The sequence below is a fragment of the Chelon labrosus genome, assembly GCF_963514085.1.
Source record: "Chelon labrosus genome assembly, chromosome: 13".
Taxonomy (NCBI): Eukaryota; Metazoa; Chordata; class Actinopteri; order Mugiliformes; family Mugilidae; genus Chelon; species Chelon labrosus.
Window position 1 is genome coordinate 24,160,522 of NC_140346.1, and position 116,830 is coordinate 24,277,351.

General features: G+C 44.4%; 4 protein-coding genes across 5 annotated transcripts; 2 read left to right on the plus strand and 2 right to left on the minus strand.

Moving 5' to 3' along the window:
* Nucleotides 1-14,742: 14,742 nt before the first annotated feature.
* cog6 (component of oligomeric golgi complex 6) lies at nt 14,743-37,621 on the minus strand. Its single transcript, XM_084558745.1, has 19 exons — nt 36,884-37,621; nt 36,277-36,420; nt 35,851-35,922; nt 35,586-35,644; nt 29,050-29,161; nt 27,399-27,481; nt 27,149-27,219; nt 26,107-26,200; nt 23,626-23,754; nt 22,395-22,486; nt 21,125-21,189; nt 20,931-21,022; nt 20,721-20,838; nt 19,817-19,948; nt 19,517-19,684; nt 18,916-19,023; nt 17,330-17,383; nt 17,172-17,251; nt 14,743-15,414 (listed from the first exon to the last, which is right to left on the minus strand). Exons 1-19 carry the CDS (start codon nt 37,016-37,018, stop codon nt 15,267-15,269), a joined length of 1,956 nt encoding a protein of 651 aa, XP_084414871.1. The 5' UTR covers nt 37,019-37,621; the 3' UTR covers nt 14,743-15,266.
* Nucleotides 37,622-38,424: 803 nt separating this feature from the next.
* On the plus strand, nt 38,425-86,997 carry LOC311498369 (LHFPL tetraspan subfamily member 6 protein). Its single transcript, XM_084558914.1, has 4 exons — nt 38,425-39,961; nt 40,698-41,216; nt 80,846-80,944; nt 86,173-86,997. Exons 2-4 carry the CDS (start codon nt 40,832-40,834, stop codon nt 86,289-86,291), a joined length of 603 nt encoding a protein of 200 aa, XP_084415040.1. The 5' UTR covers nt 38,425-39,961; nt 40,698-40,831; the 3' UTR covers nt 86,292-86,997.
* Nucleotides 86,998-98,356: 11,359 nt separating this feature from the next.
* On the plus strand, nt 98,357-103,697 carry nek3 (NIMA related kinase 3). 2 transcript variants are annotated; one of them, XM_084558258.1, is made up of 13 exons: nt 98,357-98,772; nt 99,037-99,130; nt 99,243-99,340; nt 99,420-99,503; nt 99,781-99,848; nt 99,944-100,030; nt 101,013-101,067; nt 101,320-101,520; nt 101,763-101,877; nt 102,000-102,152; nt 102,231-102,362; nt 102,452-102,569; nt 102,909-103,697. In XM_084558258.1, the coding sequence occupies exons 1-13, from the start codon at nt 98,656-98,658 to the stop codon at nt 102,973-102,975; spliced, it is 1,389 nt and encodes a 462-aa protein (XP_084414384.1). In that variant the 5' UTR covers nt 98,357-98,655; the 3' UTR covers nt 102,976-103,697. The 2 variants fall into 2 exon arrangements, with proteins under 2 accessions (XP_084414384.1, XP_084414385.1); XM_084558259.1 differs by having other exon boundaries at nt 99,264-99,340.
* An 8,874-nt stretch (nt 103,698-112,571) lies between these two features.
* On the minus strand, nt 112,572-115,525 carry lpar6a (lysophosphatidic acid receptor 6a). Its single transcript, XM_084559635.1, has one exon. It carries the CDS (start codon nt 114,685-114,687, stop codon nt 113,605-113,607), a length of 1,083 nt encoding a protein of 360 aa, XP_084415761.1. The 5' UTR covers nt 114,688-115,525; the 3' UTR covers nt 112,572-113,604.
* Nucleotides 115,526-116,830: the final 1,305 nt, after the last annotated feature.

The following is a 116,830-nucleotide window of genomic DNA, read 5'->3' on the forward strand; positions in this document are numbered from 1 at the left end:
CGGTGCATTGCTGAGGATGGATTTGGTCCGGGGGGGGATGTCCTATAGTCTCCCCTGGCTGCTGCAGGCAGGGAGCACCTTTACATCTCCATGGTGACAGACTCCCATGAAAGGAGCGGAGCAGCGACCGAAGATGAAGACTTACTCACTGCTCCCTGTATGTATTATTAATCTAGAACCAACATCTCAACTGATGTCACTTTTCAGGAAAACCAAACAAAAAAAAACAAACATCTCTAAACAGGGTTGGAAATATATATCTTATAAACTGCACCTCCAGAATATTTTTTGTTATAAATGAAATCCAAGTATTGTACAGTGCAGCTCCACGGTGAAGCCTTGGAGCCGCGTTCAGTAAGCCTGTGTGGCAACCGAGAGCCGATCGAATTCACACGAGGTTTGTCGGCCGTAAAGCCGTTAAGCATTCCCCTATTTATTCTAGACTGTGGGATTATGGGATATAGACAGTGAGATATGTCCAACCCCGAGGCAGCCTGGGTAGTAGAAGGAATGACCGCGGTCTCATTAGCGAGCTGGGAAGTTGGTAGCAATTACCACTCCGAGTCCCGCAGGAAGACAGCGGCAACTCTAAAGGGTCTTGTTAGGTGTGTGATACACTGTATGTAAAGGTGACGCCTTGTCCTCGCTGTGAGACACCGACTGTGATTCTTTCCCAGAAAAGAGCACCACTAAATGTAAGTTTGAGGGATAACTTATAACAATTATCTCAATTATAATACGTATTAGTAGAAGCATTATAAACATGTTTGCATTGGATATCCGTGCATCTGCAGAATCCAGTCGAGAATCAAAATAATGGAGAATCATGAATGTGAAGCTGCACTAGAAAACACAAATACTTGCAAACACATTTGTAATCCAAGAGAACAAATTACGCAGAGTACACATTACTCTTTATGCACCGCTTCCATCTTACGTGTTGTGGTGGTGTGCAGGGTGAGTGGTGCAACAGTTGCAGCACGGCTGCGGACAACCAGAGTGAGTTTTGCTTCTTTCTTTTTTTTTGTGCAAATTGGTCGGACGCCTTTCACTTTTCTGCAGCTTATTTTTAATATCCTTGACCTTTATCCACAGTTCAGACGTTCCCCTGGGTTAATTCCCGAGAAAAAGGGATAAAAGAAACCAAACAGATTTGATCAAATCATATCAACCGCACATCTTATTTAGGAGCAAACTTATCTGATTATTGCAAGTGAGAAACAGAGACACGCACTAGTAATCCAGATTGTCCATTGAATTTTACGTATCACAGTGCGCGTAATGTCTCCTGGCGCAGTAAAGGGTGTAGATAACTGACTAAAATCCATGCGTGCCTGCAGAATTAGTCCTGTTGAATTCTTTAACGTTAAATTTAATCTCGCTGACTGTCTCGCAGGCGCAGTGACGTGGTATTTGAGGCATTTTCATGCGCCTCTCATGTCATAACCTCCTTAATGGCCCCATGATGGGACCTAAACGCCTAAGCACGGTATGCCAACTAAAATCACTGAAATAAATGATATAAAAACCTTACTTTCCATTTCCTCACAAAAGGGTAGTGTAACGGAAATTCTGGTAAAGACACAGAAATATAATATTAATAAAACATAATAAGGAAACAGATATAGATCAGAATCACTTGGAGACACACTCATACATTAGTGTCAGTGTTACTCAGTATGGGAAATGTGTGCCTGCATGTGTGCGCGTGTGTGTGTGTACATCGTGTGAGAAAGAGAAGCTGTGAATGTGTGTGTGAACCAATTCAGTGTTGCTAATGACTGCCTTCCCATGAGCTTAATCAAAGATTTGTACATTTAATTGCTGTCAAGTCAGCGCTCACCACCTGCCACGGTTTGCCACACGTGTTCACCCCCTCTCTGGGAGCATTTCCAGCTCCATCTATCATCCCTGGCTGAAGGCTGAGACAACACAGCCTGCTGAGCAACCTGCACTCAGCCGTCCAGCCGGGCCTCGGCCAGGCCCAGCCAGGCCTGCGCAGCATGGACCCGGAGAGAGAGCTGCTCGGCGTGGAGGGAGGTCTGTCAGCACCTGGGCCGTTACAGTTCCAAAACCATTCCTCGCATTATTAGAAACAGACCCTCCTAAAGCTGACACCGAATAAAGTCAGTGAGATGTCTGTTTTTGTTTTCCACGCTCGCGGAGACGTTCACACGGCCGCCGGGCAACCTGGCCGTGACATGAGATACGTATCAAAGCACGGGAGTTCTGTGAGACGCCGCCAACCCCCCCGCGCCTCTACAGGCTTACACCCATGCGTTCAGCTATCACGATGTGTGAGAACTGGTGGTCTGCTTTGTCCCTCAGCGCAGCCCAGGAAGGAATGTGGGCTTGATCTGTTATCAGTCTCGGCTTGTTTTCCCAGCTGATGCCCACAGGCCCGGTGTAAACGCAGCCACACTGTTGCGCGAGCTGTGCTTGGATCTGTCAGGGCTCCTCGCTAATGTATCTCACCTCTGGATTTGTGGTGCTATTACAGTGTGCATGACAGACATTATTAGTCCCCACGGACCTGAGCATCCCAGGGAGCTGTAATACAACACCGTTTGCAGGATCAGATGGATTTTGTAAGTACGGGGGGAGGACAATTCTGGTCAGATTCACCTCTACAAGATAAGATAGTCACAATAATAAACGGCAAAACTTGATTTAGAAAAAAAATCATGTATTGTACTCGTGGTTTTATTAATTCTACTAAGTACTTTAAATAGAAAATAGTTTGTGCAGTACAGTATGTTTTTATACCTGCATGTTATGGGCAATTAACAGTTAGAAAACACATATTTTTTTAATATGTGACTGAGTCAAAGGTCAGCGTTACCTTTCGTAACCACCAATCAGGCATAATATTATGACCACTGGCAGGAGAACTGAATAACATTGACTATCTTGTTGACCTGGCCTCCAGATTCACTGGATCCCAAACTGATCAAGTATCTGTGGGATGATCCACAGAGGCCAATCCCCTCAACCCATAGGACCCAGAGGCCCCCACTAACAACATCCTGTTGCCAGACACCACAGGACACCCTCAGAAGGCCCATGTCCATTCTCTGATGAGTCCCAACTGTTTTGGAGGCACAAGGGAGACCTACAGAATATTAGGAAGGCGGTCATAATGTTATGCCTGATCGGTGCACGTGGTCTTAATGAAACACTACTAACCATTCTAGTGTTTCTGCGATAGCATCAATAACATCTAACTGAAACCTGAAAAGCAGTGGATTCAGTTCCGCTTCAAACCTGCATACGCGGGTTCACACACTGCATCATGGAGGCTCAGGTGTTACAGTTAATCCAATGTTATACTCATCCTTGAAAGTTTCTTAATTATCCAACACAAGGCTCCAGGCTGTGCGCAGGAAAACAGGCCTGACCTGTAGGTTGGGAGCCAGTTCGACTGTAAGATGACAAGTCTGGACATGGCTTTCTGTAGCCTGCCATCCCCTGGGGCCCAGAGAGCTCCATGCAAGGTGTGATTCAAACCTGCTCCCGTGGGCGCCTGTGCCAGGGAGCAGGTGGAAGGCTACAGCTGCCTTTTTGACTCCCCGAGCTCATTAGTGCCCCAGTATTTTCACTGACTGGAGGATAATGGGCCTTCCAACATCATCTTATTTCCTGCACATTCTTTCAATCAAGGGATTTTTTGATGAGGATTAACATTAGCCATTGAACGTGTATTATGTCTGAGTGAAGGAAGTGAAGGCTGCTTGGTGATAATGACCAATTTAAACCCACTTTGAACATTTTTCTAGCTCCCATTTCGAATTCACATCTGAGCTTTACATAAAAGAGCCCTTAACCCCTTCATACCCAGTTGAATTCATTAGGTATTGATATGTATTTAACTTTAAAATACAGAATACATTTATTTGAATATGATGACGTATTAAAAAACAACAACTGTAGTCTTAAAGGTATTTGTTTGGCCTTTCGTGCACAGATAGTACTCAAACCTGCGCCACTGAGGTCTGTATAGCACCCAGTCATTCATCTTCTGTAATCGCTTGTCCTCTGTAGGGTCATGGGGGGTGGGCTGGAGCCTATCCCAGCTGTCATTGGACGAGAGTACACCCTGGACAGGTCGCCAGTCTATCACAGGCCTAACACAGAGAGACAGGCAACCATTCACACTCACACACAACTTAGAAGCCGGAGTACCCAGAGAGAACCCACGCAGACACATGGATTCAAACCCAGAACCTTCTTGCTGTGAGGCATCAGTGGTAACCACCAGTGCAGAGTTAATGCACATTTGACAGGACTGCGATGACAAAAGTACCGCAAATAAAGAGGTAAATGAGTCCTGTGATGATGATTCGTCTTCATAAAGGTCATGCTGCATATCTGGACGCTTAAAGACAGAAGCGGAGTCTGAGATTTACACATCATCTGGTGAATATGACGGTGATTTAGTCATACAGTCGACACGACTTTCTTGATCCTGCTTCTGTAAACACAGAAGTATCTTTTACAGGCCATACGTCCATCTCGGGAAGACAGTAGATCTCATCAGAGAATGGACATGGGCCTTCTGAGGGTGTCCTGTGGTGTCTGGCAACAGAATGTTGTTAGTGGGGGGGATTTTAGGGGAGGGGCCTCTTTGGATCATCCCACAGATACTTGATCAGTTTGGGATCTAGTGAATTTGGAGGCCAGGTCAACACCTTGTGATGTTCTTCATGTTTTTTTTTAGTTGTTCTTAAAGCGTTTTTTTGTGTGTGTCCTGCTGGGGATGGCTGCTGCCATCAAGGAGTGTCATTGCTATGGGGTGGGGGTGCCTGGTCTGGTCTAGGTGGGTGCTACATGTCTAAGTCCTGAGAAGTGACTGAGCATCTCTCACTGAAGCAGCCTGAAATCAGAAGTTGTTGTTTTTTTTTTTTTTTTAACTTGGATTTCAGTCCTAACCTTCTTTCATAGTAATCGTGAAAGTACGCAGAAGGAGCAATTTCTTTGAGGGATTTGCGTGACTGCAGCACATACCCATCGCCTCCTGGCTGTACAATCCAACGCACGCCGGCTCCAGAATCATTCGGTGTTTGTTCATCTTTGAGCTGAACCTGCAGAAAACCGAACCAGACGACCGAGTTTTGCGGGCTGCACCATCTGAAAGAAGGCTCGACCATATGGCCTCTCTTCGGGGAATAAAAAAAAAAATAAAAAAAATACATCGAGTTCATAATCTCTCATATCGTGACAGCAGATGCAATGTGAGTGGTCTATTTCGCTGACTCACATGTTTGGGCCACCCACGTATGAGAGCGGCAAGCTAAAAATCACACACTGTTTCCACGACAACCATAATTTATACCTTCAAAACAACTTTTTCTTTCATCTCGCTCAAAAAAAAGTGTAATTAGAAACTAACTTCTGGGCTCGCCGTGTCATAAATACCGCATATATGCCAAGTTTGAGCAATATAAGTGATATAACATAGTGTCCCTGTCGGCCCTCGGTGCACAACAAGTGAACTGCGATGAATGTAAGGCTTGTGATGCAGAATCTTTCAAAGCAGATGTTTGCGATAGCTTGGCATGTTGCCTTTACAGATGTCGAACAAAAGGAAAAACAGCACAAATCCACATAAATCACAGTGCAGGACAAGTGGAAAAGTGTTTTGAGGAAGCTCGATCCCCCATTCTTGAATTTTATCTAACTTCCTTCTGTGATTTCCTATTTCAGGTCAAACGCAGTTTCCTACTTCTTGATCAATCCGGAGAAATTTGTACGTCGGGGGCCAAGATATCACTTAAGAGAAAGTCAAGACCTTTCGGCGTATGAATGGGAGGAAATTGCTGGAGGGTTTACCCACCAAGCCGGCCATTCAATAATAACACCCTTTCTATGCTTCTGTGCTCTCAGGTTAAATACCAAAGATTGTTTTCTCTGCGTGGATTTGATTTGCTTCCATGATTTGAAAGTGACCCTCCTCCGCCTCCGCCTCCCCTCCGCCGCCCCCGTCACGAAAACAGGGCCCGATCTGGCCCGAGGCCCCGGCACCCGGCTTGTTGGGACAGCTGCTCAGATGATCTGGGCCCTCCGCAGGTTCCGTGATTCATTTTCTGAGTCAACACCGTGAACTTGAGCTTCAACCTCGATGTAGCTATGATTCACAGCAGATTTGTGCATTTGAACGTTCATTCTGGTTTTTTTTTTTTAGCACAGAACAAAGGCTGCAAAAGAATGCACAAGTTATTATTATTTTTTTTAAAAACTGGGGCACTTGATGATATTAATTAGTAAAAAAGAAAAGAATGAAAAGCTGGAACAGACTCTCTGCTCTGGTCTTTTTCTAATTTGTACACAAGACATGGTTTGCTCCCAGTTCACCGTCATGAGATTTCAGTTTTACAAATTATTCGGAGATAATAAGTAGTCTTATGTGGGCGGATAATTATTACTGCTCTTTTCTTGCATTGATAGGGGAGCGGCTGAATCGGTGCTACAGCGGACGGCCGCGCATGTGAGTTCTATTACCTATGAACGGATCATTTGTTTGTTTTGTTTTGCACTCGTGCTGACGGAGGGGAAAAATGCCGCTCAGCTGTTTTTGCACTTCACATCTTTAGTAAAAATAAATTTTCTGGGTTACCTTTTGCATCTTTGCCAGATTTTACTTAACAAAATAACATTTATACTGAAGACCCCGGACCATTGCCGTCACCCAGTGCACCAAAAGTAAAGACCCAGGACCCATCTACAGCCGCCTGGGGGATCTTCAATGGGTCGCCATTTCTAAGGTTTGACACCTATTCATCAAACTAATCAACAGGGTCAGCACTGGGGTCTTTCAAATAAAACTACCGCTGACTTCCGTGACTGAACAGATGTGAGAAAATAGTCTCTATACAAATGAAAAGTGTGTAAAAGTCTCATATGGTCTACCATCCAAATATCTTGGCATATTCGCTGCAGCTCGTATCATCACCTTCCTACATAGACCACATCCAGCTCTTCAGCAGCTCCACTGGCTTCCTATAAAATCCTGTATTACATATTAAATTAGAATAAAATTACGTAATACAACATCCCATTTACCTTCAAGCTCCGTCACATCTGTCTGAACTCCTTCCCGGCCTTCAAATCCAGACTCATCCGTAAAATAATCCGTATCTTCTTTTTTTTTTTTTTTTTAAATAACTTACTCCATTTAACCATCCTTTCTCCTTTATTTCTATCTATATTCGTTTTATTCGTGCGATCTTTTAAGCGCCGCTGTCCCTTTTAAGGTGACCGTGAGGGCTTTGAAAGGAGCCCACAAAAAAAATGCATTATTATCCTTTCATTCATTCATATTCTGAATCACATTCGCTTGTCCTGTGAAGGGTCACGGGGAGGTTGGAGCCATCGGGCGAGAGGCGGGGTACAACCTGGACAGGTTGCCAGTCTATCGACAGAAAGGCCCCAGTCGGCCCATGGATTGGAACCCAGAACCCCCCCCCCCCCCGTATTATTATTATTATAATATTTTAGAGTAGAGTAAGGTGCAATAATCCAAGTCAGTTTCCTGCTTCTGAATTGTCAAAGACTTCCACAGTCACATATGCAGATTGTCTGTTTATTAAATCTGCTTTAATTATTTATTTTACTGCGCTTTTTTCTTGTTTCCGTTTCTTGTGAGGGGGCATTGAGGGTTTTGAAAGATGCACACAAATAAAATTATTTTAATTATTATATTTTGGAGCGAGGTGCAATAATCCACGTCAGTTTCCTAATTCTTAACTCTTATTTTATACTTTCATAGCAATACAGAAAAGGTTTATTTCTTTTGGGTTATGCATGTGGCATTTTCAAAGTTGGATCCAACTTTATCGAATATTAAAAACTAAAAATGCAGACTTTTTTTTAGAATATCTTTTTAAATGCACTTAAAAATAAAATATAATGCTAATTTTCATGTATTTCTCTTCATTTCTCAGTCAGTGACTTCAAAGAACTGACATAATGACACTGCAGAATGAATCTGTACTTTGAGAAAGCACAGTCCTCTATTTACTTTTTTTTTTTTCTCCTCCCCCTGACACAGGGCATCACCCGGTCACACCCACGCGGCGAAGGAAAGGGCGACGGCTTCAGTGCGGCCGATCTGGATCGCTCTGGTTCTGCTGCTCACCCTCTCAGCCGGTACCTCCCTTACCAGTCTGGCATGGAGAGAGAGAGAGAGAGAGTGTGTGGGCTGGGATGGATTAATGATGTCAGGCCAGCAGTTTTTGTCACAGCCACTCCCAGTCTGCGTATAAAGCCACTAATCACCAATCTACCTTCTGCAGACTGCCCCGAGTTCCCTGCTCACGCTAAATATTATTGTTGTGAGTTGTAGGTCGGGTGACTCATGTTTTCCATCGACATCTCGCTCATTCAGCCGCTACAATGAGAAGGAGTGGCTTTCTGCTGACACACATTCCCACACATTTCACCATCCAGACATATTCATCCCTGGTTTACCCTCAACACATTTCATCTGTGCCTCACTTTAAGCCTTTACTTAGAGCTCTGCCACTGACTAATTCATCGCAGCGGCAGGATAATAAAGTTCCACATTCGTGATATGAGAGCAATCACTGGAGTTGTAATCCTGTTTCTCTTTTTTTTTTTTACAGTCTGGCTGACCTACATAGCTGTGATGTTTTGTGATATCGGTTATGAATAGCAGTGCGTCGGTTTAAAGGTGAAAATGGGAGGAGCCGGAGATGCAAGGACGAGCTTTCAGAAAGAACTGACGGAGGCTCGTGTTGTCAGGCTCGAGCTTGAGGAGTTTTTCTAAAACTCCAGAAATCTCTCACATTGACAGTAAGAGATGAGTCACTAAGCATTGACCGAGAGCCAAGTTAAAACTGAGCAGATGTGGGTTTTTAAATCCGGGCCCCTGTGTGTGATGGGACAGTCAAAATAACACATTCCACCTTAAAGCGACGTTGCTGTCAAGAGAAACTTCTGCTCTTGTGTTTGCGTGCGCTGCTGGCTAAGCTTTCTTAGTGTGTGTGTGCGTGTTTGAGTGCACACTATGGGGAGTCAGCATACAGGCTCACTTCACGTGGTTCGAAAGGTGAAGGGCTATTAGGGGAAAGGTGAGTATGGGACTGCTGCTCTGGGTTACTCAGTAACTGGGGCTCTGTCCTTCCCTTCTCAGGCCTCTGGTGCTGCTTGTGCACAACCAACCCCCACGCACACAAACACTCGCCGCAGCTGCATCACAGCGCTCTCGCCTCTTTTCTCGGGATCCTTCTCCCAAAGAAGAGAATAATGGAGCAATACTTCAGTTCCCGTGTCCATTTCCTTGCAAAGAAGACCTCACAGTTCGCCCGCAGATGACTAAAACTTTTAACGACACGAGCCGGTCCCTACACGGAGATGTATTACCAGATTCAACTGATTACAGCGAACTAAAAAGGCGCCGTAATCGTCAGCGTCTTCTCGCCTCGAAATAGATCTGATCAGACGTCAGAGTATCTGCCTGATACATTTTGCAATTAGGGCAAAAACGCCTCCGCATGTTCAAGATTTAGGCGGAGGAGCAATCAGAACTCTAAAACGTCCCCTTCACAGGAGATAAATGGATTTGTGGGAAGTTAGCTAGTTCAGTGTGGGACTTTCGTTTCCTTTATTTTTAGGAGTATCATTCATGACTCAGTCAGGCGCTCTGTCATGTCTGCTTTATATTTGGGACAAGTCACTCAGAAGAAATTATTTGGTAAGCATGCATAGGGAAACTGCAAAGACGTCGGTTAATTCTCAGAAACGCAGCACATGTGAGACAGAGACCAGCTGCTGATCTGATGTGCTTAATGTACGTGGATAAACCAAAAACTGTTGCAATTCATCTGGTAATGAGCTACAGAAGCGTGTTCAAACTACACCGATCAGGCATAACATTATGACCACCTGCCAAAGCAGTTGGGACTCATCAGAGAATGGACATGGGCCTTCTGAGGGTGTCCTGTGGTGTCTGGCAACAGATTGTTGTTAGAGGGGGGGCCTTTTAGGGGAGGGGCCTCTGTGGATCATCCCACAGATACTTGATCAGTTTGGGATCTAGTGAATTTGGAGGCCAGATCAACACCTTGTACTGTTCTTCATGTTTTTTTGAGTTGTTCCTAAAGCGTTTTTGCTGCTGCCATCAAGGAGGTGGGGGTGCCCGGTCTGGTCTAGGTGGGTGGCACATGCCTAAGTAACATTCACATGAAGCGGCAGAACACTGAACAGTCGCAAGATGGTTAATGTTATTTACTTCTCCTGTCAGTGGTTTTAATGTCGCGGCTGATCGGTGCATAACCCTAAGCCACCTGTGACTTGATCAAAGCCTCGTCCCGTTGCGTCACCGTCCGGGCGCCGTGGCGTCAAAACACAGCCGCGTGTGATGCGGCTATAGCTTGTGCTCGCAGCCGCGTTTGTTTACTGTCCCTGAGCGCAGACACATGAAAGTGGGATGACCGGGTCCGTAGCCGTGACCCCGGCGACAAGAACATGCCCTGTTCATATAATCGCCGTCTTTCTTCCTCTCCTGCACACACACACACACACACACACACACACACACACACACACACACACACACACACACACACACACACACACACACACACACACACACACACACACACACACACACACACACACACACACACACACAGACACACACACAGCGCTTGGCCCAGATCTTTTGCCTCAGGATGGGAGTCACGGGACTGCGCTCTTTGAAGAAGCGCACAGCACGGCCTCATGAGGACCAATGGGTGCGAAGACAGTGTTCTCTGTGTGAGTAATGATTGACAGCATGTTGGATTACTCACAGAGGCATTAGTCACAGTAAATTTGTTACATGTTCTTGTTCTCTGTTCTGTTAGCGTGAGTAGATCTGTCTGTCAGGTTTCTGGATTGGGTCTAGTGATTTAACTGACTTTAATAAAGTTTGACACGTCTAAATGTTTAATTAATATTCGTCAACCTATGATTTCATCACAAAAAAACGCCACTGTTCTTCGTAGAGTTCATGCAGGGGGGGAGAAAAAAAAAAAAAATGGGTGACTCAAATCCAACAACAACACAGGAAAAATCTGGTCATTAGTGACACAATTTGGAAATCGCTGAACGCGCCTGTGCTCGGCCCAGGACTCTGTACAAAGTGTTCATACCAGCAAAGGCAAACATGTTTCTGCCGAGAGGAAAAGCTTACACAATGAAGTATCAGCAGCCGCACGCAATACTGTACAAGCATTCTGGGGCACCATCGGGGGGTCCGGGCTCTTCTAACAGTGCGAGGGCAACGCAGCTCCATCATTGGCTAATCTCTGGCCGGGGAGAGCCAGTCAGCTCGGCGCTCTCCTCTCATCCCACAACTATCCAAACACTGCGCCGTTAGCATATCTCTGATATGCCTTGTTTATCGGGCCACCTGGACGTGCATCTGGTCAGCCAGGGAGTATGCCCGTCAATAGCAGCGGCCAGATGGATGTGCATCGATATCTTACGTGTCAAAAATCACACAAGCGGCAAACGCTGACTTCTGAGGGAGCTTTCAAGCTTCTGAAGGCCGCGTGTTGTGTTGTGTGGAGTGGAGTGGAGTGAATGAAACGCTGATTAGAGTGATGGGAACAGCAGACAATCAGAGAAGAAAATTAATTACTGTGCACTCCTGTTTCAGGTCAGTACTTCACAGTGTTCCCCTTCCTGTGCTAATAGACAAATTACATAATAGCCTCTGAAGAGAGGTTTGACATAAGGTAACCTTTCAAAGTAACAAAAGCAACATGGAGAAATAATTACAGCGAGTATTGATACGAGGCAGGAGTTATTTCAGCTTCATAATGAGATGGATGACCATAGCCTGCACTTCAAGCAGCTACGGCACAATGCACGCTACATAATGAATGTCTTTATTCTAATGGGGTAAACGGGGGATGATGTTAGCAGAAGAGAGGCGCAGAATTTGGCCGGCGTGGTGAAATCCAAAAACAAACTATTTTCCAAGTATTGAGTAAGACCGTGTTACTCGCAGTGACCGATAAATTAGATTTCGGAGAGGATAAACATGACCCCTCCACCCCACTCATCCCCCCACTGCAGAAAGTTTGTGTTTAATATTTAACAGGAAAGCAGGGCATGATGTAACTGGACATAATCTGCAAGTACAGCACACTTTGTGAAATGAAGAAGCTAACAGAAACAGATAATACGTTAATGGCGTACCACCGTAAACTGCGCTTATATGGCACATTACGTACGCAAAGTCCGTTATTTCGTCACCGATTTCCTAACAACTTCCTGCCTGATAGGATGTTTATCCATGTGGGAAGATTAGAGCTGGAAAGGAGAGGAAGGTATTGTGCCTGAAGCTTTATAAAGAAATGGCACGTGTTCTAAATGCCTGAGACTAATGATTTTCATTTAGGTCGATCTGGGGTTAGCAGGTCAAGCATTTGTACCGACGCATTTGACCTATATTAAAACATTTTAAGAAACGTCTCTAAATGTGTTTTCTATTAAAAGAGGTAAGTTAATTCCAGCATCACCTGACCCGGCATCTAAACAGAAACCAAACGCCAGTCTTTACTGTGTCACAAAGCCATTATCTACATGTATGCAGACGATGCTGTTTTATACACAGACGGAATATATTTCTCCGAGGACTCACAGCCAATATGTTCCTTTTCCTTTTCCCCTGCTTGGGTTTGCCTATCGTCTGTCAGGAGTCGTAATATTTTGGTCACAATCAAAATTCAGTCAGACACGCGTTGGATTCATTTAACACCCTGGAACCGAAACACTTCCAAGTTCAAAATGCAAACACATTAGCTAACATGCAGTTTAATTAATTCGCAGCCGCATTGCGCCGTAGGCATAAAGTGATTATGCAAAACAGGATTTGGGATTGCAAACCACAAAGGTGTCACCTCGCTCCAGGTTTGCCACATGACGAAACACAAAAAAATAAATAAAAAATAGGACAGTGGGGTGTAGAAGTGTTGAGCAGTGTTGAGAACTAATTAATGCTGCTAAAAAAAAAAAAAAACGGAGGTGTGTAATTAAAAAGTGAAGTGAAAATTAAATTAAAAGTCAGCTTGTCTTTTTCAACATTTGATATGTTGAACGCGTGCTACTTTTAATTAAACCGTTTTCGGAAACAGGATTGAAACTTCGATAGCTTTGCCAATGCTAAAAAAGTATAAGGAAACATGTTGAAACCTTTTAAGATGTTGGATAAAGCATGCATGCAGTTATGCAAACATCAGTCTATCCACTTAATGCAGTGAAGATTATCTCTTTGTCACTAGAAAATACTATCTAAATTATTTTGCATTTATGGACAGTGTGCAAAAAGGTGACTGTACTAGACATTAGTATTCTGACTTTGACAGAAGTCTGCCTTAAAGGCATTACCCTGGAACAGCTTCACTATGCTGTGACACACATAACCCTCACTCCTACTAGTTAGTAAGTCATACTTTGAGGAGATGATGATTCATATTCAAGCGAGGAAGCAACACATTGTATTTCTAAGCATGGACGTGCAGCACATTTGATTTTTGCAGCCGCTGTGAATTACTTCAAGTAATTTTCCTTTCAAAGTTTCTGCTGAGGCCAGAGATAAGCCTCACGTTGTCATCTGCCTCGTCATCGGCATATATCACTTGCCACTGGAGGATGAGAAAAAACTCTGTTCCTGGTATTATCCTTTAACCCAGATTCCCGCTGGGTTCACGCTTCAGCGGGCAAGAGCTTGGTAACTGTTGTCATATGGAGCGGATGATGGGATGAATGTTCGCCGCCGTGCTCACGACTACCTGCCTCTAAGTGGTGGCTCCGACGCCTCTCACATCTGCTAACTCATTAATACGGGCCGTGGAAGGAAAAGCTCTCACACGCTGGACCGTGCAGGCCCACATGAATCCACACACCGCTGACGCACAGCTGAGTAAGTGAAGGCGTGCACCGCTGTTACATATGCAGCGTGCCGTTATCCAATATTCCTGCTTGTCAGACATCATCCCCGCTTTCTGCCAAAGATTGCCGAGTAAAAACACTGGAGAAACCAGCTTGTATCCGACCACAGCCAAGCAGAACTGGAAAAGAGCGTCGGTCTATTTAAAGGGCTTAAGAACACCGTCCAGATGCTGAACTTTGTGGTATTCCATTTATTCCCAGTACTCGATGTCCTGGCCAATGATATCCGAGTAACATCCGGCGAGCCGGGGAAATCCTGGGACTCAGTGCTGGCAGCGCTGCCAAGATCAGGCCCGCTGCCATGAACCTTGATGTCAGATAGCAGAAATGAATTGCTGCCTCGCAGAACAACAGATGGGATCAATATTCACTTATCTCCGCTGTTTCAGTGATGTTTTTTTTTTATTTTATTGGGGATAATGTTGGGCGGGTGGCGTCGGATTTTCAGAGATACGATATTATGTGTCATCATGTCACAAGTGTCCATTGCTGCGCAGTTCAGTGTCGAGAGATGAAAATTGAATCAGCTGTCCTGTTTGTGCGTTTAGAGATAAGTATTTTTTTAAAAAGATAATCCCTTTTCACAGGCCAGTTCTTCTAAGGTTTAACAAGTTTTTAAAAATATTGTCTTTGAATCCATAACAGATTTCAGTTTCTCAGATTTAAAGGAGTATTACAATAAAAAAAGACAAGGGGAAAACATATTACATGGGGAATATTTGAGTTCTCATGTCCCTACATTCAACTAACTCTCACTGCAGTCCTGTTTTCATATCTTAGCTCACATGGCAGACGTTGTTTAAAAAAGCCAACTGCGATGGTAAGAGAGATTTTCCATTATAGCCCTGCAGCTCGACACAGTTAAGGTTAAAATAAACATGACGTTTGTGCCGAAGCTTCTGAGGTTCCCCGTTGGCATCGTCGGCGAATTTTTCCTGACCACTTCTAAGTGTGGAAAAAAAAAAGAAAAAAGAAAAAGACAAGCCTCTTAAATTCAGAGTTTCCTTTTGTTTTATAGTGTTCGATATTTTCAATAAAAAAAGTCTCGGAAGGCGTTACATGGTGTGAAAACAGACGGCGAGATGAATGTCTGCACCAGTGACAGTGAATGCATCGTACACATATTATGTTCTTTCTTCTTATTTACAGCCACGTCTCCACTTCCCACCAAGAACCCCACCTTTACAATTACTTTTATATCCATTGTGTTATTATACCGTATAAATTACACAGCTCTTTAAATAACCTGGAGACCGTCCTCTGCCGGGGGCATCGCTGGGTGTCCTCTGAGATCGAAGCGCCTCTCAGGACAGCAAGGTCTGAACTTGCTGAGGTGATCTGGGCAGCAGGTTCTCTGGGTCCTTGTAGGCATTAGCCGGGCTGGTCAGAGCCGCGTAAACCTCCCCATAGGCTCTGCACACCAGCTCTGTCGACTGACGGAAAATCTGCTCCCTGCACCAACAGAGGAAACTATTGAGAACTTGTGCTCACTGGACAAAGTAGCGGTGGTAAATGGGGGGCTTTTAAACATTCCTAAATCAGACTTGTAAAGCTGTGTTGTAATTAATCACCGATCAAGAGCTGAAATAAGTCAGCCCTGAGTGGGGATTTACAGTTTTTGTTCGGTGACCACTGTGTGCCCCCGCTGTATCAAAACAAAGAGTGACAGTATGTGGTGCACACTGCCATCTATGGATACTTATTACAACATCAAGACACGGGAATCAAGGCATTAAAACACATACTGACTTAAAAATAAATGAGAGAATCGCTTTAATCAAAATATTTTAACACATCTTGCTCATGTGAAATGAATATTTAATTTCACAGGTGTCTGGATGCAGTTCTATAGAAGTTGTAATTATGCATTGAGCACAGGTCTGTTTTTATTTGGATTAAGCTTCTTTTTCTTTGCAACAGCTGAGCTGCAACAGTTAGCTGATCTGCTGACTTAAACATTTAAAGAAAATGAAATGGCAGCCGTTCTGGTATTTGATTAACAGTTAAATCATGCACATGATGGCTCTGAGTCCTCAAATGTGGTTGGTTTTGCATCACATGAATTAAATTATATAGATTTTGGACTGTCGGTTAGACAGAGCAAGATATCCGACTCACCGTTTCTTGATATTATTCTATTAGTAGATTTAAAGGAAATGGTCATACTTTATTTTAGATGCAGTGCTATTTTCTTTGTTTACGTAAAGTCAGACTTAGCCCATCATCTTAATTTTAAAGTCAGATTATTTTTTACAGCATTAATATACATATATAAAATAATACCATCCGCAAGTTTGAGTGAAGAACATAGGAGTGCACAGGAGCACACACGGAGGATGCAACACTTGGACTGAAGAGCCCAGCGAGAGGACTCGAGGACACAGTGGGAGCGTCTCGGCTGTATCCCACTCAGGCTCTTGAGAATCCATATTTTTAATTGGCCCGCAGAGAACACGGCACCACAGCGCTGTGTATAACACCTTGCCCCACACCAAGTGCACTAACGCAAAATGTGAAACGAAGGGAGTCTAAAAATCACATTCCCATTATTTGTGCGCTCCCGGAGTGTTTTCAGAGTGCTGGCGGGTGTTTTTGTGTGTTTTAGGCGAGCAGGGAAGCAGCCGTGAGAGATAGCGGGAGAGAGAGGGAGAGGGAGAGAGGGAGAAAGACAAAGAGGAGGAATGATTTCAGGGAACGAGTGTGAGTGAGAAATGGACAGGAAGCTAATTAATGGCGTCCTGCCCATCAGTCCTCCCATGTCCATTAATAGAGAACATTAACCTGAGGTACAGAGTGCTCCTCAAGCCTGCTGCACTTCCCAGTAAACGTAACTCATAGAAAGAGCCCTCCAATGTTGCAGCTGGATTGAGCTAAAAGCATGTGCATTTTCTGATCAGTAAGACAAATACAGGCAGTGCTGCCGGCCGTGCTCTCAACGTGTTGGTGGCTTTAGCAATTTAGCATCCAAACTCCCCCTGCATTTAGTCGAGTGTTTTGTTTAGAATGCAGTAATGATCGTGTTACATCTGGGAAACTAATGAATGTTGAACATTATTAGGTCGACGCTCCTGTTCTATTTTTAATCCCCCTGAACACGCTCCTCATCCTGTTATTACACCACGTGATGTGGTAAACATTTAACTGAAAGCCTGGGCTGTTCCTTACATTAACAGACAAAGCCACAGTCCACATTAAGGACGAGAACTCACTTGATGGCGGCACTCAGCAGGAAGTTGAGCTGCGGCATCACAAGGGTGTCGGGTGACGACAGGTACCGATCAAACTGGACCTGGTGTTTGCGAGGGGGAGATTACAGCTCGTTGATCAGGTCTCTTGCAGGTAGAATTTATGCTTTAGTGCAACTCACCATTGCTGCTTTCACGGAGGAGCTGTCCATGCTGGGGAGGAGCGAGAGAGGACCCTGAGAGGAAAAAAAAAAAAAAAGGAGAAAAGGAGAAAAGGCATCATGCAACATCAGTTTGGAATGCAATGCAAGGTCACGGCGTTTGAACAGCAACAATGTTGAATCTCAGAAGCGAACAAAGGTCCTCGGGCCTTCGTTCATTCATGTCTGCACGGAGCACTAAAAAGGGTACTTTGTACCATTTGCCTCCAGCAGCTGCAGCGAGGGACAGAGTGATGTCTCAGTGAATGGGGTTACCTCTAACCAACGTAAGAACTTTATTTTATTTTTTTAAAATGATCTTTTATTGTGTCCTGAGCTTAAAGGAAAACGGAAAAATTATTTAAACTGTGACTACGACATCTAATACAAAGTCACATTTATCTCAGTAACTAGTGCATAGCATATCCCGTCAGATGTCTCATATCAATTCATATTCTATTAATTCGCCATTAACTGCTCATTTATTGTACTGAAAGGTTTAATGGCAACAATAATGAATTAAATCCACTTTTTTTTTCTTATAAAATAACTGAACTTTGTAAATAAGAGAAATGCCCTCCTTAAATCCTGCTAACTAGACAGAGTAAATTACATGTCTGACTCTGTGTACACAACAGCAGGTACCTTTAAGGCAATTAGCTGTCACTGATTATCCAGAATGGTAACATTAAGTCAAGCTTAAATGCCTAAATTGCCAACATTAAAAAACAGCAAATAGAAGGTAGTGCAAGGTTCAAAGCACTAGTACAGTACCTAGAGTGGTTTTATAGGAATATGGGCACATTAACAAACACACTGTGAGCCTACAAACTCATCCGCTAGTGACCGACATTGTGAGCAGCGCCATTTTAACGTCGTTTTCTCGTTCTTTTAACGTTTCACCAGAAAAATAAAACGCCACGCAGACAGTGAGAGCAAGATCTGGGATTGCTCGTCAGTCACTGACATCTGGGAGGCCGCTGAGCACAGAAGGTTAGACCTAAAACGTGATTAAATGGACGACCATTTAAAGAAAACCCGAGACAGAGGCCACCCGGGGAGAGAAAGAGGCCTGCAGAAGAATGACAGTTTGTGATTGAGCGTTGCGTTGAGCAGCAGCAGCGGCGGCGGCAGCAGCGGCAGCAGCAACAGGGTGTGGTGTGTCCTGACATGACCCACAGTAAGGACTCGCATGCTAAACCACAACTATGGGTCTCAGTCAGGCCAGAGGCAAAGTGTGTTACAAAGACGGAGGAAGGCTTCAGGGCATCAGCTCTCTTATCTGCACAGGACACTTCAGGAGGAGCAAATATATTTTAATAGAAAATGATGCAATCTGTCTTTCTCTGTCCCCTCCTCCTCTGAAAATCTGATAGAAATGCTATTATGCGCTAACAAAGACATGTGGTCATGTGGTAACCATAGCAATGACAAAGGCTACAAATACTGCCCAAAGAGGTAAACAACACAGCTCAGGTCATGATTAGAAGAGCGTTAGGAAGTCTAAGAGGACAGATGTGAGAAAGAAATCCACAGATCTATAACTTCACGAGTGAGTGCACGCAGACCTGTTCGGCGCTGTGCTGCTGGACACAGCTGTAGATGTAACTCAGCCCGGCTCTGGTCAGCACGTAGGACGCCTGCTCGTTGATCAGAGTGTCAAGGTGAGCCTCGATCTGAAAAATGCGGGAGAGAGAGAGAGAGCGGCTAAAAATCGAGTCGTAAGGCCCTCCATTGTGAACCGATGGTACTTGTGGTTAATGGAGAATCAGTGTGCTATTGATAATGAAACTTCTACAGGAGCTCTTGTGGTGCTCAATTACAAAAGACGAGCTAAAAATAGAGGGATAGATGGCGCATTTGAGCATGGACAACAATGCATGACGCACGCGCCTTTTATGTGACAGCAAATTAAATCTTTTTAGTAAAAGATTTGGGCTTTATGGATTATCATAGAGGAGAAGAGAATAATTAACTATTTACAATGAACAATACAGACAATGTGAAAGCTGTTAGTTAAACCTACATTTTAGATAGCTTTCTTGTTTCATGATTTAATTTGTCTTGTACTACCAGACTGTGTTATATCATTATATTCATGGACTTGGCTAAATAATTAATTGCAATAACAACAAAAAAAAGCAAATTAATTAACTAATGAAGGCAGACCTGGAACTCGAGCATCTCAAGCCTCTTGTCAGTGAACTCAAAGAGAGCCAGCGTGGTCTTCATGACATACAGTGAGTTGACCATGTAGGTAGCCATGTCAGCTGTGCCGAGGTTACTGGCTGAGACAGTACACAGCTGCAGGAGGGGATCCAAGATGCAAGAGAGCACCTGGGAGAGACAAAAGCAAGACAGAGCCTTAAGCGCCGAGTGGAGTGGCATTAGTTTTTTGTAACTATAGTAAGTAGAACAATAAAGGGAGGCGAGTTTCACCCTGATCTTATTGTGGAAATGTGTGTTTACCTGAGCAAAGTCAGCCTGACGGGCATCCAGCGGAACTACAGAAGAATCATGGGAGGCCAGCACCTCCCTGAGGAGGGAGAGGGTCTGAGTTATGGAGGTGGTAGGTCCCAGGTCTGCGGGTGGCAGCTCCACCTGTTGAGGCAGAGGGGGCCATATGACAAGATATAAGCAAATGTGCACTTGCAGAGGTTAGCCTTCACAAAGAAAAGTCAAAAAAGTCACTAAAGCAAACATCCGTAATGAGTAAAACCAAATATACAACTACTACCTGCTGTTACGCTGAGCCTCAGTCAGTGCAGCTTTTGTAATGAAGAGAGTTTTGATTTCATTCACCTTGGGCACACGGTATAGAACTGAGCGCGGCCACCTTTGCCCGCCTAATAGAGCAAATTATACGAAGGCTGTGTTCCTAGAATTAGATGGAATTGACACCAAAACCCTGAGGGTCTTCAATTTGATTAACATCGAGCTACAGGGATAATTCTTGTAACTGCCATCGATCAGCCCACAGCCAGCGTGTAATGTGGAAGAGCTCGTGCCCGTGCTGAGGTATATTTGGACGTCAATTTAACTAAACGGTAACAAGTCTAGCGTTTCTTGGCAGCCAGCGCCATCTTGATGCTGTGGCCAGCAGGCCCAAAACTGTTTACAAGCAGAAGTGCTTCAGAAATAGCCTTGTTTTCTTTGAGGCTTCAGACACAGAGCTGGAATACACAATGTGTGTCCGCAGGGTGTAGGATTGAACTTAACTGCACTGTCATTTGAGCATTTTTATGAAAGAACTATGCAAACCGTCTCTACTTTAAAGCTTTGTCTCCCTGTTTTGCCATCAGTCACTTTCTCACCTCTGCACAAGAGAAAATAAGGAGTATCTAAATACAAATCATCCTACGTCCTACTGCACCTTGTCCATAAGCTTGCTCGCGTGAAGGCTCAGGCTGTTGAAGAACATCTTTTTGCTGAGGCAGTGCATTTCCTCAATAGTGATGAGCAAGGAGGCCACACTGGTCCCAATGATAGAGCTGGACGAAGACCAAACACAGGAAGAGAAGTCAACCGGGGAAGAATTTATGTGACGTCTTAGTTGCCAAGAAAGTTTTATAGTGTCAAATACCTGATGGTGTGATGGTAGAACTTAAGCAGGTTGGACAGCTTGTAAAGCAGGACAGCTCCTGGCTCTGCCACAATGACCTGTTCTATCCGAACCTGAGGGGTCAATAAATAACAGAGTGAGCAGAACAGAGTGTGCGATCAAAAAAAACAGCTGTTGAGTCTGATATTGTTTTTAAAACTAATTCGGCTCCCTACTTTCAGCGGCCTGCAGACTCCCTCTGTGATGTGACCAACCACCTCCTGCATGTTCTCCTCCACATCTAATGAACACACACACACACAACCACAGAAATACATGGACGTTATAAGTAGAACAGTCAGTGAATGTAACATGGAGACGCACCATTCCTGAATCATTCCTGTTCGTTACGACTCTCGGCTATGTTTATAACGACAATATTTCTTCAACACAATCACCCTGATGAGAGATTACAACTTAACTGTTTATATGGACACTAAATAAAATAATAAGGCATTACACCAATCAGGCGTAACATTATGACCACCTTCCTAATATTGTGTAGGTCTAACTTGTGCCTCTAAAACAGTTGTGACTCGTCAGAGAATGGACTTGGGTCTTCTGAGGGTGTCCTGTGGATTCTCGCAACATTATGTTGTTAGTGGGGGGGGGGGGGGGGGGGGGGGCTTTGAGGGGAGGGGCCTCTGTGGATCATCCCACAGATACTTGATCAGTTTGGGATCTAGTGAATTTGGAGGTCAGGTCAACACATTGTGCTCTTCTTCATGTTTTTTTTTTGTTGTTCTTTCTAAACCGTTTTTGCGTGTGTGCCTGCGTCAGGGACGTCTGCCACCATCGAGGAGTGTCATCGCTATGGGGAAGGGGGGGTGCCTGGTCTGGTCTGGTCTAGGTGGGTGGTACATGTCTAAGTATCCACATGAACGCCAGGTCCAGAAGTTTCCCAGCAGAACATTGTATTATCACAAGATGGTCACCGTTATTTACTTCTCCTGTCAGTGGTTTTAATGTTGTGGCTGATCGGTGTACGGCCCACAACATCAATCAGATCAATCTTTTTTAACGCGCACAAAGTGGTTCTGCCCGCTGCGGTGTGATGAATTCGCCTGTTTTCAGCGTTGTTGCCCACACAGATTCAGACTTCATTCATCTTTTTAAACTCTTGTTTGAACAACTGGTTGTTTTTCTTCCTCCTCATTTCTGTCTTTCCTGGAAAGCAGTCACGTCACATGATGTTTACCCCATGTGGGTCAAACACGCACAGAGGGAATGAAGAAACTTCCAAAGAGAAACAATCAAGCCAAGAGATGGTTGATAGGCGCTAATACTCCTATATATACACCTCCTCTCTCGACCTGATCGGAAATTCCTCCTCATGGGGCTCGTCTATTCTGATTGAGGCATTTTTGTTTCAGCAGAGATAGAATTCAGTTTCCCAAAATGCTTTACAGAACCCTAAACCTGAAGATAATATATAATTAACCATACCTTGCAGAGTGACTTGTTTGAGCAGAGCTTCTAGATGCTCTTTCTCTGAGGCGGTGGCTTGGTGCAGCCAGGCCAGCATGTCCCCAACATACCTGCAAGAGACGCAAAACACCCTGTATGAAAACACTACGTCCCCTATTAGAGAGCCAAGCCGAGGGCTAATCTTACAGCGCCGCGACCACAGTTACATCATGGGTCATCATGTTTCACTCCCCCTCACAAACACACATGACTTCGGGTGTTACGTAATAGCAGAAAACAGTCAGGTTGAACTTGAATTATTGTTTGTAACTCCGAGTCTGTGTGTGTGTGTGTGAGAGAGTGAGAGAAAAAGAGAGAGAACGAGAGAGAGAGAGAGAGAACGAGAGAGAGAGAACGAGAGAGAGAACATAGGGAGGTGAGAAAGAACTTGATGTTCTCAGAACTGCTGATGTCTCCTACAAAGTGGAGGTGATTTTGTGTTCCCCACATGCCTGGTATTCTGAGAAAATCTCCCATTAGGCTCCTGGGCACAGGAGGAAGAGGGAAGAGAATTTTGTACAACAGGAAACAAAGACAAACTTAAAACGCTATGTGATAAAATAAGACATTTAATATCGTCCTGAATTGAATATTAAGGGACAAACTGCTGACTGACTCATTCACACTTCAGGGATCGCGGTGTGTATACTCATATATTCAACACATTAGAATATCATATTAGGGACCTAATTGTATTTCGAGGAACTGAATTTCCTGAGCAGTCTAGATTGAGACAACCCCACTGGTTTTACTTGAATGTTTCGGAGTAATTTTAGATTCTGGCAAAACTCTTTGTCATGATCACAATAAGAGAATCATGAGAAGCGCTTTCACAAGGTCACGCAGAATTCGAATAATTGCGAAAACAGTCTGTCACTTCTGGTTTCTACATCGTCTAACCGTATTGTGCAAAGGTTTAGTCACTCGTACGACACTACTCTCATCCATCACGAAATACCAGGGAAATGTCTGGTGATTTTTTTTAAATTCTGCAAAACAACTTCTAGTCAATGATGAGAAAACATTCAGTATTGCAGCAGTTTTTCATTACTCAGCATCATTTCAAACTTTTTGCAGAGACATGTAAAAAAAAAAAAAAAAAAACCTCTATCAGGGAAAAAGGGCAATGTTTCAACAGAACTAAAGTTTCCTTTAGGATAATATCTTAAATGAGATTGTAAACATACATTAGAGTGGGGCTTAAATGTACCTCATAGGGTCATGTGAATGCATCTCTATGGGGCGCGGGGTTCCTCCTAGCCCACCGCGGGTGAGGGCGTCGATGAAGCCTCGCACCACGGCACACCTGCGTGCAGTTCCAAACTCATCCAGAGTGTACCTGACCACACAAAAGAGAAAATGAGGCAATATTCAACGGCCGAACCCGGAGCGAAAATCAGAACGGGCCGGGGCACGGAGCTGTTGTGTATAGACAGTGTGTTGTGGTCAGTGGCTAAGATCAACAGCGTAGGCAGCTTTTCCAAAAGGAAAGAGTTTGAGGTCGTTCTGATGACATGGCGGCGGCAGGCTATGTGACAGACTAAACAAAAGATAGCGCAGAATTAAGATTCCCAGAAAGCGGATATCCACCGTCTCAGCCTCAACATACGCAGGCACACAAGAGGGGCCTTGAACACTTTACAGGAACGGTGACAGGTGTACTTCCGAGAACACAAGACAGAGGAAAAAAAACATGAAAACATACAAACGTGTGAAACTTTAATCTCAAGCTTCATAATATCTGTGTGACCTGTGCGTTTATTTTCTTCCATTTGTGGACAAATTGCCCTCTCCTGTAGGAGATGTTAAATATAATTTCTGCAGAAATTGACAATCACTCACTGCTTTTAAAAATAGGTTTCTCCATTGCCTGTGTACTACTGCCAGTACACTACTTTTCTTTTGTTCTTAAGCCTCTGTGCTTCAACATCACGTTAAAATAAAATAATCAACAATATACTGAGGTGCAGAGTCTCAGCTTTAAAATTAGTGGGTTTAGATCAATAACGTAACTGTGAATGAGGTAGTGTCCAAAAGTAATTGGACAGTATTACAAAAAGTAAAAGAATACACTGCCTGGGCACAATCTAATATTTCGTTGGACTGTCTTTAGCTTTGATTACAGCTCGCATTCTCTGTGGCATTGTTTCGATAAGCTTCTGCAATGTCACAAGGTTTATTTCCATCCAGTGTTGCATTAATTTTTGACCAAGATCTTGTATTGATGATGGGAGAGTCTGACCACTGCACAAAGCCTTCTCCAGCACATCCCAAAGATTCTGGGGTTAAAGTCTGGACACAATCTGAGCCCCATGAATTATGGCATTGTCATCTTGGAATATGCCCGTGAAGATCAGGGAAGAAAAAAATCCACTGATGGAATAACCTGGTCATTCAGTATATTCAGGTAGTCAGCTGACCTCATTCTTTGGGCAACATAATGTTGCTGAACCTAGACCTGAGCAACTGCAGCAACCCCAGATCATAGCACTGCCCCCACAGGCTTGTACAGTAGACACTAGGCACGATGGGTGCATCACTTCATCTGCCTCTCTTCTTACCCTGACGCCCCCATCACTCTGGAACAGGGTAAATCTGGACTCATCAGACCACATGACCTTTTTCCATTGCTCCAGAGTCCAATCTTTATGCTCCCTAGCAAATTGAAGGCATTTTTTCCGGTTAGCGTCACTGATTTCTGAGTTCTACTGTTGTTTTTCTTTGATTTGATTTCACCAAACATTTAATTGATTGCCGATCACGATCAATCAGGACTTTTTTCTGACCACATTTCTTCCTCAAAGACGATGGTTCTCCACTATCCTTCCAGTTTTTAATAATGCGTTGGACAGTTCTTAACCCAATTGTAGTAGTTTCTACAATCTCCTTAGATGTTTTCTCTGCTTGATGCATGCCAATGATTTGACCCTTCTCAAACATCTTTTCCACGACCACGGGATATGTCTTATTTGTATATTTCTAAGCAAAAACTGTTTGTCACTTAAATGTGAATGTTTTGACCAACAGTGAAGCTGTAAATTTTGTTGAGCGTGTCCTGATAATATTTGTAGCTTACGCTCAAACAACATGTCACAAGCACTGAGTCATATTGTTATACAGATTTAAGAAATCACATCATGCAGATCAAGATGCATCAGTCAAAGTGCAGCTATGTATGCTGGTTTTAAAGCATGATAAAAAAAAATAATACTACATAGATGAATACATTTGACGTTTTTTCTTTTGAACACTGCTTTAATAACTACGCAGGAATATATATGGGGTAGTTCATGCTAAATATAGAATGAAAAAAATTGTATTTGTCAGAACCTTTCAAACACGGTTTGTTACAACGCTGGCCTTTTTCATTTCAACTGCGATTTATTTTTCCTTTTCTTCTAGTGGCTCTCTGCACTTTGCTTTTCTGCTGGCTGCAATGTGGTGACATTTTCTGTTGCTTCAGGCTGTTTGCTCTGTTGTTTTATAACCGAGAACCTCTTTGTTTCTCTCTCCCAGAGCAAAGTGACAAGAATGCCCTCAGCTCTCACTATTCACCTGTGACAGACTTAACCGAAGGAGACGGTGGCAGAGTGAAACACAGAGCTGAACAATGACTGGGGAAAAACTAGGACTTGTTTTTGCAATTGACATAAACCTATATGCTTCATGTTTCTGTGTGTTTATATTTTACTTGTAAAGGACAGGTCGGTCCTGCAAGGCTTCCATGGCTTGTGTCAAGACGGGGCTGACATCACACGTCTCCTGGGTCAGTCCTCTGCATTCATCTACAAAGAAAGAAAGAAAATACAATACAGTAAATGCATCTATAGCAACATAATCTGGCTATTTTACTTTCTACTTTCTAGTAACTATGATTGTGTTATGCGGCATAAACATTCTGGACCATGGCAACCCTGTTGGTGACAATCAAAGCACCGGGAACTTTTGTCAGTCATATTTTTCCATGAGCGTTTTATCAAGGCATCTGTTAGTTTACTTTATGTTTATACAATACAAACAACGGATACACAGCGTTGCCAGAATGTGACTGCGAAACCGAGTAAACACTTCATCTGTCGTTGTCTTTAACCAAGGCTAACAATACAGTCGTTCTGCAAAGATTGCAGTGCAGTAACGTTTTAGTGAAATTGTCCTTCCTCCCTCTTTTACGGCTGACAAATGCACAAAATACGCGCGGAGAAATCACCAAACCAACATTATAACCCTACAGCTTTTTTCATTTGACCATCATCAAACTTTCACTTGCCAAACTTCGGGACTTCTGTCTTTCTGGCGTATTTCAAACCGCAGCAAAACACGTGTCCGTAGAGAAACTCATAATTTAGCAAATACTCTGTATTTTCTTATTGCGTAACCTCACCAGTGAGGTTTCTGTGATCTAAACGGTTTATTTCCATTTTGATTTCAATGGCAAAACACAGCTGTGGAATTTATTGTTTTCTGGCATTCTTTTGGTAGAGACGGGCATGAGTCACAAGTGTCCCTAAATATGTCTTTACACGCAGTTACTCTCACTTGAAAGGGCAAAGTTTCGTATTGCAATAAAAGGGAAAAAAATGACGAGCAAATTATCATTGAGGACCGAAAACAGAACCCCTGATCAAGCAAGCACACTTTACCAAAATAGTGACAATATGTACTTGACTTGGATAAAGAGAGTCATAGAGAGTCCTCAGTGTACTCGTGATTGTAACTGAGTGTACTGTACTCACTCTGAGCCCAGCGGTAGAGCTGCTCATATGATGTCTCCTGTAACACAGCCATCTGCTCCATGATCTCTAACCTGGAACAAGCCAAGACCACACATTACATACTCATAACCCTGCGGCACAGCAGAGTCAGAGCCCTGACAGTGATACGGATATTAAACCCGGATGTTTTTCTTCCCGCTTCCACCTTTTAGGGTTTGTAATAAATGCAATGAATTTAGCGGCGCCAACAAAGTCTAATCACGCATCTTACCCTGCAGTTTGTTGGTTGGTTCGCAAGAGGATTTTCACATCCTCGTGGATGTGCTTCACCCGGCCGAGAGCTTTGAAGAAATCCTGGGAAACACAGAAAATGAGTGTGTTAGGAACAATCTGTGTAGCCGAGCTGCAGAAGTCAATGTACTTTTTTTGGCAGAACACGACAAACAATAACGGCTTTGTAAGAATGGTTTTGGGCATGACGGCGATGACGGTGTTTCTGACATCATGTAATGTTGCATGCACAGAATGTAAGCTTCATTTGTGCTTTATCATTTCACATCCAAAACTACTGACCAAAACCAAATCTTAGACTTAAACTTAGACTTAGACAGACTTTATTGACCCTTAAGGGAAATTGTTTTTGACCACAGTAGCTCCATTGCACATAAAAAAAAAAACACAATAAAATAGGTTTAAGATAGTTAAAAAATACGTATATTAAAAACAATATACTAAAATAAAAAATAAAATATTCGCATAGATTCACAAATGTACAAAAATAGAAGAAAATATTAACTATATACGTAGGAAGGATTATCTTGGGATCATTACTTTGTTTTTCTAGCATTTTTAGTAATTGATATGAAATATAAAATGTTGGGAAAGATGGCATGAAAAGTCACTTAAATTAACTCAACATTTCAGATTTATCACCTCAAACAAGCCTTCCTGCTGACAAATTGAGTATGATATCTAGTGGGTAGTTTATTTTCTTTTTATTTATGTATATATTTATTTGCATAATTTCTACTTTTCAATTTATTATTTCATAGAAATTTCATTTTGTACAGACATTTTGTGGTTCTAATGTCCCACTTAAGAGCTGAGAACATAAGAAAACAAGAGGATTAAATGCATATTTATATTGTTTGTACTGCAGTATAAACAGTATCAAGAAAATTCTGGTTGATTTGGCGACACCTGCAGGTACTAGTGGTAACAACAAATGCCATTTAATAGTATAGGGCACAAATTTTAAGTTGCAGCAAAACAAATGTTTGTTGTCAGACAAAAATAAATTCCCTTTTTGCATCATTCTATAAGCAACCCCCTGTTTTTTCCACTGCACACACGACATGAGTCTGTGAACAACGGAGCACAGTGAAAGGAGTTTACCACTTCTCTGAGAAGTTGGTGCAGCCTGCAGCTCTTCAGCTAACAGCTCACTGTGGCTGCTCCTTCTTGTTCCACTTGCTCCCTATATTTCAAACTGATCCGCTGTCTAAAAGAGCCAAGGTTGTCAGTAAGTGATAAGCTCACTGACAAAACACACTGAATTTGCAATGTGAAGTAGCAGCAGAAATATTCAGCTGCATCAGCAGAAATCTCAAAATCTCATCAGTTATCATTTGATGACTATTTCGCATTCCGCATTCACATCCAGATCTCTTCATAGAGGATTACATTAGCATTATAAACATTGCAGAGATTGCTTTCTTTAATGGACCATAGCCACTTTTATGGACTTAATATTCTGATCACATTGCAACACATCACACAGCACATTGGCACTTCAACGGGAGGATGCAGCTAATGGCAGGAGACAGCTTCTGTATCTGATTCTGCGCCTTCACATTCTGCGGCTGCCAACGGGACGATTGTTCATGATTAAATTCATTAGCACACGTGATAATTGAGATTACCTCAGTAATGGGAGCGTCCCGGGCCCCTCGCAGCGTGGCCATCTCCTCATTAGATAGCTGGAACTTGGCAAGGAAAGCTTGAGCAACCTGAGCTCTCACCTCCAGACGCTGACTGAAGGGAAAGAGACAAATGTTGTAATTTCCTGCAGTCGTCACTGTTGCACTTCAATATACTTTCTGCAGGCATGAGTTGCTTTGTCTCTTATCAGTGCCCAGTAGGAGCTTTATCTGTATTTTCTAGTGTTTTCCTACCGTGCAAAGAAAAAGAACAGCAACAATATATGTGTCTATTACACTGAAAGTAACAGATGCTGTCAACAAGCTGTAATGTTCTGAGTCCTACAGCAGATGGCAATCACACTCCTCACACGCTGAGTTCACTGACAGAGAGTGAGACAACTGGGTGGGACACAGAGTGAAGATATCATGTGCAGCAGTCAGAAAATGAATGTCAGAGGAAAACAAGGGAGACAAAGAAAACACGGGGCCAGATACCGGCCAGGATTTGTCGCTATCAATAACAGCAGAGCGATGACTATCGGTGTCACTTTAAGTGTCTCAATACAATAGCGACCATGGCAACCGCCCCAGTCAAACATGGAACTCCGTCACGGGATAGCTGAACAACAGCGAGTCCTCCCTCCCGTTCCCATCCCTCCGACCAAACCACCCCGTCTGTTCTCCCCTCCCTATTGGCGAAGGACAGATGAGTAAATCACCAGGTTATTCTGGTAGAGCACGAGAACCAAACATTATCGGACCATTGTCTCTCTCTCACATGGCTATTACCAGGGCTCACACAGCTGAAAATAAAGGGTTGTAAAACGGTTACAGGAGCCTGTGATTCAGTGTTTGTCTGTAGGCATCATTTACAGGACCTCAAGGCTTCTTTTTGTTTGGCGCGTTGAGATGTTGTTCAACACACGGAGTCGACTGATGCAAAGAGACTTTAAAACTTCTTTACAGCTGCATCCCCAAAAATGTGGCAATGACGACAATGTTTTTCATCCCTTAGAGACGCTTCCACTTAGAAAGGCCTTTTTAGAAAGTTAAAATCAGTTGACAGTTCAGTCTGTTAAGTATACGCCGATCAGCCACAACATTAAAACCACTGACAGGAGAAGTAAATAACATCTTGTGACAATTCAATGTTCTGCTGTGAAACTTTTGGACCTGGCATTCATTCATGTGGATGTTACTTAGACATGTAGCACCCACCTAGACCAGACCAGACCAGGCACCCCCACCCCATAGCAATGACACTCATTGATGGACACAAAAGCAGTTTAGGAACAACTCAAAAAAAACCAACATTAAGAACAGTCCAAGGTGTTGACCTGGCCTCCAAATTCACTAGATCCCAAACTGATCAAGTATCTGTGGGATGATCCACAGAGGTCCTTCCCCTCAAACCATAGGACCCAAAGGCCCCCACTAACAACATCCTGTTGCCAGACACCACAGGACACATTCTGAAGGCCCATGTCCATTCTCTGAAGACTCACAACTGATCTGGAGACACAAGGGAGACCTACACATTACGAGGAAGGTGGCCATAATGTTATGCCTGATTGTTGTATGTGATTATAGCACAGTATTACAGAACAAAGTTGCATGTTTTGCATCAGAAGTACTGCGCACGTGTGAAAACAGCACACTTCAAAAACAGATGGAACGGGAGAACACATCAAGCTGCAGCGAAATAACAAATTAAAACACGCGGCCCTGATATCCCAGCGCAATTACAATGATACATAAAGAATAACAAGCGACGCAAATTAGGCCATAAATTAAAATGAGCGATGCATAAATTAGAGTATCTAATAGTTATTTTCGTGTGAACATGCTTGTCTTCACACGCGGCACATGAGTAACATTAATATGGAATCTGTAGACCCGTGTTAGAGCGAGGAGCTATAGTCGTCTCGGGGAAGGCAGTTTTATCACTAATATGCAAATTTATGCAGCAAGCTTTTACAAATGTGAATCATCTGTTCTATAGACTGCTGTGTATCATGGTATTTCTGTCATGTAGGGTTCTTGAGTTATGATCTTCACAAAAGGAGGAAAGAAAAAAAGCAACACACCTACAGACAACAGGGAATCTGAGACAAAAAAAAAAGAAAGAAGAAGAAGCAATGTTTGAAAAGGGTATAAGAGAAACTTTCATGTCTATAGTCGATGCTCTTATGGGTACACAAACTTTCCAAATCAAGTACAGCATGACTGAATGAGTATTATTTTAAAGCTGCACTTGCTCCCAGCGGTTCCCCAATTTATTTTCCGAGCGCGATCACGTTGAACTTCACAGACTGTGGGAGAGAAAACCTCGCTCGCGCGTCAAACTCGCAGCAGATTCACGGCCCAGAAGATAAGAAACGCCCTCAGTTCCTCACATCCAGGCCAAGAGTGACAGACCTGTTCCTCCAGGATGTAAATCACAACAAAGAGACAAGCTGCACACGCCTATACAAGGTAAGGAGGATGAGAAGGGGATTGTGGGAGCTCCCTAGCTGGAAAAAAAAAAAGAAAAGAAAAGAGCACACGAGCACGGCGGAAGTGCGGGATCATTTTCCCCAGTGCTGTCAGGACATGACACATTCTTCTCCAAACTGCAATCACTGAATGCCAGAGAGAGGGAACATGCAGCACTGTAAAGAAGGTGGAGGGCTAGTGCTTCAGAGGAAAAATGAAGTCAATAATGTAAGCTATCTCTTGAACAATCCCCTACAAGCGAAAGGTTTAATTAGATCCGGTTTACACGAGGGGTTGAAGACAAGTCACAGAGTGTGCAGCGGTCCATCTCTGTGTTTGTGCTCAGGTTTTTCGCAACTAGGCCGATTGATTTTGTCTGCTGAAGCACAGAAAACATTTAAGCAATATAATACGGCACGAGCTCATAAACAGCTCTGTCAAACGGCAAAATTACCGGCGCCTACTTAATTACCTCACAGAGCCAAGTGCATAAAAACTGAGAGCAACGTTTAGCAGCCTCACTAACTTTTATGTCGAGTGACTTAAACGTATCGTTTCACGTTTTATTATATATTTTACAAAACACTATGAAGGATCCCTCTTTAACAAGCAAACGTCCGATGAGCCTTATGAGTTGTCAACCATGTGGGTCGATTATCCATTAGAATCCATCGGGGGCCGTCTTCGAAAGAGCTGCGTGGAAATTTGGCAGTCGCAGAGCTGTTAGTTAGCCGCGCGCCAGTGATCACAGAGTCCACGCAGTTACATCAGACAACACAAAGGCACACTCACAGCCACATCCTCATTAGCAGCAAGCTGAGCCTTAATAACGCTCAAGTGTCATTTTTAAACAGGTTTGTCATTTACACTCAGATGTCTCTGATTGTTCTCTCAGGGGCTTCATCAGCCTTGATTTATTAATGACCTACACAGAAGTCATACTGAGCACGATCACTTATTTTTTTTTATTTATTTATTTTTTTACCACAAGGAAAAATAGTCTCAACGGCACACAAGGCTTCTTGATCATCCATCACGTGCCGTGGGAAATGAGCAGCAGCCCACGACTCAAACGCAGATAAATCTTCGTTGTGGTTGCTAAATGCATCTACGTTGCACTTTAGAATGCAGACACGTAGGCCTGCTGGAGCTGCATGAGCGGTTCGGTAATAGCTGGTGAAACTAATCCAACACTTCATCCTCCTCAGCTCTGGCTGCTCATGAAGGCTCACAGTCAACAGGAACATCCATTTTGCGCCGCGTCTCAACTTGTTCGGCATGACGACGTGTCACCCTAATGCAAAGATCACACAGGGCAGGGCCAGGTGGGCCAGCACTACAGTTCATTATGGAACAACACACAACGCCTATTAGCGCCGTCGCTGACAGCGGCTTTGAACAGGACGAGCCGAGAACAAAAGAGCAGCCCGTCCCGGAAGGCAGCGGACAAACACAGGTCGGCTGCTCTCGGCGGCTCACCTCTTCTACCTTTGCTTCTGCACACTATAAGCAATCTGCCGGTACTTTCCGTTTCATTAGAGTTGACAAATGACACAGTGCCACAGGCATACAACAGCAAACAGGCTTCCTCTGCCGGGTAAATACAAATCAGGATCATCTGCAAAGCTTTGAAAACGACTCTACCCTCTCAGCAGAGCTGCCCTAGATATCGAGAGCAACATGTGAGATAATGCTGCAAATGCTGCTATAATAAGTGTCAACAGGACAAAAGCATAAAATGAGAGAGTGGCTTTGGACTGCAGAGATGCGTGTGTGTGACCTGAAATAGAGCTGACCAAGAAGACCAGAGTGGGGAGGTGCAATGGGTGACTGGAGGAGGACAGCTCGACTGCACTCCTCCCCTGGTAGCTCTTCGGAGACAAAATTGCTCAAGACAAGGTCAAAGCCCAGCGTGCACACAATATCCAATCTGGATGTGGGGGTCACTGCGGTTCTGCGAATGAAAATGTCACATAGACGGACAGCAGGTCCCAACGGGGCCACTGTGGAAATAAAAAATCGAGGCGAGGGGACACTCAGAAGGGCATTCATGTAAAACCTCCAACCACTTACCATCAACAAGCCCGCCTGCACGAAGCGACGCACCGTTTTAATTCATTCCCCGCACGTGCTCACCGGGAGCTTTATCCCTACCGGTGTCTCACGCCACTCTCAGATTCAGAACTCAACGTGTCCTTCCTCCTCAGTCTTGCACGCCTCCCCTCCCGTGTCACCTTTTTGTGAAGGAGGTCCCGAAGCTGTGCCAGTGGAGCACGGAATTGCCGCAGTACATCACAGCTGTCAGCCGTGTCTTTTAGCAGAAATCTACATTATCTCTACCCCGGCCTCCATGTCAACTCACAAGGTCACTGAGCACTGAGGTCACATCTGCCGCGTATGATAATGAACGCCGCAGCCCACCCCCCTCCACCACCGGCGATCAGCCAACGGGAGTGAGTGTTTTATTGTCACACAGCTGTCAACACCTCAGCGGGTTGTAATTCAAATATTAATTATGCCGAGATTAATTTTATATTGAGGCTTTCATCCCAAAGAAATCCACCAATATTCCAAAAGTTGCGATGCAGTGAGTACCTACACGTTGTCTCTAAGTCATGGTGAGCTGCATATATCAGATCTTCTTCTTCTTCTTGATTTGTGTTCTCAGCAAATCTCATTGCAAACAGTCAAATATGAGGAAACACCGGTAGGCTGCTCCCCAGTTGTTATAATCTGGCTTCGCTAAGATCAGGGAGCGCTGCCGTGTAAACAGGAACTACTTTGATGTAAATCTCACGGCCAGACATCACAGAACAAGACGAATAAAACAAATAAGGCCCCATTAATGATGACTGCTAGCCTCCGTATGCAAACAGACAACTGCAGAAGAAATATTAATCAACCTCATAAATCATTCATCCATTCTCATCAAAAATGAAGAGGTGCTTGCCAGCTCTTCCTGCCTCGCACTGAATCTGCCTAACTGTCACTGACTAGGAAGGCAAGTCTTCAGCTCTGAATGTTGTAACTTACAGTGTTATCATAAATTTGAGGAAATATTTTAAATGATGAGATGAGGATGACAATAAGAGGCTAGTCCTGGCAACCGAGGAAGTGTTAGCACTGTTAGCAATGTGTGTGTGCAATAAAAGCTTATCACTTGCAGAGCCAGACCATGTTATCCCTGCAGTGGATTTTTAATGAAGTGTTATCTGTCTGGAAAATTGACTAAATAGAAAAGGGGATAATGACACAGCAGTGAGAGCGAAATGATGGTGTCTAGTTTCAGACTGATGAAAAATCAGTGACGTATGCGACAGGTTCCCAAAATGACTTGTTGCTCCAGAACAGATAAGAGAAGAAATAATGGCTTGAGGTACCTTTTAAACTTTCTGCAGGTAATTTAAAATAAATGCTGTCGGTCTATCTCTCTGGTCTCGCCGACATTCTGAAATGTCACTTTAGAAGTTGACAGCCTCATCATACGGTCCTATTTTATATTCACAGTCCCGTCACTATTAACTCCTGAGCCAACACTATTAGTGAACAATGCAGGACTTATACAGGACCTTACGGATAAGATCAGTGTTCACTAAATTTGTGCTGTTCTTTGTGTTTTTTAAGTTGTTCCTAAATCGTTTTTGTGTGTGTGCCTATGTCAGGCTGAATTCCTGCTGGGGATGGCTGCTGCCATCAAGGAGTGTCATTGTTATGGAGCGGGGGTGCCAGGTCTGGTCAAGGTGGGTGCTACATGTCTAAGTAACATCCACACAAATTCCAGCTGCAAAAGTTTCCCATCAAAACACTGAATTGTCACAAGATGGTCAATGCTATTTAACTTTTCTGTCATCTTTAATGTTGTGGCTGATTGGTGCATATAGAGTACCAAACTACAGCCTCAAAAGCTGAGGTGCAGCTCATGCACATGTGAATTTGACTATGGATTTCTTATCTCTATAGTATTTCGAATATGCCACACATGCATACTTCAAGTTACAAGATTACCACCCACACACATACAAACACAAAGAGAAAATTGTTGCCCCTTAGAATTAACTCACTTTTCTCCCTGCAGCTTGTTGGTCTTTACTATGAGGTCTTGAGTTTGCTCTTTCGCAGCCTGTGGAAGAGAAGTTATAGTGTTTTTAAAAAGGTGGTTTGCAAATATTATATTGCCTCAAGGAAGTAAAGAAATAACACACGTGAAGTTTTAAAGATCAGATTTGATCCACACTATATTAAGCTTAGACAAAGATACTACTCTGTATTAGAAAACCAATATGACTAAAAGTAAAATATTGAAATGACGTGGAGCTGACTACAAACCTTTAATCTGTTGGTCATTTCTTCGCAGCATGTGCTCATGGCCTGAACATCTTCATTAACACTCTCAAGCTCCTGTGGAGAACATGAAGATACAATAATACTGATGCAGACACAATTCTGTTCACACATGAAAACTCAAATCAAAGAGGTGTGACTGGGTGCTGTGTTAACAATGTTTTTGTTCATTTTAACATAATACTATTAATATAAATGCCTTAGTTTTCAAAAAAATGTGGGCAGATTGTTCAAGTTCATAAATCAGGATGTGTTAAGACAGCACATCCAGTAACAGTCTATTAATGTCTAAATAAATACTGGAAGCAGCCGACTTGAATCACAAGCTGTCAGGTTTACTGCTGTTAATAAATTACCCCCAAAAGATTACATCAACACTTACGCTTAAATGAGACAGATGTCAGGTCTTACCTCTTTAACATCTTTAAATATTCGTGCAAACTCCTCGTTGATCGCCAGACTTCTCCTCTCTATGTCTCCACGAAGATTTCTCCTGGTGCGTAAACTGTTCTCGGTGAAGAACACGGACAGAGCCTTCAGAGCCTCCAGCATTTCCTGGAAGTGCAAACAAACATGGTAATGATAATCATTCAGGGTGTTACGACAAGTATAGTAACAGCGAGGATCTGCCCCTCTTGCAGATGAACCATTCTAACCCCAAAACTGAGAAATTGCTGCGTTTTTTGGTGGCCTGCCTTATCCTTTTTTTTTTTTTTTTTAATTTCTGTATTTCTTTTGACCTAACTGGCCGCAAACACCGACATCTTAGCAGGTGTCAAACTGCACGACTGTCAGTGAAGCGAGATGCTAACTGTTAAACAGCTAAACAATTAATTTACACTATTATTATTAAGCTTAACCTCATAAGACGTGGACCGTCAATCTGCACCAAAACATTATTTGAGAGTCAATTGAAATGTTACAGTTAAAATACACCAATGAAACGCGACTAGCTTCAAGATGTAGCTACCGTTAGCTAGGGAGCTAGCTAGCATGAGGCTAAACTCCCCTTCCTTACCTTGTCATTGTCAAGTCTCGTCTCCAGGATCTTGTTGAGCTTCCGTGACAGCGGGTTATTGGTCTGGGACGGCGCATTTGAATTCTGTATTGCAGTGGAGCTGTCGGCTGCAATTTCTACTTTAGTATCAGTCATTGTACACAGACAGACGGGTCCACGTCAACTATCAACAAGGATGTTTTGGTCCGTCCGTGATTAACGTCCGGTAGGCGTCGAAGCTCCAGAAGGGAAACGAAAGAACGTTCCGCTACGTGGTGATTCATTACGTTCAAGTAAGTTTTAATTTTCAGATGTAAAGAAAAGGCGATGATGATGGTAACGATATTAAACTAATATGATTTCTCAGGCTCTTCTCTCTATAAAACTACTAGTTTAAACTGGAACACAGAAGAGAGCATTAACGTTTCATTCATATTTAGTTGTATTATTATGACTGTGTTCCTCCAAGTTACTCAGTAACTCATAGAGAATGAACACTGAAATAGGTCACATGCTTACAATACAGAGGGAGTCGCTGTCTTCCTGTGTGTTGTGTCGGTATCTATGTCAGATTGACTTTTAAAGGTGAGAACAAATTAAAGCATGCGTAGGAGTGGTTGACTAACTTTCTCCACAAACTCTCACTGGAAATATTTAACACTGAGGGAGAGCAGAGGACAAAGCTGATTTGAAATACTGTTGATAATATCCCACTTTTGAATGTATCCAATCAATTTCTTCGAAAAAAAAAAACACCACATGTTACTCATTCAAAGCTGCATCCTTTTAAAACATAACATTTTAAAATCATCTGCCACTTCACAGCCGAGCCAAACAATTCCCATGTGAATAAGAGTGGTAGGAGTGCTGCGAGTGGTTGGATGACTGATAATTAGTTGGGTGGTTTCCCCCGCTGCAGCAATAAATTATATGTGTGAGCAATGAAGGCAAACAGTACCCCCACTAATAGTGCAAATCAAGTTAACTACATTAAAAACAGCCTAACACAGAGTTTCAAAGAGATATAAGCTTCTTTTTAACTTAACCTCTTACCGAGTTTGAAAATATGATGAATAAATCTGATGATAGTGGCTTTAGCAGTTTCATTTTATAAAGAGGAAATCATAACTTATTAATAAGTCACCTGTTAAATTAAACTAATACATTTACAGAGGTACCGTACTGCCGTGGCTCATAAGTACTCAGCCAGTTTTTATTTTTCTTCTAGTTTCAGCAAACTCTGCTCTATAAATGTTGCCCTTTTAATCATTTCATGTGTTCAGGCAGTGAGATAGATCTGCATGTTCAAAAAACCGACTTCAAAAAAATTTGATTTTGAGAAAACCAAACAAGTCCAGCTGCATTTGGCTTAGCTTTATTTTTGTTTGGAAACTACGACTAAAGTTTTCAACATGATTTTGTTTTGAGCAATATAAATGTTAAAACTTTGGGATATAATGGTTGGATTATGATTTTTTTTTTTTTTTTTTAGGGCATTAAAACATTTGATTACACCGTTACAAATCAACAGATTACAACAATACAGTAAAATACAGATTTACAGATACATGAACACCCATAACCCCCCAACATCATTACAAATATATATTCATAATTCATCACACTGATGCTGCATCATAGGTTATAAAATAGTTGACCTGGTCTCTAAATCGACTTGACTTTGTGGAGTGGTCCCAGGCAAACCACCTACTCCTGAATGTGGACAAGACCAAGGAGCTGGTCGTTGACTTCAGGAGGAAGAGGACACCAGAGGACTCCATCACCATCCAGGGCCTGGAGGTGGAAGTAGTGGACCAGTCTGTTGTTGTGAGCACCCTGTGGTTTGTTGGGGGAGCAGCACCAGCAAAAAGAACATCGACAAATCGATCCGAAAGGCTGGTCATGTTATTGGCAGTGAGTTGGAGACGTTTGTCTCAGTGAGGGACAGGAGGACACTGGACAAACTGCTCTCCATCATGGACAATCTGTCACATCCACTACACCAGACAGTAGAAGGGCGGCAGAGTTCATTCTCCAACAGATTGATCCAGCTCCTCTCCCACAGTGAACGCAACAGGACTTCTTTCATACCGTTCTCAGTGCAGCTTTACAACAACTCACCTTTCTGTAACAGATAACTCCATGTTATTCATGTTAATGGACACTATTGCACCTTACTATCATTCCTATGTATATAATATATATTCTTCCGTCTCTATTTCTTGTACATTTGTACATATGCTAATTTTATTTTACTAGATCTTACTAAGATTTTACTTTATTTAATCTTTCTTTTACTTGTGGTTCTTAAGAGTGTTTTTTATGTGCACCTAAGCCACTGTGACCAAGCAATTTCCCTCGTGGATCAATAAAGTTTATCTAAGTCTAAAAGGTTAGACATAAAACATCACAATAAGGATGTCTTAATTACAATTACAGCAATATACTTTCTTTCTTCTTTTTGCAGTATTGATGCTCTTAAAGATTAACTATATGAATGGCAGGCTTAATTACATACACTCATCCTTGCTTCCTCCTTTCAGCGGTTTCTGGCTGCGCGAACACAAGAAGAGTGTTCAGTTTTCGAGGCGTCCGTGAATGCACCAGAAGCCCGTAGGAATGGTAGTAGCGGTGAGACCAGCCCCTGGGTGGAGAATAGGCTGATTGATAGTCACCTCCCGCCTCTCTCTCTCTCTCTCGCTCTCTCTCTCTCTCTCTCTCTCTCTCTCTCTCTCTCTCTCTCCCTCCCTATCTCTCCCTCTCTCTGAGCAGGAATGTGAATCAGGAGTCCAGTCAGTCAGCGCAGCACGTTTCTGCACCGCGCACGAGTGAATAATTGATCAGCGCCTCGGTTCAAAAACATTGATGAGGCTGAGGAGGAAGTGATTTGTGATCGGGATCCTTACGGTTGACTTTTTTTTTTTTTCTTCTTCAGTTTTTTGGATTTACATTCCTCAGCTCCAACGCATTGCCTGCCCTCCTCTTATCCCTCGACTGAAGTAAAAGTTTGCCTTGACACCCAACACAGCTGGAGCCCGCAGATGGGAGCAGCCTCTCCGCGTACGGCGAGCGCACCTTTTTCCGGAGGTCTCCCAACATGTAAGCCTTCTCCCTCTTCTTTGCCGAGTTTGCTTTATTTTCATTCCGGCGGTGTAAGCACTGCTGATAATGGTAGTGTGTTCCTTGAGGTCACCCCTAACGAAAAATCACTGCGTGCTGCTGGAGTGGCTACTCCTGCAGGGACTGTTCCCTGAACTAAACATCCAGTTCCCCATTGATTTATGTGGGCGCTTTACATTATTCATACTTAATTAACATGTCATGAGCACTGTTCGTGTTGTTTGGCGTTGTCTCTAATGCAATTTTAAAGTTTATTATATGGATAACACTGCAGTTTTTCTTAGTGGAATTAAAATAAGGCTCAAAATTATGAGTTATTATTAACCATCTGTAATTACGCATATTCTCTTGCTCCTTTTCCTGAACTCACAACTATTATTTCCTGTGTGATGATAAAGAGAAACGCCTTAAACAAACAAGGGAGATGGAGAACAATAGTTACAGTTAAATTAAATATTTACTGGGCCAAGTTAATCAGGACTTTATTGTATTTGCTGATTTGTTCTGATCAAGTCTTAGTAATCTTATAAAACAAATATGTGCTATGTCATTTAATGTTATCCACTAGTTTATCTGCTTAGAGTGATAACCCCTTCATAATGTCTCTTATGCTTTTATATTTCTGATTATTATTACTTATCTAACTTTGTGTCAGAAGCCAACAACTTGTTTGCTCAGATGATTAGTCCGGATGTTTCTCTTCCCCCCCTGACAGGGACCCGGAGTCAATGAGAAGGTGAAGACTGCTCGTGTTAAATGCTCCCTGCGAGGCTCCCTGCAACACGGCAACTGCTCATATAACTGCTGTCCGGCTCGGTGACTGTGTGAACCGCTTGCAGACTGTTTACCATGGCGTCCAGTCTGACATGCACGGGTGTCATCTGGGCCCTGCTGTCCCTGCTGTGCGCTGCCGCCTCCTGCGTTGGCTTCTTCATGCCCTACTGGCTGCTGGGAGCGCAGATGGACAAGCCGGTGTCCTTTGGCACGTTCCGCCGCTGCTCCTACCCGGTGAGGGACGAGGAGAGGCAGACCACGGTGATGCTGGAGCAGTGCGGGCGCTACGCCTCCTTCAACGGCATCCCCAGTCTGCCGTGGAGGATCTGCACGGTGGTGACAGGTGTGGGGTGTGGGCTCCTCCTGCTGGTGGCGCTCACGGCTCTGATGGGCTGCTGCATCTCTGACCTCATCTCTCGCACAATCGGTCGCGTGGCCGGCGGCATCCAGTTTGTTGGAGGTGAGTTGCGTTTGTGTTTGTGCAGGGGCATAGATCTTTCAACTTTTTAACTTACTTCATGGTTTGCTTTTTGTTGAAACATGACACATGACCTGAGATGTAGATGTTTAGAGATTACTTTACAATTAGTTTCTCATGAAATGTGTTTAAAACAACCATGAATCAAAATCACATTCATGAAGAAACAAGTAAAACTTTCCTTGGCCTGCGATCCTGCTGAGAGCCCGTTGTTTCCTCACACACTCAGCTGCACAGGAAATGAAAAGTCTCCCAGCGAGATCTGGGGGTCCTGTTCCACACTTAATGACTACGGATCATTTTACATTTACTTTCTCATTATTCTGCTCGTTTCTGTGTGGGATTAAACTGAATTTGAAGTCCATTTCCCTTCAAGTGAGTGTTTGTGGACATCGTGTGGACATTTTGTGATTGGCCCTTGGCTGTGCACGGCTTTGGTCCCGTTCGAGAGAGTTCGGAATGAGCTCACTTATTGTAAATATGGTGGAACATAATTTGATGCAGAAAAATAGAACAGCATAAGAGTTCCTGTATTTTATTTGACTCAGAGCAGCGCTTTTCCGTCTCCTCCCTTTTATGTGCAGCAGACTTTTGGCATCGGTTCATATCATTTGTTTGTAGTTTGGTGAAATGATGGAAAATCATGCGAGCTACGGGCCTCTAGGCCTCAGCATGAGCGAGAGTGACTCCTTTTTCTGCTTTGTGTTTGTTGCTTTTGAAGTTTAAAAAGAAAACCCCCTTTCCCTTTGCAAAAGTTGACTCCTGTCCATGTGGCAGCTCGGTCCCCTGCAGCCTGCTGTTGTTTCCCGCGTGTTTGTTTGGTCGCAGTAAGTGGACACAGCTCCGCGCGGCGGCTCTGTTTGTGCGTCTGTTGATTTTGCACATGTGCACTCCCGGGATGTGAGGTCTGAGGGAAGGCTTCCACCGGAGCTGCAAAATTTCTCTGCCCTAGTTTGAGAAGCTGCGGCGCTCCAGCCCTCTCATTAACTGGGAAACGTTCGCTCGCATACTGTGGCTCACCGCTCTGCTGTTTTTACGATCCCCATCACTTCGCTTTGGCTTTAAAAAGTGATGTGACAGAAAAGCAGGTTGAAGGCAGATTTGACAGAGCCGCCAGGTTTTTGAGGAGGATAAATCTGCAGAGGAGCACCACAACATGCCGTGTCCTAGTTCTAAAAGGCTTAGCTACTTAGGAACATCAGTATTAATGATGCATAATGTGGAGGATGATTAAGGTGAAGGCTGGCTGGTTTGTTCAGAAATGTGCACTTTTCTGTAAGGGAAGCTGCTTTTAAGCTCACAGCAGCCCCATACATTGCAGTGTCACAGCGCGCTACTATTTTTGGTTATAGGATTAAAAAAGAAAAAATTCCTGTCTGTCTTCCTCTCGAATTCCCCTCTTTCGCAGACTCACAAATCCAGGCACGCATGAATTCAGAACGTGGGAGTGTGAAGGAAGGCTGCTCACAATACAAGGGACGCCGCTCAGATCTTTTTAACTCGGAACGCTGGTGAGCCAAAGGGCAGAGATGTCTCTGAAGGGCTAATTGGAAGTGACACGACTGGGAAGCTCAGTGGGCTGTTCCATGTATTGTCTCCTAAACAGCGTCGGAATATCGGGGCAGGCAGGGGAAGTTCAGAGAGAGAGGGGGGAACAAAAAGTACCTGACGATTGAAACGTTCAGCATTCACTTCTCATTAACCGAGGACTTGGCTGAGGAATAAAGATCTGCAGGGGCAGCGGCTGATTTGGGTGCTGAGGAGTGTGTTCAAATCTCGGCGATTAGCGGGGAGACGGGGTGGAGAGGGGGCGAATGCAGAGGACAGTTTGGGAGGAGCATGTTGCACGAGACGTCAGGGGTCTCTGTGCTCTCATGAGTAAAGTATCCACATTACATCTATATTTTATAGCAGATTAGCCGCAGCCGCGACAATAAGACCTTTCATCGTTGCTGTTGTCGTTGTTTGCCTCTTGTAATGCTCACTGTACGTCGTTCCCTAGCTTAATTGCTAACAACCCAGAGGCCCGGATTTATCCTCTAGTTCGGAGTTAAAGTACGAGACTGTTCTGGCTCATAAATCAAAGTTCTGAGAGCTCTGTGCTGCTTACATTAAACAACTGCCTCCTTGTCTCCGTTATGCAGCGGTGCGGACCCTAAACGACTGTGGCACAGATGAGAGGTTCACACTTTAAAAGATTCTTGACTTGGATTTGGTTGTTAGGGATTTTGTTCCTCCCCCTCCCGCGGAGCCATGCCTTGTCTTTTTGGGCGCGTCAAGCCGAGCCGCACACAGCGGGGAAGGGAGTTATTTAATGTTCAACTTTGCTATGATTTAAGCACTTTGGGTGACTTTTATTTTTTTTTTAACCAACTTTGGAATTCGCAATCGAGCACAATGATCCGCCTTCAGAGTCTGCTTTTGTGTCTACAGGCGGCTGTTGTTTTGACAATTTTCTTTTCTTTTTTTTGTTTGATTGCATCGTGATGACTGACAATTTGACAGGTTCTGTGAATGGATACCTGGTCTGCTCAGCAAAATGTTAATATTACGGATAAGTGATGGAAGCCTGCTGCTTTCGCTGGATAGTAGCTTGGTGGTCGGCGCTTATTAAACGGAGGCATCCGATCTGCTGGTTTGGAAAGTTTCTGAAAATATCTCTCCGCAAGCAAACTTAAAATATGAAAAACTTTTTTTCTTATCACCGCGGTGGAATTGCAGCTGGAGATAAAAGATTGGAAAAGTTTAACTTTGTGTGAAGTCGGATGTGCTAAAAAATAGACAATGAAGGCTAAACGCAGCATTTGAAAGAGAGAGAGAAAGAGATAGTGGTTGGGAAACAAAGAAAGCCAGAGATAGATAGAGAGAAATAAAGGCCCCTTTAGAAAGCCAGACTGATGACTGTTCGATGCTCTTGTTTTATGTATAACTGTTTCATAACTGTGACTCTCGGCATCAGGTTTCCAACCTTTCTGCCGGATTGTCTCGCACTGTCTCCGACTTCTGCTGTTCGTTTTCCTCCAACCCCGCCTCGTGTGTCACGCTCGCGCTGCAGAAAATACTGCAGATTCTGCACTGAAGAACTTCAAATGGGTTTACAAAATCTGCGGATGTCTGAAAACGCTCAATCCCCGCCTCGAGCTGCCTCTCAGACCAGACTGAACGCGGAGATCTCAGCCACCGCCGCCGCCGTGTGCTCTGAACCGGCTCCGACGTCAGGTTTTGGGTTTTTTTTGTCTCAGATCTGAAAACCTCGTCTGAGACCGGTCTAATTCACGCTCTGTGTGACCTGCCTTAAGGGATTAATGGGCTTGTGATAAAGCCAGACGCCAAACCCGACCGTGGCTTTAAAAATGAAATCTGAAAATCATTTTAAAAACTTGGCAGGAAAACAACGCAGGGACGCCGAAAGTAGAGAAGTGTGACCTATTTTGATTGTGTTTTTTTTTTTTTTTACCTCACACCTGATGAAAAGCCTTGGCATCTTCAAAAAAAACAAAAAAAACAACAATGGGTGGATAATTAGAGCTGTTGCTGTTTGCAAAGTAAGAAAAGATAAAGGGATTTGTTTCTACATCGCCAACAATAGAACAGCCAAATTTGAGGAATGCCTTTGTTGTTGAATAAAAGAATTGTGAGTTGTTGTTTTTTCCGGAATCAGATTCGACAGTGTTAGGCCAGGAGAAGCACGACGGTAGCTTGCTGATGTCTATTTACTAACTTGAATTGCAAATGAGGAGCCAGTTTATTATGATGCAGAAAAAGTATTCTCCGCTGCCCTTTCAAGGCAAGTCAATCAAATTAAAGTTACTAGTCTCATTAGGAGAGACGGTGGGAAAAAGGCGTCGTTCCAGAACACGTGCAGCCCTGTCCTGCAGCAAGCGTTGATTAAAATCCATTTAGCTGTTGATAAAAATGTCAGGAGCTTCCATAAGGCTGGGGGGAGGGGAAGCCATGAGGTAGATTTTATTGAGAATGCTACGAAGCGGCGCATTCTTAAAAGTGAAATAACAAAACTATATGATCCACGGCAAGCTGCGCTTTTTCAGGGGGTTCGCTGGGGAAGTATGTAGGGTACAATGAAAGGACTACTGTTTCAGAGGAGGTGTAGCGTCCCCCAGGGATGTAAAACAAGTTTGAAATAGCTCAACGCAGCATTTTTTTTTTTTTTTACTGCCATAAGAGAAGTCTGTGGTCAGCAGGGAATCTATAAAGTTTTAATTTTATCTGTCATTGTTGGGCAAAGTGCATAGAAGTCTTTTGGACAAAAACCCAACGGCATCACTGCAGGATGGGCTCAAAGTATTTATTATTGATTGAGTGCATTTAATGTCTGTTACATTAAATATCAGCCCCGGGTTCTCGACAGTTCTTTGATGCGATGAGATCAGAAAAAAATGTGAGGTTGTTGCATTCATCTCTGCTTTCTGCCTCCCCCGTGAGGAGGTCCTCCAGAGTGAAGCGACAAACTCATAATTCATCCGACACACATTTATCTTTCGACCGCTTGTAAAGCTCTGGGTTCACAGCTTCTCTCTCTTTTTATTTATTTTTTTATCTTTTTCATTTCATCAAAGCGGAGTTGGAAGAAACCGCTAAAGCTTCGAGTGGATTGAAAAGCGCGAACAGAACTGAACAGATGAAACTGTATTAGGCTGAGCGAGAAACACGTGTTTGTGTGTGTGTGTGTGTGTGTGGACTACGCCGCCGACTGGCTCTCCCCATGGCCGTTTGAACAGATCTCCTGGCCGCGTTGCCTGAACACCTTCCCACACCGGCCTCCGCTGAAGCTGCAGCTGATCTGGAATATCAAATAATTGGCTGCGTTGCCTCCCGGGAAAGCTTCCGTGGTCCGCTTTCTGGTTGATTGGCTCTGTTTACACCTCTCTGCCGGTAACTAGTTTGGCCGCACCGTATCTGTAAATGAAGAATATGAAGCTGCAGAGAGGATGCTCGGCCTATTTCAGTTACATTTCCCTCTAATATAAGTTTACCATTCCCTTGAGGAGCTCTTTTGTTCTCGCAGAGGTGACCTGTCGCACCCGACATGCATTAAAGCGTCCTGGTCATGTGTAGTTCGGGCCAAATGAAATTAACTTCATCACGTCCGCCCGCACTACCTCCGCGGCTCAAAGGGTATATCAAGGGCACGAGCGCGAGCAATAAATTTAAAGACATATGAATAAATTACAGATGGGCAGCCTTTGTGGCTTCTATAATGTTGCCAAGGGCTGTTTGGCACGGTCTCGTGTTGTCCTGTTTCGGAGCCATACCAGCACAGCCAGGAGCTTTGTCCTTGCGTCGGGCTTTGTGAGTTCTCGCCAGCTGGATCCCGCCCAGTCCCAGAATGTGTGCTTCCACTCCCCTCTCACCGCCAGCGTTCATTTTCAAGAGGTACAACTAAATGAAATCCATATGAGGAAGGCACCAGGGATGAAGAGCTCATCTTTCCTGGGGAATATTCCGTCTGGAACGGCGTCACCCGACAGTCTTTGTTTAATGGTGTCGGATCACGAGACATTTCCGGGACGATGAGCAAATATTTCCTTCTGCTTCCAAATACCGGAATCCTTCCTCCTCACGGGGCTGCCAGTTTGGCGTGATGATGATGGACTACACTGTCTTATCTGTCGTGTGGGGAGAGATGAAATGTAGCGCTGATCCATGTGTTTGAAAGGAGAAAGCTGGAACTTCTCACGACGGACAAAAGCCTCGCGTAATGGTGTTCAGAGCAGTGGGCTGCTCTTCGTTGCCTGCGCTTCCGGCCTCTGATGGTTATAAAGTGGATCTCTCTCTCCCTCTGGGCTGATTGATCACTTAAAGTAGAGACCACTTCACTGTGCTACTCTCGTTCAGCAGCTATTTTTCCTTCATACTCTTCCCTCGAAACCCCCGCCAGTACCACCTCAAGGGTGTTTGAATCCAGAGAGCAGTGAAACGTGGCCTGTGCACCAGAGGCAGTTTATTCTCCCCAGCACTCAGGTCTATCGCTCTCCTTCACCCTTCACTCTTCTCACAATTCCTCTTCCGCCCTTCCCCTTTTGGGTTTGTATTATTTCCAGTGCTCTCCGTCTTTAACTCTCTATTTCAGGCCTGTTTCACCTTTCCCCCAATTCTGCTTTCTGTCCACCCATCTGTGTCCTTCGCCTATTTTTCCGTCTCGCTCTCCTCCTCCTCCTCCTCCTCCTTACAGTGGCTGTGCACGTTGCTCTATTCTGTGAGCAGAAAAAAAAATAAAAAATAGATTGGGTCAGTACTCAGTGACCCGAAGAGTGGACCTGAGTTCAGCCAGAAATACAGAAAGAGAGAGCAGATATAAAAAAAAAGAAAAAGCGAGAGAGACACACATTAACAGAGAGAAAGGGGCGGAAAGCCCAGCATCAACAGGGATTTAGATTTGTCAAACAGGAAGTCTGGGGGAACCAAAGGACAGACAGAAGGGTTATTTCAGTCTGTTTCTCTGTTAAGTCATTGTTTTTGCTGCTATAGTAGCAGGCGCGCTGCATATCGGGTTGTTGTTTTTTTTTTGTCACCGGGAACTGAAGTGTTCCAGAAAACGTGTCTGAGTCTGCAGTCGTGCCTGGCGTTAATGCAGCAGCACAAGCAGATCTCTGTATCTGAGAGATTCATTTGGTTGTGATTCAATATTAGGTGATTAAATTATTGGTTTACTTACAAAAAATAAAAAATAAATGTTATTAATCCGCACGCTGGTTCCAGCTACTCAAAGCTGTTTTTTTTTCCTCTCTCATTTGCATATGTTTGGTTTTAGTCGGATAAAACGAGTCATTTGCAGGCAGGAAATTGAGATGAGCTTTCTCTTAACCATTTGACAAACTGACTCATCCATTAATCAACAAGGTTTCAAAGCAGTAGCGCTCTGAGTGTGACAGCATGCATTAGTGGTCCGCAGTGACAGAGTGGAGATGCTAATGCGCCGATCAGCCACAGCTTTAAAACCACTGACAGGAGAAGTAAATAACATTGACCATCTTGTGACAATCCAGTGTTCTGCTGGGAAACTTTTGGACTTGGCATTCATGTGGATGTTACTTAGACATGTAGCACCCACCTAGACCAGGCACCCCCACCCCATGGCAATGACACTCCTTGATGGCAGCAGGATGCAGCCTGACACAGACACACAAAAACACTTTAGGAACAACTAAAAAAAACCCATGAAGAACAGCACAAGGTGTTGACCTGGCCTCCAAATTCACTAGATCCCAAACTGATCAAGCATCTGTGGGATGATCCACAGAGGCCCCTCCCCTCAAAGGCCCCCACTAACAACATTGTGTTGCGAGACACCACAGGACACCCTCAGAAGGCCCATGTCCATTCTCTGATGAGTCACAACAGAGAATCACAACAGTTTTGGAGGTACAAGGGAGACCTGCACAATATTAGTAAGGAAGATGGTCATAATGTTATGCCTGATTGGTGTATTCAGCAGGTATAATATTTAAATTAATGTTGCATAGCCAATACTGATATTTATACATGCATTGCACAATTACAATGCTGAAACGATAGTCGGTTCCTAGTCAGCTGAGACGAGTTTTATCTGTTTACTTCAAACAATGATAGCTGGAACTGAGCAGTTCTTGTTAGGGCTCAAGTTACTTTTACTGAAATCGCTGCAACACACAAAAGATTGAAGACGTCCGGGCAGGCTGTGTGTAGGAGGCAGAAGAAAGGAGATTTTTCTACGCTCGTTCAGCCACTGAGAGACACGAATGAGGAATTGCATCACCGTTGTTTGCGGTCGTAACCCGGCTCCGGCGCAGTCTGAGGCGCAGGGTAACTGTGAGCTGCTCCTGACCTGCGGCGCACCTACGGAAAGGGATCTGACCCTTACCATAAATCTAGACCGGTTGCCTAGCAGCGATGATCCCACAACTTGCAGCTGAGGTTTCCACACGAATGCCAAACACTTTGTGTATACACGGCTTCCCGTGTCGTAACCGGGAGCTCACGAGTTCTATCTGCAGGCAGCACATGTTGACATTTTCCCATGAAAGCAAATTAAATGATGGAAGTCAGGAGCCATTAGGATTGTTACAAAATTTCATCATAAAATCCATCTGATATTTCCATTTAGGCCAAAGTTGATGGACTGACCGACCCTAAGGCCACGTAGCTGATAACACGTATGGATTACATAATAACTGCTGGTCCTTTTCCGGCTCCTCCTCGTCTACCTCGACACAGAGGTCATTGTTGATTGTTAGCACGTCTTCGCCACAACACGTAAAACAGTGAACATGTGTGAACGGGTGAATCAGCGCTCAGACAGATGCTCAACAGATGGCGGAGGCTCCTGCGTCTCTGTATCTCCGCTGACACACATTGCGGAGGGCATGTTTCATGTCACTGCCCTTTCATGTAGCCACGGTGAGCAATACCTTAGTCAGAAACACAAATGGAGAACACAAACAGACAATAATAACGCCTGTATCGCCACATGTTGTGTCTAATTACATATGAATAAGATGGAAAGCCTGCGTTTGACCTGCGATACGTCTCTGTGGGAGTCGGAGACCACAAGTTGGGTGAATAAATGAATAAGTATGGATTGCGTGGATTGGGTCTGAGCCCAGTGGGATGAAGCAGTTTGCTCAGTATTCATACCCTGTTTTACAGTCTCAGAGGCACCGTGCCTTTAACACTACAGTTAATTATACCCAGTTCTTCCCAGCGAGGGGAATGTGGGGGTCAATACTTCTTTTGTGCTGTCTTCTCATAGGTCAAATAGCGAGCCAGTGAGAAAATAGATTATGGGCTGGATGTATGGAAGCAGATACTCAACTAAGATGACAGCATGATATCTAAAATGAGTCTGTTTTTGATAAAGAAATCCTCACTGATTGTCTGTTTTTAGCGTCTTTCCCTTCAAACGGCATACATATATATATATATATATATATATACAAAATGCAAACACCAACTTGGAACTTGGAGTGGGCCATTTTCCTCCTTTGACTTGCAGAAGTCTAATTTAATTTGAGTCACTGTGGCCAAGCATTTTATCCCTGAGCGGCCAGGAATAGCTTTAAGAGCCGCGTGGAAGAGCCGGAGAAGAGAGTTGCCTCTGTCTCCGGGAGAATTAGATCAGGGTCAGCGTACTGCTCTGAGGAGAGGCCACGTCCCTCGGTGTCACTCAGAAACACATGTGGCCGTGGCGCCAGACGCCAAGGACAGGTGAGGATGGCGTAAAAAGCAGCTGAGGGTCAAGTCGCAGGAGGACGGGGGGGGGGGGGGGGGGGAATGGGTCACCTGTGCTCGGACGTTTGTCCGCCACGTCCTGCAGTCTGTTTATGATCTGGTGACAGTAGCTGCATGAGTCCACCATTCTGAATTCTGTTGCTTCTTGTATTTCTCTGTGTTTTCTTGAGAGCGCCTGAAGATTAGCCGGCATGTGGCTGAGTGTATTAGTGTCCCTGCGGCCGGGGCCTTTGCCTGCCTTTCCTGTCTGCCTTGAGGAATGCTGAGAATCTGGGGTAAATATATTCAGTTGCCACCCCCCACTCCAGTCCTGTTTTAATTTGAGAGGCCTTTAATGAACGTGTACTCGCGTGTGTTGCACAAGAGAGAGTGTTTGAGTTGCGTAAACTTCACAGCTTTCCTTTTGTTGTCTCTAAAATCTATATTTAGTTTGTGGCTGTGAATAATCAAAATAAAGGGAGTCAGTCATTTTTTCTAGTGCATCTTCAGCTTGTATAAACTTGTTTTGTGTTCATGTGCTTAGTGATCAATAAAAGTAAGAGTAATTTTGCAAGTAAAAATGCAAAATGTGCACGGTAGGCTTTTTTAGTTTTTTGCAGAAACCCCACCACCACCACCACCACTAAAGTCACCTTGGTGCAGTAATCAGCAAAATGTCACTCCCGTCATTATCATAAAATGACAGCCCTGTAATTGTGATGCATAAAAATATTGTCTCAGGGAAAAGAAAAAATGTGCATGCCTCAGTTTTTCTAAGGCTGACACAAGCTGAAGAATAATCGCCATTTTGCGGCCGGCGGCTGCGCACGAGCAGACTGGGGAGGTTTTGGGTGGAAGTCAGTTTTGCTTTGCTTCCCAGACTCTCATTCCAGCTGGTCAGCAGCAGTTGGGTGGGCTTTTCCCATTATAGGATCTGGTTTCCACAGCAGCAGGGGGTGCAGACTGAGAGGGGAGGGAGGGAGGGAGGTAGAGGGCAGAGACGGTCAACATTTGGTGAAATCCCTGGAGTCTTGTAGCATTTATAGGGGTCTGTTGCTTTAGATAAACAGGTTAAGCTACAAGTTGCCTTCGAGAAGCAACACACACGCAATTCAGATAATAGTCAGTGCAGCTCCCAAAGACTATTTTCACCCTCCTCAGGCAGATTGTTGTCAAGCTTCAACAGTTTAAACGGCTCCTTGTTGACTGGCCTTCAGGTAAACCCGAAAAAGAAAGAAGAAGAATTCCTGCAAAGCATAAACAAAATCCGGCATAAATCCAGGCATGTATCTTGCTAACAGACAAAGGCTGAATAAGAGCCCCCCGAGATGAGACGCCGATTCAGTTCACCCCTTCGACCGAGTGGCTGGTTGTATTTAGAGCCACTCAGTTCAAAATGTAGCCTTGTGAAAGCATAACACAAGGCCTCTGGAATGCAGAAAGCAAGCTTCATCTCGGAGAGAGAGTTCGAGGAGGCTATAAACAGGACAGAAGACGGCTGCAGCCATATTTGTGTGTGTTTATGAAGATCAGCCAGAGACGATGGCCATATATAGGGATCGCTGGGGGAAAAAACGACTCTGTAGAATGGCCGCATGGAAGATGTAAAGTGTAAAATGTCATACACAAAGAGTAGTTTTAATAAATCTACTGGCCAAATTGAAAGCTGGATCCCGGGCTTGCTTTGACATGTTGGGTGAGGTCGGGCTTACAAATAGCTCTGTTTTCAGTGGAGGATATCAGCAGTGATAACTTATCTCTTGCCTCACCTGTTATGGGAACTTTAGCAAAACAAACTGTCCTCTTTGCCCTCTCCGCCGCTTTATTGCCATTAGTCACATACAGCGATCAGGCATAGCAGTATGACCGCCTTCCTAATATCGTGCAGGTCTTCCATGTGCCTCCAAAACAGTTGTGACTCATCAGAGAATGGACATGGGCCTTCTGAGGGTGTCCTGTGGTGTCTGGCAACACAATGTTGTTAGTGGGGGGGCTTTGAGGGGAGGGGCCTCTGTGGATCATCCCACAGATACTTGATCACTTTGGGATCTAGTGATTTTGTAGGCCAGGTCAACACCTTGTGCTGTTCTTTATGTTTTTTTTAGTTGTTCCTCAAGCGTTTGTGTGTCAGGCTGCATCCTGCTGGGGATGGCTACTACCATCAAGGAGTGTCATTGCTATGGGGTGGGGGTGCCTGGTCTGATCTAAGTGGGTGCTACATGTCTAAGTAACATCCACACCAATGAATGCCAGGTCCAAAAGTTTCCCAGCAGAACACTGAATTGACACAAGATGGTCAAAGTTATTTACCTCTCCCGTCGGTGGTTTTAAAGTTGCAGCTGATCGATGTATTCTCTTTTCTGTTTTCACTTACTTCTTCCTTCGCTCAGGCGTCTGCCCTTTTTGCTTCAAAATGTCACAGAAAACCCCAAAGTGAAAGCCGAGAGTTGTGCTCCTCTCCACAGGGAGCACGGGAACAAAGGTACTCTTTGATTCAGCAGAGCGACTTCGCTGTCTGCTCTAATTTTGGGTCTGGGATATTCTGATTCCCCTGCTGTTGTTCCTGGCCCGTGGGGTCACTGCAGATTCCTCCATAACAATGGCGACCTGGCTCCAGTTGCATCAGAATATTACTAAAACCCTTCCTCTGCGTGATTAAGAGCCACACTGTGACTGAACCCAGGGCTTTTTTTTCATCACATATTCCACCTACTGCTCGAGCTGGCTCGGGAGTTGACGTCTCCAGCGGAAGACGGAGAAGAAGAATCGAAATGATTAAATATGAGTTATTCCCGGGCTTTCTGGGCTCGCCGACATAATGAAAACACCAATCTTCACCGAATAGCTCCGAGATAATGCAAACACTGACCACTATCATTCGTCTGCATTGTGTGGTGCGCTTTCATTTTAAATAAAGCCCCACAAGATGAACTAATCTAAATCCATTCAAAAGCGAAAATGGGATAAAAGAATAAATAAAATCCTTCCAGTCTCTGAGCTGTTTCAGAATCCAGCATCTACACAAACTATTGATTTTTTTTCTTTTAAATGGAACATGTGAACCTCATTACAGACCCCACATCCCTGGAGCTACAGCCTCCCGACTCCGGCCTGTAAGGAGCCGCCATTACAGGGGCAAATTGGAAGGAAACCAGAGCTTTTAACAGAGACCACTAAAGACAAGGGAAGCACCTGTTAAGGTGTAGTAGAATGGAGGATTTGTAATTACAGAGTGATTATATGTGGAGCCAAGCCCTTGGGAGGCGAACTGTGTTGCTCCACTGCCAGCGATATCACTCACTCTACTTATCTCCTTGCACCGCCAGCTAAGACTTGATCATTACTGAATGTGTCGCTATCGTGACCGTCCTAATAGCGCTTCTCTATCGCCTGTCCTTTGTCGGCATTCCCCTTAGGCCAGCTCCCTCTCCTTGCCTCCCGTCTCCTCTGCTAGACCACACAAAACGCAGGAAAGCCGAAGATATGACTGTCATAAGGAAATTCTTAGAATAGCGCCTTAAATTGAATTTGGCTCGTTCACAAAGCGCGCTCTTGATGCGATTAGTTAAGGGTGAAATTACACAAATAAAAGACGATTCAGCTGATTGCCTGTCATCACAACGCGGCCGGGACTGGGCTAAACAGTTCTGATAAAAGAATAGCAGGTGAGAAGGCTCTGTTGTTTTTTCCCCCGGCATCGCCGAATCTCAGCGAGAGCTGCGGGATCAGGAAGTGAAATCCTCCAAAGCTGTTCTGCTCAACGTGTTTCAGCCTGACCGTGATGCGCCTCGCCATCTGACATTTGAAGATAACCACGGTGTGAGCGGCTGGCCAGAGTGTGCGTGCTTTGCTCAAACAGAGCACTCAGCCTCGCCCGTGATGGATGCCGAACGGCTCGTCATGTGCAAAAAGGGAGATAATAGGAGCTGAGGAGTCACAGGTGCTCAGGCCTGCTGATAACGCGGTGCAGATTATCAGTCACACGGTGGAGCGGACAAAGCGCAGGTTGTAGCGGTTTGATTGCCTGCTGGATATCTGATATCTGACCTGATGTGTAGCGATGTCTTTCTCTCACAGCTGACTGGCCCAGAAATGAGATGTTGCAGTAAATTGTTTTTTGGCTGCCTCTATAACTGCATAAGCTCTCCGGAGTGAGACGGCAGTGATGGCTATTATGGAGCAAGGTGAGTTTGACATCAGTCATTCAGCAGTTTACACTGAACGGCGCCCGTGAACAGTAGTGACATCAAGGTTATTCTGTTAGACATCTGGTAAACTGACTGCATGCACAAAATGTCAATAAAAAACCAGAGGCTGCTGAGGCTCCTCTGGCTTTTGCCCAGTAAATGCCCATTATTATCTCGGCATCTTCTCCTCCAGCCTCCAGTGTGTCTGGAGCCCTGCAATCATTTAGCTGATATTTGCTCAGGCTGTTCAGTTGGAGGTGTGCTAAAGATTATTTTACCTCGCGAATGAGCGGAGAAACAGCTGAGAAGCGTGTGGGCTCACTGGCTGTCCTCTAGGATATGAGCGCGACTTTAATATGTATCTCGGCTGCTACACGCTTTGTAGCAGCGTGTTGGACCAAATTTTGGATTAGTCTGCAGAGCAGGAGCTGCACCTCAGGTGGCTCGAAAGAGTGATTTATTGAAGAAACTGGTGTATCTGTGTATCCTAAAATAAATTTGTGTCTGCGTAGGGGCCATGACAAGCAGATGGTTGGCCATTGGTGTGTGTGTGTGGCCCTAGTTTTTTTGCGGCATGTCCCGTACCGCTGGCGCTAGTCGGACCCCTGTCAAAAGCCTTTCGGTCGATAAAGCTTGCTGGATTTGCGACGGAGTGGCTATTCAGCTTAGCGAACAAATGCACAAGAAGACAGATGCACAGATGTGGCAAGAGTACGCAAACCGCGTAGAGGGCACACAGGAGAGGTTAGCTTGATGGTTTATGTCTTTTCCTACACCTCCTGATTTCATAGGGCCTTTTAAATAACGAATACAGAAGCTTGCCATCAGTTGGTGTGGTGCAAGCGCAGTACATGCATGCTAGTTGGCCCTTGGGTGAACTGTCTGACTTGTGTTTAAGTGCAACTTTTTGACCCAGACGTACGCAACCCGAGGCAGTGGCACAGTTGGCCCCAGGTCACCACTAGTTTGGTTTGATGTGTCTTAAATCTTGCCACTAAATGTGCTCTTGGTTGTACTTCTTTGGCCAGTCACCAAAACCCAATGTTATCTGTGGAGTTACAATACTGAAAACCTTTGAGAGAAAAGTGTGACCAGTACCAATAAAACGGTTATTCGTCTTCGTCTTCTCCCGCTTATCCGGGTCGCATGGGGCAGCAGCTTCAGCAGGGAGGCCCAGACAGCCCTCTCCCCAGCCACTTCAGCCAGCTCCTCCAGAGGAACCCCCAGGCGTTCCCAGGCCAGACGAGAGATATAATCCCTCCATTGGGGAGCTGTATTGACCAATTTTAGCCAATATAGCTCCCCAATGTCGGAGTTTTAGCTCTAACCAGCCCCATGACCACCTGTCCTTGTTAGTATTTCCTGCTATAATGCTTTCAATTTAGACATGGCAATAGAAAAAAAAGATCCATTGGGTGCTGTGTTATTAGGTATTGAAGTAAAACATTGCTCTCCAAACACGTGACATACTCCGCCTCGTTCTGCTAACTGCCAATCTAAAGCTTGTCCTTTCTGCCAAGTTAAGGCTCATTTAAGGTACTGTGGGACTGGACTAGATGCCGTAACCTACACATGTGGCCGACGCTGGTGCGATCCATTTATACTTGTGAGCTCTGTAAAAACGCCACCCAAACGCTAGTCGGCGCTGTGTCTTTTTTGCCAGTTGGGTTGATTTTGGTTTCTACTTCCTGGTTCACTTTCAACAATGGCAACAGAAACTTTGTTTGTACTGTATCTCCAATCTACATTTTTATCAGGTGTTATTCAGAGGAATATAGATTCGAAACCGGCCATAATCTCATTTCTTGCTTTAGATTCTTCCATAATACCATGTGGCTGGCCCATACTGTCCAGAAAACCTTTGTTATCATTAATATATCTTGAACTGTCACAAGTTAGATACAGAAATCAAAAGCTACACCACCTGGATTAAAATAAAAGCCTTCACTTTAGCTGAGTGAAGCATTAATACGTCTGCTTCTGTCATGAATATGGGATTTAAAATGTGTGGTCTATCAAGACAGGAAACACTCGCAGAGACAAACAGAGTGAAATGAAATGTCAAAGGTTTCTCAGGAAATCTGACAGTTTATTATTTGAAAGGATTGTGTTCCCATGTGTTTTGTAGCTTTCATGTGCCGGTGCGAATCGCACACTCCCTGCCTTTTCAACACACTCTCAACCCAAAGGACGGCTCATACTAAAGAAAGATGGCAAATATATGGTTGCTGGTCAACCCACAGCTTTGTTCTGTCTCCTTCAGAGACCCTTACTTGAAAAACTTGAGAGGAGCTGAGCACTTTTTTTTTTTACTGGCCGGTTGTTGGCTGGCTACTGGCAGCCGGTGCGTGGAGATCTCCCCCGGCGGTTACATTCAGTTTGAAGAGACACATTTACACTACACATACACCACTCCGAGCTTCAAACATAAAGAAAAAAGAAGCGCTGGAGTTTTAGAGTTACTTTCTGTGTAGTCTGTTTTCATTACTGAAATGTGACGGTAGTCTCTAAAGCGGAAAATAAAAGCCTGTGAGGATTCATAACAAAGCCAGATACATAAATGGGACAAAGTAACTCGGGCGTGGTTCTTAAAAACTCCTTTTGGCGAGAGTTTGTAATTTCCTTAATAGAGAAAAAAATAGTTTCCTCTTTGAAAATCCAGTCAGACGTTCCCGTGGGTTCCCACTTTCTTGGAAGGCGACTGAACAAAACAACAATTTAAAGCGGACATCTTGCACAGAGGCATCAGACGTTTAAAGGTTTGTTGTCACCGAAGGTAAAGTATTCAAACAGCCGTTCTTCCCACTGCTTATTGACGGCCTCTCCGCAGGGTGTTGCCGAGTCAGGAAGACACCTGCCCTGAACCCGCTGCAATCTGTAATCATGATCAAAGCTCAGGTCCGTCAGCTGGTGAGCCCGCTAGCGTCCTCGCTTTGAGGATGTTTTGAGCTCCGTCTTCTCCCCTTGGCGAGCCCTGTGGGCAGGAGGTCAGTGGGAGTTGTGGGAACAGACCCGGACACAAGCAGGCACCAGGCTTGTGACAGCAGCATCTGCAGGACTTATTGATCTGTGAAAAGAGATCTACGTCCTCCCTTGAGCTACCGGCCAGACCACCATTTGACACTCGTGGTAGTGAGCGGCTGCTTGATGCCTGGCCGTGTCCTCCAAAAACGTGTTTTATAGCGTTTCTCCCAAGGCTTTTCTCTCTCCGTCCACATTCCTCACACGTGGCGTTTTGTTGGTCCCTCTCCCTGCGCGACGTGCAGCCGCTGACCTTCTAGTTTTGTCTTAAAGAATCCACCAAATGATTGATCCTGCACCGCGAGTCGGGCAATTAAGGAGCTCGGCTCGCACGTTGGTTAAACACATCATCCTCTGTCTCAGCTCTTTGGGATAATTACCCTGTAGTTAGACCTTGAGCTTGAGAAGTAACACCTAAGCAAGGACACAGTGCCGTGCGCAGAGCAGGACTGTGATTCATTGGCATGTATACGGCTGGCTATATATCTTCAAGGAAGGAGTAATAGGTGGGAAGGGGAGGGGGTGAAGCGAACGCGGGGGAAAGAGCTGCTGTCACTTGAGTGGCTGCTAATGTGGTCTTTCCGTGACTATTTATTATTATTATGTTCTTCCAATGAAAAGCCAATAGTACATATGTTTTCATGATCAGTATTGATATAAGGGTGCTATGGTATTTCCATAGCACATGGTGATACAGTCACAAATAATCCTTTTACGCAAGGAAAGAACATTTATAAAGCTGAATGGTTGTCATTGTCCCTTATCTGTTGATGTAATAGTGAATTATATCACCAGCAACTTCATGTGATTCAATGGAAATATTATGAACACCTCACAGGCAGAGTCACATAATGGCTGCTCCTCTTTGAAGTGGAGCAAAAACACTCCACCCTCTCTCCACCATCCAATTCCTTTCTGCTGTGGCATGTCAACTGCGATCCGGAGCTAATCTACCAGCCCAACAGTGAAGTACCTACGAGGAGCCCGGGGGCCCCCAGGCCCAGCGCCGCTGCCTCATTCGTCTTCAAGACAGGCTACAGGCAGAGACCAGCCTCACGCCTGTCCTGTTGTGCTTGCATATGCAGAGCTACGAGGTGCCGCTGAACCCTGAAGCCTTCATCTGGTCACCAGGTGGGCACTAAAGCAGCAGCCTGTCCCAATGAGCGTCAATATGAAAATCAGTGAAGATGGCCCTTTTTTCCCTGCGGGGGGCTTCAGGCCTCCTCTGAGGCAACAAGCAGGCGTGACTACGCTCACGCACGGAGGTGGCGGTGAGCAAATAGCACGGGAGGTTAGTTCCACTAGCTGTGCTGTCCCCCCCTCCCCCACACCCGTCCTCTCGCCCCTCCAGTTTGTCTCTGGAGCAGCTCACACATCGTGTTTGCTGAAACAACATTCAACATTTTAGTTTTCTTCCTGTTGTATATTTCAGGTCTGTTGACAGCTGGGAGCAAACAATCAGTCTTGGAGTTATGCAAACACGTGCACATGGCGCAGGAGCAGCCGAAGATGCGCCTCATCGGTGTGTTTGCTCTCCATTACGCAAAGATTTTTTGGAAGACAAAGAGCTGTTTGCAAATCATTTGCGTGCATGTTTGCTCGGGTGTTGTCACACGATGCACTGCGTGGACTGCAGTCTTGAGGCTTTGCAATCCGATCTAGCAACAGTGTGTGACTAAATCTTTATAAGCAGTAGACTTTGCACGGAGTCCACCCATATTCAACTTTAACAGTTCATATTTAAAATTTAAAATGACATAGTTTTTGTAGTCTTGGCTGCATAACCCCTTGCTCAGAAATCCCAAATGGAAGAAACTGGACAAAAGCGTGCTGCCACTTTCTGCACAGACTGTGTTTAGCGGAACATTAAAGTTACTCCATGCTGCAGAAGACAGACGGTCAGCCTTATGGTGAGTTGTTTACTCTGGCAAGTACACTCTGAAAGTCTTGCAATTGTGGCAAAAGGAATGACATGTTGCTCCTGACAAAGCTGCCAGAGGCTGAGCTCTCTGTTTGTTCCTTCCGAGGGGAAGTCAAACACAGCTTCAGCAAACTTCATCCTTTAACACTGCAGTAAAGGAGACAAACGACCTGTTCCAGCTGAGGCCAGATGCAGATTAATCATCATATTAGAATTTACCCAGTTTTAGCTTCTTCTTTTTTTTTTTTTTCTCTCAGCAGAAAAATAACCCATGAAATGAGACAGTTTGAGATAGCGACTCATCTTTGCCCATCCCTTGCCTCATCTCTCCCCTCTTCTCTCTGCACTGAGCAAAGAATACATTAGAGGGTAATGAAATAAGGGCATTTAAAGAAAGATTTGAATAGAGCGTCAGTCACGGGTAGACGATCGCATTACCAATTGTCCATTGCACTGACTTTTCTTCCCATTAAGAGGTATTATGAGTTCCTTTAAAATGCAATTGCAGTGAAATTGGGCTCACGTCAGTGACGTTGAAGCGGTCAAAAGTATCGCCCAACATTTGACTTTGCCATTCTCCCTGTTGTTGTTGGAACCTGTATGTGTGTGTCAGTATTTGGAGGCTTCATTAGATCAGAAAATCCTCTCCTGGCAGCTCGTCTATCCCGCGCTACGTTTCCCGTGGAGCGCATTTACTGTGCATGAAAGACATTGCCACCTACACATGCTACCTTTGTGGAAACAAATCCTCGAAAAAAAAAAAAAGCTCCAAAAGGAGATTCAGATGTTGGAGTCAGAGGGTAAAGATGGTTTTTAGTATGCCTCTTCCCCTTCTATGCCCTAAAACCTCAGCTCTGTTACCTCCACTCTTTCCCCCCGCCCTTTCAGAGGGTTTCTGAAGGTTGATGGGAGGCTGGGGGGATGGTTGAGGAAGGGAAAGGGGCTCTGGAGGCCGCCTGTGGAATCTTTGCATACCACCAGAGAAAGTGGGTGGGTTTCCGCTCCCCCCCTCCTCCTCATTCTCTCCCAGCCAGCCAGCCAGCATCATAAAGTGTTCTGCAGCAGCTGGTGTCAGGGAGAAAGATGGAGAAAGGAGCGACGCCCTGTTATCTCAGTTACCATCTTCTTTAAATAAAAGCCAGTAAGCAGAGAGAGATGGGGGGGGGGGGGGGATGTGGCACCCATCCGTACAGCGAATCACCAGATGGAGCAGATCTAAATCAAGTTTTCCCCGCTATAAATACAATGGAAAACAAGCAGACACGGGGAATAATAAGCAGCAGCATATGCCGTGGTCAGCCTCTGTGGGTAGAAAGGGGTTCTGTTCTTCCAAGCTTTGCATTTCTCCTCTGAAATCATCCATGAAGGCGCTCAGTTTAGCACGCACCGCAGCAGCAGAAGCCCTGGCACCAGGATGTGCCATTCAGAAACATTGGCCCAATTTCCACGTTTCCTGTATTGAGGGAAAACAACGTATATATCCAATGAAAATTAACAGGCGCGATAAAACGCCGCGTTCACCTTTATGGTCCGGCAACCGCTCAATATTACAAGAGGCTCAGCGCCTTGTAGATTCGTAATTAAGTGTTGAACAAGGGGCTAAAAGCTTGAAAGGCATCATCGTTTTGGGATAGGTGGAGGAGGGCTTTCTTTTGTTGGCCCGTAAGGATCAATTAAGCCGTCAGGAGGAAGAGACAGCACTAAGACATGTAATGGAAGGTGCCTCTTCCTTGGGGAACGGTGTTAAATTCATCATGTTCACACATTCATCACTGGCACCATAACAACTTGCAATCAGTCACAGATGTCAGGGGTGGCGCTGACACTTTATCACTCCTTGCATCTTGACTCCAGTATCACTCACTGCATAATGCATTGAATGTGTGATCCAGAAAACTGTAGAGCTCTGCACGGGGATTCCACGTGGACTCGTTTGAATTAATTAGTCCTAATATCACGGCATAAAATGTTGTGATATTTTTGATTCGTTGATGGAAGATTGTGATCGCAAATTGGGACGTGCAACGTGGTGCCGGTGCAGATGAAGAACGCTTCCAGTTGAGAGCACCGTGCGAAGTGTGATTGCTGGGTACGAATGTTTCATCTTCGCATTATAACACATACTCCACATGCCAGTCTGGCCAGCAGGGATGGGTAAATCTATTTGCAGCGGAGTTGGTTTCACACTTCCTACCACAAGCTGGTTTCACCCTCACACTGCTGGCACAGACAGAGCTGTTTGTCAGAATCAACTAAAAGGTAAAAAAATATATATATTAACGGGGGATGTTTGACGTTATTGCTCCCGCTAAACAATCACGAGGCAGACCGACTCCCAAGGTGACGACCTAATGGGAAAGTGTACACGTTGTGCTGCCAAGGTGAAGTGCAATAACAGTCCGGCCGTTCAAATGGACTGACCAAAAATACTGCTGCACTGCACCTTGTAATTTCTGTGTTTTGGAATAAATGGTTTTCTCCCGCCGCCAAGCCGCAACTTTGACTTTGCCCACTGTGGCCTGGCAAGAATTTCAGCTATGCTGTAAAAGACTTGACTGACAGAGCTTCCCTTCGCTCGTGTGACATTATGAATCCTCCATGCACACGAGAGGATGAACACACCACTCACTTGGCAATCATCAAATATTTTTAGCCTTTCGCCGCTTTAATTTGATTGGTAGTAGTGATGAGAGATGGGAAGTTGTTGTTGAATAATTGTCCTCTGCTCAGAGATTAGCCGTACAGCTACAGATTCATTTTACATCCATATAGTGGAGGTAGTTTTGTGTACAGAGCTTTACGTCACGTCATCCAAACCGCTCCCTACAGTTCAGCGATTGGTTTGCCAGCTGTCATCTGTTCGGCAGCATAAGGACGAGGCTTTTGGGGCCTATGAGCCTTTTAGGTAAACTTTTACCTCCTGGAAAACAGAAGATTCTTAATGATGTACAAACGCTCAAGATTGCCTTTGTACTCTCAGTCCTTTCTCTCTTTGTTTATACTCCCCTATTGTGTTTTCAGCAGACAGCAAATAATATGTTGGTAAGTCTTAAATAAGACACCCATTTGTGTTCTATTTTGATGCAATATGCATATTTTTCAAAACCTGCTTAAGAAGTGGGGGCCATGCATTTTCCGCCTAGGCCTACAGCTCCCTCCAAAACACCTCTTAATATGAATGTTATGACGCCGCTGCTGTAAAAACCATCAACATCATACGGATATACAATAAAACAGGACGTTGCACTGTGGATGAGTACCTCATATAGCGAAATGAATGCCATTGCTAAAGCAAGAAACTCAGAACAATTCAAAAAGTGTCCTCTCACTCAATCCAGCAGAAGCATCAACGTTGACCCAATAACAGAATAGTTGCAAATATAATTCATTTACTCACCAGAACTTAAGAAACAATTCTCCTCAGAGTCTGTAAGCCAAGGGTAGCGCTCATAGTTGCTGGCGGACGCACCCTTTTCCCGGCTGGGTCAGGCTAGCTAGCTCCAGGGTTGGGCGGCATTTCCTCACAATATCCAGTTTTTCCTTCAAAGTCCGCCGTGAAAATGTCTTTCTAAGAAGATCTGCAACCAAGTCGATAGCCTCTCCTCCTTCCGCCACTGTGGGGTCAAAAAATAGTCATCAAAACGTTGATTTACTTGTGCAGCTTGCAACAGATTAGTTTGAACCACTAGCTTGGCTTAAACGGAGCGGCTCTTTGATTGTCCAGTCAGAGGACGCGAAAGCACTGATGCTACCGTAGGCCACGGAGAAGGCCTAAGAATACAAACTTGCAATGTGATTGGTTAAAGGAACAGCGTCATTACAATGTGTGTCAGCCTTCAGCCGTCTGCAGTTTCAATTGTGAAGGCCCAGGCAGATTTCTTTGACTCCGGCAACACATGACGGCTGAAATATGACTGGATAAAAGCTCTAATGTAAAGTTACACTGACAGAAGCACCGCAGCTGAGAGACAGACAAGCTAAGAATAGGCTATTGGGAATAATTTAATGAGGTTAATGGGAAAATATTAATGTGTAATTCAGTGATTTTGATAAAGTTGATGGCCCACCACTATGTTTAAGTAATTTTTGAACGATGTTTAGTCTAAATAGTATCACACATGTACAAACCACCTGTTAGCCAGTCCGCCTACATACACTCTCATCCTCAGACTGTATAGAAATTACTTGGGCTTGTGATACGCAGCGAAAAGTCCCACTTGAAGTTTCTTTATTGGATCTCTCAAAGAACAAACACGGAGTATGGAGTTGCCGGTAGAGTCTTGCAGAGCGCTGCCTGTGTTGTTGCTCCTTGCCATATGGCGCTGGTGGAGGAGCCAGCGCCTGGGGAGGTTGCATCCGTATGGTAGCAGGAAATACACAGACACAGCAGTATAGCAAAAACAACAGAGGAGGAACGCAAGACTCCTTTCTGCGGCTCACACTGGCAGACGTATACACAAGTACATGGAGTGACAGAGGCAAACGAATGGGAGGATGACAAAGGAAAGGTCAAAACTGACCCTCAAACCGAATCGCAGGACGCACGTCCGGTTGTTTGCTCTCTTTGACAACTGGTGTCCTTTCATGCTTCTTTTTTCCTCCTCTTCCTGTCTTATTGAACAACTCAACAAAAGAGCTCTGATAAAGTCTGTTTTCCTCAAAAGCGCCACACGCTCCCCCCTCGCCCGATTCGGCGCCCGCCTCGATCTCATCAGCGACACTGCCAGGTCCTCTGTGCCGTTTGACATTTTCAAGGCGTTTTCTGTTCCCCGTCTCCGTTTCCACACTTGAAAGGAACGATAGTGGGGCATTCAGAGGACTGATGAGGGACTAAAAGCCCGAGCACAATCCGGCCCGAGGAATCTGTGCGAGGCAGTGAGCGGGTGGGTGAGTGACCTTTTCAGAACGCCTCGGAGGATTTCGGTGCCATCTGTGCCCTCCGGGTACCACTAATCCCATTGATGCTACACTCAGCAGTAATGGGTACCTTAAATCTTTTGCAATACGCCCCTGATCTTAGTCACACACACACATCCACTCTGAGAAGAACACACTCCTTTCTTTGTAGCAGTTCCCCCTGAAATACATGTGACACATCCAGTCTTGGCATTATTTACTTACTGTTTGTGCCATTGAGGTATAGCGCAAGTGCTTCTCTTGGGATTTGTCACAAATAGCTCATAGGAATGTATATTATTACTATTCATTAATTCTTGCTGCTGAAACACAAATTTAATTAACACAGGCACAGTTCAGACATCACAGAACCATCAAACGGGTTCTCCCTCCTTTCAAACCTGCGTCTTGAATGCACGGATGTATTTATTGTTGCCATTCTCGCCGCCGTATCGGCCTCTCCCCATCTCGAAATGCATTCTCAGCCAGCGCGGATTCCTCTGTATTCTTTTATATTTTCTCCTGACCCCGCAGGCTGAACTTTGAAGTACTCCCTCCTTCCCTAAATGAAAGTGCGCTGTCTGGGTATGTTTGTTGACTGGCTCGTGCTGTCACGTTCATGCCTATGCGTCTGCCATGCCGGCGCTCTGGAAGAGAGAGAGAGAGAAAAAATAAATAAAAAACAGGCATCTTCTGAGAGAATACTCAGGTCCCTGCTGAGTGGAAGCCTATTTTAGCTTTGGCTCCGTGACAAAAACTTAACACGGTGCAGAAAATCATTCGGCATTGGACAAAGGAGGCGCGAATAACGATTTATGAATTAATTCTGGCGTGTGAACTGAAACCCTGTGAGCATCATTCTTGATGTCGGCGATCCATCCTTGCCATTCTCCGTCTGTGGCAACTTAATTTCCACTCCTGTGACAATCCTTGAGACCGTGCAAAGTGTCAGAAAGGGGTTTAGCAATTTGTTTTGTTTGACGCTCGCTTCAGCAGCTTAGCTTCCTGTCAAGGGTGCTGCAGCTGCTGGAGGTTTTCTGCCTCTCGTTTTTATGACTGTTCACCTCATTTTCCTCTGCTCTGCATTCCCCTGTGTGGAACCTCCAGCTCCTATGCCCCGGCTCTGTTTTCCTCTCCTCTTGGTGAGTGAGATACAGTGCATGATCAAAGTCATTCTGCCTCATTGTGGTGCAAAGAAAAAAAAAAGGAAAGAGAAGATGCTTCAGGATATGGCATAGATTTCTCTCAGGGATGTACGCCGTGGACCACCAGAACATTTCAACACATTATTCACCTCCTATTTTTTCTGTTTTTATGGTAATTACGAACCCCTCAAAACTGGCACAGACTAAAAATCAAGAGACCACTTGAAGTGATGCACAAAAGCCTACATTTTTATATTAAACCGTGGGGAAGTGTTTGTGCCTCAGTTACAGGAGAATCCATATATTTTTTAATTCTCTTGTAATTTGTAATAAGAGTAAAGGAAGCGGTGCATTTCGCGTTTGCACCGTGCATTAAAGCGTTAACAGCGAGATGAAAGAAACTCAGCGGAGTGTCAGTCCGGCGGCGAGCGCGAGAGCCCGAGCCAAACTCAACTGGATTTGCGCGGCGCGGCTCTATGCATCGCTTGTGATTTATTATTGTGAGGCTTTCATGCGCGACAGGTTTTTTGGTGTTTTTTATTAAACTGGGTGAAGTGTGTAAGTGCTTCCCTGAGGAATGATTCATCACTGGGTTGCCTGGGTGCAACCAAAAAGCTCGCCTTCCCCGCTAATGTATGAACCATTGGAGCAGCCGGAAGTGTCCCCCTGGTTTGGGCCGTTCATTCATCTCAACATTGATTTTAATAGTTGGGGGGATGTGTGGGGGATGGGGGTCGAGGGGAGGAGGGGGGTATAACTTTGAGGGATGGATGGTCCGCAGGCTACAAAGTCTGATCTCATTTATATTTTCTTATAGCTTACACGGGGAAACACTGTATTACAACGCGGAACAACAACACTCCCTCTTGGGTGATGAATTTTGGGTGAGAGCCGTCGGGGACAGTCGAGCCAAGAGTCAGACTTTTAAATTTTTTCCCAGTGTGGATGGATCATTGTATGCTGGAAACAACACAATGTGTGCAAATAAAGATCTTAACACTAAACCCCCTCCCTCCCAGCATCTGTGTGTCTCTGATCATGAGATTGGTAGCACAGGAAGGACGCGGTAACCTTCAGGTTTGGGGGGATGGGCTTTTTTTTTCTCTGCAGGGACTCACCCCAGAGGGCTGAACTCCACCTCTCCTCCATTAAGAGTTCTCATGTTCCCAGACACCAGCGATTGTGTCTTAATGAATTCGCTGAATACTAATCAGGCGTCCTAAGTCCAGAGGGTGGGGCAGGGCTTGACACGGACAAGGTCCTGTATAAATATGCAGAGGAATTTTATCTCCCGCTGTCATCAAATTATTTTCTCAGATGCAAAGAAAATCAAATTGGGGGTTGTTTTCTTTGAGATAAAGCTCAAATCTGAATCCGTCCTGCTTCGTCTGCCAGTTAATGCACGTGTTTGTCTCATTACGGAGTTGTGACAATTCCATTTTGATTCAGCTCGTGTCCTGGGGATAGTCAGCGTTGGTTTCATCCTCGCTGACTTTAAATCACTCCAATTCACTGTGCGTATATAACGCCGCCGAGACCCTGTTTATATAAATCTTTCAGCACCGCTGGCCACAAGTTATATCCCCTAACATTAATCAACACTCAACAGACTCCTAATCTATTATCCGAGTCCTGTTAGCCCCACGGACACACTCTTTATGGCTCAATCAATCAGACTGACTAGCTCTGAAATGTCCAGTGGTACACTCTCAACAGCCTTTGGCAGATTTTTCAGTCAGTGTGAGGCTGCCATAGCGGGTTTACAGTAATCAACATTCAGGGGAAAAAAATAAAATAAAAAAAATCATCCCTGAATAATGAGTCTGCACATGCAGCGGCCTATATGATCTTCAATTCAGCCGTAATTTGTGAGCAGGAACAAACCCCTCTCAGAGCCAGAGGCACTCAGATTGATTCAATCAGGGCACGTTCTCTGGACGACCTCCTCTGACAGTCAATGGGAGCCTTTGTAGACAAATGACATTACAGAGGCCAACTTCTCTGCCTCATCTCCGAGAGCCCTATAATGACACCGAGTTAATTTTGCTGCGAGATTTCACAGTCTCATCCCACAAAGCCTATCTCTAATACATCATCAGTGTAGCAGATCCCAGGTTTTATCTCTCGTTTTGAGCTTCTGAAGGCTCGCATGTTCATGAATACTGATACTGAAGTTTATAATGGAACTTTGTAAAGCTCTGCTTGTGCTGAACTAATATAGACTGAGGTTGGGAAGTAATTTGTGTGATATACACCGATCAGGCATAACATTATGAGCAAAAATAATATTTTGTAGGTCTTCTTTGTTCCGCCGGTCAGATGAGAGAATGGACATGGGCCTTCTGAGATACTTGATCAGTTTGCGATCTAGTGAATTTGGAGGCCAGGTCAACACTTTGTGCTGTTTTTGTGTGTGTGCATCAAGGAGTGTCATTGCTATGGGGTGGGGGTGCCTGGTCTGGTCTAGGTGGGTGCTACATGTCCACATGAATGTCAGGTCCAAAGGTTTCCCAGCAGAACATTGAATTGTCACAAGATGGTCAATGTTATTCTCTTCTCCTGTCAGTGGTCATAATGTTATGCTTGATTGGTATATGGTTGGAGTTTAACCCTTTCCACCCAGCGGTCCCACTACAAGGCCATATCACTGTCATTTTGAGACGGCTACTGACCTCTGAAACTCTCCAAATGGCTCAAACGTATCTTATAAACAGATGGAGCATTGTTGTGGAACACACTGAATGTGATATACTTGACCCGATCAGTCTGTTGTCATCTTCTGTGCTGTGGTCCGCTGCCGGGGGAGCAGCATCAGTGCCAGAGACGCCGGCAGGACAAACAAACTCATTCGTAGGGCCGGCAGCATCATAGGCCTGAACATGGAGACGTTTGAGTCAGGGAGTAAGAGGAGGTCACTGAACAAACTGCCCTCCATCATGGACTCTCCGTCCAGCCCTCTCCACAGCACGCTGCAGAGACAGCGGAGCTCATTCTCAATGGCTCATTCAGACGGATGAACAACTGCACCACTGCTAGTTCACTCTGTTGCTACTTCATACTCATAGATAGATAGATAGATAGATAGATAGATACTTTATTAATCCCAAGCTGGGAAATGTTGCAGCAGCAATGTACCATGTGTACATTGCAATGTATGCCACTCAGCATATCATACATAATCTATAAGAATTGAAACAAAAACTATATACGCAATATGTTATTGAATATTAAAATGAATTAATAATAATACTGTATTGATCCCACATGCGAAATTCAATTGTGCTATTTGACCCATCCATTCACGCAGTATTTGTGTATAGTCGGAGAGATGGGCTGCAGCCTCTAGGGTGGTCACACCCAGGGAACACTTTGGGGGTTGGGTGGGGGGGCGACCAAGCTATAGACCCAAACATAATTGTCAGAAGTGGGATTTGAACCCACGCCTCCAGGGGAGACTGCGACCTGAACGCAGCGCCTTAGACCGCTCGGCCATCCTGACGTTACGCTATGAAATAAAACAGCAATATGCAAAATTTTCCAGTATCCAATAAAGCCTGTGTCATCTGTCACACGCATCTTTGCACAACTTGCACTGCACACTGTTGCACTGCTGCATTTACTGCAGAACTGTTCCTCAAAATCACCACTTGATGCTGGATCCAAAAGTGAGCCAGTCTCCATAGATGGCCATGTCAACAAAAAGGCGTATGAACATGCTTACAGCCTCTGGTCTCCATAGATTACTGTACAAGGGATGATTATTTATATAACTCCAAGTATAAGTCATGTATGATTTAAGAGTGGGGGGGGGCACTTTTAATGACAGGTGGATGCCCTTACAGGTTGCTAGCTGTCTTTTATGGCTTCATCCGCCTGCATTGCCAAGAATCTTCAAAACCGCTTTTCTTTTTGGAAACCTATGGGTGACATCATGGAGATTTCATCCACCTTTATATACAGTTAATGGTCCTAATTATTTTAATTACAGAGGTAAGTAGCTTATTGACAAGTTTTATGGCGGCAAAAAAAAATAAAAACTTCACTGCTGCAGGGTGGATTTAACATATGTCAGTGGGACATTGAAAATTCACCACCCCCATAACTGATGGAAGAAACCAGTGAAGCTTAAAGAGCTTTGCTCCTACATCCTATTGCATCTTTTTTGTATTCAGATTTTTTTTCTCTCTCCCTGTTACATCTCAGTGAAAGTCAGTTTTGGAGGGACTCAGGGAACTATTGATTTTCATTCGTCCTTGTGCAGCTGCTATATAATCTTTGGATTCATAGGATCTACCGACTCTTACGGCATGAATGCCTGCTGCTTGATTGAAGCCTTGTGCTTGTGGGTGGCAGAAGTGTAATAGAGGTGATAAGTCAGCGTTGTGTGAAGTGCGTAGTAAAAAGAGACTTGGCCGGGGCACCATCCTGTTTTAAAAGTTCACGCAGAACCCTGCACTGTTAATGCTGCATTGCTAAAGAGAAAATAGAGTAAGAAAAGGAAAGCCGTGGATTTATTTCACATAACTGTGGGTGTTTTCTGTGTTTTCTGTAATTACCCGTACAAACTGCTTCATTTGCAGCCCACCTCTTTGGGTTTTAATTTGTCAGGGTTCATACTCATCCAGCTGGGTTTATTTCTTTACCTTAAGTGCTTTTGATTCGGTTTGCCTGAGGGCCTTAACTGACAAAGTGCCGACTGTTTATCGAGGAGAACATTTAACGAATGCGCCTGTCAAAACAAAAATCAAGCCATCACGTTCAGCCAGTGCCCTGACCAAGAAGCTAAAATAATTGCTGGTTTGGGAAAAACCATGAGGCGCTTGGGATATTTCATCATGCTTTAGCGCATTTGATGTTTCAGCGCCAAACAAGTGTCACTGTCATGTCTCCTTTACATACTTAAGTTTATTCTAGGGTTTATTTAATTAGCCGTGGGCTCTGAGAACTTCCTGACAAGGCTGCAGTTTCATCAACAACATTTTCCCCAGCATAATAACATCCGCTTCAGTTTTATCTCAGGACGTGGTACTACCTTATCACAGATGGCATGGCAACATTAAAAAGCATTATGACGGTAAATTATCATATAAAATAGAATCAATAGCCTTTTTCTGGACGTCTGTTTGGTTTCGATTTGTGGAATCACCAGGAGCAGAAATAGCTTTTCATCCTTGAGCGAGCAGGATAAACCAGATATTATATGATTATAGGATCACAGTACCAATTCAATATCATACAAAATGTCATGAGCACACACAGAGAGTCCCGCACAACCTGATCTGGGCCTCTCCGGCGCGCTGCCCTTATTGTATTGCTCACAGATTACTTGACATGTTACCTAATCTGTTCTCATTTCTGCTGTTCTCCTCCTCAAGGGCTCTCAAATGTCACCATGGCAGCGTGTCATGAAAGAGGAGCCACTTGAGCTTCATCACGCAGTATAACCTTTATCAGTCAATACGTAGGAACTTCATAAAGGAAACTTTATAACGGGCTTTGACATTTTTAGAAACGCGTCACAACTAATAAAAAAACAACAGCCTCCAAGTCTCTTTGAAAATTGTTTCTCTTGGCTGACTGTTGTCCAAAAATGATGTAGCTCAAAGAAGAAGTTGGAAGCTATTTGTTAAAGAGGAGGCCCTTTCTAAGAATACTTGGCAGGCGATTAGGCTTCTATCTATCAGACAATTCCCCCCATCCTTGTAAGAAGATTTTGTACATAAAAGGCTTGTGGTGAATCGAGACTACTGGTAGACGACAGTGCACGCTGCAATGTGAAGCTATAAACTGGTGTTGCACGACATGCATGAAATGCTACGAGTAGCATCTTCCCAGTGATGCGCCCATACACCGACAAAACCAATTAATTTTTAAATGAATAACGAAATAATGTGAACTAGCTTTTGTCACTCGTGTCAGTATGCCATTAGGCATGGGAGTCGTCGCATATAAACCTCCTATAGCTGCCAGTTGACGGTTAACAAGATGCTGATAGGTCCTTTATGGATTCAACCACAAGATCCTAGTTTAAGATCTGGTCAGACTGATTACTTTACATTATGACCCGCTTCCTAATATTGTGTAGGTCTCCCTTGTGCCTCCAAAACAGTTGTGACTCATCAGAGAATGGACATGGGCCTTCTGAGGGTGTCCTGTGGTGTCTGGCAATGGGATGTTGTTGGGGGAGGCTTTGAGGGGAGGGGCCTCTGTGGATCATCTCACAGATACTGGATCAGTTTGGGATCTAGTGAATTTGGAGGCCAGGTCAACACCTTGTGCTGTTCTTCATGTTGTTTTTTAGTTGTTCCTAAACCATTGGTGGGGATGGCTGCTGCCATCAAGGAGTGCCATTGCTATGGGGGTGCCTGGTCTGGTCTAGGTGGGTGCTACATCTCTAAGTAACATCCACACGAACGAATGCCAGGTCCAAAAGTTTCCCAGCAGAATATTGTATTGTCACAAGCTGGTCAATGTTATTTACTTCTCCTGTCAGTGGTTTTAATGTTGTGGCTGAAAAATCTATATACACAATATTTAACCAAAACGTGACACAAAAAACTGGAACGGCTTGCTACCTAGCTGACTGGGATTTTCTTAAAGGAGTATTCAACTGGCACAAATATCACATCAGTCATTTTAGTGAATAACTCTGAATATATTAAAGTTTTCTCATTGTAAAAAAAAAAAAAGTTTTTTTTTATTCTGGAAACTACATTTTTCATTGTGTTTTTCTGCTGTTATGACTCTTCACATAAGCTCTATTCTGGTGCAGTTTCAAGGTTGAAAAGGGCCTCACATCCTACGGAGATTTTCCGCTCTTAAAGAATTGTTTTTATAATACACCCACACAATGAAATCCAACCAACAGTGACCTGTTAGTTTGGGATATATTTGTTTTTTGTTTTTTTTGTTTTTTGCAGTAGGGGTACGGCTGCTTAAACTCAATCCCTGGGGGTAATAAACTACCCTGGTGTGTGTCCCAGAAGACGGAGAGAATGCCGTGGGCCGGGACTTTAAACACAGGCTGTGGAGTACTTTGTACACTTGGCAGTGGGAGTGAGTTTTTCCTTGATCCCTGAAGCGTTGCATTGTCTTTTGAAAGGAGGCTCTTTGTGCTAGTGGTATGGAGCTGCTCACATGATGAGTCCCAGCACTGTCAGAGAGGCATTCTGATATCTGGCAGTGTCTGTGTGAAGGATACTAAAAGATTCATTGCATATTTGGATGCCATTAACATGAAAATTACTGCGTGGATTGCAGTGTCTTTCGATTTCCACCCCCTCCCCCAGAAGGCCGTGCGTTAGCATGCTTACTTCTCATTATAAAGGGTGATTAAGACAGGAGCGTGCTGCTCTAGGTGTATACTGTATGCTGACTTGTGGACACGTGGCCTGCTGTCATGCCTTTCAGTCAGGCTCTAACAGTGGGAGGAGGGCGCTTCTCAGACATGACCCAGTTAGAGGAGCAACACTTATAGGACCCTATGAAGTCGATCTTACCCAGAGGAGGATTTTCACACCCTGGGGCTTTGTTGTGCTCATCACTTGACTCGCTTCTGTTTCTTCTTCACTTGACTCGCTTCTCTGATGGATGGAAAAGCCACCACTTTTTAAGCAGAAACCCCAAGCTCCCACTGATGCAGTTTCATAAACATATTCCCCTTTTAGCATGTTTTAAACTTCTACTTGTGTACGCTGGCTCTGATTCCAGCTTATTGTCACCACCCTGCCACCAAACCTCATTGATTATAAGTCATTGGGTAGGCTTTCTATGACACCACCACAGACCACAGTGTTGTTACTGTTGTCATGCTTTGGATTCCAACACTAGTTTAGCACATGAGTGACTAGATTTACAAGGGAGAGGTAAAAGTATACAACGCATTTTTGAAAAGCTTAAGGAGGAATTTCCCTCTCGGATGCTGGATGCCGAATTCTTTCCCTTGTTCCCCTTACGTTCTTTTGACTTTGCTGAAAGGAGGGGGAATGTCCAATTTGCAATATGAGATCAGAGGAGACATGGCTGAGGTTGCAGGGGAGGCACGGGTTAGTCACTGGAAACAGTGAGACGTAGATAAAATCTCTGCACCCTTGTGTGAAAAGCACCGAGAAAGATTTTCTCTTTCCAAAGTTATTTGCTACGTATTTAGCATACCCCAGTTTCAGCCTGTGCACGATTTCAGGCTCTGCGCTTCTACTGAGCTGTAGACCTAACGGCGTTCTGACCACTGCCTAATGAAGCACAAGTTAATTCCGCTCTTGTAATTGGTGTGTTTATTAATTACTGGCTGTGGTTGGAAACTGTGCGACAAATGAAGGGTGTGATTAGATAAGGCAAGCTCTTGACAGAACGCCTGTAGCAAAAGCACCGAAACAGATCAATACAACACAAACGGCTCTTTCCACCCAGGGCCTGTGATGGAGACTGATGACCGGGCACGGGAGAGGGGGAGAGTGGCACAAGCCAAGCAAACGGCACGTACATCGTGCATCGTCTTGGAGCTTATTTTGGGCCCGTTCCTGAGAACTTTCTATTCAGGACTGATTACATTAGCGACTGAAGAGGTCCCATTTTGGCAGCTTGTTTAAAGCAACATTTTTCAGTGCTTGTGACGTACATTTCGGCTTTTCAGCCTTTTGCAAACTGTGATGGTGGTCCTAAACAGCATTCACTGAACTACACCATGCCTTGATGTGCAGTTCATCATACTGCACACTGTTTTATTGTGCACACACACAACCCTAGACCTATTTGTATCTGCATTTGCTTGACCAGTAACAGTCGTTAACTCTCTTTGGATTCAGCACCAACTCCTCGGCTAATTAGTTCCAGCAAACTTCTGCAAAATATGTAGAGAATAAACCATTCTAAAACAGGGTAGTCAAACATAAGGCCCACGGACCAAAACCGGACCACCCGGGGGTCCAATCTGGCCTGCAGGACCACTTTGCAAAGTGAAAAAATTACATAGAAGAAATTAAATGCAATTTTTCAATAAATATGGTACCTATTCCTAATTTCCCCACTAAAGACCGTGCTGTTTTAGTAAGAGTTGCAGACATAACACAACGCTGACTCAGAAGTAAACAGCAGATTGCAGCAATGTGCTGAAATTGCACTTGTTTTTCTTAATTCTTCATAATTTCCTTTTACTTCTTTGGACTAAAACGAAGGGAAACATTTGGAGGTTATTACGCTTTTATGTCGAGATCAAATACTACTTAACTGTGTGTTGATGGACGCGTAAAGCACTATAATTCAGATCAGTCTATCTTCAGTAAGTACCGGAGGGTAAGTGACGTTCAGCTGGCATGAGGCTAACAAAAAAACGAACAAAGAAGCAATGCACCACAAAACAGATGCTAGGTGGCCCCACAAATACATCAGCGCAGCCCGCGCGTGAACATGACTCAATAATTTGGCATAAAGGACCGTTTGTGTGCGTCTGACCTTTTCTTGGGTCGGCGGTAGCAGCAGAGGAGAGTGGGAAATGCGTCATGGAGATGATGGTCACACTCCGAACGAGTAGATTTGTTTTGTCACAGGGCTCCGATCTCACTGGCCCCGTCAGAGATACAGTTTCCCGTGTTTGATATTCAAGACGGGGGGGGAGACGAATCGTGGAGAAACGGAAAACCCAACTAAAGACTGTAGACACAAAAAACAACAACAACAGTAACTGAATAGCAGACTAATATTGACAAACCACTGCTGAACCTGTTGGCCGACGGATTCGAACCCAGAACCATCTTGCTAACCGCCACACCACTGTACCGCCCCCGCTGCTGTTTCGACATGAACTAAACATTAAAATAGGCATAAATTAAGATTTAGAGCAGGACTTTTACACCAGAATGGATTAGATTTCACATAGTGTACCTAATGTTTTGGCAGTGAGTGTAGTGTCTTTGTAAATGAGCAGAAAACCGGTGAGTGAAACCACGCTTGGTGCCAGTCATTGCACGTACTCCTATGCTTCACTGTGCACATCACATATTTTTTTTAAATCCCTCCTCTCTCTCTCTCTCTCTCTCTCTCTTCATCCCCCTCATTCTCCATCTCACCATCTCCCACTGCATGCATGCTTCAAACTGAATCTCCAAACCCCCAACCTCCACGCACACACCCTCCGGCTTCGCATAAAAAAACGCAGGCTTTGCCAGAGAAAAACGCTCACGGAGGAGTTAGCCCCGCTCAGAGCGCGGATGCAACTTGAACGGCAGAGAGGGAAATCGAAACACGATAAGAAAAGCTGGCCCGTGTTGATGTGTGCCCTGTGTTTCAAGCGGAGGGGTGGGGTGGGGTGGGGTGGGGGCTTGCCTCGGCATGCAGGGGTGGTTTCTGCGAGCAGATTAGTCGCACAGGATGTTTAGGCTGATGTGACACTGGGAACCTGTGGCTGCTTCTGATTAAAGATAAGTAAAGTAAGGAATGAGAATGAGGTCAGCCACACGTTAACGTCTCATCATTATGATTTTGAGTCTCTACATGTTTTGCACATACCATGGGAGAATGAAGTGGTTACTGATCACAATAGCTTGCATTCATTGCATTGTTTCAGTTTCTTTTTGATTGTCTTGAGTAAAAATAAGACTGAAGGGCATTTAAAGGTGGCTATTTTTTTTGGCATTGCACTGGCCTTCCTTCGCAGGTTGTTCTTACATTTCCCTGCCTCTTTTGGATGATCCTCCGAGCCCAAAAGGGAATGTCTTACATTAAGCCAGCTCATTCAGGCACATCCCGACTCCAATTCCCTGCCCAGCTAAATTCTCTGCAGCTTTAGCAGCGGCTCCCCCCCCCCCCCTTGTCCTCTTTGGCCTCTTGAATGATAACCTTGAATGGTATTGTCTCGGGGCACGAAGGAGGGTAAAGAAATTCCTCGGGTCCTGACAGAGAGCAGGAAGGCTTGACAAAAGGCATCGGCGCTCCCTAAATCAAAGACTGTGGGGGGATATGAAAAGGGGGCAGTTTTTCATTCAGGTAAAAAGCGTTGACAGAAAGAAAAAGAAAAAAAAAAGATGGGGAACAATTGCTCAGGCCTGATGGAATAAAACACTTGTCTGTGTGCGCTCTTTAAAGCAGCGAATTTCTAAAAGTGAGCTCAACTGCGATGATGAAATCCGAGGCAAGGAGAGGCAGGAGAGCGACCTCTATATTAGAGCAGATTTTATGGATTGAACAATGATATGTGGGACCGATTGCATTTGGTTAAGTCCATTTAACTCAACTCTTTCCCCAGTTCATATAAGAGCCCTTTCAGAGAAGCCATTAGACCTGGGATAGTCATTCTGATAATGAGCACACAGAGATCAATTGAAACTCGATCTGTGAAATGTTTCCTGGCCTCTAATATCCTGCACGGCGCGCTTTATCTGACTCTTTTCCTCTTCCTCTTCACCTCCTCCAACGCCAGACACCATCAAGCATCAGCTGGTTGTCATAGAAACTAAAACAACACTCCAAAATGGGCTTCTTTTTTTTTTTTATTTGCGAGCAATAGTTGTAGGCAGAAGGCGGTAAACAAACACACCTCCCAGGTTTGTGGCGACAGAGCAGCGCCCGAACCTCTCCTGATCTCCCATAAAGCCGAGGCCGTCTTCAAGTTTGACCCGAGGTCGTGATTGATGCTGCAGAAGGAGAACTAGTTATTTCTTTATAGTATTCTCTGGCACACACACACACTCGGCGCCTGGAAGCTGGCAGATTTCTCACATTTATCATATTTTCTGGCTGTCTGTTGTGCAGTGTCACGGAGTTGCTGCAGCATAGCTCCTGAACAAGCCTTCTGGTGAAATCCACCAGCCATCCTCGGGTCCTGCAGACTGCCATCTGCTCAGAGCGAAATGAAGTTGTTGATGTTGTCTGAAAGGGAAGATTTCCTCTCTGTGCTTTTGGGGAACGATAAAAAATTCACAGAAGACGGAATTGGTAAGAAGTGAAATTAATCTGAAGAATATATAGCGCAACACATATCTGAATCCATTACGTTATTTCCTTGCAGTAAAAAAGCTGGTTATTGTTGTAATGCTGTCAGTTAGAGTGAAGCCGTTTTCCCCCCCAGTTGAACTCAATCCAGTCCCAGGATTTAAAGCCACCTAAAACAATAAGTGCATTTACGCACTGTGTGATGGGAGGTCACGAGAACGCTTTGCAGCAGTTTAAGAGGTCAGCTGTCTGCTGTAGCTGACAACCACATGCTAAAAGCCACAAATCCCACAAATTTGTGCCGATGGATGCGTATCTGTGTCGGTTTAGGATGTGAGAAGGACATGAAGTATCTGTCTACAGCAGCATGCATGCAGAATCAGAGCCTGGGGTAGTTTCCTCTCAACTTCTCTCTAACAGCTTGGCTCATAAACATTATAAGAAAGGAGGTTTTTTTCATTCTTGGTAATCTCTTTCCCGGCATCCCAGTCACCAGCCTCCATACCTTTGGTTTTTCAATAACCCACATAGTGAGTGTGGAGGATGGGATTTGATGGAATTAACCATCCCGGGTAAAAAATATAAATAAATAAATAAGGGAAATAAATAAAAGCTAAAAGAGAAACGTGGGACCACTTATGATGCAGATTACACCTCAGTGATACTTCCGTATTTTTGTTCCTGTGCACCCACTCTGTCTTAAAGGGGAACTACAGTTTTTTACAACCTGGACCTTATTTGTAGCACAAAATACGGTCATTTACTCACCCAAATAAGTGTAATTTGCAGTCATTATCTGAAAAATATTCAGCCATGTTGCAAAAAACTAGCAGTAGCAAATTACATGTAAACAAGCCGACCATCATGGGTGCGCACGCCGCTCAGAGATGACATCGTCTAGGTCAGAAGACATCATCCGGGGTCTGTAGGCCAATCTACAGACCCCAGATGATGATAACAGGTAACGATAACAAAATATTGGTGAAATGAACGAGTTTCACAGCAGATAACGCAGATAACGCTGCATCTCGGTGCCCCATTCACTCCCACTATATGGATTTACGTTGATCTAATTATCTCCTGAACGAGTCTAAATGACACAAAAGTTATATGGTCCAGGTTGTAAAGAACAGTAGTTCCCCTTTAATGGCGGCGTCGTGGTAACCTGTGAATGCTCACACCAAAAACAATAGAAAGCCGTGACAGCTGACAGGAAAACCTTTCATTTTTTATTTTATTATGGTTACACTATACAAGTCAGCTCTCGTCCTTGTCACGGAAATAATTCTTCCTACGCCTGTAGTCAATTTCAAGTGTTCACTGTCATCATCATAATCTGACCTGATGTGGAAACTATGCTCTTGAAGTCTTTTCTTTTTTTTTCCTCTGGCGCGCACAACATTATGGTTTTAAGAAATGCATTAATCAAAGTGTGATTGAGAATCCCCACGAAGCTTGATTTTACCAAATGGAAATATTATACTTAGGCTGGGTAGAATAACAATGTCTTTGGGAAACAAAGACACATCTTGCCTCTTTTTTTTTTTCCTCTTCTTCCATTTTGCTGCAAGGAAATTCAATTTGATTACATGCCGCCGTATCTCCGCATTACACCACACTTGAAAGGGAATTTTTGATTTTGTTAAATATTAATCATGAATACATTACCACGCTGGCACGCTTTACAGTCTTTACTGTTACAAATTTGAATCTAAACACATCCAATAACATTATATAACCGAGGATATTTAAAGGGTATGTGCTCTTGAATGCATACCCTGGCGCTTTGTTTTTTCTGATCATCGGTTGTGATGGCGTGAACGGGGATTTCACATCAAACGCAGCTGTTTTACTCTTGCTCAGCTGTAAGACAGCAATTTTCGGTTTCTGTGGCAGAAACTCGTCTGAAGTTCTCTTAAGGGTCTGAGGGGGAAACGGTTGAGTTGGTAGGTATATGAAAATCCCCTGGATCCCCTCTGATCCTGAGCTGTAATGACACATGCTTGGTCAAAGCCTTTTTATATCCCTTCATTCTCATCAATATGCCAGAGTTTCACTGAATTGATTTTCTTCCATCGCAGCCGTCAGTGTATTTTTCCTCACGAGGCTGCGCCGGTGACTGCCCTTTAGAGTGCGACTGAGGGAAAACACAGAGGTCCTTTTCACTTTCCCCACTCCACCTCAGATGTTAGCCAGTTTGTCGAGCCCATCTGCGTTAGCATGTGGATTAATTCCTGCTTGTTATCTGGCCTGGATGTAATAAGGCAGTCCTGGATGGCGAGGGTAATCAAACTGGAAGGCAGCGCTTTCTTCCCCTTCCCCTCCTCTGCTGCCATCCTCACATCCCAAAACTGATAGCGGGCCAGACACATCGGAGGGGATTAAGCTAATGTGATGGCAGAGCCACCTACCAGGGGCCCCCACGGGGTAATTTTAAGAGACAGGCCTTGACATCCAGGGAATAACTTGTCAAGACCTGGCTTCTGGCAAATATTGAGGATATTAATCCTTAATGTAATGGCTTTGACTAGATTTTTCTCTTGTCTCTGTGTGCAGCTTTAAGCACACACATAAGTCTCCTTAATCACTGACATAAAGCATTCCCTCAAGGATTTTCCACAGTTTTATAGTAATTATTGCGCACGGGAAAAAAAGAGCTTGTTTTTTTTTTGTTTTTTTTTTCACTGTTGCCTCTGTGAGAAATTACCAGGCTGTTTGCATATGTTGGTTGCTCATTTACAGCAGTTTTATGCACTGCTGGCGGATGAGTGCTTTTGTTGCAGTAAAAAAAACGGGATGAAGTGGTAAAAATCACGGCCCGTGTCCATTTACACACAGGTAAAAGTGCCCGAAACGTGTCGGCGCTGCCTCTCCCTGTTGGTATCAGCTGGAAGCTGTCGATAAGGTGAAAAAAAAACCCACATAACAGCAGCTCGTTGTCTTTTTGATCGCTTTAATTAAAGCACAAAGCGAAGAGAGAGCGAGGAATCCACACAAAACCCGGGTTTAAATTCATTCGCCGGATATCTGCACGGAATAAGGAGAGAAACACCAGCTCGCTGCTTTGCATTTTCATTTGCATTAATGAAAAGATTCTTAAATTATGAAAACCCACAGAGGCAAGGTCTCCTAAAATACAATGCAGACCTTCCTCAAGGAGCTGAGCGGGCACCTTGATGATTAGAGTTTGTCCTTGCTGCAGGTTTCCTCTCCCAATCTGTGTCTTCTCAGCCTTCTGCTGCGTTTTGTGAGATTATTTTTTTTATCTCGTTACCTGACTGACTCTCCTTCTTTTTATCTCGTTCTCAGGTCTGCTCATTGGATCAGGCTGCGCCCTCTACCCACTGGGATGGGACAGTGAGGAAGTAAAACAAACCTGCAACAACAACTCAGACCACTTTCAGCTAGGTAAGATGTGCACCATGACGACCCATCACGCACGCAGCCTTTCAGCCTTTCAGCCTTCGTGTTCGTGCATTCGTGTTCGCTGAATATTTTGCTCCCAGAATTGAAGAATCGATGAGAAGGTGCTTTTATATCTGACACTTGACATTCTGCCTTTTTTTTTTAGAAACCAGACTCACGTCTCTGGTGCTGTCACGTAGCGAAGAGATACGATTTCCAGGTGTTTAAAATGTATGATAAAAAGTCAACAGAACCTCCGGTAGCTGGCGATTTCTGGAGTGTTTTACAGCTATAAATATGTGCTGAGAATAAGCAGGAGCCTCAATTTGCGCTCTGTATGCAGCTGGCATTTTAAGACAGATCTCGCAGACGGTATTATGCGACTTTATCAGACACCAGGGAGGTGGAAGAACTATTCGCGCCGCAGCTGCTGCTTTATTTGACGCCAAATAAATAGTGTTTGACTTTATTTACTTAGTATAAAATATTTTATTGAGGATATCGAATGTCGGAACAACACAGGGAGAAATTATTTAGGGACTCTGGGTCTAAAAAGAGGCAAGATTCAACCTTGAATCACTCATGATTTGGACTGGGTGCCAAGATGAAAAGGCTTGTTGTTGTAGATGGAAGTAATTATTCAGTGAATGTCTCTGCAATCTCTCAACTTCTAGGAATTTAATTCCGTTGCATTTTATTTATATAGCATTAACAGGAATCCATATTGTCTTTGAATACAGAGCCCTGAGAGTGAGCACTTGAAGAGGTTTTCCTGGCCAGTTTGGTTTATACTCCCACAACCGGCCTTCACTATAGGGGCCTACCCCGACTAGTCAGCCGTGGTGATTTTCACTCTGTATTTCACACAATGGCAAGTGGAACTGAGTGGCTTACGTTGGAGTTGCAGTCAAAAAAGTGTGGATCGACATCTTCTGCGGCGTACGTTGCACGATGTTCCACAATGCAAAGTTAAGCTTGGTTTATAGTCGCTGTGCCACCACGTTGTAGCCTTTGGCGTAACCTTTGGCGTAACCTGCAGAAATGTGTTGCGGTGACATGTGATTGGTCTGAAGTCATTTTCTTGTTCGCGTGTCTCGTTGGCAGACAGCCCAGACCCTACACAGACCCTAACACCGTAGTCTGACACGACGTGCGTTGCGGCAATGCAGACAACGAGAGCTGTGATTGGTCCGCTTGGTAGTAGCGTGTTTCCGCTTTAGTATTTGAGGCTGCTTCTCCATCTTTTGGATCAATAAAGATGGAACACATGGAGGAAAGGCTAACTGAGGAGGTTCGGAGATACAAACATTTGTATGACTTGTCTTCGGCGAAAAGGAAGTAGACACAAAAATTAACCCGACTGGCAAAAAAAGACACAGCGTTTGGGTGCGCACAAGTATAAATGGCTCGCACTGGCACCGGCTACATGCGTAGGTTAAGGCATCTAGTCCCGCAGTCCCCTAAATGAGCCTTCAGTGGCCGGACAAAACATTCGCCCTTCTTCAGCCTCCTCCACACCATCTCCTCTGTGTTATGCGGCTGCATAGCATTTGAGTGGCGTAATTACAGAACAGCACAGACACACCAGCCCGCAGATATAAATGCTTTCGCCGGCGCAGACCGGTTGTGAGAGTATAAACCAAGCTTTACATTTCTGGGGCGGTGCACCTCCCCATCATTAGGCTACGCCGTATGGCCCTGGGCTACGCCTTGAGAAGAAGCCAACTCTTATGAGGGGACCCACTGGGTAGAGAGACCAAATAAAGAGGGAGGATGAGCAGGCAGAAGAGAAGGGAGGAGAGCGGGGGGAGGAGGAGAGAGCAGCAGAAGAAAGCAGATAAAATCATACATGCATACATCATCTGAACATGATACAAACAAGAGTAGGTGATGCTAGGTGATGCCTGGCGCATGGGAGATTGATAATGGATAGAAAAGGATGAACAGAGCTAGCATTTAAAGTATTGCACTATGTTTCACCCTACAGCCATCACTGTTCGTCCTTTAAACTTATTTTGTTGTGGATCAATGCAGCAGAGCTAAGGTGATGTGAATGACTACATCGCTTTCACTCATCACCTCAAAAAGCCCACACAAACTATTTGTTTGGCCCAGCAGCTCTTTGCCAGGACCTAACCGACTCCCAACGGAGAGACTCCAGACTAAAGTTCCCCCCACTGACATTTTTGTGGGCAGGTGTATCTGGGGTTGGCTTCCAGGCTACACCACTATGTGCTATGGGGTGGGGGTACCTGGTCTGGTCTAGGTGGGTGCTACATGTCTCAGTAACATCCACATGAATTAATGCCAGGTCCAAAAGTTTCCACGCAGAACACTGAATTGTCAAAGCAGGTCAAAGTTATTTTCTTCACGTGTCAGTGGTTTTAATCTTGTGGCTGAGCGGAGTATATCCCATAAAAGTATGTTATTCTGGATGGATGGATAGAGTACGGTGGCCCTGAAGGTCAAAACACAACGACATTTCAGATTACAGAAAGTGTAGGGACAACACTTCTTGTTTCTGAATGGACAGAACCCCTACAGGGTTGACAACGACTCGTACTTCTTTCCACAGTGTGGACAGTACATGTTGTCTGCTTTCAAAGCACATCACAGTGTCTACACTTCCACGTTGCTGACCATTCACAAAGGGTCATTTCTTGAATGGCAGCGAAAGCTAGCACGGGTTCTGTCCAATCAGAAACAAGAAGTGTTGTCCCCACCCTTTCCATAATCTGAAAAGTCGTTGTGTTTTGACCTTCAGTGCCACCGTAACAGAGAGATGGAGGATCAAACAACAGTGCGTGTTTTAAAATTACAGCCAACGAGACAAAAATAGAATCAGGCTAACGTAGTTCTCTTTCTTTGAAGCTAAAATAACCAGGTCATAAATCCAGGTTAATAACAGTCACCGTGTTAATAACTGTGTAAAGATATTAAACCACTAAGCCCACACTGTAGCACTATGTAGTGGTACATTTTCTTTCATGTGCATTACACATTCATGCTGACACACAGTGACCCACTGTGTGTCAGCAGACAGATGTTGGAACGGCATCAAAATCCAGTTCTCGAGGACTTAAATCCTCAAACATATCATCTTAATTACTAACATTTCAGAGCACGTCAGCAGGAGTAATAATGTTTTCATTTTGTGCTCTTTCCTTTTTGAAAAAACAGGCCCTTTGTTCATATAAATCACTGTTAACAAGCGCGTTTTGATCCGTCCGGGCGCCACTGGCAAACTAAATTAGTTTCACCTCATTCTTGTTAGCGCCACGGCAAGAAGGAAGGTGACGGCCTCCCGTGTGGACGGTGGATTTCGCACAAATCATGCCACATTCGAGCCGAACTCATCTCCCGTCCATTAATCATGAACAATCAGACACTAAAGAAACGTATGCTCGACATGTTTTTCAAATTGAATCCTCCTGCGTCGTTCGTTTTAATTAACGCACGGATAAAACACATGCACATTCTGAGAAACTGTGGCAACACAACAATGAGACACAGAGGAATAAGTATTTTCAGCTCTAGGTTGTTGAAATCAGATTTCTGCAGTGAGAAAGGCAGCTGATATGATTTGTTAATGTGACGCTTCCTCCTCCTACGAGCCAGCTGGTAATTAGAGAACTGAAATGAGTCAGACACGCTCACAAAATGTGAGATTTATAATGAGAGGTCTTGATGGCCACAGCGATTTATTAAAAAAAAAATAAAAAAATGGAATCAGTCGGATCCTGTTTAATAATCCACATAAATCCTTCCTTATCATAGATGTGTCTTAATGAAGCGCCTTTTGCTGTCAGCAGATCGTGCCGCCCCGCTGTTGTGCCTTCTAGAAAAACGTTTTGTATTGTGCATTTGCCACATACCACACTGTTGTTAAACTATGTTCTGATGCTGTGTTTTAACAGTGCTAACTGTTTTCCACGTGAAGACGGGAAATGCAAAAAATGTTAAGCAGTTCACAGCATTCTCCGTGCTTAACACCAACATGTTGAACTGTAGCGTTAAAGGTGGATTAAAGTGCAGTACACGGGCACTCACCGGCCACTTCATTAGGTACACTAGCGAAAGCGAATGCATTCCGATGCATTTGGAGGATGCAGTTTGCGGTCCTGTTAAACTACACCGATCAGGCATAACATTATGACCACCTTCCTAATATTGTGTAGGTCTCCTTTGTGCCTCCAAAACAGATGTGGCTCATCAGAGAATGGACATGGGCCTTCTCAGGGTGTCCTGTGGTGTCTGGCAACAGGATGTTGTTAGTGGGGGCCTTTGGGTCCTATGGGTTGAGGGGAGGGGTCTCTGTGGATCATCCCACAGATACTTGATCAGTTTGGGATCTAGTGAATTTGGAGGCCAGGTCAACACCTTCACATGTTCTTCATGTTTTTTTTTTGTTGTTCCTAAAGCATTTCTGGAGCAATCCCCCTGCTGGGGATGGCTGCTGCCATCAAGGAGTGTCATTGCTATGGGGTGGGGGTGCCTGGTCTGGTCTAGGTGGGTGCTACATGTCTAAGTAACATCAACACGAACGAATGCCAGGTCTAAAAGTTTAACAGCAGAAAATATTGAATGGCCAGTGTTATTTACTTCACCTGTCAGTGGTTTTAATGTTGTGCCTGATCGGTGTATATTGAATTAAACACAAATGTGCCTCTGTGTTATTTAGCCCACTACAATGATTATAGTGGGGCGTTGCCAAACTAATAGAAACACGTGTCTGTACAGCACAAGACAGTTCAATAGCACTGCAAACAACATGTTGAATCAACATGCAGAATACCATAGCCTTCATAAAGGTGAGATTTAGTGCACGACTGCTGTAATAGAATGCATTAATTTACAGTATTGTACTTAATGAAGAGGCCAGTGAGTGTATGTTCTGTGCTTTTAAATGAAGCATGGTTAAATTATCATTCAGGACATGGATGATCTGTTGGATCCAGTCTTTCTACTATCCCTACAAGATACATAAATTAGTGGGTTATATATACACCGATCAGCCACAACATTATAACCAGGAGAAGTAAATAACACTGACCATCTTGTGACAATTCAATGTTTTGCTGGGAAACTTTTGGACCTGGCATTTGTGTGGATGTTACTTAGACACCCACCTAGACTTATTGTACCGCCTAGTGTGTGTATTACAGGTATTTCCTGACAGACGCTCTGATCAAATGAAGATATTCTCCTGAACCCTCTGCTTGCCTCTGCAGGTTCCTGCCAGATCGGCTGGGCGTATTACTGCACAGGGGCCGGAGCGGCGGCTGCCATGCTGCTGTGCACCATCCTGTCCTGCTTCGCGGGGAAGAGGCAGAAGCAGTACCCGTACTGACGACACAACCGGAGAGACGGGGACAGATGGAGACCTCGGGCGGTACGACAAAAGGGAGAGGGCTCTGACTCTGTGGACTCACATCAGTACAGCACATCAGGCACCAAAGACATCAAGTCATTATGGTGCTCTGCACATCATGGAACGCTACTCATCTGACAACTGCAGGGACTGTTTCATAATGCAGCACAGACACACACACACGCGGCTTTGAAAACTGGTTCTTCTCTTAAAAGCTGTTCTTAAATGAAAAATGTATGGACCAACCCTATTTGTAAGTTGTTACATGACTATTTCTTTAATGAAAAGAATATTCTGTCTTTCATTGTCTTCCTCTCCTTCTGTCATTGATGTTTATGTGGTAGTGTGCCCCGTGACGAACAGAAAAGTAATATTGCCTCATTGTTACGTGAAGTGTTTCCGTCTCTTCTACGTGTCTCATTCTTGCCTTAAACACAAACTGAAATGCAATAATCCCTATAAAGCAATCCAACACTGGCTGCCTGCTTCCTCCACTTTTCAGATATCCAAAAAATAAAAAATAAAAAAATAATCTAAGCAGAGTTTATTTAACACGTTCATAAGATAGGCTATACATTGTGTATGGTAATGTATTTTATCATGTTATCACATGTTTTGTATTCACTCTCAAATTATTCTTCGTGGTTATTTTTTGGTTTTTGTAAATAAATGTTTATTGAAACTCCGGAGTGTTTTTTTTTTTTTCTTTTGGTCTCAGACTTCGCCCCTGAGGCAAAACGAACAGGGCCTGAACTCACATTCCTAAAAAGCCTTTCCCATGACTTCTTGATCTTGTTCGTTACATGTGGGAGTCATTTATTTTCTTTTTTTCTTTAGCCCAATCAATAAAGAGGATAAGGGCAGACAGAGCTGTGAATTTGACTTTTTCCTTGTTATCGATGAGGAAAACCTCACGACCTCAAGCCTGAGTGTTTTGTCTTTTGATCGGGTTTCTCAGCTTCAAAGCTTCACGCTAGTCGTCCAGACAAAGCCTGAGATGTGACCACACCCTGGGAAATGCAGGAGCTCTGCATCCATCAGGCCATCAGCTTAACGTTATTTAGGGTTATCTCATAGTTCACCCTGCCTTTGTAGTGGTTTTCTTAGCAGTTACCACAGCTGTAAATGTGGTGAGAGCTGCAGCTCACTATTTTTAGCTATTTCTTTCCACTTTTGATTAACAAACACCATATCCAAGTGTTCAAAGTCAGCTCATTTACAATGCAGCTGCTCTGCATGTGCTTGGCCCTCATTAGCATGCCCATTTTCTCACAATGCTCGGCACCCACCAGATAATAGGCAATGCCCCCTCCTCTGCAGCCGCACTTGAGAAGTATTTCTCTCAGTACTGTTTGATATGATAGCACGGCTCCTCCGCTTTCTTCTCTCTCTCTCTCTCTCCCTCTGATCTGCCGTGCTGATTGATATCAGCGGTGATTGTTACAGAGTGTCAAACAGATGCCTCATCAGCAGAGGCAGACACATTGGGGTCAAGCTGTAGCGCCCGTGCCCCAGACTGACAGTGTGTGCCATTCAACGTGAGGCCTCGTTACGTGTGGGCGGCGTCCGATTGTTTTAAAACATGCACGATGTGTGGTAACTGGGGAGTACAGCTGCTCTCGTCAGCTGCTGGATGAAGGGATGCCGAGGCTGATGTGAATCCAGACTGACTGGTTCGCCACGAGCGCTATAATTTTTTTTGAGCAAGTGGCGACCTGTGAGAGTGAAAAATAAATCCAGCGTGGAAGTGTCAAAACTGCAGTTCCTCAAATGGCCACTTGAGGCTGGCTCCAAAAACGAGTCAATTCCCATAGACCTCCAACGTTATAGCAGAAATATATATATACCCCAGTCAGGCATAACATTATGACCACCTTCCTAATATTGTGAAGGTCTCCCTTGTGCCTCCAAAACAGTTGGGACTCATCAGAGAATGGACATGGGCCTTCTGAGGGTGTCCTGTGGTGTCTGGCAACAGGATGTTGTTAGTGGGGGTCCAGTGGGTTGAGGGGAGGGGCCTCTGTGGATCATCCCACAGATACTTGATCAGTTTGGGATCTAGTGAATTTGGAGGCCAGGTCAACACCTTCACATGTCCTTCATGTTTTTTTTAGTTGTTCCTAAAACGTTTTTGTGTGTGTGCTTGTGTCAGGCTGCATCCTGCTTTGTCACTGCTATGGGGTGGGGGTGCCTGGTCTTGTCTAGGTGGGTGCTACATGTCTAAGTAACATCCACACGAATGAATGCCAAGTCCAAAATTTTCCCAGCGGAACAATGAATTGAATTCTCCTGTCAGTGGTTTTAATGCTGTGGCTGATCGGTGTATGCAGTATATATAGTATATATAGCTCCATTGTTAATTTACATGTCCCTGACAACTGCAGTGAATCTTAATGTAACCTGTTTAAAGTGATTTCAAGGCTGGCGGTTTTGCATAATGCAGTGTGTTGCTGCATCCAGTGGCACGTGGGTGATGTCTCAGGTAGCGAGCTGTCTGCTCACGCTTCACCTCTTTGAAAGTTTCTGAACAAACCGAAGATGGTGACGTTGAACATTTATGTTGCTTTAAAATCGGGTGAACTGGCCCTTTAGGAGAACCAAGCTTGAAAGGCAATGAAAAGGAAATTAAATACGTAGCTCTGTATTAAAAACAGACCAGTCAGATTACTGGCTGGATCAGAAATAAATATATAATAAATATATTAGAAGGTCAGCTAAAGTCACGCTATCTCAATCAAGTTGGCAAGTGCATTTGGGATGAATCAAAACAAAAAGTAGCCCACAATAAACGTCATCTTTTTATTTCCCTGTTAATTTTCTTTAACCTTTAAGGAAAATGCCAGGAGGGGAAGAAAACATCAGCGCAAATGAACCACCCTGTGAATACTAACAGATTTACAGACCTGGGAAGTGTGCGGCGTCTCGTTTAATACGGTTGAAATTATGGTAACGGTTCCCACGAGGCATCACTGTGTCCGTGGCGTCGGATCGGTGAAGATGTCCTCGTAGCCTGCTCATGTTTCGTCTGTTTGCCTGTGGCTGCTGTGTCTTCAGCTCTCAGGGATGCTGTGATTATTTAAGGAAGGCAGACAGATGCATCCACATCAATTAATTCCTTCTAATTATTACCTTTTTTTCCCCTTGTGAGCTAATCGCTGCCCTTAAGGACAACTCTACTTAAAAGGGATTTAGTACCACTGTAACAAATTTCCATAAAGATGTACAGTATATTACTGCAAGATAGTGAGCCACAACTGCTACCATTGAGAAAAGAAATTCAATAATATGCAGCTCAATAATAGAGGTCTACAGGTGAGGCATATTAACTGGGATGTAAATGAACCACAAATAGTTTCAGGATGAAAATCTTTGAAGTCACTCCATCTCATCGATTAAAAAAATCAAATTCTGGCCACACGTTCTGTTCTTTGTTTCCAGCTGTGCTTCACTACTCCACTTAAAGGAACTGCCAATTAGCTGTCTGTTTTTTTTAGGGATCTGTCACATTACCATGTTAATGTGGACAGAGGAGGTAAAGCGAATCCATGGTAACGTTCAGACGGACAAACCGAATCGGCACAGAGGATCAGAGGTTCAAAGCTGGCAGACAGGCGTGGATGGATTACAGCTCAGGGTTCACTGGTTCACCCTCAGGGATACAAGGAGGCTGTGGGTAGCAGGGCTTCTAAATGAGAAGTTTGTTTGAACCCAGAAAAAGGTAAATCCCGCTACCGGGAGGGGATATTTAAGCGAGGGAAAGTGTCTGCTGAGTATGACTGCTTACCTTTTAAACACCATTTATGGACCATACGTGCACATTTTCACTTCTGGATGATTGCACCTTCTCAGGTTAAGAGTGGGTGGAGCTATCCTGCTAATTAAATCCAGATTATGCCAGCAGATACATGATCAGGCATAACATTATGGCCTCCAAAACAGTTGTGACTCATCAGAGAATGGACATGGGTCTTCTGAGGGTGGTGTCTGGCAACAGTATGTTGTTAGTGGGGGCCTTTGGGTCCTATGGGCTGATGGGAGGTCAACACCTTTGTGTGTGTGCCTGTGTCAGGCTGCATCTTGCTGGGGATGGCTTCTGCCATCAAGGAGTCTCATTGCTATTGGGTCGGGGTGCCTGGTCTGGTCTAGGTGGGTGCTACATGTCTGAGTAACATCCACACGAATGAATACCAGGTCTAAATGTTTCCTAGCAGAACATGTCACACCTCAGACTTCAAGTACAACACAGAGTCATGTCACCTGCAGAAGTTCTCAGATGATAATGCAATTGTGGGGTGTATCAGGGATGGACAAGAGCAGGGGAGCAAGAATCTGGTGAACAACTTTGTCTCATGGTGCAGAGCGAACCACCTTCAGATCAATACATCTAAGACCAAGGAGATGGTAGTAGATTTCTGGAGGTCCAGCCCTCACCTGCAGCCTGTAACCATCAACGGGGAGGTGGTTCAGGCCTATAACTGCCTGGGTCTACATCTGGATCACAAACTGGACTGGTTGGCTAACAGTCCAGACTCGTTTAACATCTGCCGGAAGCTGCTGGACATGTTCTACCATACTATCGTTGCCAGTGCCCTCTTCTACGGTGTGGTGTGCTGGCGAGGCAGCACCAAGAAGAAGGATACCTCACAGCTGGAGAAGCTGATACAGAAGGCGGGCTCTGAGGTAGGGGCAGAGCTGGAGTCACTGACATTGGTGGCAGACGCAAGGACCTTGAACAAACTCCAGCCCATCATGAGCAATGTCCATCACCCTCTACACGACACCATACTCAGGCTAACGTACTTCTCCTGTCAGTGTCATCATAATGTTGTGGCTGATCGGTGTATGTTGAGTCACAGTAGGAACTGCTCAGATGAGACTAATAATATTATCAGTGGCTCGGTTGTTTCAAGTGTCCCAGCAAGTTATGAACAGTGGCTTACGTGAACATTATTTCATTAAGAGATTCCATCTTATCTGTTTACGTGGACGCTAAATACAATCATCTGATAAAACATACCGTTGTGTTTACATGCCCCAAAACAAAATCAATCAGAATAAAAAATTTTCAGCATGTACAGAGCTGTTCTGCCCGCTGTGGAGCGTTAAATCTGCCAGAAATATAACAGAAGAAGAAGAAGAACAGGTTATTTTTTTCCACATTATTGAGAACAATAAATCCATTGAATAGAAGAAGAAGAAGAAGAATACAGAGACCTGCCCACGTGTTCATCGGCCCACATCAAATCCAGCTTCTTTTCCTCCTTTCAAACATTTGTTTAAACAGGGTTGCTGTGCTGCCTCCATGTTTCTGTCCCACTTAAAAACACATCAGCTGATCTTTAACCCGCATAGGGCAAACAAGATTTTATTTGTCTCTTAACCATAACACGTGAAACAGAAAGGAAGTAGGAGAGTCTGAGAGAGTCTAATGAGCCAGAATAATTCAATCTGCCTGCGTGGGTTTAATATGGCTGTGAATTAGTTTAATATTAAAATCATCATCGCCGTAGAAACACAAATATAGATCTATTTAATATCAGGACTGTGTCTCTGTTACACTCTATAAAGGTTTAAGCACGCTGCACATCTAGCACCCAACTTATCTCCGTTTTCCGTTTGATTGCAAAAACAAATCTGACCAACTTGCCCTGACATCAGCAGCCTAATAAAAGAAACCTGTGGGTCCGGCCCACGTAGTCAGTAACATGTCATTTTCTCCGTCTCATTCTCCCATGATGAGATAAACAGCCAGCTCTCAGGCGGCCTCTGCGCCGCCTCGCCGCTCCTCTACACCACTTCATTTCATCATCTCCTCCAAATTATTTCCTGGTAAGAGACGACTGCCGCCGAGGGATGAGAGGAAAGGAGCAGCTCTGGTTTGCCGTGACAGACCTAGTCCTTATGTGCAGTTAGCATCAATGAGAAACTGGGGGATGGAGGCTGACTTCACCTTTCAAAGCTGCTTCGGTTGAAGCTCAGGCAGCAGCAGAGTTTTTAACGCTGGGTGAAACCTGGCTGGAACAGCTTCGTAGCTGCTAGTCGTTTATGTTCTCACTTGTTAGAATTGCCGGCATATGCATTTTACTCTATAAATACCTAAAGATCACAAGTACCGCATCACACATTTTCAGGGATATGAAACTGTATGTCTAGGCACAATCTCCAAGAATGAAAACAACACTGTGAGCTCCTCAAAGCTGACACACTTTTCCTGAAATCTTGAATGGAGTTCTGTTGCGTATAAAGCTCACAAGTCCTCTCTTTATGCCGTGTAGAGACTGAACATAACAGAGTGCACATATTCCTATGGACCCTATGGAAGCGCCGCCGACTGTAACGCACGACATAAGCAGAGAAGATGCAAGAGCAGCATTCTCCGAGCCCCTATCTAATAATTGCCACGACAACACTGAGGGTCTGTTTCTGTGTAATCACCTCTGCCATCAAGCCGCTGCAGAGCAGAAGTCTCAGAGGGGGGGAAACGTGCTGAGTCTTTTATCCTCCGCCGCAAAAGTATCTGCTGCAGTTTCAAATGGATTTCAAATTATTTCTCTAACGCGATCGTGTAAACACGCTAGTCACACGATGCGTTTCACCCGTCGCCGAGATTTCCCAGGAGTGCTCGGAGAATCTCAGCATCTATCAGTTACCAGCAACTCCCTGCACATGATGCAAATAGCCTGCGTACCCAAGCTAACGGTAGCTGAGATCTTCTTTAAGAATGCAGCCTTGATTATTTAATTATCTGTAACAATAGATGGAACTTTAACCATCTATACTTTAACCACCGAGTTTCGCAGCAGATAATGCGTTATTTAGAGGCTGCATTTCGGTGCCCCAGTCACTCACACTATATGGATATACGTGGATGTAAATATCGTCCAAATGACTCCAAATGACACCAAAGTTATATGGGTGATTAAACGATCGTATTTTATGCCAGAAATAAGGTCCAGGTTGTAAAAAATGGTAGTTCCCCTTTAACGCCCTCTAGTGTTTGTTTTTGATTTTTGTGCACAGCTGGTTGCTTGAAGTAAACTACAACATAAAGCTAATTCTAATCAGTTACAAAATACGTTAAATTACAGCCTACTCCCAAAAGTCAGTTGATTATGAAGGGGTCACGTTTAAATATATATTTTGAGCTACATTTCATCCGTACATATGTTGTTCAGGGGTGGACGCCAGGGGCGAAAGGGACACACAGCAGTTAACATGCTAACATGCTATAATACCACAGAACTGCATGGGTAATAACAGAAAAGAAATTAGAGGACAGAAGCTTGGTGAGAGAGAGAGAAGAGAGTAGAGGACATGTGCTCAGTGCATCGTCCACCAGCAGCCTAGGCCTATTGCAGCATAACTAAGGGATGATTCAGTCCAGGCCTAACTGTAAGCTTGATCAAAAAGGAAAGCCTTAAGCCTGACCTTAAAAGTAGAGAGGTTGTGTGTCTCCCGAAACTAAACTGGGAGCTGGTTCCACAGGAGAGGAGCTTGATAGCTGAAGGCTCTACCTCCCTTTCTACTTTTTGAAATTCTAGGAACCACAAGTAGGCCTGCACTGATCTGTTGGGATGATAAAGGCCTTTCAGTCAGCCTTGATTCCATCACCTCTTCATATGATCTTCTTTGCAACTACTGCAACTTTCTTTACGCAGTGTCAGAGAATGATGTCTGGTTTTAGCTGCTGATTTTTGGTTTTGTCGAAGATTTGTTCAAATGATCCTCTCGTGTTACATTTCCCTCATCATACCTCCTTGGTGAGAACACATTCCAGGTTTGAGTCTGTCTGTCTGGATGAGGTAACTGATAATCACGGTGTTGTGTCTTTTTCAGACGACTTCCTGCAGGGCTGATGTTTGCTGTTAAGGTTCCTGGGACGGCAGCAGGAGCCTTTTATTCACTAATGTCCATAATGTTCACATCATCCTGGATGTTAAAGCATCTGCTGGCACGTGATCCATCAAGGTTTTCTGAGAATTAGTGAAGCTTAAGTGTTTTGCAGACATGGCAAGTACCAAGGTACATTTACTCACCCGTAGGTGTACATTTACTCTTCTGAGGGCTGTTAACATTCAGAATATCCTCTAAACTAAATCTCTAGTTTTTGTTAAAGCAGTTCCACCAATGGAATCTTCATTCACTCATTCATTTCTGTACCCACTTGTCCTGGAGCCAATCCCATCTGTCATTGGGTGAGAGGCAGGGTACACCCTGGACGGGTCGCCAGTCTATCACAGGGCTAACACAGAGAGACCCAATGGGATGTTTCTAACTCCAAAAGGGTTCTAGATGTCATGGTTCTGGGTTTTGTTGTTGATGAATTCCTGCTTTGCTTTGAAAAGTAGTTTCATCAAGTGTCCCTTGTTTCACTTCCTGTTCTTACCTTTGTGTTTTAGCACAGCCCTCATTAGTTTCACCTGCGCCTGGTTATATTCTCCCCTGCTTTCCTTGAATTATCGGTTCAATCTGAAGGCCTCACCTGTGTTTTTCCACACGTGTTCTTTGCGCCACGCCGACCCACTTTTTGCCAGTGACCTTTCATGTCTTTAGTTGCATCCTGGATTTTTGTTAGCCTGCATGGTATCTTGCGGTTTTGCAGCCTGCTTTCTACGCTCATTTTCTTACCTCATAATAATTCATTTTCACAAAAAGTCCAAAAGGTTCAAAAAAACTAACAGAAATTAGTTTTCTTTTGTGATATCCATGTCACTACTCTCAGATTTTCACAGTGGCCCTTTGGAGGGAGCTAGACCAGAGGTTGAGAACCACTGTACTATGATACTGTTTAAAGAAACAGTCAGAACTAGCTCCACTGAGCCTATCTGGACCTAAATAAGCGATCACATTGGTCCTGTTTTAGAGTGGTTGCTCCGTTTTACTGAATATAAGATGATTTTATTGGTCTACCTGATGTCTACCTGTCTGACATGGTCTTGTACACAGTAGATCCCTCAGGCCTCCTCTCAGACCCAGAGCTAAGCAGCTTCCATCCCCCATGGCAGAAGTTTAAATTGAAACTCCCATTTTTTGTTTTGTCCGACTTTTATGTAGTGCACTTTCATTTCCCACAATGGGTTGTTAGATATAACGACGAATCAATCACAAGGGGATCTTTTTGTGCAGATCCAGTACTTTCACTTTGCTTACTTGTATTATATTTTGCTGATAATACACGTGTTCCTTTAAATGATCAGGACTTTGAATGCAGGCCTCGTGTTTGTGATGGAGCGTTTGAGGATCTGAGTTTGGGCTGTTTCTGTCGCCTCAGCGGAAAAGGCAGCGCCGATCGAAAGCCAAAAAAAAACCTGCGAAAGATAAACTGATAAACAACGTCGGGGACAGTGAGCAGAGGAAGAGAGACAAGGTGACAGCATCCGAGATAATTATGTGAAGGGTGAGCGCCACGGACGGTGATAAAATCTCAGTTTACGGCGCTCAAATGGACCTCGAACCTCGGGCAAAGTTTGGATCGTCCCCAAAAAACTGACCTTCACCGTCCACAAAGCAGCGTCAGTGACACGACACTGAACTCATCCTTTCCTTTTCAGCTCAAAGTGGGCATTGATCCAGTTGTTTGGAGCTAGGCTACTTCTTTAATGTTTCATTATCTAATTTCTCACAGGGCAAGATTTACTACCGCTGTATTAATTTGTCTCATGCATTAAAATGTGTCACCAGGGTAACACAGTGTTGTCAGAGTATATTGCGACAGTATTTCATACGCCGACAGTACGTATTATTATTTCTTTATATTTAAACACTAAGTATTATATGTGTCTGGGGTTTTTAATGGGTCTCTGATGGACTTAAATATTCACCTTCTCAGACAGTGAATTTCCAACCGCCCATATGAACGGACACTTGATGGCTTCCAATATAGTGCAAGCATCTCTTAGAAATTAGACTGGCGAGACATCAAGACGTACATCACTTATAATGTCCAACATAAAAAATTTAAACGGAGCTTAAGAATGACAGATTTTTACGACAAAGGGAACGTCCTTTTAAAACTTATTGCGCTGTCACCGGTGCAGGACTTTCTTCAAGGAGTTTTCATCAAGCTGCCATGTGAAGATGGCATATTTCTGTATTCTCTTTCAAGAACACGACTGAAGCGTTGTATATGTATTATGTACTGTAGAAGTCTCCCATGACCCTGCCACGCAGGCCTGCGTGGGTCCAACCCCAAGGATTGAGAAACCTCTACCCTCGATTATCTTAATGTCATTCATTTTGAACTTTTATTGCCCCACAGCTGCTTCAGCTCAGTGAGCCATCTGTCATTTATGAAGATGCACAAACTAGACACGGCATCTGACTCATTCCACATGTTATGAGTATACATTTGAATGTTCAAATTAGAAAATTAATCAGTTGGAAAATGTTTCTCATAGAAAAACTGCAGAGATTTATCCTACGGTGGCCAACTACATTTGTTTATTTACTGGCTTTCTTGTTTCCGTACTTAATATTTTACCTTATAAAAATGACCGCACTTACCTCTTCTGCTCTATTAAATTCTACAGCGCAAAGTCAAGAGTTTATGGCTGTCTCGTCTTAAGGAGCAGTTTGCCTAAATTATTTGCAGTCCCCACACATTTATCAGCACAAGCTCCGCTGAGGTCTGTGCAGGACTTCTTCCCAAGCTAAATGAGCGAAACTCATTTCCCCAAACAGCATGGGCAGCATAATCCGAGAGCTGTAAACAAACCCTTGCATCATGCCCAATATTTACCTCATTATTGCCTTTATTTCCCTCCTGTGGAAGATAGTTTGCTGATAGGTGCGACCAGTCCTGCCAAAAGAGCAAAAAGCAGAAGGTAACGAGGCCAGTGTTAGTAATTCGGTCCCACTTTGCGGCCGTTTAGCTGTGAAACACGCAGTTTATGCTGCACAAGATGTTTGGGGAATTCTGCTGAACATTAAAGGACAACACCGCGGTGTGTGTTCAAGTTTCAGCTGCTTAAATTACACACATTTAACATTTGTGCTGATCCTGTGCACAATGGTGGGCCACTGCAGTTCAAAATTTGTTTGCAGAATCTTGAATGTTGCTTTAGTTATAAATTATTTTAGAAGTTGTTTTTTATCAGTATCGTATTCTGCACAGTATCTAATGTTTTATAATTTGTATAGTTTATTGAATCGATCACCTCCAAGCATACCCACAGTTAGAAGACAACCAGATTAGATAATCTGTATTTATACTGTGCAGTTTTAATCATCTTCAGTTAATAATAAATAAACTGAGAATCTCTACACCAGATAAATAATACACTGTTGGAGGAGAATTGTTTGTATTACACTGGCCGGAAGAGGTGAAATGACTTATATAAGAGACAATCATTTTTAGGAGCGGGACAGCAGACACTTATCTATTGTTTCTGTAACGTCTGCTGGTACATTTGTGCCATAAATCAGAGTCAGCAACTTAAAAATTCGATCGCCCGAACAGGGACTTGAACCCTGGACCCTCAGATTAAAAGTCTGATGCTCTACCGACTGAGCTATCCGGGCTCTGAACGTCAGGCCGCGTGAATGCCGTCTGACGAAACCAGATCCCGACTTTTTTTTTTTAAATCCAATTTTTATAATTATTTTAGTTCGTATCTGATATCTTTAAACATGAGAAGCTATTTATGAGCGATGAGAGTCGAATTTCTCGACTTTCGACGTCCCGTCTATTGACAGCGTTACCCTTTCCATCATAAGAGTCTTAGGTATTTACATTTCTAGATGCCATGTTCGCTGTTTGCACGGCATTTTCTATTTCGTTGATGTACAATGACAATAAAAAAAATAAAAAAATTCTAATATATTCTATTCTATTCTTTTTTTATTATATTCTCGGACCAAAACAACACTAGTCTTGGTTTGGTCTAGCATCTACATGAAGTATCTTTATAATTTAAACATAATAAGCCTATATATAATATGTTTAAAAAAATAAAAGTGGGAAATAAACATATAACATAAATATTATACATAACTCTTTTTCAGTTCTTCTTACTTAATATGGAGAACTTCTCAATCAGCGATAGATTGTGGTATACCGCCATCTTGCGGCCGCGCTGCGCAGTACGGCTGCGCGTCGCCTACGTCACACAATAACACGGAAGTAGCTTCCAAACAAGCAGCCGGTTCTGAAGTCGGTAGATTTGTCTTTTAAATGAATGTGTATTGATATTTGACAGAATATCCCTGTGAATTATGAAGACTAGAACAATAAATGTCAAGTGACTCCTCCGCCGACATGTTCCGTTGTTGTAACTAGTTGCTTCATATCGTTATTGCGTGGTCTCTCTTTGTGCCTTATTAAAATAATAGACAAATAAGCTCAATGGAGAAATACTCACTCCTCAAAGTCATCGGGGAAGGTTCCTTCGGTCGAGCTGTGTTAGTCCGTTGTAAAGACAGTCAGGAACAACATGTGGTGAAGGAAATCCAGCTTCCAAAGGTACGTGCAAACAAATTGGTGATAAAGTTGATCCCCCTCAATGCAGCAAATCTTTCTGCAGTAATAACAATAATCATATGTTTTCACGACTACACGTGGAGAAGCTAGCAGGCCGTGTTTTAATCCAGGATGTGTGTGATGTTATAGCCTGGGGTTGGATATGGAAATGTTGTTTGCACCTTTTCAGATAAGCACTGAGACGTGGATGCAGTGTGTTTTGCATAATAGGGAATGCCATCCCCGTTTCTATTTGCATTTTTATAGAATCAGTCCAAATTGGAGAATTCAAGGAAAGAAGCCGTCCTGCTGTCCAGAATGAAACATCCTCATATTGTGGCCTTTAGGGAGGCTTTCGAAGGTAATCGCACACGCTTCCCACCCTTTAAAACTCATTACAAGATAGTTTGAGGGACGTGCAGTTATGATTATGTTTGGATTGCTGCTTAAGATATGTGATTGTGTTTGCTCAGCTGATGACCTCCTGTGCATAGTTATGGAGTACTGCAGTGGAGGAGATCTGCTCCAGAGGATTCGGCAACAGAAAACCACCCAGTTCTGCGTTGATAATGTAGGACTTAACCTAAATGTGCCTTATTTTGACAATGATGTGTGAGTTTTTTGTTCTAATTTCTGATCTTTTTTTCCAGATCTTGAAGTGGTTTGCTCAAATGTGCGCCGGTGCAAATCATATCCACGATAAGCGGGTGTTGCACAGAGATCTGAAGTCCAAGGTAGCGTCATTAATATGATCACTTAGACTGTTTTGATTCATTCTGTTTAGTTTTCTTTATTTTTGTTCTCTGAATCAGAAAAAGAAGTCAGTAGTTTATCTTATCTGTAGGTTGCATGTTGTTAGAATCTCACCAGTGTTAGAGAATGAACAATACAATAATTAAATTAAGATAAGATCACACCATTATCTCCCACTTGTGCATAAGATCATTATTTTGCCATGGTTGGATGCTCTTATTAGCTTTGCTTCATCCTGTCTCTCATTTTCTCATCCAGAACATTTTCCTGACAGATAATGGGACAATCAAGCTCGGGGACTTTGGCTCTGCGTGCATCCTAAACAGGTATTTGCCCCTTTTTTTTTTTTAATGTGATTATTTTTTTTCTTCAGCGTTTCATTTGCTTGCTCTTAGATTTTGACTCCATCAGTTTGTTGCAGCTCGCAGGCTTACGCTCACACATACGTCGGGACGCCGTACTATGTGGCGCCGGAAATCTGGGACAACAAGCCATACAACAATAAGAGGTAAGTTACCGTATTAAGGAAATGTCTGTCTGTGTAAGAGGAAATGCTTGTGCCTAAAGCAAAACACGTATGACGGCAGAACAATGCGCCTATAGGAATGCGTGTAATTCATAAAATGAACGAGGGCCAAGTTTCCAGGCATATAGCAATGAGCTGCACAGCTTGTTAGCGTGTTAACAGTTCCATGAAAAGTGATCATGTGGAAGAATGAAATTTAATGGAAAAGCAAGAGCTTGGGAGAATAAATAACTCTCATGATAGACTAAAGGAGTCCTAGTTGAGGCTATTAAATGAGGACAGGATACCCAGGAGTCTTGACACTGGTTGATGGGAACTAGAGTTGACAGCCCTTGGGCAACCAGGTTGAAGTGGAGATGGGCTGGGGGCTGCACGACAGGCAGTCTGAAAGGTAGATAGACGGAACTGGAATGAGTTTAATGAACAGGGACTTCAGACTCATTGGCTTGGAGAATACAGACAAACAGATCATTGGATAATAAGGACGCGCTGAAATTGATGGAGCAGCAGAAGCAGACCAAATTGACCGTGGAGGAGTACGGACAGTTCTACCTTGAGCTTCATTTATAAATGTTTATAAGGGAAAATCAGAATGTGCAAATACAGTATACACATATAAGAAATGGAGCACAAAAATAACAAGACAAGTTTACAGAAGAGATGAAAATAACACGACTTTTGCTTGAGAACGTTCAGATTTAGTTTGTTTCATCATTAGACGGTTGTTCATTGTTCAAATGCCCCCTCCTTAGTTCTATAAATTGTGGCTTTACAGAAACAACAAGATGCTGATTTTCAGTTCAATACGCGCGTCAACAACATGGATTTCACATTGTCACAGCTCTGCCATCGTTATGTAACTTCATAGAAGCGTTAACCAGTCTCGTATCTCCTTGACTGTGCCAGGACATGACGAATGTCTGGTGTGAATGAATAACCGCCTTTATCTTTGTGTGTCCTGCAGTGATGTGTGGTCTCTGGGCTGCGTTCTCTACGAGCTGTGCACCCTGCGACACCCGGTACTCCCCCCTCTCTCTCTCTCTCTCTCTCTCTCTCCCTCTCCCTTCATGCTGCATGCACTGTGTATCTGACTGCGGTTCCCACCTCCAAATACTGTCATCTCACAGCACAGTGAGATGCCACACTGCGTTGTGGTGAAACAATGGAGTCTCATTGCTTCGGCCGAGTGTGATCATCTGCTTTGTGTTTTCTGTGGCTCAGATGTTGCCGTGTGGTTTTGTTGTCTCAGAAATCCTCCCTCCTGTGTTCAGTTCCAGGCGCCCAGCTGGAAGAGCCTGATTCTTAAGGTGTGCCGAGGTGCCTACCCTCCCCTCCCCAGCCACCTGCCCTACGAGCTCCAGCACTTGGTCAAGCAGATGTTCAAGACGAACCCAAAAGACAGGCCGTCCCTGCGCACCATCCTAAACTCCCACCGGGTTTCCAGGCTCATTCGTTCACATCTGCCCTCCCAGGTGAAAACACAAACCCTCCCGCACGGTGTCAAGCCGAACCTGAAGTGGCTTTTACGGCCGGCCGTTTATCAGAGCGACAAACTGTCAAAGACACAATGGCGAAGTGAGAATTTAAAGTCTTGCACAACTTCCCCAGCTGTGGTAACCCTACGTGGAATCTGACCTTTGACAAGCTGCTGTTGGTTCAGATGGCCGCAGAGCTCGTGTTATGTATTTGATTTACTGCTTTGAATCTTTCGCAGGCCGCAGAGACGGAGGAGCGGGGGAGGCGCACGGTTCGTTGGAACAGGGAAGAGGGGAAGAGGGTGGCCGATCTTCTGGGGAAGAAGAGTTTAATAAAAACATCAACACTTGAAGGTAGTCAACAGTGTCGTCATGGGAAAATGTGAAAACTCTTATTAGCTAGTGAGAAAGAGGTTTCAAGGATTTATCCCACAGGAATATGACAAAACATGTCCTAAATAACCTTTTACCCCCAGGTGTGGGGTTACGCGAAGGCTGCAGTGAAAGCAGGGAGGCCGGCCCTCGAAAGCAGTGGCCCACCGAGCCGTCGGACACCGTGCTGCAGGTGTTGGCCAGCGCCAGCCTGATATCATCCGACAGCCAGACCCTCGCCGGTTCAACTAGTGGAAGTATGACGGCAGCAGCGTTTTAATTTCCTGAAAATGTTTAAATATTTTATCGTTGCGCGGCATCTCCTGTTTTTCCAGGTGTGTCAGAGGAGCCGGAGGACGGCGGGCAGAGGAGACGATGGGAGAGGGATCCTCCCGAGAGGCTTCTGAGTCTGTTAGAGAAAGCCCAGCTGTGCAAAGCCTTCAGCACATTTATAATAAACAAAGGAGGTCTGCTTTATGTGATATGCATGTTGCTTTAATATGAGAGCTGCAGAGCACACGCTAAGAGAGTCATATGTTCTGGTTTTCATTATCAGGTGAGAACCCTCTGGTCGGGCCACTCTCCCAGCCGCAGGGTGACGACACGGACGGCCCCGAGCCAGAAGTAGCCGTGGACGAGTCCAGACTGGAGCCGCGCTCTGACGACGAGGACACGTAAGCGACTCTGATTAGTCTGTGAATTCAAGGATTTTACTGATGAGGATCACATCTCATACGGTCACGTGAGCAGGAGGGGGGCAACAAAAAAGGGAAATAACTGAAAGCTGGCGGTTTCTTCTGCTTCTAAATGCAGCATCGAAAGCCCACAACTTCTCCATGGTTTAGTCTTCATACGTAAAGTCATGCAAGTGGTTTTTTACAATTCCAAAAGCTTTTAGACAAATTAGCGAACTGTGAATTGGCGTTTTATCGTCGCTGCTGAAGGTGTGAAGGAGTACGCTTAATTCGATGGATTTGACCTCTCGCATGAAAACGTGTGTCCTCTCTTCACAGGGACTTCGAGGAAGACTCTCCGTGTGACTGGACAGACGAAGCTGAGAAAATGTTTTCGCAACACTAAAGCCGCATTCCCTCTGAGCCGACTCCGTTTACACTTGCTCAGAACACTAACTTTTTTTTTTCCTCGTGCCAAAGTCATTTGTTATAAAAGATGGGATTTTGTCTTATCCAAGTTTACATAAATCCAGCTGAGCTCAGACAATCCGATTTTTATATCGCAGTTTCTTTGTGAAATGTATTGAACGGTTAACTCTAGATTGCTCCCACACTAAGACACTACATTTTGTTCGACATTAAAATCTTTATTTTTTTTTTTTTAACATAAAGACGTTTGTTGTGTGAGATCTGTTTCTGATTTGATTGGAACATCTGCTGCATGCTGTTCGGGTTACCAGGGACAACATTCCCGGTAGATTGAGGCCGGCTGGAAGCTTCTGTTTGGCTCGTCGGGGAAGCAGGAAATATTAGACCCGTCAGAGAAGCTGGGTCTCCACGGGGTCGCGCGGTTTTCGAGCCGGCCTGCGACTTTTGAAGTCCATTTCCTCTGCAATGTCCAAAGCAGACTAAACATGTTCAGGCATGGTGTTCTTTGGCTTTTATTCCCCTGACAAGACATTAACAAGCCATACATCAGGCCTCCCTAGATGGTGTGTTATTCTCTCTCTCCCACAGTAGATATTGATTATGTACCACTAGGTGGAGTTGAAATCACTTAGGAGCGGAGAAGGCCTCATTTGGTTCTTTCTGTTAGATGTAATCAGATAAATTTACCTTCCTCCATGTAAATTTAAGACTGTGTTCGTATTTACTGGCACCCTAATTAGCATACAAAACAAGTAGAACCTGTCTTTATTTAGCCAAATTAAAAGCTTGACAGCATGGGATAAAAGCAGACAATGGAAAAACCACATGTTTGGCAACCGACAGAGAACCCAAGCCTCGCCCAATGTCAGTTTGGGATCAGCAGGATATAGATACGACAGACCCTTGAGTCAACAAAACCATAACGATGCTGATTCACCGACAGTCATACCAGGGATGGATTATCCTGCTGCCAAAGTTCCTCCAGCGACTGGAACCTCCCATCGGCTGTCAGAAGAGCCCCGCACTACCAGCGCCTTTCTGTGCCCACGGCGTGTTTTATTGAGGAAGCTCGGGGCTGCGGCTGTGGCCCTTATCTCGGAGCCACAATGAGTCCCCTACCACGGGCGGAGGCGCGGTCCAGCCCCCCGGCTTCTTTAAAATACTCTTAAACCTCCGTAGATATCCATGTTCCGCAAAGATACAAAGAAAGTGGTGTAGCATAGCGCGCTCTGTGTCCTGCAGATAGGAGGGTCTCCAATTGGTGGCCATAAAGGACTCGAGTGTGTTTATGGTGTCATATAAACTGAGGGGGAACTTTATTTTGTGTGATAATAATAGCTACTTTATTTAAATAGCAGCATTCAAGTTTGCTTTACAGTAAAACTGTCAAAAAGATAAGATGAATAAAATAAGAGTTGTAAAAGTGCATTTTAAGGACTTTCCTTAAGCAGGGACCACTACAAATGAGGGGCCTGAACAGCAGAAGCCGGTGACTTTTAGTGACCAGAGTTTGGGACCCTTTGTCGGACCTTGCTGGAAGAATCTGAGGACCATAGGAACTTGGTAAATCAGAGATGTAAGAGGGACCATTCAAGGTTTTAAAAATAAAATCTTTAATTCAACTCTGAAACTCACACACAACCAAAGAAGGATAAAGCGTACGTTAAGGCTACGTACGTAGCTTACATAGGCGCGAGCCATTTATACTTGTGCGCTCATCAGCCCGGCTCGCTCTGTAACAACACCACCCGAGTGTTGAGTCTTTTTTGCCATTCGGGTTCGTTTTTGTTTCTACTTCCTGCTTCACTTTCAACAACGGCGACCGAAATCTCAACGAAGACGAGTTGTACAAATGTGTGCATCTCAGAACCGCCTCGGTCGACCTTTCCTCGACACGTTCCGTCTTTACTGATCCAAAACAATCAATTTGAAAAGTGTGATGGAGATGGAGAAGCAGCCGTAAATACTGAAGCGGAAACTCGCCACTATACCAACTGCGGTCTGCTGAGGTTCATGTGAGGCCACGGTGCTAGGCTCGGTGTAGGGCCTGGGATGTTTTTTCTGTAGCAACGGCGTCAAATTGACGCAGAAGTGTAAACCGCACTTAAGGTGTTATGTGATCTCCCCCTTTAGTACGTGTTAAAAGCCCAGCAGCAGCAGCAGCAGCAGCAGCAGCGTTTTATATCGATTGCAGTCTATGTATATTTCTCCTGCTGACACCAGAGTAAGGTGCATTGCGTGAGTCAAGTTTATGAGAGATAAAAGCGTGGACTCTTTTGCGTGACCTTCTCTAACTCTGCACAGGAGGGGAATGGCCTAATTTCGGTTATCTTTTCCCAGCTGGGTACAGTCTCACCGACAGATTATCGTTATCAGATTGAGCTCAGGAAACATACGATCACTTCTGTGATGTAATATGCTCATGTTACACAAATAGAGGTATTAGAAAACTAGTGCTGTCTTGTCCTTATATGATATTAACACCCAAGCTTCAGGATTCCAGGTGTGGGTAAACAGGTTTTTGTTTGCTCCACACAGTCTTTTAAAAGACTTGGCTTTAAAAGACTGGTGTAAAATATTAGTTTGTCTTGTAGCGAGTAAGTCTGGGCATCAGAAAGAGTGTGTACAGCGGGTGTAAGGGTTTGTGTGAAACTGCGCATGTGTTCTTGTCATTTTGTCCACCTCCTATGACTGTTGGTGCGAAAGATGCTTGAAAATAAATCCTGACTCAAGTAGTGAGCCGGGCAAACATGAGCAGAGGCTTCCTCTTGCAGGAAGGATGTGAAGTTATGTGTACTCTATCTCATCACCTATAAAAGGCTGAAAGAGAAACTCCTTTTGAATGCTGTGCTCCGCACGAGCTGGCATCTACGGGTTTTTAAGCACAGTGTCAATGATGCAACTTCACACTGAGTCACACTTACAACGTGACTCAATGAACTGGCACAAAAAGCGAAATGTGCCACGGCAGCCTCGTGCCAGTTTTGATACTCACACCCAGATGTTGTGTGCTTGGTGACAAGCGCAGTGAAACCGCAAAGCTTTTGTTTGTTGTTGTTGTTCATTGAGTACGAGAAAAAAAAAAGAAATCTCGGGAACTGGTGCACGCTTGGTGTTGTAGCGTTTCCTAAACCTCTTTTTGTTGTGCTCATTTTGAAACACGCTACTTCCTGTCTTTCAACATGCTCTCTGAGTCACAGTTTAGCTGTCTTTCCAGGCACTTCCCTAATCTGGAGCGCTCCATCGAGTTTTCCTCCTGCTCATCCTGGTGGCCTGATAGCAGACTTCCCCCGGCTTATGAAATAATCCACAAAAGGCCTTTTATTTGGTCTTTTTTTTTTGAGGGGTGGAGGGAGGAGGGGTGATTGTCCACACACCTCGACCCTCGGCCGCTGTCATCACCCCTTAGTGAAATACGCGGGCCTTATCTCAGACAATCTCGATTCCCCTATTGTCTATCTTTTTGTGGCCTGCTTTTTGAGCGCTCCCAGTTTCACTCAGGAAGAGGTCTGCAGATGCAAGATGACCCAGTGATCTCTGTCTGGCTACCGATGCTTAGAAAGGCATTTTCTAACAAAGTCCTCTTTTAGTTTTTTTGAAATCCAGAGCAAACTGGATGAACTTTACTGCCTCTGTCGTGCCGCACCTCTGGCATTTTGGCTCTTCTCTTAGACACTTTTGCCTACAGTAGTCTCTCTATAGCATTTGAAGTCTTGCACATATACAGCCTTACTGGTTTCCAGTAGGCCGTAAAAACCTTCTAACACGACTCACCCAGTAAAGAGAAGTGCTGTTTATTCTTCACGGGGAGCCGCTCTTCCTGTTAATAACAAAGCACTTAGGCGTTGCAGTCGGGAGTCTCTTTGCAACTATAAATATGGGAGCTGTCATTGTTATGATTATTTCAAGCCCTCTGCAGTGACCCTCCATTGTCTGCAGCCAGCGTTTTGTTGCTCCGTATCAGACAATAGAGAATGGCGTGGCCAAGCAGAACTGCACAATTCATCAAAGTAACAAAAAAAAAAAAGGTCAAGCACAGTTAAATTTGGATCCTGGGTTTTACGTTATTTATTTTTTTTAATTTTTTTGTGGGACACTGCTGCTGGCTCTGTGTAGGTCGTAGAGCCATTTACAGTTTTAAATGCTAGTATTGTCTGTGGTGCCAAATGAGAAGCTCCACCTTCAGCTTGGGTCACAGGCTCTCTTTGCCATCCTTCCTTTGAGTCAATAATAAGATCAATAGCAGACGAGTCTTTCAGCAGAGTCCTTAATAGATTTTTACTCTTTTTGGGGACCAAAGTAAGAAAATGACTCATCCGTCCTTCTAAAGTTCACCTTCTTTCTTTACTTCAACTAAAACTCTGAGACTTCAAAAGTGAGTGTTTCCTTTACGCCCACGCACTCATCTCAGCACGAGACGCTGCTCCTCCTACGTCAAGCTGCACCTCGGCTTTCTGTGTGAAAGATCTCACCCTCCCCGGTGTCTTTTCGCTGCTTCTGAGAGGCGTGAGAGGCAAGAACATTTTGCAGCTTGTGAGGTTGGATGCCTGATTTGCTGCACTGGTTGCAGATTTCTGATGCATCGAAGTACTTCTGAAACTAACACCCCGACAGCATATGTAGGAGATGGCAACTTAAATGGCAGGGAATGGGTTTTTAATTAGCCCTTAAAACAGCTAAAAACTAAAAAGTGCGTCCTTTAAACTGTGAGGATCTAATTTTCCTTTCTTTCGTGCTGGGTTTCTTTTGGAGAGATTCACTGGCCGGGATAAAAATAAACCTTGTGATTCCATTTAGCGCCACAATTAGTGTTCGTGTCTCATTGATCTCAAATAGTGCAGCCAGCTGCACAAGTTCAAACGGCAGTGAATGATCAATAACGGGTTAATGGTTAATGTTTTTATCGGTCAGGACACTTCGACTCCCCGAGCACACATAACAGGAGCACTGTGTGCATCGGCGGAAACGCCTGCTCTGTGTGCATGCATTCAACGTGTTTGGGCTGATTTACTGAATCTCTGTTATGAGATTTTTACTGCGAACAGGATGTGCAGACAATCTCTAAGAATCTGAAGTTCCGGATGACTGCTTGAAAAGTATTTTTTGTCGAACTTGTTTATTGCTCCCTTGATTTATAAGAAAGCACGTAAGATAGCATAATTAATATATAATTACAGGACGTCTCTTGTGGATCATCATGCTGCTCCGCGTCCCCTGGGATTATCTTCTTCTTATCTTGTCTGCTACATTGGAGCTAATTTTGCGTCGGGTTTGTTTTGGAGGGACGCAGATAACCTCGGTGGCATCAATGAGCCGTGTCCTTCCCACCCTGAGGCCAGAGTGTCAATAAACGAAGTGTCCCTGCAGGATCCTGCAGTTCAAAAGGACACAGAAGTCGTCTTTTAACGAGAAACCCGGAATCCAAGAGTCCTATTTTGGTGGGGGCAATGGCCGGGGTTCATTTTATAATAAACAATAAACATGGCTCAGCATTACTAAGTGGTGCTTTCGCACAAATTGAGCAAATTTGGGAATTAAACGGTGGCTCCAGGAGACTGAATTCTGCAGAGGAGGAGGAGGAGGAGGAGGTGGAGGAGGAGAGAGAAAGTATTGTGTGGTCTGAGAAATTCCTTGTGGGGAACACGCTGACCTTAAGGCTGACCTGCGAGCGTCAGCTTTTATGTGGGGTAGAGCTGTGGACTGCGCTGTGGGCATTTGTTTATGAGTGTGTGCTGTAGCATTAGTGAGGCCCGGGAGGGTATCGCTAATCCTGCCATGTGCTCGGTGGAACCGCTTTGTAAAACGTAACAGGCGGATTTCAGTTCAGCGCATGTTTAGTTACTTTACACTTGAAATAAAAGTTTACATTCATTTTGACTTATTTTACTCTTATCCTAAACTACGTGCAGTTCCTGATTCAGATTAGGCTCCAGGAGCGCTAACAAAAATATCTCGGTTTAAAAGACACAAAACCAAGTTATTATAATGATGCTACACATGTGATAATGCAAAGTAACAGTATATACGAATAAAAGGAGATTAAACAACTTTCTGTCGGTGTTTATTATTATTTTCCTCCCACAGGACATGCAGGACATGTGGCTCTTGTGCAGTTTGACCCTGAGACCTTTCCCGTCTCTCACGAGACTGTCAGTTGTACCAGCACTCTGTGGTTAGAAGCCGCAGCTACAAGGGAGGATTAATGTCCTCACAATGGCTGGTCACACACTGTTTAAACCACCGGGACTGTTAAGAGGAAGGACTTCCAGCTGAGAAAGTCTCAACTTGTTTCATCAGGCAGAACACACCCAATCTTTATGTTTTCCATAGACGGGGCGAAACCCTCAAACTCAAACCGGCAGGCAGCAGATTGGACGTCCTGTTCCATCGCGTGTGTGTGTGTGCGCGGCCTGCGTTTTGGGTGTGAAATGGTAGGAGTGTTTCCATGAAATAAATCTGTCAGAATGAAACCTGGAAAACATGGATTGCAACAGTGGGTACGCACCTGTGTGTGGGAATTCCCAGACGGAGGATTTGGAGGCTAAACCTCTCTTCCCTCATGTGTCACCCTACCTGCTCAGACTTGCGTTTTCAAATGAAACTGGTGACTGTTTTTTATGTATTACGACATACTTATTGCCTTCAATGTGTTCCCCCATCGCTGCCTATATGCGTTAATAATAACATTTGTCATTACCTAAGTTCAAACTCTCCTGACTTTTCTCACTTTGAGCAACCGAGCGGTCTTTCTCCGTGAATCATCTTTTGTGGAAGCTCTTTGCTCCGACACTAATGCCACACAAACAGGCTGCGACAGGCCCAGCTCTTGGCCAAATGTAATCAATAAAGAGAAGAACAATGATGGGCATTGTGCACCTCCTTTCCAACAAATACCCCTTTATAGTTTCCTTATAAAATTGCTTAAGTTGCTTAAGCGTGGGCTAGGCCTGGATCAGCTGTCCTCCTCGCTGTCTGAGGCGGACAGCGTGCCATTAAACACAAATGATCCCCGTGAAGGGGAGCGTTTTATCAAGTTGCTGCTTTCTTTTTCATTCCTGAGACGTTACGCAACGGACACAGAACTCCTCCAGGAATTGATAAGGCCTGTTTACGGTTGGAGGCGACAGGGAGTGAGGGGAAGATTATTGCCATTATTCATCCTACCTACCTCCTCCTCACAGACACCGAGCCTGTCCCACTGGTCCCCAGTTATTAGTTCAGTGCTGCTCCCGATTTTAGAATGAGTGAGGCTGTTGTTCTCCTGTTTTCCAAATCCCCGCTTCGACAACTGATTGCTCAGAGGGATGTGTTTTTATTTCCGCCTTCTTTCCCCGCTCAAGGAAAGTTACAAGCAAGTTGTGTACTCACCAGCCTCTGTCTCCCCAGAGGCTGGCAATTGGGATACGTGTTTTCCACAAACTCCAATGCAGAACTGGACCAATCGGAGATGCTGTAGGTGATTTCTGTGGGAAAATTGTGCTGATATCTAAATGGGCACGGGTTACATCGGGGGTAATAACAGCCATTTCCTCCTAATTTTATCCTGTGTGACACATGCAGGGAAAATGGCTGATTCTCCGCTGCAGATACCCCCCTTCCCCCGGGTCCATTTAGCATTTAGCAGGATAGACCCTTCCCTTGTCATGTGATCAGAGCTGTGGACCTCGCCCCGGTCTCTCTTCTGTACCTACCCCACCCAACCTCCTCCTCTTCCCTTCTACCCCCGTAAACACACCACCACCGCCGAAGCCTCCGTCTGTGCCCCGGCAGAAATCACGCCTGACACGGACTGACGGAACTTCAAAGAAGCCATTAAGAGGTTCACTGGAGAAAACACGCAGGGGGAATATGAAGCCGAAGTCCACATCCAGACTTGTTTTTGCCTCCACTTGCAGATAACTGTGATGACCTTGAGGAAGGCAGCTTCCCAGCCCGAGCCTTGTTTTGCGTGAGATTGCAGGATTCCGGCAGTTATACATGAATTATTTATACACTGATATCTCTACGCGCTGTTTTATGGGAAATCTAATCAAACTGCTGCCTTCAGGGTCACTATCTTAGAAATGTTTGCTGGTGTGCATTTTGTACATTTTCACAATAAAATATTTCACAGTTTCCTCCACTCCCCACAGGGGAGTGTCCCACATTACAAACCTGCAAAACTTACCTCAACAAGTGGCTGAAAGCAAACCAGTCTTGTAACCACTGATTCTTATCTTCTTTGTAATCTAACGTGTTGTGATGTGCTCTTATTAGTTTAATCTTTAGTTTATTTAGTTTATTTCTTACAGGGAAATGCATTAATCACTTAAAAAGGGAGAAGATACACTGTACCAGATTTAGCAAATAGCTAATTTCCATCTGCAGTCCTAGGGTAGGTATTGTGATCTATTGTCCTGTCCTATGTCTTGTCATGTTTTTGTGTTACCTGCACAAGGACTGCAGATGGAAACAAGCACTGTTGCTATAATCCGGCATGTTTACGTCTATTTCTGTGCCAATAGTTGTTCATCAATGTGCACTGTCCCTATCAGATTAATAAATAAATAAAAACTGTGCACATCAGGGCTTGATCACACGCTCCCGTCTGTAATTAACTTCAGAACGGAACGCACGCGATGACAAGCAGAGCGGGCGCCTGTGTTTTCTCATCCTGCAGCCCGCTGGGAAGGAGAGGTCAAGCTGATTAGATAACTGTTGTGTATGCAGAGGAGCATGCTGAGCTCACATGAGCGGTGGCCCACTCCCTCATACAGCCGCTCGGAGTCTCATGTATCCGTATAAATGTTCAGCTGTGATGAGAGTCTGCATTTTCATTAACAAGCGGGAACGGGAAGTTGCATCGTACGCTGTAAATTGCGTAAGGCACGAAGGGATGTGGAAGCGTCTGAATTTACTTCCGTTATTTATTTGCTGTTCGGACAGTTTTAAAGTTAGATCGATGAGATCTTCAGTGTGATCATTGTGGCGGCGTCTAATCAGAGATTTCCGTCGTTTGTTCCTGTCTGCTTCTGCCCTGACCTTTGGCCTGAAAGGTCAGCACCTGGCGGTCAGATTGCATCATTCGATACAGTCGTGCGTGGGGATGAATCTCCTCAGGCCTGTAAAATGCTGGCGTTTGTATTCACAACAGTGCAGGTTTTCAGCCCTAGACTCACCCACATGGCTTCAGCGTCAAAGGTGGAACAGAGACCTGCTGACTGACCTTCGCGCTACGTCAGTAAACATCGAGCACCACGTGCTTTCGGTTATTCTCTCATGCGCCGTCCTCACTCTCACTGATGCAACACGGTGGTTAATTTGTCCACGTCGTGACCGGTCTTCTTTTTTTCCTGCGCCGCTATTAGAAGTGTAATCTTTCCTCGATCAAAGGCATCATGGTTTACTTTGGGGCTGTACAGACTGTACCAGTTTCGTGCAAGGGAGCAGCCTTGCAAGATATAACAGGAGAACATCATGTCCTTGTGAAAGAGGAACTTTTACGGGGTGATAAAATGGAAGTCCTGTCTAAGTTAAGAAAATTAAACACATATGAGACGATCCGAGCACTGAAAGCAGACGCAAATATAGCTCACTTGTATTTTTATTAACTTTGTGGTTCTTACAACCACATCAATAACTGCATGCAAATGAGAAAAGAACGCTTTTTTTTTTTTGTCCGTTACAACCAATAAAGACTTCCTCTCTCTAGGCTTCTTGTTGCCACACAGGAAGTCAGCACTTGCCTGTGGGATACAGACAGACTCCATTAGACTCTTCTACTTCCACTTGTTCCACTTGTTTATCTCCTCGTTGCACGTCGCACAAATGTTTCAGAAGAGGTCTAGCAGTTAGGCAGCACGAGGTCACACCTGTTTTCTCCACTGCACCAGCACAATCTTGTGCAAACTGGAGGAAGATAAGAAGCCTCTTGGCAATAAACGGATTTTGTGTCACTATGTCTGCTTCAAGTCAAACAAATTATCCATATTCCGGTGTCTACTTTTTTCTTTCATTCATTTAAAAGACGGAAGATTTGTTTGTTTTCCACATTACAATACTTTTATTCACAACTATGGCGTGAGTGCAGCAGGAGGAACTGTCAGTGCATTTAAATCTCAATAAAGACACAATCTACAATGAAATGCCACCAGAACAAAAAAAAAAAAAAAAGGAAGAAAGAAAGAAAGAAAGGCACTTCTGGGACCTATTTATAATTCACACAACTTTCAAAGAAAAAGAAGCCTTGTACATCTATAATTCAATATAACTTTACATTAATTTAACAGGCACCTTCTAAAGTTAGCACCACAACTTACCATGACAAAGCACAGATATACAAGCACACGAGGCAGTCAATATCATAACTGTCCTGCTGTTCAGTGATCACATTCCCTTCCAGGTCACTGGCAGAGTAATTGCGTTTGACACAATTACAGTATATTCCACAGGAAAGGGAAATTAGTAAGTAGTAATAACAAATCCACAGACGTGAACGAAGGGGTCATGCGGCGATACTGCAAAGCAGAGGCGTCCGGACGTTTGCCCTGAGATGGAGACCGAAGGAAAATCCATTGTCTCGACGTCACGCGTGGATGGATGTGTTGTAGTCTTTATACTGGACGGGTTACACTGAAGAGTCACTGCGGAACACTTTAGCTTTGAGGGACCTCAGGCTACACTGGATATTGGAGCTGGATTCTGACTGCAGGGCCTCGGAGAACTTGACATCACACTTGCTGCTGACCTGAGACTTCCTCTTGATGGAGTTCTGGATGGTCTCCGAGGTGAAGTAGTAAACAATGGGATCGAAGCAGCAGTTGGACACAGCAATGCAGAGGGCTATAGGGTAGATGGTTCGGACCACCGACTCCACGGAGCAGCCTTGTAACGTTTTGGTGCGGACCAGGGAGTAGAAAACCAGGTTCACGTTGTAGGGGATGAAGCAGAAACAAAAAATGAAGAGGTGCACGATGATCATGCGCAGGATCTTTGTTTTGTTCAGCTTCCCCCCACGACTGACTGCCTGGGGGCGGCGCAGAGTCTGCAACACCATGATGGAGCAAAATACATTCAGCAGCAGTGGAATGATGAAGCCCACTGTCTCTATGAAGATCACCATTTTGGACAGGTGAGATTTCCACTGTTTGGACGAAAAGTTCTCGAAGCACGACGTGGTGTTGTCCTTGGTCGTGGTGGAGTTCAGCAGGAACCCGGTGGGGAGACTCCCCGACAGGACCAGCACCCACACGGCAACGCACACTATTTTGGCGTTGCGCTTTGTCCTGAGCATCCGCGACCGCATCGGGTGCACAATGGCCAAAAAGCGGTCCACGCTGATGCAGGTGAGGAAGAGGATGCTGCCGTACATGTTGGTGTAGAAGAGCGAGACGGAGACCTTGCAGAGCATGCCTCCAAAAGGCCAGCTCCGGTTGATGAAGTAGAAGACTCTCAGCGGCAGCGTGAAGACAAACAGCAGGTCCGACACCACCAGGTTCATCATGTAGGTCGTGGTCTCGTTCCTCAGTTTCAGGGAGCAGGTGAAGATGTAAATGGCCACGACGTTGGTGATGAGTCCAATCACAAACACGATGCTGAAGACTGCGCTGTACAGTGGGTATTTGAAGTCATCATTCTTGGAGCAGTTCTCTGAGGCGCTTCCTTGCTGTGGCAGGACTGTGGTGTCCAAAAATGGGGTAGTGTTGTACATTATGAGAGACAAAGAGTGGCGGGACGAGGGCTGTCTGTCTGTCTGTTATGTAATAGCTATATAATGAAAGCAACAATGAACTGTCCATGAATGAAAAGCAAAGAAAAGAACAGTCCAACACCAGGGTGCACCGAAAGACACAAATCTTTCCCTCCAACACAGCTGCCCATGTTAGAGAGGACGGCTGCACATGCTGATTCCCTCCCCTCTCTTGTTGCAGTTATTTTGGGGGTTACCTCAAGTTGAAAGGACCCCTCCCAGAGGACAGAGATCCAGGCTGGAGTGTCTTCCCCTCCCCCTGCCCTGTCTCTCTACCCGGCTGCACCCCACAAGTTCCAGCTTCAGTTGTACTTACTCAGAAAACAAAACAAACAAAAAAAAATCAGTCACACAAACGTGCCTCCTTTTCACTCAGAACGTCCCCAGTCCCTACCAGGAGCTGCTCAGTCCACACGAGACAATGATGGCATGTCCACGTCCAGGTCCTTTAGAGAGGTATCCTCCTCATGGCAAAAAAAAGTGATCAAAACTCTTTTTGTTTTTTCTTTTTTTTTTGTCCTTCCCAACCGTCAACTTGTCAGCCTTCCATCTCTCGCAGCGCCCTGACCACAAACCACCATGCGTGTCCTCCAGAGCACAACAGACGCCTGAGTCGATCCCCTGCTGTCCTGTGTGACAATGTGAATGTGTTTCAGTGTCTGTCCTCCTCGGATCTGCTGGCTGTTCCCTCTCTCTCCCTTGATCGCCAACTGACCGAGGCGCTCGGCGTGTCTCTCTCTCTGCTTCTCCTTCCAAAAGCCCTGGGGCTTTTGCTGAGCACTTCTCCTTTGTGCCGGTATCAGTTTTTGTACTTTGAGTGGTGGGGAGAGAGTGAGAGAGAGAGACAGAAAGAGAGGGAGAGAGAGAGCAGCTGTAGTAACTCCTCCCGCCGCCTGCAGCCCAACTCCTCCTACTCCTTTGTCTGCTCACAACGCTGCATTGAGAGGGAATTCATTAAAACTCCATAATGAGTGCTCATGATTTACTGGAACATTGTCACACTTCTTGATTCAGGGATACACGATGGAAATGCACGCTTTAAGCTGCTTCTCACCCCGGCTTACGAGAGAGTCAGGAAAGCGATTGGTATCGGACTGATTGCACATTAAAATGTGGATTAGGAGCTTCATTTGGCTGCCCCTGTTCTTTATTTCTTCCGTTAATTAAAAGTCATTATCAGCCGTGCTTATAAAATACAAAATATAGTTTATTGCTGTAGATAAAGTTATCTTTCAATTAGCTTCACACCAAACAGCGTCATAAAACTCTTCTTTACACCACACCAATAACAATTTAAATTCACGGCTCAGGTAATTGGATTACTGCTTACACCGGCAACAAATCAAACATTACACTGTCGTAGATGAATCTGTTCACTACTAACAGTAACATTAGCTCTACTCCAACCAGCTGCATATTTGAAATTCTGCTTTATTCGTATGTTTGTTTGCTTTTTACATTTTAAATGCAGGACTTTCACACTTTCACATAGCAACGTTTAAAGTAATTGCTGCCTCCACCGCTGTGCAGCATGCTAAACCAAACAAAAAGAAACCAAAAAAAGAGCTTGGCGTCGGTAAAAAGCGCCCGAGAAGTTCTCTGAAAAGTGCCCGAGGTGACTGCCTCCACAGGTCCGATGGGATGTCTCTGTCTCGTTTGTGACAGCCTGAGTGGGCAGCAGCTCTACTCTGTCGAGTAGAACGGCCTCTTTTTTTAAAAAATTTATTTATTTCAAAGGAGACATAAGCAATGACACAGAACAAAAAGCTCTCAGTGGTTTTTCAGCTTCCTTTGTCTATCCATGCCCACAACTTTCTCTCTTCAGCACAACGCTAGAATTCAAGTTCCCCTTCAGCCGAAAGTCTCTACTTGGCAGTCGGTGAAAAACATTGGGGCATTTGTTGTGAGTGAAGTAGCTTAGCAGGGAGGAATGTGAGTTTTTTTTTTTTTCCTTTTTTAATAATAAGTCTCAGAACACTTGAAAGAGCTTCTTGATCACCCTTGTGCCGAGTAACCACTGTTAATTCTTTGAGTGTATTTGTTTCGTGCGGGTGTTACTGTGTCAAATAGGAAGCCTACAACATGGTTGGGCTTCCTGTCAGTA

Coding starts and splice junctions, on each gene's coding strand:
- cog6 (XM_084558745.1), bottom strand. CDS start 37,018: ATGACTGATACTAAAGTAGAAATTGCAGCCGACAGCTCCACTGCAATA. Junction 36,421..36,883: donor CGAGACTTGACAATGACAAG/GTAAGGAAGGGG, acceptor TTGCACTTCCAG/GAAATGCTGGAGGCTCTGAA. Junction 27,482..29,049: donor GGGACGCTCCCATTACTGAG/GTAATCTCAATT, acceptor TGTGTTTCCCAG/GATTTCTTCAAAGCTCTCGG.
- LOC311498369 (XM_084558914.1), top strand. CDS start 40,832: ATGGCGTCCAGTCTGACATGCACGGGTGTCATCTGGGCCCTGCTGTCC. Junction 41,217..80,845: donor CGGCATCCAGTTTGTTGGAG/GTGAGTTGCGTT, acceptor TCTCGTTCTCAG/GTCTGCTCATTGGATCAGGC. Junction 80,945..86,172: donor CTCAGACCACTTTCAGCTAG/GTAAGATGTGCA, acceptor TTGCCTCTGCAG/GTTCCTGCCAGATCGGCTGG.
- nek3 (XM_084558258.1), top strand. CDS start 98,656: ATGGAGAAATACTCACTCCTCAAAGTCATCGGGGAAGGTTCCTTCGGT. Junction 98,773..99,036: donor AGGAAATCCAGCTTCCAAAG/GTACGTGCAAAC, acceptor GCATTTTTATAG/AATCAGTCCAAATTGGAGAA. Junction 101,068..101,319: donor TGTGCACCCTGCGACACCCG/GTACTCCCCCCT, acceptor TCCTGTGTTCAG/TTCCAGGCGCCCAGCTGGAA.
- lpar6a (XM_084559635.1), bottom strand. CDS start 114,687: ATGTACAACACTACCCCATTTTTGGACACCACAGTCCTGCCACAGCAA.